Genomic DNA, 143,987 nt, shown 5'->3' on the forward strand with positions numbered 1-143,987 from the left:
GAACCTATTCCGTGTATATCTCGTCACCAACCTCACCCGTGAATGCCCACTAATTCAAAGACACCCTGAAAACCAAAGTTTAAAAATTATGCAGCAGGCTAGTCCATTTTGCTGAAATTTCATTGCAGCAACTCAAAATGGTCCTCAGTAGTTTGTATGGTCCCCACGTGCTTGTATACATGTCTGACAATGTCAGGGCATGCTCCTAATGAGACCACGGATGGTGTCCTGGGGTATTTCCTCCCAGATCTGGACCAGGGCATCACTGAGCTCCTGGACAGTCTGAGGTGCAACCTGGCGGTGTCGGGTGGACCAAAACATGATATCCCAGAAGTGTTCTATTGGATTTAGGACATGCAAGCCCGGGGGCCATTCAATGGTATCAATTCCTTCATCCTTCTGGAACTGCTTGCATACTCTCGCCACTGCACCAGCGTAGGGTCTGACAATGGGTCCAAGGATTTCATCCTGAAACCTAATAGTAGTCAGGGTGCCATTATCTAGCCTGTAGAGGTCTGTACGTCCCTCCATGGATATGCCTCCCTAGACCATCACTGACCCACCATCAAAATAGTCATGCTGAACGATGTTACAGGCAGCATACCATTCTCCATGGCTTCTCAGGACCCTTTCACGTCTGTCACATGTGCTCAGGGTGAACCTGCTCTCATCTGTGAAAAGCACAGGGCGCCAGTGGCGGACCTGCCAATTCTGGTGTTCAATGGCAATTGGCAATCGAGCTCTATGGTGCCGGGCAGTGAGCACAGGGCCCACTAGAGGATGTCGGGCCCTCAGGCCACCCTCATGAAGTCTGTTTATGATTGTTTGGTCAAAGACATTCACACCAGTGGCCTGCAGGAGGTCATTTTGTAGGGCTCTGGCAGTGCTTATCCTGTTCCTACTTGTACAGGAGTAGATACTGGTCCTGGTGATGGGTTAAGGACCTTCTACAGCCCTGCCCAGCTCTCCTAAAATAGCTTCCTGTCTCCTGGAATCTCCTCCTTGTTCTTGAGACTGTGCTGGGAGACACAGCAAACCTTTTGGCAATGGCACGTATTCATGTGCCATCCTGGAGGAGCTGGACTGCCTGTGCAACGTCTGTAAGATCCAGGTATCGCCTCATGCTACCAGTAGTGACACTGATCCTAGCCAAATGCAAAACTAGTGAAAAACAATCAGAAGAGATGAGTAGGGAAAAAAATGTCAGTGGCCTCCACCTGTAAAACCATTCCTGTTTTGGGGGTCATCTCATTGTTGCCCATCTAGTGCACCTGTTGTTAATTTCATTAACATCAAAGCAGCTGAAACTGATTAACATCCTCCTCTGCTACTTAACTGACCAGATCAATATCCCAGGAGTTTAGTTGACTTGATGCTATACTCTGATTAAAAAGTGTTCCTTTTATTTTTTATTTGTGTATAGTATTTGTATGTAACTTTATTTCTTTGAGATATCCCTTGTTCGTATTGGGAAATGATTTGTTATACATGGGGATAATTCACTGAGGGTCATAAACATGACTTGTGCAGCCACTAACAGTTCGACCCTAGGCCACAACCTAAAACTTTCCCTGGAAGTAACTGCTTGGGGCTGAAGAGCATACTTCCTGGTGTTATTAGGGCAGGAGGCTCACATGCTTACTCAGTCCTCCAGCCATGAGAGAAACAGCCTGTATGCCTAGGGTGCTGAGCTGGTATCAATAGGGATGACTACACCGTGTTCCAAATTATTATGCAAATTATATTTTTCTCATTTACCTAAATAATTGATGTAAATAACAATCAGCATAATTATCATGTTATCAACTATTAAGAGTAAAATTCACATTTTATTGAACAAACCTCCTAATGATAACAGGATTTTTTTTAAACATAAAAAACTTACAATGCACTGCTCCAAATTATTACGCACAGTTTCAAAACACTTTAGGTTGTAAAGAACTGAAAATTGTCATTTGTTGTGTTTGCAGCATATTTACTGAAATCAAAAGCTATTTCAATCAAACTTTTAACAACATTTTAACTTTTTAAACATTTTAACAGGTCACGTTACATTGTAACATAGGACCCCTTATTTGATAGCAGCTTCACAAGTCTTGCATCCATTGAACTTGTGAGTTTTTGGACAATTTCTGCTTGAATTTGTTTGCAAGATGTCAGAATAGCCTCCCAGAGCTGCTGTTTGGATGTAAACTGCCTCCCACCCTCATAGATCTTTTGCTTGAGGATGCCCCAAAGGTTCTCAATAGGATTGAGGTCAGGGGAGGATGGAGGCCACACCATGACTTTCTCTCATTTTATCCCCATAACAGCCATTGATGTAGAGGTATTCTTTGCAGCATGAGAAGGTGCATTGTCATGCATGAAGATGATTTTATTATGGAAAGCATAGTTCTTCTTTCTGTACCAGGGAAGAAAGTGGTCAGTCATAAACTCCACATACTTTGCAGAGGTCATCTTTACACCTTCGGGGACCCTAACATGACTCCACCACCGCCTTGCTGCTGTCGCAGCCTTGTTGGATCAGGGTGGCCGTCCATCAACCATCCACTACCCTATCCATCTGGACCATCCAGGGTTGCACGATACTCATAAGTGAACAGGACTGTTTGAAAATTAGTCTTCGTGTATTTTTCTGCCCAATGCACCCGTTTCTGCTTGCGAGCATTGGTTAGTGGTGGCCGAATAGAAGGTTTATGCACAGTTGCAAGACTCTGGATGACTCTACACCTTGATGTCCGTGGGACTCCAGAGGCACCAGCAGCTTCGAATATCTGTTTGCTGCTATGTAATGGTATTGTAGCAGCTGCTCTCTTGATCCGATGCATGGATCTGGCGGAAATCTTCCTCAATGTGCCTTTATCTGCAGGAACCCGTCTGTGCTCTGAATCAGCCACAAATCTCTTAATAGTGCGATGATCACGCTTAAGTTTTCATGAAATAGCTAATGTTTTCATACCTCGTTCAAGGCATTGAACTATTTCACTCATTTCGGCAGCAGAGAGATCCTTTTTCTTCCCCATATTGCTTGAAAATGGTGCTCTGCATAGTACATTGTATTACTCTGGGGAAGTGATCAGGATTTTTTTTACAAATTATGCTTGTTTATACCAGTGAATTTAACTGTTACAAGCAATTATTTTTACAGAATTAAATTGATTCATTCTGTGTTTACTATTGTGGTTAGCTGTGATTGGCCACAGCTAATCACATGGTACAGATGGGCTGTGATCGGCACTGTGATCAATCACAAAGATCAACACAATAATTCACAATGGATGGCATGAATGAAAGCCATCCATTGTGTATAATTGGCATGTGATCTGCTGTGATTGGTCACAACGTTCACCTGGTACCGGCAGTGGCTGGTACACTGATTGGTCATTCATTGTGTCCACTAGACATAGCAGGTGACAGATCGTGGTGCAGCGTGGCCTGTGGGGCATGCGCAAGGTGTGTTCTGGGAAAACGTTATATGACATCCGTATGGAGTGCTAAATGTCCCACGTGGCAGGAACTAGTTAAAGTGTTAATAAACCCAAAAGCAAACATTTATTTTATTGTAATTTGCCAATTCATAGATGTGATGACTGCATTAGTTTACTGGCCATATCACCAGATAAAAATAGAGGGAAAAAGCCTAAAAAAAGAAAACTAATGCAGCCACCACATCCAATGATTGGTAAACTGCTATAAATGACAGTTTTGGGTTTAACATTGGTTTATTAGGGACCTGAGCCCAAAAAGTGAAGATCTGCTATGTTATAGGGAATCTAGAAGTGTTTATTGTGTTTAAGCATTACCCTGCAAAATGTCCCTTGTTTCTGGAATACCTGGCACTCCTGTTATGTAGCTTCAGCAGGGTATACACACACTGACAGATCCCTGCTTCCACACAAGAGATATTTATCCCTCCTAATGAGCTATTGTTTTCTCACAGTGAGGACTCCCCCCACCCCATCCCGCCAGAATACACTGATCTGCACTTTACAGCTATTGGTTGCACTCATTGATCGAATATTGGTTTTCCAGCAAGACCGTTCAACAGAAGCGGGTCCTGCAGAACCAGACAATTTTTGGTATGTATGTACCTGGCCTTAGTCTTAGGAGATTTGGAGTGAGATCTGGTGATGTCACTGCTGTACTGCACACTGTTCTGTTTTCTGGAGGCCAAGGTTGCCAATCTTCCGTAGATTCACAGATGGCTTGTAAAAAGAAGGCACTGTTCTCCTTCATGATGATTTCAGGAGGCAGCTGATTAGAGAACTGCCAGGCTCAGACTCAAATTGGGTAGCAGGCAGGTCCAGGTATTCACCTTCACAGTGACATGCATTGTATTCACACGCCTCCCCACATGAATAGAGGCCAAGGTTCGCAGCTCACCATTCAGAGCCAGCGACAAAGATTTTTTTAAAGCCTTTTACTGCCAACTGCTCATGACCCACCACTGGTGAAGGTATGTGTAAGGAGGCACATGGGAGGCACAGATGTAAGGGGGAATCTGGAAGCACTGATGCAAGAGGGTACTCTGGGAACACTGATGTAAGGGGCACTCTGGGAACATTGATATAGGGGCACTCTGGGGACACTGATGTAAGGCAGCACTCTGGGGGCACTGATATAAGGAGGCACTCTGGGACCACTGATGTAAGGGGGCAATTTGGGAACACTGATGTAAGTTGGCATTCTGGGAGCATTGATGTAAGTTGGGGCTCTGATGTAAGCTGAGACTTTGAGGGCTCTGATGTAAGGTGGCACTTTGGGGACATTAATGTGAGTTAGGTCTTTGGAGACATGGACATAAGGAGGCACTCTGGGGGCACTGAAGCAAGGTGGAGTTCTGGGACCACTGATGTAAGGGGGCAATTTGGGAACACTGAAGTAAGTTGGCATTCTGGGAGCATTGATATAAGTTGGGGCTCTGATGTAAGCTGAGACTTTGAGGGCTCTGATGTAAGGTGGCACTTTGGGGACATTAATGTGAGTTGGGTCTTTGGAGACACGGACATAAGGAGGCACTCTGGGGGCACTGAAGCAAGGTGGAGTTCTGGGACCACTGATGTAAGGGGGCAATTTGGGAACACTGAAGTAAGTTGGCATTCTGGGAGCATTGATATAAGTTGGGGCTCTGATGTAAGCTGAGACTTTGAGGGCTCTGATGTAAGGTGGCACTTTGGGGACATTAATGTGAGTTGGGTCTTTGGAGACACGGACATAAGGAGGCACTCTGGGGGCACTGAAGCAAGGTGGAGTTCTGGGGACATTGATGTAAGGAGGCACTCTTGAGGATCACTGATGTAAGGGGGCACTCTGGGGGACACTGATGTAAGGGGCACTCTGGAGGCACTGATGTAAGAGGGCACTCTGGAGGCACTGATGCAAGGGAGCACTCTGTGGGCACTGATATAAGGACGCACTCTGGGGCCACTGATGTAAGGGGCCAATTTGGGGACATTGAAGTAAGTTGGCATTCTGGAAGCATTGATGTAAGTTGGGGCTCTGATGTAAGCTGAGACTTTTGGGGCATTGATGTAAGGAGTCACTCTGAGGATCACCGATGTAAGGGGGCACTCTGGGGGACACTGATGTAAGAGGGCACTCTGGAGGCACTGATGTAAGGGGCACTGGTGTAACGTGGCACTCTGTGGGCACTAATGTAGGGGTCACTCTAGGGACACTGATGTGGGGGGCACTTATGTAAAGGGACACTCTGACCCTTTGTCCTGAGATTTACTTGTGTCTATGAGCCTGTCAGTTGTGACACAGTAATTAGTATATTGTGGGTACAAGGACCGTGGTATATGTGTGCAGTGTATACAGCAGGTGCAGATTCTGTACAATGCCTCTTTAAGACCCTCCTACTGGCCATGTCTATTGTTCGCTACACATTCTACAGAACTTATTTTTTTGTTCTTTCCCAGGGTACCCCATGTCTTTCATAATGTTAGTCTTGCTCACATTTTGTCATGTTGTTTTATCTTTTAATTGTAAAGCCAGTCAGATTACTTATGTGTATTGTTAATATAGTTAATGTTTACATATTGTTTGTACTGCTTAACCACTTGCCTACCGAGCACTTTTACCCCCTTCCTGCCCAGGCCAATTTTCACCTTTCAGTGGTGTCACACTTTGAATGACAATTGCGCAGTCATGCAACACTGTACCTATGTGAAATTTTGATAATTTTTTTCACACAAATAGAGCTTTCTTTTGGTGGTATTTAACTGCCACTGAGTGTTTTAGTCTTTGCACTATAAACAAAAAAAGAGCAAACAAAAAGTTATTCTTTGTTTCTATTATAACATTTAGCAAACAGGTAATTTTTCACCTTCACTGATGTGTGTTGATGAGGCTGCACTGATAGGCAGCACTGATGGGCACTGATGAGTTGGCACAGAAAGGCAGCACTGATGAGCACTGATGAGGCGGCATTGGTGAGCATTGATGAGCAGGCACTGATGATGCTGCACTGATATGCAGCAATGATGGGCACTGATAGGCGGCACTGATGGGGGACACTGATGGGCGGCGCTCACTGGCGTCACTGACTGATGGCACTGCTGGGCACTGATGGGTGGCACATATGTGGGGCACTGATGGGTGGGACACTGATGGGGGACACTAATGGGTGTCACTGCTGGGCACTGGTGGGTGTCACTGCTGGGCTCTGAACATCAATGCCCTGATGATCAGTGCCGATCTGCTCTGTGACGTTTGCTGGTTATTGCCAGTACTTTCCTCACGCTGTGAGGAAAGTTCTGTCAATATCCGGCAACTGTATTTACTTTGTGATCAGCTGTGTCATTGGACACAGCTGATCACGTGGTAAAAGGCTGCTGTGATTAGCCTTTTACCTTATCATGTGATCAGCTGTGTCCATAGTACACAGCGATCACAGAGAGCGCCAAGTGCGCACTACTGGGGACGCGCAGGAGCTGGACAACTGCGCTGTAGCCATCGTTCGGCTATAGCGCAGTTGAGAAGGTTTTTTATTTTTTTGCTAAACAAACTAAAAAAGACTGAAATTTTTGAAAAAAAGTTTTTCCTTAGTTTCTGCTATAAAATGTTGTAAGTAATTTTTCTCCTTCACTGATGTGCACTAATGAGGCTGCAGTGATGGGCACTGATAGGCTGCACTGATGAGGAGGCACTGATAGGCATTGACAGACACTACTTGTGGGCATTGACAGGCATCACTGATGGGCACTGAAAGGCAGCACTCATATATGGCACCGATAGGTGGCGCGGATGGGCACTGATAGGCGGTACTGATAGGCAGCACTGACTGGCACTGATAGGCGGCACTGACTGGCACTGAAAGTTGGCACTGAAAAGCAGCTCTGTTATGTGGCATTGATGTGCACTGGTGGGCACTGATATGTGGCATAGATGGGCACTTAACAGGTGGCATTGATGGCCATGACAGGTGGCACTAATGAGGCTACACTGATCATCAGGGCACTGATGATCAGTGCCCTGATGATCAGTGTAGATGTGCCCTCTGAGGAATGCCACTTACCGGCTCTCCTCTCCTCACGCACTGACAGCTGACGCACTTGTTTACATGTGATCAGCTGTGAATGGACACAGCTGATCACATGACAGAGCCAACATCATCGGCTCTTTACTCTGATCAGTGATCCGCTGTGTCCCAGAGACACAGCTCACCACCGATCGCCACGCTGTGCGTCACACAGTGGGAGGACGTCACAGAGCGAGAGAACCACTAACCATCCATCATTTTCTTATATGGCAGGCGGGAGGTAGTTTAATATCTATTGTTTTAGTTTATAATAGGAGTTTCTGTCATGTTTCAGGTTGTCAGTAAAATAGGTATTCCATCAGTAAATTTTCCATGTTTTGTCAATAGAAAAATTAATTGGGGGCTGGCAGCCTTGCTGCCATTGCTGACTACAATGCTTGTATGTGTAACTCCAAATAGCTGGTGTGCCATGATCATCAAAATCTGCATTGGATAACATGAGTAGCATGAGATTCTGTAACTAGACCCAAACACTGCTAAAAGTCAGTCACTTAGTGGTGGATCTACCCATCACTTGGATTTTTGAGACCATTAGTTAACAACAAAAATACCAAGGAGAAGAATTCTGTAGCTGCTACTAAGTCACTGGTGTGACGTAGGCTTGTGACCGACTGGGCTAGGGACAGGACATTTGGCCTGAGGGAGCAAGAAGCCTAAATCACACTTCTGCATTTCAAAGGGTCTTCAAAAAGATAGAACCCATTAAAAACTCCAGCATGGGAGCCAGGTTGTAAATGCTTACACAAATATTTTCATACATTTTTTGAGATGCATTGTAGTGAGGTTGACATCTGATAGTGAGTAAAGAGGTCCAACACTTACCCTTTTCCCCAAAGCAAATGGGGGGCTGGTTCACCAATTCATTTTAAAAAGGTGTCACATTTTTTAAAAAGTGAGGTATTCTTAATTAAAACCATACTCCAGGCAGAAAAAAAAAATACCCTGAGGTCTGATTCACACTAGTGTGATGCATTTTTCAGGTGATTTGCTGTGCAAATAAATATGGCTAAATGGTTAGTACTTCTGCTTGGCAATACTAGGGTCATTGGTTCAAATCCCAACCACGGCACCTCCTGCCTGGAGTTTGCATGTTCTCCCTGTGCGAGTTTCCTCTGGGTACTCTGATTTCCTTCCACACTCCAAAGACATGCTGATTAATTGGATCCTGTTTAAATTGACCCTATTATGTGTATATATTAATGTAAGTTAGGGACCTTACATTGTACACTTCTTGAGGGTTAGGGACTGATGTGAATGTACAATTTATATGTAAAGCACTGCATAAATTGACAGCAATATATACATACCTAAAATAAATAAATATGTGACCTTTGATGTGATTTTAAATCTGTGCAATGTTGATTTTTTTCATCTCTAGAAGTCAAAATGCTGTTGCTGCTTTGCCTGGAAGGAGAGTTGAGGGTTTAAAAATATGACATCGCTATCCAAATTGCTTTAGAATTGCATGCTCCTGCAATTTTTGTGGGATTCCATTGAACTCTTTGTGGACAAAATCATGCTGGAATTGCCCAAAAGTAGTTCAGGAACTTTTTCCAAAATCTGGAAATCTGAGCTGCATTGATGTGTGAATGGGCACAATGTGATTTCCATTGTAATGCGATTCTGTACAACTCAAGTCGCATCAGAAATTGCACTAGTGTGATCCAGACCTTACAGTGTCCCCCCACAACGCAAGAGTTAAGTAACTTTTAAGTTTAGAACCAAAGTAAAAAGCTGTGATAGAAGCCTTTGTTATAGCACATCCCGCTGTTTAATTCTGTTATTTTATTAAAGTTTCACAAAATAACTCTTTATTCAGCTATATACACCACAGCATGTTGCAACAGGCTGCCATGTGGTGACAAGCGGTGCAGTGGGCTGTACCTTTACACAGCACACATCACTGAACATGGTACAAGTAAGGCACCTAGAAAACAATTGCAATGAGCCTGCATTGACCTGGCATCACCCCTTATGGTGGCCATACACACTTGATTAAATTATAGATTTCATTTCTGATTGATCTCACACTTTGATCTGATAATAAAATTGAAGTGTATATGGCCACCAGTGGGGATCAGGACAGCCTATGCACTAAAATGCATGCAGGCTTGTGTACGTTGTGTAGGGGTGGTATGATATGATGTTACAACACAAAACACTGTTTACTTCTGTTTTTATTTTCTGTTGCAATCTTTTTATTGAGTTTGAAATAACAAAACAGTGCCAAAGGATCAAAACATTGAATAACATGAGGCATTTACAGAAGTGAGGCTGGCCATACATTATACAATGTTCTTGAGAAATATGCTATAGATTTACCAAAAATCATATAATAGGAGGTCAAACATAAACAACACTTTCAATTGTATCCAATCAGGCAGGCCCTTGCACTACATAGTTGAAGGTAAATCTAAAGGAAATTGGGCAGAAATTGGACAGAAAATTGTATAGTGTATGGTCAGCCTAAGTCTCATACATAGGTGACCAGAGTGATATTACCTCAAAATGAGGAACTCGAGGAACAACGGGGTGGGGGGGGGGGGAGAGAAGGTAATTACACTACTATCAAGTCAGATATAATATTCGCTCTTCCTCCTTTGGGGTGGAACATCCATATAATCTACTGTAGACTATATTCCTAAACCCTGAGTAGAGGACCAAAAAATATTCACATAAAAAACTCGAGAAGGGAGAAAAGAAGAAAAAAGGTAAAGGAGAGTAGTTAAGGAGGTACACACCCATCTGAAAAGTCCGCCTTGCCATCGACGCAATGACGATTTTAAGTGTCTGATACCTGCAGGAAGGATAGCCAGGGATTCTATACTTTTTCAAACAGAGGTTGTTTATCCTGTAGAACACTGACTAGTTTCTCATGTAACATGATCCAAGTTAGTTTCTGTTTCATCAAGTCCAAATCAATCATGGGGCTTTTCCAAGCAGTAGCAATAGCTACTGTATCTTGGCAGTTAGAAACATAAAATATATCAGGGTCTGTGTGGGTCTTGGAACATTGTCCACAGGTTCATTGAGAAATGCAGTCCGTGAGTGTTTGGGAGTATTAACCTCCCTAGCGGTCTGATTATGTCCATATTTCTGTGCTCAAAGCGGTACTTTTTGTGCATGGAAATATGTAGTTTTTTTATTGTAGGCCTGTAATTTTTAGGAATAACTCACTGAAATCTGTCCGAACACGAGTCTAGTAAACATCTCGGGTATGTTAAAATTTGAAACACAAAATCATAAATTATAATTTAATAAATAATCCTAAAAAATAATAATATAATAATAATAAATTTAATTCAATAATATAATCAAACCAAAAACACTGAAATTTGAAATATAGCGCCAAGTTCACACATCACTGAGCAAAGCCACAAAATCGTTTTCAGTGTCTGATGATGAATTTCCCCACGAATCATTATCTCATTATCACTCAATTCTGCAAGCAGTTCTAATTTGCTATCGCTGTTCTCTAGCTGGTCTAAAACCGATTTTGACCTAAAGGGACGCTTTTTGGATGCCATGGACGTTTCTCAGTTTCCAGGCAGAAAGAACAGTAAAAATGTAGGCAGGGCACAGGACAAAGCACTAGGGACAAAATGTATGTGAAATGGATTGATACAGTAATGTTTTACTATGTGATTTTAGTGAATGTCACTTTTTGTCATTTTCATATTTCCCGCCATTCCGTCCCCATACGTCCCAACGTCGCAGGGGATGGAACCCAGAAGACACATGCCGGCATCCGCCGCAGGACATTACAGGGGACACTGCAGTAGGGACATCGCGGGAGCGCATGACAAGGTAAGAGAAGAACAGATCCCGGAGCAGCGGCACATGGTAAGCCCGAGTGTAGCTCGGGGTTACCGCTTGTGGTACTGAAACTTTACCCCGAGCTACACTCGGGAATACCGCCAGGGAGGCTACCCATAGTAACCGAGTAAACTAATGAACGAACCCACCATATCCCCTAAAGCATGAGGGAGACAAACCCGGATACATTTTAGAAAGACACTCGGGTACCAAGCGCCATCTGGAGAGCATCTTGTATCCTGCTTCAATTAGGGCCACATTCATTATGCCCTTATGTACCTGCATAGACCATGTTCACCATTCCGTCACGTCAGGAGATATGTCTAAATCCCGCTCCTATGCAATTTGGTAGGGAAGTTTTGATGACAGAGAGACAAAGGATTTATGTAGAATGGAGATCTATCCCCTCGTGAGAGTCCCTTGTAAACATCTGCTTTCGAACTGTGTATGAACTGAAAGATCAAGACTCTTCTGTTGTATATTTGTCTTAGGCGAAAATTCTCCGAGGGGCCATCTGCATTTTCTGTAAGTAGTGTGAGGAAGAATGTATCCCCTTATGATCTATAAATTGTCCTATTTGATAGAGGCCCTTATTTGTCCACCAGCGGAACTGAGCTGGGGTCATAACTGGCAGAAATAATGGGTTGTTGAAGAGATTAGCCACAGGTGTGTGGTGGGAACTGAGAGACCAACGTCGGCATGTCGAGTTCCATAGAGCTATGGAATGGGAAAGCATAGGACACATAATGGCTCTTCAGAGTTTCGAAGGGAGCCCAAGGACCATGTCTTTTTGGCACAAGGGAACAGGCCAGGGCTTCTAACGGTACTCAGTCTGGTTTATAGCGTGTATGAAGTTGGCTAAGCTGAGTGAGCTGAGCTGCAATATAGAATTTACAAAAGTCAGGTACCCCTAGTCCTCCCATATCTCTAGGAGCGTACATAATGTTTCGAGCTAAGTTGCCAACCTTCGTTCCCCAAATAAAATGGAAACATTTTGATTGAAACTCACTTAAGGCATCTACTGAAATAAGTAGGGTCCTCAAATAATACAGTATCCTTGCAAAACCATCATTTTCACAGAAGCGATTCTGCCCATCCAAGACAAGGTTGCTTCCGACCAGATCCTCACATCCTCCAACAATTTATGAAAGAGTGCTGGGTAGTCCGCCTTATACAGAGACGAAATGTGAGGAGTTAACTCCAAGATAGGAAAGAGAAGCAGTTTGCCACATAAATGGGAACTGAGCGCAAAGGCTTCTATACACTGTTTCTGATAAATTGACATTCATGGCTTCAGATTTGTTCTGATTTACCAAGAGATGCAAAATCTGACCAAAGCAGTCCAATAGCGAGAGTAAGTTAAGGAGAGTAGTATGAGGGGAGGTGACAAATATGAGCAAATCGTCTGAGAAAAGCGCACATTTATGATGTCCCCACTCGTGATCCCTAGTATGTTTGGGTCCTGACGGATCACAACAGGGTCTCTATCGTTATGACGAACAATAAGGGTGACAGCGTGCATCCCTGTTTAGTGCCCGAGGAGATAGCCAATGGTGCCGATTTATGGCCTCACAAAGACATCTGCGCCGTAGGATTCCTATATAGTGAATGGGGACCGAAATTTCATATTTCCAGTAGCCAAAAGAGAAAGGGCCACGAGAAGGAATCGAATGGCTTGCATATATCCAAGGATAATGTCACATACCTGGTTGGGGAGCCTGACATGGAGAGGAGGCGTCCTCTTACTACTCCTGCTTGGAGCCCCTGATAGCGGGAACAGAGGGCACAGAGCCAGGAGTGGCACGAGTGCCGTGTCTGGAGCTGGTGGAAGGCAGGTGAAGACCCAGGAGATCTGGATGCAGGCCAGGTGCGGATGCAGGAACGTGGGTGCAGCAGCAGGTAGGTATGGAGGCAATCAGGATGCAGACCGGGAACGGACACAGGAGTGTGGATGCGGCAGCAGGCAGGTATGGTGGTAACCAGGATGCAGGCCAGGTGCAGGACCATGGGTGCAGCAGCAGGTAAGTATTGTGGTGACCATGATGCAGGCCAGGTGCAGGACCGTGGGTGCAGCAGTAGGTAAGTATGGCAGCAATCAGGATACAGGCCAGGTGCAGATACAGGTAAGTAGGTGCAGCAAAGTCAGATAAGTTGGGTGAGGATCAAACGAGCAAATCAAGTACAAGGGAGCAGGCAAGCGGATAGTCAAGGATAAGCCAAGGTAGGTGCAGACAGAGTTTTTTCTTAGTCAGGGTCAGATCAGGCACAGGCAGCAGAATCAGGTTATGGAGTGCAGAACGTTATAGACCAGAAGGCATTGTCTAAACTGTATTGGAGGTTTAAATAGTCTGCCTTGCGGTGACATGTACGCTACCGAGCATGCGCGCACTTGCGCGCTCCTGCACATGCGTGCCCACACGCTCCCACGCATGCGCACTCGCACCGCCGCAGCCAGAGGGGATCCCTGACAGTGCCCACTCTCTAAGGGCAGCCTCCAGATGCCCAACTGAGCCATCTTTTCTGGATGCCTACGCTTGAATGCCATGATTAAATCTTTAGCGTGGAAGTTAGATTCCGGTTCCCATGAATTGTCTTCAGGTCCATAACCTTTCCATTTAATTAAATATTGGAGTTGGTCCCTCCTTTTCCTACAGTCAACAATTGTTTCTACCTCATATTCCTCTTCGCCGTCGATGATCACTGGTTCAGATGGCCCCAATTCTCGACCTCGAAAGGGGTTAGAGACTGCAGTCTTGAGCAACGATACGTGGAATACGGGATGGACATTTAGTGATTCTGGTAGTGTGAGCTCGTATGCTACATCGTTAATCCTCCTTTTTACTGGAAAAGGTCCCACAAATTTGGGGCCTAACTTCTTTGAGGGACAGGTTAACCTTAGATTGGCTGTTGACAACCATACCTCTTCGCCAGGTTCCAGGACCAGGTCCCCCTATTTTCTTCTGTCAAAGAACTTCTTATTGTCTAACTGAGCCTTTGAGATTGTCTCCTGTAGCATCTTGTTGTTCTGTTGAAGGAATTCAAAGGCATCTTGGACTGCTGGGATTGCTAATTCAGGCACTAGATTGGATAGAAATGCAGGATGAAATCCATAGTTAGAGAAGAAGGGAGACTGTTTTGTGGCCGAGTGTTTCGAATTATTGTATGCGAATTCAGCCAAGGGTAATAGTGATACCCAGTCATCTTGGGAAAAAGACATGAAACAGCGAATGTATTGCTCCAAGGTCTGGTTGGTTCTTTCTGTTTGGCCGTTGGTCTGAGGGTGATAGGAGAAAGAGAGTGAGAGTCCCACTTTCAACTTCTCGCAAAGAGCTTTCCAGAACTTTGAGGTGAATTGCACCTCTTGGTCAGAGACGATATTCCCTGGGACACCATGGAACCTCACCACTTCTCTTATAAAGATTTGGGCCCTTTCTGCTGCAGACAGTACTCCCTTCATGGCAATAAAGTGGGCCATCTTAGAAAACCGATCCACTATAACAAAAATAGTCAAACATCCTTCTTATGGTGGCAGTTCTACAACGAAGTCCATCAATATCATTCTCCATGGACAGTCAGGGACTAGTAGAGGCCTTAATAATCCCCAGGTCTTGTTTCTGTTACCCTTGTTCATGTGAGGCAGGAATTTACATAAGCCTTGCAGTCCTTTTCCCACTCAGGCCACCAAAACAGGCACTGCACTAGGTCTAAGGTCTTGTGGACCCCAAAATGTCCTGCCAGCGGATGGCCATGACAAAGCCCTAAAATTGCCAGTCGGGTAGTTTCTGGTGCAAAGATTCTGTTCCCTGACCATAGTAACCCTTCTCTAGAGGACAGAGTTATTCCTGGAGGGGGTGGCGCCCCAAAAGATGCCTGCTGAATCTGCAAAAAAAGGTCTGGTTATAAAAGACAGAAGTTGCCTGTTGAGAGCACTGTATCAGGGGTAGGAGGATCCTTAGGGTCATCGAACATCCTAGACAGAGCATCGGGTTTGGTATTCTTAGAGCCTGGTCTATAGGTAATGTGGAAGATGAAACTGGAAAAGAAGAGTGCCCACCTGGCTTGTCAGGGTTTTAGACGTTTCGCAGTCTTCAGGTACTCCAGATTTTTGTGATCGGTGTAGATCAGAATGGGGTGTGCTACTCCCTCCAAAAAGTACCTCCATTCCTCCAAGGCTGATTTGATGGCCAGTAATTCTCGGTCCCCTACATAGTAGTTTCTCACCACCGGGGATAGCTTTCGGGAAAAGAAAGCAACAGGATGAAGCAGGAGTTTCAGACCTTGCCACTGCGATAGGACATCCCCAACAGCTCTCTCCGAGGCATCTACTTCTACCACAAGGGGTAGTGCTGGATCCGGATGGCTTAATATGGGTGCTGAGGTAAAAAGTCCCTTTAATGCGTCAAAAGCAGTTTGGGCTTCTGGTGTCCAACGGAATCGGATTCCTTGTTTGGTTAGTTGATTGATAGTAGTGATGATGGCTGAGAATCCTTTGATGAACCTCCTGTGAAAGTTGGCGAAGCCTATGAAGCGTTGTACTCCCTTTTTATCAGATGGTGCAGGCCATTCTAGGATGGCGGAGACTTTCTGGGGATCCATTTTGAAGCCTTCAGTGGATATAATCAATCCTAAGAATTGAATGCTCAGGCGTTCAAACTCACACTTAGTAAAGCCCATATAGTCAGAGGCGACCAAGGACCTTCTGCACATGACCCCGGTACAGTTCGATGGATGTAGAAAAGATCAAGATGTTGTCAAGGTATACGATCACAAAGATGTCTAAAAAGTCTCTGAAAATGTCATTCAGTATGTGCTGGAAGGTTGCAGGGGCATTGCACAGTCCAAAGGGCATAACTAAGTACTAAAATTGCCCAAACCTGGTACGGAAGGCTGTTTTCCATTCTTCTCCTTCTCTGATACTCACGAGATTGTATGCCCCTCTTAAATCTAGTTTTGTAAATATGGTCACAGATCTGAGCCTCTCGAATAGTTCTGGGACTAGTGGCAGAGGATATCTGTTCTTCACCGTGATGTTATTTAACTCGCGGTAGTCCACACATGGACGGAGGGAGTGATCCTTTTTTTCTATGAAGAAGATCCCTGCACCTGCTGATGAGGGGCAGATGAACCCCTTTTTGAGATTATCTTCGATGTAGTCTTTTAATGCCTCCAACTCATGCTCTGACAGTGGAAAGATCCGACCAAAGGGAATCTCAGCTCCAGGTAGAAGTTCGATCGGGCAGTCGTAGGGCCTGTAAGATGGAAGGCTGTCTGCACCACGTTTACTGAAAGTTATGGTATGCTGCCGGAACCATTTGGCTTACTTCAGTATCATTATCCATGTATAACAGGGGCCCGGATTGAGCAGGACCTTGGGGCAAGCAGTGCTTATGGCAGTAGGCCAATTGAATATCCACTTCACCAGATACCCAGGTTACATTGGGGTTGTGGGCCTGTAACCATGGGATCCCCAAGATGATTGGAAACAGTGGTGATACAATAACATCCAGCTATAGTAGTTCCTTGTGGCCAGATAGAGATACTACCACAGGTAGTGGGATAGTTTCCTGTGTGACTGCCCCAGACTTAATGTTAGATCCGTCGGCCAGATATACGGTCAGTCTCTGAGTCTTGGCCTTTAAGGGTATCTGGTGTTGCAGAGCGACGTTTGCGTCGATAGAGCAACTGCAGGCCCCAGAATCAATGATAGCGGGTACTGGCAGGGTTCTTTCAGACAAGCCGAGTCAGGATCAAATGAGCAAATCAAGTACAAGGGAGCAGGCAAGCGGATAGTCAGGGATAAGCTGGGGTTGGTGCAGGCGGAGTTCTTTCTTAGTCAGGGTCAGATCAGATACAGGGTCAGATCAGATGCACACGCACTCGCACCACTGTGGCCGGAGGGGATCCGGCGACGTCGCACGGCTGCACGGAGGGATCCCTGACAGATAATAACGTCCCGTGTCTATCACCCTCCCCATCCCAAGTAGAGTGTTAAAGAGAGATAAGATCATCAGCTCAGCGCATTTCGTCCACTGCCTGTCTGTGGGTAGGAAACTAACCTGATCAGAGTATATATATTGGTCTAAAAAGGTCAACAATTGATTGGCGTATATTTTGGTGGACAGTTTTAAATCATTGTTGATTAAAGAAATAGGCCTATAATTAGCTACATCGCTGGGGTCTTTATGGGGTTTCGGGATGAGAGTAATGAATGCTCTGTTGGAATCAAAATCCACAGGCTCCCCCGCCTGAATGGTGTTGAAGTAATTAATCAAAGGAATGGCCAATAGTGAGGAGATTTTTTTATAGCATAATGCACTGAAGCCATCGGGGCAAGGAACTTTACCTACCTAGGCCTGTTTGATGGCCGACAAGACCTCGGTAACTGTAATTGGCTGTTCCAAAAGCTCTCTGTGGGGAGAACGGCCATGAAGCCATCGAAGTCCGGAGGGCCAGAGATATTAACGTTTGTGTATAGATACTGAAAAAAGGCTATGAATTCTCGCAGCACTAATTTAAGATTTTGTGTGAAAGAGCCGTCCGCTTTCCTGATCTTGGGATATGGAAGGCAGGGCGTCTGGGGGACAATTTGGTCGCCATTAATTTGCCAGGTTTGTCAGCTTGAGGATAGAATCTGACTTTGGACCATCACAGATCCTTTATGGCTTTGGTTGTAAGACAAACATTTAGTTCAAGCCTGGCAGGGTCTATCTGACTACGCAAGTCAATCCTGTTTATGATCCTTAAGTAAGTCATGTAGGACCTTTTCTTTTTGTTTAAGAGTTGATTCGTAGGACTTCTTATATCTGGCGATTATTTGAATCAGAGTGCCATGCAACCACTGCATTATGAACCGCCCATATGCACATGGTTGACGTATAGACGGGATCATTTAAAGAAAAGTATTCCTTCAACTGCAATTCTATATCCATGAAAGTGGCTGGGTTGCTGAGGAGCAATTTGTTAAGCCACCAGGTATACATAGTTGTTGAGCTATAGAAAGAGGAGAAAGAGACCAAGACAGGAGAAGGGACCAACCAGGCTGTTTCCAGGATTTTTGAGGATGTGCATAATAGTAAGTGGAGGACGTGAGGACGTGATCAATCCTTGAATAAGTGGAGTGGACATGCGAGAAGAATGTGTAGTCCCTCCCAGAAATGTTAAATTCCCTCCAGACATCTACCAAATCGTGTGTGTGCAATAATTTAGCAAACTTGGTACCTTTCTTGGAGGGGTTCATGACCTGTGAACCTAGAAGGCGTGTCTTATCTAAAGATTAGTCTAATACTATATTAGAGTCCCCACACAAAAGGAGCACACCCTGGAAGTGAGGGAAAAGTGTGCACAAGAGCATTTGGAAGAAGCCCAATTGATTCGAGATAGGAGAGTAATATTTCAACAATGTGACTAGGGAACCCTCCAAATCACCCTGAACCAACAGAAACCTGCCCTCAGGGTCAGAAATAACCTGTGATGGTGAAAAAGACAGGCACTTAGAAGTAAATACAAATGCTCCTGCGCTTGGGGATGGACTCGATGCAGGCTACAACCACATTAAGAATGTCCTGGAACATGCACACCTTGCTGCCCTCAAATGGACCGGGGGAATCCAAATATACTGAATGGGGAAAGAACAAAGAGAGGGCGCACAGGCCTAGTGCATTACCATAAAAAATGTTTAATAAAAAATAAAGTAGGTGTTGTACTCACAAATGACAATATAGTCAAGGCACATCATAAAAGAACAGCTGGGTCAACACCGCGCTGAGTAACAGTCCGCAATAGGGAGTTTAGACATCCAAAAGGCTGACGCGTTTCGAGGACTTGCCTCTTCCTCAGAGTCCCTCTCAGTGTTTATGTACAAAGGCCGATACGGGGAAGGAAAATGGGTTTCTTGTATAAGCACTGTTTCTGCTCCAATTGAGTGAAAGTAGTCAAAGGCCTTACGTCTCTTGACTGGAGAAGTAAGACCTTGGACATTGTGTGTTAAGATTGAGACAGGCATGATAGGTGAACTAGCCATGATCATGAAAAGAGCAGAGATCACTTATCCCTGCATTCCATGTTCTGCTGGCAAAAAGATCAGTTGCAAACAGACAGCAAGAAGATCCCGTGTGGGTGGTTGAAGGAAAGAAAAAGAAAAGGCAAAGAATGGAAATACAGAGAAGTTGTGGCCCGAAAAGGGCTAGTTCCTGCAATAAAGAGAAAAACCATATAATTACACAACAAACTAGATATGAAGTTAATTAAGTAAGTACATAGAGGCGGGTAAACTGTCTTAAGGAAAAACATGGACCCAGAACAGGGTCTAAGTCATCTGATTCCATATCCACCATGGTTAAATAAAAAAGCGGAGGTGGAGCTAGCATAGGGCGCAGGACTCAACAAAACAGCCCGAGCTGTGCTATTATGAGGCAATATATAACTTTTAAAAAATATATATTTTTAACAGTGAAGCAGTGTTACTATAAATTCCCTGAGGTATTAACTTCTAATAATAGAGCGATATTGCCAATGTTGCTATACTGGTATGATATACTATAGTTCCCCATTAAAAACGGTTGGAGGAACGCTACCCTCTCACACACAAGAGAGGGAAAATCAACCCAGGGTATCTGGTTAAGCCAGAAAAAAATCAAAATAATTAAACCGCTGTTATATAGCCAATATAGGTAAACTGTTCAAGGGACCCAGTAAAATAGGAAAGAAGAGGGTGACTTCTGTCACAATAGTGAGGGCCTGGAAAGTCCAGTGGGAGAGTTCATGGTAGTCTGGATTGTTGGTGGGACCAGCTTCTCGTGTTTTTTTCTGGTTGCCAGAGTGGAAACACAGGATGATTCGACTCTGGTTGGCCCCTGTTGGAGGATACTGAAGATTGACAGTGGTGGGAGGCCAAAGGAGATGTTGAGATAAGTCCCAGGTGTTTGAGCAGAGCCTTGCCATCATTGAAGTTGGATATGGAGTAAGATTTCCCCTGGTATTAGAACATTAGGTGAAATGGAAATGACCAGTGGTATTTGATCACCTTATTTTGAAGTGGGAGCAGCAGAGGAAAGGAGCGGCGTTTTGCACCATTGCCGAGGAAATGTCTGCAAAAAGTTGAATGTCGTGGCCTAGTAATTGAATGGAAGGGAGCTCTCGGGCCTTCTGCATAGCTTGTTCTTTCACACAGTAATAATGAGGTTTCACAATAATGTCCCTAGGTAGGCCATCAGGGTGCCGGGTGGTGAGAGCTTTGTGAGGTCTGTCCAGTTCAAGCTTATGAGTGTGCAAGTCTGGTAAGAGGGAGGTCAAAAGGTCAGTAGTGACACTCTGGACATCCGTCACCGACTCGGGGAGCCCCCTTATACGGAAATTGTAGTGACCTGATCTATTCTCTAGATCAGGGCTTGAAAAAGCCGCTCACCCGCTCGCCAAATGCGAGGAGAAATTCTTGTGTGGCGAGCACAGATGATGGAGCGGCTGCACCTGCGCTCCAAGCCTCATTGTGAAGCCGAGTTCCGGTTTCCAGCTTCTTCGGCACCGCCATTACACTGGCAGCGCCGCTGAGGGGACAGGTGCAGGAGAGGTCCGCTGAGAAGAGACATCCTCTCCACCACCGTGGGGGACTCGAGGAGAAGTCCGCTCTCCCCCGCCGCGGAGAACACGAGGAGAGGAAAGGGTATTACACAAGTCTTGGTCCTGCTGTACAACGAAACCCATTGCAAATATTGATGTGAAACTGGCTCTAGATCATCTATTTTTGACAGAGCTCCTTCAAGTTGTATTTGAAGGTCATAATTGCGATCTGTATTCTGATTCGTTCTGTCGACAGTCAAATCCAATTTTGACTCAATAGTATTAATACAATCTCCCAGATCTCTAAATTCTTGCTTTAAGTCCGCTGTAATCTTATTGCTGGCTTGTTCTTGTCCTTGTTCCAGTAAGGCAGAGAAGTGGGCCAGGATGATGGGGTCACCGGAGTATTTGGCAGGGAGGGGCACTAAGTGTAATGTGGAAGGCCCAGGTGAGGCCTGCAGGCTGCCCTGGCTGGTTTGGATCCCCCCCCCCATTGCCCTGTTCATCGCTGAGCCCTCAGAGAATGGAGAGTCAGCTCCCTGGGATTTCCTTGGGAAAGGTGTCTGTGGGGTGTCAGGAGTGGGGCTGCACTCACCCAGTTCATAAGACCGCCCAATAAGGCCGACACAGCCGGGGAGGAAGGAGCGTGCAGGGCCGCAGCCACCATGTTGTTGAGTGGGAGCAGCCTAAGTTCGGCTCCTGGCAGCCGCCTTTGGGCATGAAGAGGTAGGTGGCTCATGCGGAAGATGGATGGAGGGGTCGTGGATCGTCTGGGTCCCCTGGCTCTGCTGAATGCTTCTGGATTTGGCCGGGTCGTGGCAGATCCGAGCTGTCACACGTCCACCATGTTTGGCTGCGCGCATGCGCCCCCCCCTACTTCTTTTTTATTTTACTGAAGAATCACAAACTGACACTTAATTTGACTCTATGCACTGCGTGTTGCGACGTGCTGTAGTGTGGTGACATGCAGTGCAGTGGATTGCAGTGTGGTGACATGTGGCGCAGTGGGTTGCAGTATGGTGACATGCGGTGCAGTGGGTTGCAGTGTAGTGCCATGCGGTGCAGTGGGTTACAGTGTGGTGCCATGCGATGCAGAGGGCTGCAGTGTGGTGACATGCCGTGCAGTGGGTTGTTGTGTGGTGACATGCAGTGCAGTGGGTTGCAGTGTGGTGCTTTGCGGTGCAGTGGGTTGCAGTTGGTGCCATACGGTGCAGTGGGCTGCAGTATGGTGACGTGCAGTGAGTTGCAGTATGGTGACATGCGGTGCGGTGGGTTGCAGTGTCGTAACATGAGGGGCAGTGAGTTGCACCATGTTTGGCTGCGCGCATGCGCCCCCCTACTTCTGTTTAATTTTACTGAAGCATCACAAACTGACACTTAATTTGACTCTATGGACTGCGTATTGCGACGTGCTGTAGTGTGGTGACATGCAGTGCAGTGGGTTGCAGTGTGATAACATGTGGTGCAGTGGGTTGCATTGTAGTTAAATATCTAAACAACCGGTAACCTTATAATTAACCTCCCTGGAGGTATTCCCGAGTGTAGCTCGAGGTAAAGTTTCAGCACCACAAGCGGTAACCCCGAGCTACACTCGGGAATACCTTGCAGCGTTGCTCCGTGATCTCTTCTGCACTTACCTTGTCCTGCGCTCCCATGATGTCCCCTCTGCAGTGTCCCTGGCAATGTCCTCTGGCCGATACTGGCATCTGTCTTCCGGGTTCCATTCCCTGCGACGTAAAGACATACGGGGACAGAACTGGTGAGAAATTTTAAAATTTTAAAAGTGACATTCACTAAATTCACTAAAATCACATAGTAAAACATTACTGTATCAAACCATTTCACATACATTTTGTCCCTAGTGCTTTGTCCTGTGCCCTGCCTGCATTTTTACTGTTCTTTCTGCCTGGAAACTGAGAAACGTCCATGGTGTCCAAAAAGCGTCTCTTTAGGTCAAAAGCGGTTTTAGACCAGCTAAAGAACAGCGATAGTAAATTAGAACTGCTTGCAGAATTGAGTGATAATGATTTATGGGGAAATTTGTCATCAGACACTGAAAACAATTTTGCGACTTTGCTCAGTGATGTGCGAACTTGGCGCTATATTTCAAATTTCAGTGTTTTTGGTTTGATTATATTATTGAACTACATTTATTATTATTATATTATTATTTTTTATGATTATTTATTAAATTATAATTTATGATTTCGTTATTCGAATTTTAACATACCTGGGATCGGGGCGGACTGACAACTCATGGGGCCCCCCGGGTAATATGGGATCATGGGGTCCCTGTGTCCTTGCCCAAACTCAAAAAAGCCTATGAAAAAGGTACCAGGGGGTACCGAGTTTCCAAATGGTCAGTACGCCCCTGCCCAGGATGTTTACTAGACACTTGGTCAGACAGATTTCAGTGAGTTATTCCTAAAAATTAAAGTCCTACAATAAAAAAAACTACATATTTCCATGCAAAAAAATGTACCGCTTTGAGCACAGAAATACTGACATAATCAGACCACTAGGGAGGTTAACACACTATATGTAGGTCCCTAGACGCAAAGATATCATTTCCCCCCAGAAAGTCCAAAACAAAGCAAAAGACTCTCTCAGCATCCGTACAGTGAAATGTCCCTACTATCATGTGAAAAATAATTTTCCTTCTTCTTATTCAGTATTCAAACCTACGTGATTCTTATTCCATCTTCTCCTTGGTATCCTCAAAAGAAATTAAATAAACACACATAGTGCATTATTCTCAGTATGAACACAACTATACTAAAAGAATCGCACTCACAAAAATGTGTAGCAAATCCGTGCTTAGTCACTCCACCATGTGATCACTTCTAAACGCCTGTAATTCCTACCCTTACCCTCTGTATGTACATATATATAAACGCCTTCTCGCAGATCCCAACAGTAGAGCTCTTCCAATGCTCCCTTCCATGGAAGATATACTCTCCGAAAAATGTTTTATATATAGTGTAATACCATCAATAACTTAAAGGTGTCCTCGCGTGCTCTACTCTAAATCAATGGTGACCAGGGGCGGACTGACAACTCATGGGGCCCCGGGCAATAGGGGATCATGGGGCCCCTGTGTCCTTGCCCAAACTCAAAAATGCCTATGAAAAAGGTACCAGGGGCATCTCATGGGGCCCCCTACTGACCCTCGGGCAGTGCCCGAGTTTCCAAATGGTCAGCCCGCCCCTGATGGTGACCACCAGTGACATGGGATAAATCACTGCACACCTCACAGACCATGCACCTTACTGGGCTATGTCAGCCAGAAAGCATATAGAAAAAACGCACATCCCGATCCACAGTATTCCCAGTCTTCCAATAGACTTGTATGCATCAAAATGGATAGGCATACATAGTGTATTACTTTTTTTAAAACAGCAATTTATTCCATTAAAAGCACTTACAAACAATGCAGAGTAAAATAACATGTAACCATCATCAATATGGAGCGTTTTGGCTTCAAAACCTTATCCCAGATGGCTGGTATGCAACTTCTGGTGTATGTCTGACGTCACACCGACGCGATTCGTCATTTCTGACTTATTTTACTCTGCATTGTGATGACATGCATTGTGGTGACATGTGGTGCAGTGGGTTGCAATGTGGTGGCATGCGGTGCGGTGGGTTGCAGTGCAATGACATGCGGTGCTGTTGGTTGCAGTGCGTTGACGTGCAGCGACATGCGGTGTGCTGGGTTGCAGTGCGGCAATATGCGGTGCAGTTGGTTGCAGTGCGGTGACATGTGGCGTGGTGGGTTGCAATGCGGTGCGGTGGGTTGCAGTACAGCGATGTGTGGTGAGTTGCAGTGCGGTGACATGCGGCACAGTGGGTTGCAGTGTGGCAACATGCGTCACGGTGGGTTGCAGTGTGGTGACATGTGGTGCGGTGGTTTGCAGAGCTGTGACATGCGGCGTGGTGGGTTGCAGCGCGGCGACATGCGGCGTGGTGGGTTGCAGCGTGGGTAAGTTGCAGTGTGGCGACATGCAGCACAGTGTGTTGCAGCATGGTGGGTTGCAGTGTGGCGACATGCGGCACAGTGGGTTGCAGAGTGGTGGGTTGCAGTGTGGCGACGTGCGGCACAGTGGGTAGCAGCACGGCGGGTTGCAGTGTGGAAACATATGGCACAGTGGGTCGCAGCGCGGTGGGTTTCAGTGTGGAAACATGCTGTACAGTGGGTCGCAGCGCGGTGGGTTTCAGTGTGGTAACATGCTGTACAGTGGGTCGCAGCGCGGTGCGTTTCAGTGTGGAAACATGCTGTACAGTGGGTCGCAGCGCGGTGCGTTTCAGTGTGGAAACATGCTGTACAGTGGGTCGCAGCCCGGTGGGTTGCAGTGTGGAAACGTACGGTGAGGAATGAGGATTGGTGAGCTCAGCACGGTAGCGGAGTGTCGAGTTGCAGTTGTCAGCACGTCCAGTAGGGGCGGTGTGCGGCGCTGTGGGCTTGGTTCCTCCTAGTCGGGAGTACATCCAGATGTGAGCCGTGTGTAGTCCGCACATCTCCGAGCGGCGCTCCAGCCTCCACACTGACAGCACGCAGCTGTGGGAAGGGAAGCGGACTGACTTGTAGCTGAAGTAGCTGCCGCCGAGCAGAGGAAAGGCCGGAGGCAGCGTGCCGGGGTCATGAGTGTGGGTCCCCGCAGCACTCTATGGACTGTCTATGGATCGCAGTGCACATGATCTACATGCACACACGGTGCGATCGCTGTAACAGTGATTGGAAGACTCGTTGTATCGGAACATTCAGTAAGTGGCCGTGTCTGTGCAGATCTCCTCCCTGGACTTGTATAGAGGAATGATGGACAGAAGCAGCCTGGTCACCCAGACACTGACCATCATCAGGACTGACCCCTTCATTGACTACTACAGAGTGGTGGGCAAGGAGCTGGGAAGGTAAGGGGGACCACCGGGGCCATCACCCCCACACACTTTATATATATCCATGTTGTCACTTTCTTCTCTATTGTCATGGAAAGGTTTGAGATAGAATATTGTTATTCAATGGACCGTTCTGGAGAAAAGTACAACCAGGAAGGTCCAGGATGCATATTGATCCATCTGTCCATCAGGACCAGTCAGAATGGTCTTAATGAAGTTGATCGGTTTGGCAGTGTTGATTGATGACTCCGTATGTGTCTTTTCGATCACTCAGAGATTTGAGCTCATTGTTTGATTCTGTGAAGAATCGTTTGATCAGATTGTTACATGTATGGCCACCATAACAGGGCATGTTTTATAGATCTGCTCTAAAGAGGACAGATAACCCAGGCACAGCCTTTTCTCAACCAGAGTTCTTCCAGATATTGCTCCATCTACCTTGAACACTGGCATCCACACCCACCACAGATGTTAGGGGCAACATTTTCCACTCGCTTCCAATGTAAGGGCTCACTTTTGCACTGACCACCAGAACAAGGGGGCACTATAATAACTACCAAATTAGAGGGACACTACAATGACCACCAATCTAGGTGGGGCACTATAATAACCTCCAGTGCAAGAGTGCACTGTCATGACTAACAAAGCAAGCAGATACTACGATGACCACCAATGCAAGGAGTTACTAGAATGACCACCAATGCAAGGAGTTACTAGAATGGCCACCAGTGCAAGGAGTTATTAGAATGGTCACCAGTGCAAGGAGTTACTAGAATGGTCACCAGTGCAAGGAGTTACTATAATGGCCACCTATGCAAGGGGTTACTAGAATGATCACCAGTGCAAGGAGTTACTATAATGGCCACCAGTGCAAGGATTTACTATAATGGCCACCAGTGCAAGGGGTTACTAGAATGGCCACCAGTGCAAAAATTTACTATAATGGCCACCAATGCAAGGGGTTAGTAGAATGGCCGCCAATGCAAGGGGTTAGTAGGATGGCCACCAATGCAAGGGGTTAGTAGGATGGCCACCAATGCAAGGGGTTACTATAATGGGCACCAATGCAAGGGGTTATTATAATGGCCACCAATGCAAGGGGCTACTATAATGGCACCAATGCAAGGGGTTACTATAATGGCCACCAGTGCAAGGAGTTACTAGGATGGCCACCAATGCAAGGAGTTACTAGGGTGGCCACCAATGCAAGGAGTTACTAGAATGGCCACCAATGCAAGGGGTTACTAGAATGGCCACTAATGCAAGGGGTTACTAGAATGACCACAAATGGAAAGGGTTAATAAATTGACAATAAAAGCAAAGGGTTACTATAATGACCACCAATGCAAAGGATTACTAAACTGACCACCAAAGCAAGGGGTTACTACAATGATCCCCAAGGTAAGGGGGTACTATAATAACCACAATGCAAGGGAAATTACTATATTGTCCATGAAAGCAAGGGGGACTATAATGACCACCAGAGTAGAGGGGGGCACCATTAGGACTACCAATGCAGGAGGACACTTTTCCACTGATCTCCAATATAATAAGCCCTTTTCCTATTGATGGCCGATTTGAGGGGCTATTCTCTTACTGACCTCCAGCATAGAAGCACATTTTTCCACTGCCCACCAATGTAAGGAGACAGGCCTTCATCCAATATTAGTGTAAAGGGGGCATTCTTCATCGGACCTCCATGTGAAGGGGCATTTCTCTACACGTAAGGAGCATTACACTTTTATTTTACCTGAGGTTTTTTACTGCCCATTATTCTTTTTATGAACATTACTGAAAATAATTTTGTCATATAGAGCAAAGGGGTGTAAAAAGCTAATCCACTCTAGGAGTCAAATACTCTATGTATGCCACATGCTTTATTGTCTTCTATAAAAGTTTCTGTAACTTACTGATCACCCTAATGTACACTGTTCTGCACATGTCATTATTTTCAGAAGGGGTTCCCTGAGACCTAAAAATGATTTCAAGGGTCCCACCAGGTTAAAAGGCTTAAAGACACTCTAATCATTTGGTTCAATCGGAGATTCTTTTCCTTGTATTACTTTGTCGGAGAAATCCAAAAACATGCAAAGTAAGGCTAGCGGTCACACCTTTGTTGCCAATTTTTTCTAACACTTTTTCAGAAAATCATAGTTTTCTTCATAAATGATATTATTAAGGGCTTGTTCACACCAGCGGGCATGCATTATGTTCCAAATAACGTATGCAGGTAAAATGAACCCTGTCTGACTTGTGTGAACTGAAACAATAGGACATAAGGAAACATGCTATGTCTGTGTATTGGGAGTGCATTGGGCAATGCTGCCAAAAACAGCCCAACAGGGCTGGTATGGACAAGACCTACATTAAAAATGTCAAAATCTGAGAATGCGTAGATAACCAAAAACTGACTTTGACATGCAGAAGAGTTGTATGAGTATCCTTTTTAGATTTTCAGGCTTGGGAGCAAACACTGGGATAATGTTGTTAATATCTGGGACTGCATGTGTGGACAGAGCCCTGATCAGCAAAGTAATGTTCGGCAACTATTTGTCCTGCCAAACAAGTTCTCGAGAAGTGATGAGCTTCTAGACCTACTAGGTCTAGGCTTACTAGACCTGTGAAGATATTTGGTGGTGAGGGTGTAGTTCCCAGTTGTCCTTGATCTCCACTCAGCTATGTGAGTGATGTTAGAAGGGATTAGTACACAGAGAACACCACCCTACTTTTATGGTGGCTTTTCATTTGGGTAATGCACAGTGCTTACTGCTGCTTGATAGACAATGGCCATTTCTAAAGAATGTTATTAAATTAAGAACTCTTCTGGAAAAAAATTCTCTTGTAGAAACCTTACCACATGCTACAGAATACTAAAATGCATTGGCAACCTTGTGAGAAGTGCTGACAAACCAGTTTTATGATTATCCCAGAATTTCCATGTTGGTGTGTCTAGTGCACAGGGAATCAGACAATTGAAGACTGTCCAATTCATGAATTGTATTCTTCTCTGCAGACTAGGAAATTGATTCCTTTAGGGGACAAAATATGCAGTTCACCCACATTTCGGACCCCTTTACTCATCACAGCCATGGTATGTTTAGCCTTTCCATGCCTTGCCCTGGATCATTGTTGTCTTGCCAATAGATCCTGCTAACGTTTTGCGGTCAGATGAAACGGGCCATACACCAGTAGAATTTTGTTTGCGTATGGAAATGCAGAAAAATAGTTTGATAGTACCATTAGAGACTTAACAAATTTCATACGAAAACCATTAAAAATTCTGTTTGTTTGCTCATGGAATGGCGTGAAACTGCAGTACCTAAAAATCTCCATGGGTGATGCTTTAAAAAGTTCTACAGGTTAGCAGTGTAAATTTACAGAAGACGTCTAGTGCGAGAATTATTGCTCTTGCTCCGACGTTCATGGAGTGTGTGTGGTTTGAACACCATTTACATATGTGGGCATGGCCTACGTATGCGTTCACCACTACTTGCAAGCGCGGGGGGACGGGGGCACTTTAAACTTTTTTTTAAATTTAGTTTTTAGGGTTTTTTTGCACTGTCCCTTTAAAAAAAAATGTAACCACTTTTTTTCCTATTAAAAGAAATGCATGCATCCTTTGTGATAGAAATAATTAGTGACAGGTCCTCTTTATTGAGAGATATGGGGTCAATAAGAATACAGAGCCATTAGGTAGTGCATATGAATGGAAAATGTCTGGAGAATAGGGATATCCTTTAGTGTCACTTAAGAATGACTGATTTTTACAAAAATTCACAGCAAAATAAACACCCCTCCCAATACAAATCAAACTAGTCTGTCTGGCAGCTTTCCACTCATTTCCCTCTACACCTCTACAGCATGGTAATGGAGACTTGTGTAATTTATTGTCACATACCTGCTGTGTGCATTTCTCAACCAATCATTAGTAACCATGATAACATGTTTACATAAGCACTCTACCCAATTACAGCCTTTGTTCAGATAGGTTAAGATAATAGTGACACTCTTCCCAGGCATTCTTTTATTACTACCCTTGAAGCAGATGTATAGTCTGTAGAGATTCCTTGGAGTAACATTACTCTAACAGAAAACTTCCTCTATAATTGGGACTTGTACACAAAGGTGTCTCATCATTGACATGTTATTCCTAAGTTTATTTTGCTACTCAGGATGCTTTGTGTGTTTTCCATTTCTTCTGTGCAAAACATATCTATCCAGGCCAAACCTGGACATATGGGGGTTTATTTACTAAAGCTGGAGAGTCAAAAATCAGACTCCCTTCTGCATAGAAACCAATCAGCTTCCAGGTTTCATTGCCAAAGCTTAATTGAACAAGCTGAGGTTAGAAGCTGATTGGTTTCTATGCAGAAGGGAGTCTGATTTTGGACTCTCCAGCTTTAGTAAATAAACCCCATGCTGTCTGGGACATTTTCGGGATGTTCATCCAATTTTCTAATGGCTACTGGGCTTATATTGATGACCTTTTCCCACCATGGTGAAGAGAAAATGTAATGGAGCAGGATGGAAGATCTCCAATAAATTCCAACTGTGAATACAGTTTTTGTCCAGGAAAATTTGCACATATTGTAATGCGCATTTGCTTTAGAAAATATAAGGGCCTTCGAACAAAAGTATTTGGCTCAATGATGGCAAGATCAAATGTTCTGACAAAAGATTTTTTGGAATTTTCATATGAACATTGGAACAGAAAAAATGCTACTGGTGTATGGCCAGCTTAGCCTTTTCGCTGTCAGAGCCGTTTTTGCGTTTTATGCACATATGTTTAAAAAAATAATTTTAGGGCTGAAGATTGCACAAAACCCCAATACATTATATATGTTCTGATAGTGGTGCACCGAAATGAAAATTCTGGTGCCAAAACCGATAACGAAAATTCAGAATGCATGTGGCCGAAAACCGTAATGTCTGCGTATGTGGGGGTGGGGAGGCTCCAATTTTTTTTGTATTTTTTTCTACTTTCATGTATATATATATTTTTTTTTAACTTATGATTTTATTGCTATCACATAGGGGACCAATATTCCCCTATGTCATAGTATATGAGTGACAGATCCTCTTTGTAGGGGAGAAAGTGTGTGCAAGGAGGGGGCAGGAGAGGAGCAGTGTATACAGTGAGGGAGCAGTGTATACAGAGAGGCTCCCTCACTGGCTGTGACTATATGCCAGTGCCGGTTTTTAAATGCATTTTCTTTTTTTTTTCTTCACTATAGCTCACAGAATTATGTCACTTTGTTTCTTTTATCTCATGAAATAAACTAAAAGGAAACTTTGTTTCTTTTAGCTGGGGTGGGGGGAAAGTGACAGCTAATTCTGTGAGCTGTAGTGAAGAAAAAAAAAGCCAGTAATTACATTTAAAAACCGGTACTGACATATCGTGACAGCCAGTCACTGTATACATTGCTCCTCTCCTGCCTTTCTCAGCCGCCCCCTCACATCTGCAGTACACACAGTCTCCTGTATCGGCTAAATGTTTCCTATCGGCAAAGAGCCGAAAGGGCTATTTTTGGCCAGTGTGTTTTAGTGGCCGAAATTTTGGTGCATCCCTATTTTCTGAAAGAAAACGCCCTAAAGAACAAAATGGTGGTAGTTGCAAGTTTTTATTTAACACGATATTAATAAAATTTCAGTAAAAAATACACTAAAGTTAGTTTTGGGGCACATAAACACAATAAATGACCCCATTTTTTGTAAAATATAAAAGAGGTTGCACAGAATAAAAAGATACATAACATATCAAACCTTAAATTTGTGTGAAATGGCAACAAACTTCAATATCCTCGATGTTCCATAGGTGATGCTTTAAAATCCCCCAATAGGTCATCAGTTTAGCATTATGGAGGAGGTCTGGTGCTAGAAATATTGCTTTCAATCCGGCGTGTGCGGTGATATCTAATGTATATAGGCGCCCCTTATGTGCGTAGCCTCAAAATTTTTGGGAGGGGGGGGATTTGTGTTGGGGTGTAACTTTAAATTTTTTATTTTTTTTTCCTTTTTGTATCACATGGGGACAAAAAGCCCCCTAAGTGATGATTTTTTGATGACAGGTTCTTTTTAAAGAGACACCAGGATGTCTCCCCTGTGCTCCACTGAATGTAATTGCCTGCATTAGATTCTTATCCAGCAGTGATGGCTGGAGATACTGAGTTGGGGACCTGGAAGTGACATTTTACACTTTGCACCCCAACAGGAAGGGGATGGGCTGGATAGACATCCAGGATACATGGGGGGGGGGGCAGTTACTGGGGGGGGGAAGGGTTTGAAAGTGATCTAACGCCTGCAAAGGCACCGGACTGTTTACATCTGACAGCCAGATTTTGGCTTGTCAGATTTACACATACTCCCTGTGGCTGTGCACCTTTTTTTGTGAAAAGGTGAACTTACACTTTAAACTCTTTTGGAAGCAGTATAAAGCTGGCCATGCATAGAGCAAATTTTGTCCAGTTCCTGATGAACCGGACGGAATTTGAGCCATGGGTGGCCCTTTCAGCATCTTTACACCCAGCATCCTTTGATCTAAAAATTAAATGAGCTTGGAGGAAAATTGTCAGCCATACAGCAGACTCATCCAATCAGATGCAGGCACTATTTGGAAGCAGCCAGTATAGTAAGTACTAGTATTCTAAGCTGCAAATGGCAGTTCAGTACTAGTGAGCATGAGTATGCTAAACTTGGCCAAACACGGCTAAAATGTTATCCTACTAAAAGTCTGAAATTGGAGCTGTGTTGGCCCCATCTGCACCACCTGGCTGCAGACTTCAGCTGTAAAATTGAAGGAACTGGTGTAATATTTTCAGAAGTTCAACGACTCCATCCTGTCAGATTCAGTCACTGAGTATTCAGGCAGCCGCAGTCATTGTGACTGTTTAAATAAAAATGCTGGCAAGGGAGAGTCCTTCATCCACATCACATGGGTGGGGTAATCAAGGGATTTCTGACATTTAACCCCTGAACATGTAGGGATAGTCCAACTGATAAGTCACGCTCATGAATGTTTATCTACCTAAATCAGTTCTTCTCCTCTTGAAGCAGTAGTTAACTCTGCTGTATCATTTTCTTTTTAGCCGCCCCCCCCCCCATGGGTTGGGCCATAATCTGCTAGTATGTCAAATGCCCTCCAGTACTGAGATGGGATTGATGCGGCAGGCCGCTCAGTCATCTTCGTCCAGTTTCCTTCCTGGTTCCGTATCTTCGGCCATTTGATAGGCTGGGCAGTGCTGATGTGGGAGCGGAAGTTACACTTTGCAGAGCTCAGTGACAGCTGATTGGAGGGAAGGGACATACCCCTTTCATGCAGCACACAAGAACAGAGCTGAGGTTGTCAATCACAGGCTGCAATATTAAAAGCTGCAATTTATTTATTTTTTTTGTACTTTTTCAGTTTTTTTTTCTGGCCTAGGTGAGAATGACGTGTCACTGCTCCTGCAGTCTTTTGGGACAGCCTCATAACGTATCCCAGGAAGCTGCAAGAGGAGAGAAAGTGGCTAAAGCTGCATCCATCATCGTGGTCCAGCTGCCTGCACTCATAAGAGACAGCCAGCTCCCGATGATGTCAGAGAAGAAGATGGCAGCGCTGGACCTGTGCTGTGGCAGTTGAGCATTGCAGCAGCACAATGATGGGTGAGTATATTTTCGGATAATAACCCAAGTAAGAGGGCTTAGGGGGGGAAAAGTGAGTTGGGAAAGTTCCTCTGATGCAATCTGGAGTTATTATTTGGTAGCCATTATCCCTTTTGTATATTCTGGTGTGAGGATAATTGGAATAGAACTTGTGTATAAACCCTTGGGGACCAGGAAGAATTGTTTTCCCCCAATGGAGAAAATTGGATCTTGCTTTTTTTTTTGCCTTCCTCTGGATCAACTGTGGGTATAGGATTGTGTATATGGGGGTTCTCAATTTGTTTTTTCCATTGGTCGAACCCATCTATCTATTTAATGCATACGTATGTAATGCATGCTGGGATCAGAAGATTGGTCTGGTGGGTTAAGTGGGTCAGTGGTGGTGTTTTTTTTTTTTTGTTTTTGATATTTCCCAAATTGGACAATGCTTATCCATTACAACCAGTATAAATCTGTTAGGGCTAACAGATACAGAGCTCTGGCATATCCAAACATGGACTTTGCAACAATAAACCCATTGCTAGCAGCATTTGCGTGAGTGAGATATTCTGTTATCATATGATACAGTCTATGTTGTCCCACATTAAAGGGAAAACTTCAGTACTCTCCTGATGCAGATCTGGCTGCTGAGTGAGCATTAGTCCATTGTCTTAGGATTCCAGCAATCAAAAGTACATGGCCAGGCCAGAGGGCCCTGGAAGTGATAAGAATTGAGGGGTTAATTCCACATTCTGTCTTTCAGTCACACAGCTATGCTACTTCTCCTACACAGTAACTTAATGAGTAACACCAGCCTTACAAATTCATCCCTAGGTTTAAATTATAGAACTAAGATTTGTTAATGAGTGTTTGTCCAGCCAGGAGACCGCACAAAACAGTTCACGAGGGTGGTTTCAGAATGGGATACAGTTGTGAAAGATATATTAAGTTCTTATAGTATAACATTTTTTCAGATTTGTTATACTTTGGAATAATTATACCAATGTACATTTAAAAGAAATCAGCCTTTGTCATATACTTTGCCATCTTTAAGTCCTCATGCACACTGGACGTTTTTACAGCGGCTGTTTTTGGCTTTTAGCTTTTTTCTATAGCCAGTAAACTCCCCAGCATGTTATCCTATGTGTCCATGCACACATAGACTGTAATCAGCGTTTTTTGGCGGGGGCATTTTTTTTGGCTGGAAAAACCCTCCAGAATTAATGGTTTTATAGAAGAGTTTTTTAGCTGTAAAAACGCTGAAAAATGTGGTAAAATGTGGTAAATAGCGGTAAACCTGCGTTTTTGGACTTTTGTTGACCAAAAAAAATTTAATTTTTTTGGCTAAAAAAAACTGCTAAAAAACACAAACGTGGAAACATGTTGCTAAACACGAATGCAAAAATGCTAAAAAATGCTGAACGTGACCTTACACAGCTAATGTTACCAGCGTTATTAAAATGCCCAGTGTACATGGAGCCTAAAAGCTAACTTCACCTTTTGCAAAAAGAATGATTACAGTAAATGCACCCATATATGTAGCAAAAATCAACCTTTGTAGTAAAAATCAACCTTTGTTATATACTTTGCAGTCTTTAAAAGCTCACTTAACCTTTTGCAAAAAGAATGAATAAATGCACCCATATTTGTAGCAAAAATGTGCATTTATTATTTTTTTTAAAAGCCTTGCAACGATGATTGATGGATCATGGGTACAATGCCAGACTCCCACAGATTTTTCCTTTAACTCTATGTCCATCCAGAGGTACTGACTTTACACTACTGAGCTAGAAGACATGTCATTGGACAACCATGCTACATCCTAAATATAGGTGTAAAATGTAACGTGGTCTAACCCCCGGTTCACATATATATGGCCGTGCTGGCCGCGTTTTGTACGAGCACGAGAGCCCATTCATTTGAATGGATTCCCGTGCCCATGACACACAGGGAAGTAGTCCCTGCACTTCTTTGGAAAAGCAGCCCGCACGGGAACCTCGGTGTGCCATTAGACACTTACAACTTACAAGCCGACCTCAATGCACTGTTTAATTGGGCAACTATGTGGCAAATGAGGTTTAATGTTGATAAATGTAAGGTTATGCACTTGGGGGTTAAGAATATGCATGCATCATACATACTAGGGGGAGTACAACTGGGGAAACAATGGTGGAGAAGGATCTGGGGGTTATGGTAGATCATAAGCTTAATAATGGCATGCAATGCCAAGCTGCGGTTTCTAAAGCGAGCAAAATCCCCTCTTGTATTAAAAGAGGTATAGACTCCAGATAGAGAGATATCATATTACCCCTGTACAAATCATTAGTAAGACCTCATCTGGAATTTGCAGTTCAGTTTTGGTCACCAGTTCACAAAAAGAACATTGAGGAACTTGAGAAAGTACAGAGAAGGGCAACTAAACTGATAAGAGGCATGGAGGAGCTCAGCTATGAGGAAAGATTAGAGGAACTGAATTTATTCTCTCTTGAGAAGAGGAGATTAAGGGGGAATATGATCAACATTTTTAAATATATCAGTGGTTTGTATAGTGAACTCGGTGTAGAGCTATTCACCCTGAGGTCATCACAGAGGACAAGGGGGCACTCTTTACGTCTGGAGGAAAAGAAATTTAATCTCCAAACACGGAAAAGTTTCTTCACAGTGAGAGCTGTGAAAATGTGGAGACTCCCTCAAGAGTTGGTTCTGGCCAGCTCAGTGGATTGCTTCAAAAAAGGCCTGGATTCTTTCTTAGATACACAGAATATAACTGGATACTAACATTTATAGGTAAAGTTGATCCAGGGAACATCCGATTGCCTCTCGGGGGATCAGGAAGGAATTTTTTTCCCAGCAGGAGCATATTGGATCGTGCTTTGCTGGGTTGTTTTTACCTTCCTCTGGATCAACTGTGGGTATAGGATTATAACTTTTTTTTTCTGTGGTTGAATTGGATGGACTTTTGTCTTTTTTCAGCCAAACTAACTATGTAACTATGGATTTTTTCCTCATCTGGAACATTATTGCCATGTGAATGAGGCCTAACACCATAATTCAGTATTAAATCTGTGCAGCATCCATTGCGCACTGATGTCTCCTTGGAATCTGTCTGAGAACCATTACACAGCTAAGCTTCTTTCTTCTCTACCACCTCCTAGACCAGCCTTTCTCAACCAGGGTTGGGGTGCCTTGAGGTTTCTTTAGGGTTGCTTTGGCAAAATGTCTAAAAATTGCCCAAAACTTGTATACATGCCAATGGGTGGAACAAGCCTACCTTTCAGTTACACAAAGCCACAGCTTCTGATTGTGCTCCATTACAACCTTCTAGCCGCCGGCATTCTGACAACCAATGACATCATCAATTGAGGATGTCGGCTGTCTTTACAGCAGCTTAGTTTGACCCTCTCCTGCCCCTCTCCATCAGTGCTGGGGCCACATTAGCTCAGTGATGGAGAAAAACTGAGGGAGAAGAGAAACATTGGAATACTAGTCAGTACCAGTATGCAAACGTGTACTTACTTTGGAGGAATGAATGACCTCTAATGTTGGGTGTCCTATATGTGTGGATGTTACTGTGTTATATAAAGCTATTAGAAAAGTCTTTCACATTTTAGAATGGGGTGCCCTTTTACAATGATGGACAATCTCGAGGCTGCCCATTTTATAATGGGGTGCCTCAAAACTATTAATAATTTAAAAGGGTGCCTCAGGACTGTCCATAATTTTAAAAGGTGCCTTGACTGAATAAAGGTTGAGAAACCCTGTTCTAGAGTATGCCAGAGTACACCAGAATACGAGGCTCTTACAATTCATTTTGGTAGGAGAAGGAGTCGCAGAAAGCCTCTGCCTTTAAATGTGTTCATGAACAGTTTCTCTTTGAATAGGATATGTGACTGTAATTCTTGCACCATGTTTACCATTCCCATAAAAATAGAGCTGGACTTCCTCTTTCAAGGTCCCTGCGGTTTTGCTGGAGCCACAGAGAATATATGAGCGCACCACATAATGAGAAAACGTGACCTGCTGTCTGAGAATGCTAGCACGGGATATCTGAGAATGCTAGCACGGGATCCGAGGCTGGTCAGGTGCTGTAAATGTGCTCTTAGATTTTTAGCTATACATTTACAGCAGGAATGATATCCTGGCCTGTTTATTCCAGAGCTGTGAGCTGATGGATTGGAATTCCAAGCTGGCTGGCCAGGTCAGAAGACAATGATTACATGACCTATCCTTGTTTACTGTCAGGAAGCAGCACTCCTACTTTGTGGTAGGGGTACCTTGCTAGAAAAGCTCTCCGAACATCCTCAGTGCATACAGTGAGGAACAGAAGTATTTGAACACCCTGCAATTTTGCAAGTTCTCCCACTTAGAAATCATGGAGGGGTCTGAAATTCACATTGTAGGTGCATTCCCACTCTGAGAGACAGAATTAAAAAAAAAAATTCAGGAAAACACATTGTATGATTTTTAAAGAATTTATTTGTCTTGCACTGCTTAACATAAGTATTTGAACACCTGAGAAATTCAGTGTTAATATTTGGTACAGAAGCCTTTGTTTGCAATTACAGAGGTCAAACGTTTCCTGTAGTTCTTGACCAGGTTTGCACACACTGCAACAGGGATTTTGGCCCACTCCTCCACACAGATCTCCTCTAGATCTGTCAGGTTTCGGGGCTGTCGCTGAGCAACACAGAGTTTCAGCTCCCTCCAAAGATGTTCTATTGGATTTAGGTCTGGAGACTGTCTTGGCCACTCCAGAACCTTGATATGCTTCTTACGGAGCCACTCCTTGGTTATCCTGGCTGTGTGCTTCGGGTCGTTGTCATGTTGGAAGACCCAGCCACGACCCATCTTCAATGCTCTGACTGAGGGAAGGAGGTTGTTGCTCAAAATCTCACAATAAATGGCCCCATTCATCCTCTCCTTAATACGGTGTAGTTGTCCTGTCCCCTTCGCAGAAAAGCACCCCCAAAGCATGATGTTACCCCATGCTTCACAGTAGGGATGGTGTTCTTGGGATGCAACTCATCCTTCTTTTTCCTCCAAACACGACGAATGAAGTTTAGACCAAAAAGTTCTACTTTGGTCTCATCTGACCACATGACTTTCTCCCATGCCTCCTCTGGATCATCCAGATGGTCATTGGCAAACTTCAGACGGGCCTGGACATGTGATAATTTGAGCAGGGGAACCTTCCGTGCAATGCATGATTTGAAACCATGACGGCGTAGTGTTCTGCCGACAGTGACCTTTGAAACTGTGGTCCCAGCTCTCTTCATGTCATTGACCAGCTCCTCCCTTGTAGTTCTGGGCTGATTCCTCACCTTTCTTATCATCAGTGATACCCCACAAGGTGAGATCTTGCATGGAGTCCCAGTCTGAGGGAGACTGACAATCATCTTTAGCCTCTTCCATTTTCTAACAATTGCTCCAACAGTTGATCTATTTTCACCAAGCTGCTTGAGAATTGCCCCGTAGCCCTTTTCAGCCTTGTAGAGGTCCACAATTTTGTCTCTGGTGTCTTTTGACAACTCTTTGCTCTTGCCCATGGTAGTAGTTAGCATTTGACTGACTGTGGGGTGGACAGGTGTCTTTAAGGAGCTCAGGCAGGTGCTACTAAGTTAGATTAATGAGTGGAGTAGAGGTGGACTTTTTAAAGGCACAGTAAAAGGTCTTTGAGAGCCAGAATTCTTGCTGTTTCTTAGGTGTTCAAATGCTTATGTTCAGCAGTGCAAGATAAACTCTTTAAAAATCATACAACGTGATTTCCTGAATTTTTTATTTTAATTCTGTCTCTCAGAGTGGGAATGCACCTACAATGTGAATTTCAGACCCCTCCATGATTTCTAAGTGGGAGAACTTGCAAAATCACAGGGTGTTCAAATACTTCTGTTCCTCACTGTATATGAATGGAGACTGAATGAAAACAACTTGATGGCGTTGGACCTTTCATTTCTGTGGCCTGCACATACAGTTGAAGTAAAACATGCATACAGGAGTTTCCCTGGACTATGCAACATATCTGAGCACATCAGCACATTTGCTGCTGTACATTACTGGGAAAGTCTTGAGGTGAAGTATACTTTTTTTTAAAAACCATACTGGAATTGTCCATGGTTGTTTAACCACTTGAGCTCTGGAAGGTTTTACCCCCTTTATGATCAGGCCATTTTTTGCTATTCAGCACAGTGCTACTTTAACTGGTAATTGCACGATCAGGCAACACTGTATGCAAATGAAATTTGACATTTGTTCACACAGATATTGCTTTCTTTTGGTGGTATTTGATCACCACCTACTTTTTTATTTTGTATTATATAAATAAAAAAACCCCTGAAAATTTAAAAAAAAAGACTTTCTGTTATAAAACATATATCTAATAAAAAAATCTAATTTAGATTTTTAGACCAACATGTATCCTGATACATGTCTGTGTTAAAAACAATGCCAATCAGTGTATATTAACTGTTTATGCACCGCCCTATAGCATAAGTACTGCTACAGGGCGGCACGGGTGCGCAAAATCACATATATACATGATTTTGCAGTTCCAGGTAGGCCTCGGCTGTCAATCACCGGGTCCCAGCCGGTGATTACCTGCCAGCACCCGGCAATCTCCGAGTATTGCCGACGGGGGAGAGACCTGTATGTAAACAATACAGTTCTCTCCCCTATCAGCTCCTGTACACTGCTTTGTATGGCTTTGCATAGCAGAGCCATACAAAGCAGTGTGCTTACAGTGTAATACACACACAGCCTAGTGTAACATAGTAAAACACACACACAGCACACAGTTAACCCTTTGATCACCCCAGATGTTACCCCTTCCTGCTCTAGACCTCATCCAAGATGGCCACTCCGCACCATCCGGTCAATGTCTGACATCACTACCTGATGTGTTTCGTCACTTCCGACTTATCAAAGGATAAATGATGTCAAATAAAAGCTGCTCAGTCAGTGGCTGCAGCCAATGGTTGCAGCGCTGATCTGTGTATTCTGACAGTGGGGGGAGTCCTCCCGCTGTCAGAATACAATAGCACAGTGGGGAGGATTCCTCCATTAAACATAAATGTGTGGATGGGGGAATCAGTTTTGTTTTTTTTTTCAGCCTCTTGGCTAAACTGGTAGTAAACTCTCCCCCATAACTTTTGCACAGGCAAATCATCAGTGAATACAGTACAAATCGCTGTGTGTAGATGTCACCTTACCTCCTTCGTTTGCTTGTAATCTGTCCCGTTCTTTTTAATAATGTCAGCAGCGCATGTGCATCTCCTCCCCAATCCATGGCACACTTTTTGTGTCATAAGACCATTAGTAAGTATGCCGTGTCCATAATTTCCCCTCTCTGTGGCTCTCTGTCAAGGTAACGTGAGATTATTGTCCCATTCAGGAGTCTGCTATGATACATGGGCATAGTTGTCATAGTATTCCCAGAACTAGAACGAGGTCTGGCTAAGAAATCATTGCGCATGCGCGAGATGGCTCCCGCTGCTGTCTCAGCCTGTGAGGAGGGAGAGTCCCTAGAGAGCCGAGGCTCTGGTGCACATTGCTGGATCACGATGGGGCTCATGTAAATATGAAGGCTGAACACAGAAGGTTGAACCTTGAGCTTTTGCAATCACTTTAAGTTTTTCTGAATGTCAAAGTGTAACATCTAGACCAGGGGTGGGCAAACTTTTTGACTTGAGGGCCGCAATGGGTTCATATATTGGACCCGGGGGCCGGACCAAGAGTAGATGAATGATGTGTATGTGTGAATTAATATAAATTAAATTAAAATTTGTAACATTAAATGTTTAGATTAATTTAAGGTAGAAAAGCATAAAAAGAGTTATTTTACAAAACTTTTATGCAATGTATTTCTTTCATAAAATAGTGCCTTCAATTTTAGTGGGAACAGTGTTGTTGGTCTCCCTTTTTTGTTAAGGCATCAAAGTCAGGAGTTAGTTTTGTTGTTGCAATTCGCAGAATAGATCTGAGGTGCCATCCATAGTAAGTATAGTAATATTCCCCCATAGTAAGCATAGTAATTAATCCCCCATATAGTAATTCATCCCCCATAGTAATTCATCCCCCATAGTAATTCATCCCCCATATAGTAATTCATCCCCCCTATAGTAATTCATCACCTCTATAGTGATTCATTCCCCATATTAATTCATCCCCCATAGTAATTCATCCCCCATATAGTAATTCATCCCCCCTATAGTAATTCATCCCCCTATAGTAATTCATTCCCCATATTAATTCATCCCCCATATAGTAATTCATCCCCCCTATAGTAATTCATCCCCCCTATAGTAATTCATTCCCCATATTCATCCCCCATATTAATTCATCCCTCATATAGTATTTCATCCCCCATAGTACTATTCCCCCCCAAGTAGTAAGCCAAGTCCCCCCTGTGTCAATTCACTTACCTTTGCTCCGCGCGTTCCTCTCGCCGTGTTCCCGCGCCGTTCCGGTCTTCAGGGTGGACTTTGAGAGGAGCCTAGCTCCCCTCACGTTCGTCACGCTGCCCCGCCTACACACATCCTGACAGCCAATGTTTGCCTGCCCTGGCTGGTTTTTTTTTGGATCACGCTCCGCGGGCCGGATTAAAAGGTCCGTCGGGCCGTAGTTTGCCCATTGCTGATCTAGACCATAATTCTTTTAGTGTTAGTCTGGTCATAGATTGATAGGGTTTTTTTTCTATGGCCAGAAGGCTAGTAAAAAAAAAAAAAATGGACTCCCAAGTCCATACAAGTTAGGAGGAATCCTCCCCACTGTGCTGACAGTGAGGACTCTCCGCTTTCAGACTACATCGATTAGCAGCTACAGCCTATTGGTTTCGGTCACTGATCGAGAAAAACTTTCCAAGACTGTTCATGAGAAGTTGATCGTTCGATCGACTTCTGTCAAGCAGGAACATTAGTGCCTTTCGAGCAGGAGTACATCAGTGCCCTTATATGGACACTTTTCCATATTTAGTAATTGACACGTGTTTTTTTTTTACTTTGTTGAAATGCCGCAAAATTACATTTTATTCATCTCTTTTCACTGCAGTGCAGTGACTGGCATTTTAATACGACACACTGTACGCCACATAAGGCAGAATTGTGGTGTATACGGGGCACATAGAAAACAATTTCTTTCTATGTGCCCCAGCGTTGATCCCGTGTTGATCGATACAAATTAATGCAGATCAGCTGAAGAGGTATGAACGAGCCCTTACGTTGTTTTGTATATTAAGGCAGAGTTTGAACCCTTTCTTGTTTTTATTAGAGATAACAACCTTGAAAGGGTGAAAATACCTTACTTTCTATCCTACCATAACTGAAAGAGCTCGGCTCTGCATTAAATATCCTGGTTCTCCTCCTTGATGTGTAATCTCCATATATTCCTATGGAGAATGGTCAGTGACATATAGAGAATATACTCCAGAGCAGGGACGGACTGACCATTTGGAAACTTGGGCACCTGCTCCAGAGACCAGGACCCGTCTGCTGAGCTCTGGTTACCACAGCAGGATCAGCTAGTTTTCAGAGTACCTACTGAACATGTAAAAGGTGCAGAATCTATTTTCCATTATCCTTGGCCAGGCAGCCTGCTGGCACTGACCAGGAGATATGAAAGGTTAGGAGCCTGTTAAACATACCTGGCTAGATGACATAACTTCAGAGGTAGTTACGTTTTATTATTTTTCATGATTACTCTTTTAGAAGTATGGATTAAAGTGATTGTAAATTATTAAAATAAAATGATAAACAGATTTATACCTGTGTTTTCACCACCCCTTGCCATTACATTACTGGTGTGTTCTTTCAGAACTGCAGGGACACGCTGAGGAACCCCTAATATGCTTCGGAGCCGTAGACAAGAAGAATGATCTAACTAGTGCAGGTGGTTGGGAAGGGGGTGGGGTTCTAAATAGCAGCTTTTGCTGTTAACTCTGTGGCAGAATTTATTGTATTTATCTTTGGAACTGGTTTGCTATAGTGTACCAGACACAATCATTAAACCAGCCTTTCTCAACCTTTTTACCTCAAAGGAATCACAAAGCCGGCCAGAGATGGAGCGATTTTCTTTCCTGAACCCACGGATTGTAGGAAAGAAAGTTGCTCGATTCCCCCATTAACACAGTCATTGTGTTCTCCTGACAGGGGGCTGGGGGGAGCCGTCCCCTCTGGGAGAACACAGTGATTACTGTTAGCGGCTATAATAGTAGCTAGCAATAGTTTAATGTAAACTTGATTAGGCTGGTTTTACCAAGTTGATTGATCGATCAACTTGGGTACATTCAGCCTACCCATACATGGTTTAAATTTCCCTACTGAACCAGCTGAGATTGGAATCGCCTGTGGCCTGCTTAAGACAGGCATGCTCAACTCATGGCCCGTAGGCCAAATGTGGCTCGCAGAGCTGTCTGATTTGGCCTGTGACATCAAACTTTGGCAACCGGCACAGCCTCCTTCGGGTGCACTCTGCTCTACTGAATGATTGCTCTCCATAATCCCAGAGGCTGTCATTAACAAGCCCTTATTGTGGTCGGCTCCCTGCTCTTCACTTTCCCTCCTAACACACAGACACAGGAAGAAGAGCCTTTAGCCAAATGGATTACATCTAGTGGCATCCATACAGGGGTTCTGAAGGTGGATTCTCACAGTTGTGTGATGTGCTTGGTGTCATTCCAGGAGCATGTGACTGAATTATGTGTCATTTTATCTTTGCTTATTATATAAGTTTATTGCACTACTAGGGCATACTAGGGCATGTGCTTCCCTGGTATGTTGTTTTTCGTTTAGGTTGTCTACAGACCCTGTTTTGGCAATTCGAGTGATGGCTGCAGAGACCCTGATGAAGGCTGCAACACTGGTTCAGAGCTTTTTTGGCTGGTCACACTTGAGTGCAGGAGTGGGATTAATGGTAATCTGGTCAATAAAAAATTAGATTTTTTTTTTGTGATTAAACAGTGGGTAAACATCCATTGGTCCCACAGAAAATGATGGTCCTGTTTAAAATATTCATTATTCTATTCAAAATAAAATGTAAAAAAAAAAATGAAATTCTGAACAATTTATTATCCTAGTGGCCTGCGACCGGTTACCAAATCACTTAAATGGCCCTTTCTCTTTAAAAGGTTGAACACCTCTGCTCTAAGATAATTTCCAGGTCTCAGGGAACCTTACTATAAACAGAAAAACTCCCCCTAGTGGGACTCTGAAGGCAATTTACTCCAGCTGTGTTATAAAAAAATAATTTATAAAAAAAACAATAAAATGTTGGTAAGAACTCAGTTATGGCTGTTATGTTAATACATGCATCACGTTGAAGCACATGAGTACAAACGTGTCCCACACTTCTTTTTCCCACTAACAGAAAAAATCTGTAATTCAATCTCGCGACAATGTTAAACAAGATCACCCAATGTGTTTCCGAAAAAAGATTTCCTTCTTCAGGGAATAAAATGTAGGAAATGTCAAATGCAACTGGTGAAGCAAGGGTAATGTACATTCGTATATGCTAAATCCAAATGGAGGTTGCTTTTGCTCACTCGACCAACATAAGGTCACATCCAATGCCCAAATACAGCCCAATTGGAACACACTGGGGCCACCATGGGGTGGAAGGTCATACATGTCTGTACCGTCCAAATTGTAATGCAGGGGAATCACAAAGCGTCTCTATCAGTGGGCTTTATCAAATGTATGACCACCAAACCTTATCCTCCTCTATTACCAAAAGGGGATGGACTCCAGTCACATGTCAAGTGAGAGGGAACCTTACTAAAACCAGTTCATAAGGGGGCAATGGGAAAAAAACGCTTCATACATTGGTGGTCTGTAGGAAGAATGTAACCCTTATATTGGTGCACAGAATGCCATCCTTACGGACAGCTAAAAGGTTCACTGGTGCCATGCTGTTGGCTTTGGCAAATGGCATTGGTCATGGAACTGTGCAGGCACCATCCAGAGGAAAGTCAGTAAGCCACAGCACAAGGAACCTCCAGTAACCTCTGAAGGAACCGTAGGATTTTATGGAACCCTGGTTGAGAATGACTGCTCTCAACTATATGCAGTTTCCTATGCCATATTGATTCTAGATAATTCCAACATGCGATATTTGTTTTTCATCAAGAGTTACTCATGTCATTCAGACATCTAAAGATCGGCACTGTTTATTCGTAGAATGATTTATGGTTTAATACTAGCTTCAGATCAGGGCACAAACACATTCATAATTAACTGGTAAACATTCTAAAAAAAGAAAGAATTAGGGAAGCCCTGAAGATAAAAGTATCCATGGTGCTGTGAGAAGAACACACAGCTTATCATTATCAGGCTAGAAGGAGGTTGAGTATAGAGATATATGGGTTAAACCTTTCATGACCTAGAAAAATGTCCACCTTATCAAGAATTGGGGACATGTGTATACAAACAGTGTATCATGTAGCTAGCATCAAAGCCAAAAAGGCAGACATACTAAATATCAATGCACCACACTCCTTATGGTTTACTTACACAAGACAAAAAAAAGATGTCTCACACAGTAGTAAAGGCAATTTTACACAAAAGATCAGACCCTGGTATCATCGCTTTTCCTTTCAGAATGAACATCCATGGGCTACTGTATTGCTAGTTATACCAGTTAGTTAAACTGGTTCTGGCCAGCTCAGTAGATTGTTTTAATAATGGGCTGGATCCCTTCCTAAATATACAAACTATAGCTAGATATTAAGATTTATAGGTATAAAAACACCAGGGGAAATTGATTCAGGGAATATCTGATTCCCTCCTGGGGGGGGGGGGGGGTCAGGATGTAATCTTTTTCCCCCACTGGAGCAAGTTGGGTCTCTGTTCAGCTGTGAGTATAGGATTCTGTATATGGAGGTTGAACTCAATGGACTTTTTTTTTTCAACCTGACTGAATATTTTACTATTATATGATAGGTTACATAGTTACATAGTTAGTCTGTCTGAAAAAAGACAAAAGTCCATCCAGTTCAACCAAAAAATTAAAAAGTTATAATCCTATACCCACAGTTGATCCAGCGGAAGGCAAAAAAACCCAGCAAAGTATGATCCAATTTGCTCCTGCTGGGAAAAAAATGTCTTCCTGATCCCCCAAGAGGCAATCGGATATTCCCTGGACCAACTTTACCTATAAATGTTAGTATCCAGTTATATTCTGTGTATCTAAGAAAGAATCTAGGCCTTTTTGAAGCAATCAACTGAGCTGGCCAGAACCAACTCTTGAGGGAGTCTATTCCACATTTTTACAGCTCTTACTGTGAAGAAACCTTTCCGTGTTTGGAGATTAAAGACAAAAAGCATTGCTCACAGCAGGTAAATATAATATGTTTGTTTACTTTAATGAAAAAAACTGAAGTTAACTATGTAACTGTAACTAAGAATGAAACCTAATGCAGCAACCAAATCTAAGGACTGATAAGCTGCAGTATATTAATTTTTTGTCTATGAGTTTAGATACACTTAAATAAGAACTCTTGCTCATGTAAATGGAAAGCGCAGAAAAGGAGGGGGCTTTCAGATGCTGATGACATCACTTTCCATGACATAAAGGATCCTTGGCTCTATTAGAGAAACGGGAAACTGTTGTCATGCTCAGAGGAAAGCTGGGGATTTACAAACATATAAGGCAATAATCAGTTTCTGTTGACTGAGCAAAGGTAAAGGTATCCATAAATATTAGCAGATAACCTACTAAATTAGTAGTTTGACATATACTGGGATATCAATGACCACCATGTCCCTCTTTTGTTTTTTCCTGGCAAACAGTTATTGCTGCTCTGAAAGAGCACTAGCGGCGGGATGTCTATTCAGGGTATTTACATTACTTTTTTTTTTTTAATGTGTCTCCATTTATAGCAAAAAATATATATATATTTAAACTCTACCAATAAATGTCTCTTATTCATAGTAGTGGGGAGAGTGGACGATGTGAGTATAGGTGGGTCGGAGGGTAAACTTGTTAAAGGCTCTGCCACCTTGCCCCAGATAGTGTAGACATTACCTTGATTTACTCTCAAACCTCCCTCTCACCTACTAGAGCATAACTCAACGATTTTTTCTTTTACTTTGTTCTTGTAGCAAGGAACACATTTGTATACTAATTGTGACATCATCACCAGGCTTGTGAAAGTCTTGTAAAACAAGGGAAAAGGGGAACCAGCCTTGTGCATTAGTTATTTCCCAGCTAATGCACTAGGTTGTGCACCCCTTTTCCCTTGTTTTACAGTGTTTTTCTTGGGTTTCCCGGACCCTTAGAGGGCAGCAAAGCCTGCGCCATCATTGGATGTGTTAAGGACCTAATATCCATCCATCACTAGTACACCACTCTTGAGCGCTGGGGATTTTTGTCTTTTCTACTGTAAAAGTCTTGCAGGGGCAATTGCTGAAAGCTCAGTTCCTACTGTTGTAAGCACACTGGAGCTTTGTAGTCCAGTACACAGTACTTTTATAGCTGGCTGGCATTTAATTGCCACAAATGTCAGCCGAAACAGAAAGTTTGGAGCATACTGGATTTCTAAAAGATCAACGGGTACTTTTGTACATTTTCTTTTTTTTCTTGTTATTTTCCCCTAACCTATACTTTAAGGATGATGATATGATTTATTTAAGCAAGCTCTTCTTATATAATGACTTGGAGAATTCTTTAAATGCTGAAGTTTGAAGATTAGATTTGTAACTGGAACGTCCCTGCTCCATGACACCTCATAAATACAGTGGACTCATGAAATATATGGTATTTGCAGACATTTTGTACATTCCATCTGTAAAGTATGGATCAAAGCTTCATAAAGTAATCAAAATGTGTTAGATTGATGCAGTGGTTTGGTACAGGCTGTGCTTTTTACTGCTCTTTAGTCCAGACCAGGGTAGTAATGGAAGGATTGTGATGGTTTCCATTTGATCTTAAGCTGTTGCAGCGCTTGGCGAAAATGAACCAATATTATAGTCTACTACAAAATCTATTAACCAGTGGGTATCTGTGGGGACTGCCAAGACTGCAGATGGCAGCCAGCTGTGCTTCCATATTTCAACCAAATGATAATTTCTGGACAAGATCAGACATGCTCACAGCAGACAGAGTTCATGCTTGGCCAATTTTGGAAAGGGAAGAGCAAAGAGATCATATAAAAAACAGAAGTAAAATGCAGTAGTGAAAATGGGCCCTTATGCTTGCAATATGTGTGGGCAAAGCCGCAGATTTCACTGTCTAGAACCTTACATACCATCAGTGATCTGATACATGAGGCCTGCTTAGTGATGTTGGTGAATAAAATGAGTACCACAGTGTCAACCCAAAGAGTTGCAATGAGTAAACCATATGGCTGAATACACTGGGGTTCATTAACTACAACTGGAGAGTGCAATATCTGGTGCAGCTGTGCATGGTAACTAATCAGCTTCCAGTTTTTTTGAAGCTTAAAGTATTGCTAAACCCAGGACCCTGCATTCACTATATCTTGTGTCCCACAGTACACAGAACATGAAAATGCAATTATTTTAGTAAACATAAACTGCTAAATACCTTTTCTCATCAGTTGTTAGAGCAGTATTGTGACTTCTATCAGTGTCCAGCAGAACACTGGTTAAAGCTTGTAGGAGGAGTTTTCATTCTCCCCTGATTGTCCAATGAGGCTGCATAACTGCTGACCGCTCTGCCTGGACAGTGCTGATTGGCCCTGTGCTGATCACATGCACTCTCCCAAGGAAAAAAAAACTCTCTAGCAATACACACCAAACTGAGCATGTGCAGCTTTCACCCAAGGTTCTGTTCTATCAGCAGATGGATTGGGGAAAGTATAGGAAGGGGAGAATGAGAGAAGATAGAATCAAACATCCTTTTTACACAATGCGGAGGATTAATCCCTTAGGTTCCTCAGTGAGTATAACAAGCATGCTTTACTGCATATACAGGCTGATTTTACTGTTGTGGGTTTAGTAACACTAATTGAACAAGTTGAAATTAAAAGCATATTGGCTACCATGCAGAGCTGCACCAGATTTCACACTCTTCAGTTTTAGAAAATCAACCCCACTAGAAAATCAACCCCACTGTTTTGGCTGCATGCATTAGACTGTCTTATTGGTTTTTTGAATACAAGTCTGTTCCCCATTTTCATGATTGTACAGTATGTACAGGTTCTTGATTTGACTGCAATATATCTTCAGAGATATTTTGAAATAATATTACAAAAACGTCACAATTTAGTTCTCCTTCAAGCTGTTTTTTTATCTCGTTAATATCCACTTTAAATCTGTCAGTAGGCACAGATAAAGTTAATCAAAATCATCTGCATCCAATATATAAGTCTTGGCTTGCTTCTTGCATTTGTAAACTACAAGTCTAGCAAGTGTCAGCAGCTGAATTTATCTCACAGTCACATAAATCTGTCAAACTGGGTAGAACCTAAAGCTGTCTGCAACTGAATTATATCATGTGTATAACCGAAGTTCCAGGTACAAACAGAGAAGGGAATGTTTTTGTAGTCTAAGTTGTTTCAGAACAAAACCACAGCAGGTAAAAAGGTTGGAATGACGCAAACTTAGTAGGCAGCTTCTGTGTGCATAATCGGACTTTTTTTATGTGTTATAAATTTCACAGTTTTGTTCTTGGCATGGATTCAGATACAAGCTGCTTCCAAATTTGAGACAATATGCCCGGCTCTCCACCTCTGCTAGTATGGAATTTGAGGAATCTCACCCTATTTGTGGAATACGTCTTCACTGTCCCTCTGATTGACCACCTTCCAGCTTCTAACAATGAACGTCTTGTCTTAGCATTTTTCTTTGTCTGAAAAAAAAATCCTTCCCTCCACAACATTATTGAATTCCTATGTGAAGGAAGAGGACTATAAAACAGCATGTCCAGCCTGTCATCCGGTATGAATGTGCTGGGATTGATGAATAAAAAGTTGACTAGTGTAGTCAACCTGCCTGTAGCAGCCATTCGGGCACTACTCACCCTATTTGTGGTTGAATTTTTATTGTGCGATAACAAATGTTACAGACATAACAGATATATAAAAGATACTGACGACACGCTATCAGGAATAGTCATAATGCCATTGGTGATCAAACATATGTTGTGGAAATAAACTCTAAGGAAGGTTTATATTAGTCGATATTGTAAATGGCAATCGGTATATCCTTCTGATCTGTCATTAAACGTCTTCTTTAGAAAGAGATTAATAAGGCATGACTCGTGTAGGAAAAGCCTCTGTCACAAGGAAAAAAAAGAATGCTTTTAAACGATTATAAAAAATGGTTGAAGGTGGGGGGAGGGGAATTGGTTACATAAAAAAAACAAAGAAGATTAGAGTAAGGTCTTCCAATCAGCAGGGTATCTGTGAGCTGATCTCCTGCTGATCAAAGCAGAGCGGGTGGATGACACATCCGTTCCTGCTCGGTTTATGCAGGACATGGACAGAGCCAGCTCTGCTCAGTGGGCAGCCAGGAGTAAACAGACTCAGCTGTCCATTTACACCCAGCTACCTCTGATCCACTCCACCTGAAGGGGAAAGAATGAAATCATCTTCCATTTTTTTTTTTTTAGCAGGCCTGATCGGACCTGGAGGAAGGTGGGTGTAAACAGACAAAATTCTGTTTACATCCACCTGTCGATAGGGATGCATGGACCTTCCGATCAGGTCCTCCTGAAAAATTGACAGGCAGACCTGTCTGAAAGGCCTTAGGGTTCCACCCGGGGAAAGACCAAAAATATAAACATGGGAGGAAGAGATGTAGGAGAGTGTTAGTAAAAATGCATTTGTTAAAGTGTTACTAAACCTAGGACCCTGCATTCACTATATCTGGTCTCCCACAGTACACAGAACATGGAGATGCAATTATTTTAGTAAATATTAACTGCTAAATATCTTTTCTCATCAGCAGTATATAGCAGTCTTGTGACTTCTATCAGTGTCCAGCTGAGCACTGGTTAAAGTGTTACTAAACCCAGGGCTCTGCATTCACTATATCTGGTCTCCCACAGTACACAGAACATGGAAATGCAGTTATTTTAGTAAATATAAACTGCTAAATACCTTTTCTCATCAGCAGTTAGAGCAGTCTTGTGATTTCTTTCAGTGTCCAGCCGAGCACTGGTTAAAGCTTGTAGGAGGAGTTTTCATTTTGCTCTAGGAGGATGTAGGACCCCTGACCTCTGTCTGGACAGTGCTGATTGACCCTGTGCTGATCACATGCCCTCTCCCAAGAAAAAAAAAAACCTCTAGCAATACACACCAAACTGAGCTTGTGCAGAGTAACTTCACACAATATGTCTTATCAGGAGATAAGGGGGACACTGGAAGAAGGGGAGGATCAGAGAAGCCAGGATCAAACAGCCTTGTTACACAATGCAGAGGATTAACCCCTTAGGTTCCACAGTAAGTATACCAAGCATGCTTTACTGCATATACAGACAGATTTTACTGGTTTCGGTTTGGTAACAATTTAACAATTTAGAGAGATTTAGGGAAAAGCATCCAAGCTCATTGAGTATAAAATGTTTCTAATATGTCTGTGTCTATAGCTAATAATTCCTCCATGCGCATAATGTCATTGATTTGTACTGACCTATTGGGATGGGGTTGTCCTTATGGTTTTCCAATAAAGAGGGATGGTTTGGGGGGCCACTGTAGAAGTTGTGCATACAGAGATGGACGCAGTCATCCATCTTGTTAAGAATCTTCCATTTTTTATCATTTCTACTCCTAAATCAGCTTTCCTCATCCCCCCTCCCTCTCTTTTGAGTGATGCGGTCTGTTTGATGCAGATCACAGGCAGCAAACTCAGTGGGAGGGCATCAGAGTTATAAATCCTACAACTAGCTGGTGCCCCTCTGTCTGTGAGACTCTTGCTGGAGAAGGGGTTATAAAGCCATAAACCAAGCCCTCATTGAGCTCCAGGGAGTCGTAAAACAGACTTACATTTAAAAACTCACTTTTCCATATAATTTTATATCTTCAAATAGGACATAATTACATAAACAGGGAGCACATATTCGGACGGCTTACTTTAAGACAAGTCGCCTGGTATATTACACCCCTAGCTGGCATATACAGGAGAGCAGAAAATTATATCTCCTTAACCATTCAAGCAGATATGTCATATTTCATATCTAACCGTTCAGCAGATGCGTCTGCATATTAATCTACTAGTGGCAAGGCTGCTAAATGCACCGAGAATAAGTTATGAACCATGACATCAATAGGGAGAGTTTTTGGTTCTAGCTTGGGTCTCCGCCCCAGCACCCCTCCCCAAATGAGGCGATTGGTTCTCTGCTTCAGGGAGACACCCTGCTGAGTTCCTAGAAAAAGCTAAGCTAAGCTGAGTGGAAAAAAGTTGAAGAATCTCCCTTTTTAACATTGGAACTAACTTTGGGAGATAAGGCCTTTTGGCTCTGAAACCTGATCTGCTTAACCCAAGGCTAACGGCAAATACTTTAACCCTCTAAACTTCTTTCTGTTATCTCTTTGCTGTGCTATTGTTGTCTGTATATCTATATATATATATTGGCTACGTTTTTTCTGTAAATATTTTTATTGCACCCTTTTGACCTTTTAGTAATAAATCTTACTTTCTGAAAGTGTTGAACTGTTTCTAAAGCTCTTTAATGCAAACTAAGCACCCCTGCCTCTGAAGAGCGCTATTGTGTGTGTGTTTTAAACTTCGGTATATCGCTGCCTGCAGTGAAAGTGGTATACCGATGCTTATGCAAACATCATAGTGTTATTGCTGATATTGCCGAGTTTCCTCTTTCTCTGTACAAAAAGGAGGTGGTGGCAGTGTGAAGGGTTAATTGTGTAATTAACCTGACCCAGTAACAATCGCTCCCAGGCTGCCGGCACACAGGTTGTGGTCCATTAGCTGGAAAATCTTTGTGCAGGGTGCAGCTGGGCGTGGCATTGTTATGCATGTGACAGCGCGGTTTAAGATTGGCTAGTCCTTCGGTCACGAGTTTGGTGAGAAGGGCTGGGGTCTGATGCCGCGATCGTCACAGCCACCACCAGGAAAAACCTATGTAAAGATTGTTTGTGGTATTTTCTAGAATTCAGGAGAATGGACAGTAGAGCAATCTTTGGTGAAGGGGAAAGCGGTTCTCCAAAGATTTCATTGTGTATACTGAATATTTGAGACCAAAATTTGCTTATTGATGAACATTCCAACCAGATATATAAGTACATTCCTCTTTCCTCTTCATCTACAAAATGTTTCTGTTGTAGTAGAGAGACTGGGTTTTTTTTTACTAAAGCAGGAAAGTGCAAAGTCTGGTGCAGCTCTGCATAGAAACCAATCAGCCTCCAGGTTGTATTGCCAAATCTTAATTGAACAAGCTGAAGTTAGAAGCTGATTGGCTACCATGCACAGCTGCTCCAGATTCTGAGTGCTCCAGTTTTAGTAAATCCCCCCTACTGAGTCAATATACCATCTAGATATCATTTTATAGTTCTTTTCCTGTAAAAGGCAGGAGGTGGTGGACTTATGTGTGAAGAAGACGGTATCTCAATATTCCTTAGAGTGCTTCCGAGATATTTATGCTGATTGACTCTATTTAAGCAAACGTTTTTAATACGCATTTTTTTTAATGCTTTTTGGTGTCTTAGTAAGGTTTCTTTGTCAAAGAATACTTAAATCAAAGCATGAGAAAACATTTTTTAAATGTGTCTGTGGTAAAAGCACCTGAAACATTAGTTGAGGTTTCTATACTGAAAATAAAAAACTATTCAAAACAGTTTTTTAGTTTTGGAAAATTCTGGAAGGGTTAAAGCCTCCTTCGCTCTTGGGATTATGACCATACAGCAAATTCCAACAACAAGACTAGGGATTTTCGTGGCTGGAATCTTAGGTGTATGCAAGCAGCTGCAGTCATTTAACCTGTACAAATCAATGACAGGCTGAGAGGAGCCATTGGGTGGTTACCTGTGATTAGGGAAGGGTGAGCAACCCTGGATGCCGACAGATACAAGCAGGGTCAGACATCCATACCTACCTGCAGGTAACAGCTAGTTATGTGGTTACCTACAGTAGGCACAAAATCGCCCATGAGAAGGAAACTTAAAACAACTACTGGATGTTTTTTTGTTGCATGTGTACCATTGGAGAAATGTAATTTCATGTCCTAGAGATGTAACAGTAAAGCCAGCCATACACGGGTCAAATTCTGAAAGAATTTTCTTTCGAAAACCTTTTCTAAGAATTTTCGTTAGAATTTTGCACCATTAGTGGGTCACAGAAATGGACGATTTTCGTGTGACGGGCATGTTGGAAATTTTTTGAAAAACAAACGAATTTCGAATCAATGATGGGAGAATCATGCAAAAAATATAAACGAAATAGAAACAAGCATGAGTTGTGATCTGGAAAGAAAAAATAATTCTTGGCTACGAAAAATTTTTTGTGTAGCAACACGAGGTTAGATTGAAGCCTTGGTTGAATATTTAAATCAACGGTGGCACAATTGGATTACAAAACGCACAAAATTTTCGATTTTCTAAAGAAAATTAGTTCGGAATTCAACCCATGTATGGCCTGCATAAGTTAGAAATCTCCAAAAGTGAGGGGAATTCACGTTCTAGACAGTTGTTCTTGGAACAGGTGTTCCCATTGAATTTCCCTTTACCTCTTGTTTTGGGTACAACTATACCATTTTCTCTGTGACAATACTCACAATGGTTCTCTTTCTTAGTGATACTGGTCACCCTACAGTTGAGATACATTAGTTCCTTTATATAGGTAGCCATATGTTTTTTGAAAATGTCATTCAAAGCAGTTGGACATAATTGATAATTAGTAGTGCTGCACCGATATATGCCGCCAAAAATTATCGGCCGTAACTAGGGTTATCGGTGTTTTGCCGATAGAAAAAAAAAAGCCGCCAATAATTATCATTGACTTCAATGCAATATCGCATCCCATTGAATTCAATGCAAAATCACGTCCCATTGATTTCCATGCAAAACCGCATCACATTGACTTCAATGCAAAATCTTGTCCAATAGACTACAATGAAAAAACGCCCCTATTGACTTCAGTGCAAAATTGAGTCCCATTGACGCCAATGCAAGAGTGCCCCCTATTGGCTTCGGTGCACAAATGCCTCTATTTACATTTTTTAAATTTTATATATTTCATTTTTTTCTGTCCAATTTTTGTGTGTTACTTTCAATAAAAGTTATTTTACGTGATTGGATTGGATTTTTTTAAAATTCATGATATTAATTAAAAAGTGAAACATAATACAATTAGATATAAAAAATATATATTTTTTTAAAAAACGTTTTTTGGCAAAGCGCATTCTGAAATTCCTGTTTCGGCTTCGGTCCAGAATTTTCATTTTGGTGTGCCACTAATTAGTAACTGAATGGAGTGAAAATAACTGTTTTATATGTTATTGAAACTTTATTGATTCTATTGGGAGCATTCAAAACTTTTGGATGTTTGTGGCTGCTTGAACAACCAAGTCCTGACATGGTTGTGTCACATGGAGGTCCCAGTTGCACATGTGTAGGAATGCATGTCTTGAACATACGTTTTGCACTTGTTGAACATTGTTACAAATGTCTCTTTCGGCTCATGGCCACAAAGCCAGTTTCTGAAAAAGGCTTCTGTTCTACTTAGCAGACATCAGCGCTAATTTGTAAATATGGGGTGAAGGAAATGGAACTTCAGTTTCCTTTGATATGTCAATCAGGCCCATTTTTTGTACTGTCCGTGCTAGAAACAATAGATAGATATTTTACCTTTTCTGTAAATAGCCACATAACAGAGCTTCAGGCTGATGAAACAAATCCGCTTTGGGATAGTAGTCATTATAATGGTTTCAGTTTCAGCATGATATTCCTTTTAGCCCCAGCCCAGACTGTAATTCTGGTCACTTTTCTGATCAGTTATGATAAGTGTAGTCATTGACAGGTCTTAGTGCTTCTTAGTGCTTGTACATTAAAGCACTTTAAAATACATGATAATACTTGTGATGCATCAGTATTAAGGTGGAACTTTAATCAGAAAATGAGGTCCTGCTAGATCACTTCATTCTGGACCCTTTTGCAGGTAAAACATGAAAAATAAGTGCATATACTGTTTAAAATCCAGTAATACTCTGTCTCACTCTGCTCTGCACATGCTCAGCAGCTCTTAGGCATTTTTAGGCACTGCTGAATATGTAGAGGCTGATCTGCTGACCGCCTTAACCACTTGCCCTCCTGAGTATTTACCCCCCTTCCTGACCAGGCCATTTTTTGTGATGCAGCTCTGCGTTACTTTAACTGACAATTACGCGGTCATGCAACGCTGCACCCAAATTAAATTTACATCCTTTTTTTCTCACAAATAGAGCTTTCTTTCAGTGGTATTTGATTGCCTCTGCGTTTTTTGTTTTTGCGCTATAAAAAAAAAAAGACCAACAATTTTGAGAAAAAAACAATATTTTTAACTTTTTGCTATTAAACATGTGCAGTAAGAAAATGTAAAAAATCTAATTTCTTCATAAATTTAGGCCAAAATGTATTCTGCTACATGTCTTTGCTGAAAAAAATCCCAATACATGTAATATAATTAGTTTACGTGAAAGTTATAACGTTTACAAATGGCAGTATAGATACTGGAATTTTTTTTTTAACTAGTAATGGTGGCGATCAGCGACTTATTACAGGACTGCAGCGGGCATTCTGACACTGGAGAGAACTAACTTGATGTCACTGACATCCCCAGTGACACCAATACAGTGCTCGGTGCTAATAAAAAGCACTGCCACTGTACTAATGGCACTGGGCAGGAAGGGGTTAACATGAGGGGCAATCAAAGGGTTAACTGTGTGCTGTTTTACTATGGGGCTCCTCTGTGCTTCCAACTGTAAGCACACTGCTTTGTATGGCTGTGCTATGCAGAGCCATACAAAGCAGTGTGCAGGAGCTGGCAGGGGAGAGAACTGTATTGTTTACATACAGTTCTCTCCCTTCATTGGTAATGCTCATCGATCAATGGGTGCCGGTGAGTAATCACCGTCCGGGACCCGGTGATTGACAGTCAAGGCTGCGAATAGCGATGGGGGTAGAGTGCGCGCATGGCTTGCACACGCCCCCTACCCAGAAATTATGTATATATACATGATTTTGCACACCACTGCCGCCCTGTAAGCAGAATGAAACCCTCGTATCCTTAAGGCCTTGTTGGAGGCCATACCTGGAGAAAAAATTATGGAAACTGACATGCATATTTCACTTGCAGAGACATCAGTTTTTATCATTTTTCATGCACACTCCAATTGGTTTTATACACGTTACAGATTCCTGCACAGAATAAATCTGCATGTAATACTAGTGTGGAGGTGTGAACAGGGCACATAAAGAACAATTGATTTTGTTCTGTCCTTGCAGAACGTGTGCAGGGAAACTGATGTCTCTGCACCATGGTGTGAACGAGGCCCTACAGCCAAGGAAACTGCCATGGTGCTGCACTTGTGATCAGTTATGACACCAGCCATTTGATGGTTTGACAGTTTGGTTGAGAACACAAGCAAATGTGACAGTTAGCAATCCCGGTATTCCAGGGATGTAACTGTTTTGAAACCATTGTATTGATGGTTTAGTTCTGCTGTATGATTTACTGCTGCTCAGGGGCTTTGGGCTTCAGCAAAATGGCAGCCTGCAGCAAGAAGAAACAGGAGCAATGCTGGAGGCACTTTACAGCACGCACTGATTTTAGTAACATATTTATTATTGTGGAATGTTGCTTGCTAAAGAACATTATTTTTACCAAGTTGCTAAGGGTAAAAGTTACACTTTAAGGAGACATCAAGCCAAAAAATAGACTTGTCTATCTCTTTTCTGTCCTGCTAAAATCTGCAATAGCAACAAATAAAAACCTAACACAGGGGTTCCAACCTTACTGTACTCTCCAACAGCAAACATTCACACCAGATGCAGTCCCGTGCATGTTATCAAAAGTGCATGGCCCTAGTTCACACCAGTGCAGTACATGCAACTGCAGTCAAAAAATGTAGAACATGTTGCATTTTGTTTCTGTATGGAACATGGCAAAACGCATCACAAATGCACTGGAACACACATTTCCTAAGTTGGTAGAAAGAAAAATGAGGAGGTACGCATCAGAAATGCCCTGGGATGCATGAAAAACATGCAGAAACACATTCAGAACTCAGAAATGTGTGAACTGGCTCTAAAACCCTGACAGGGGTTCTAACCCTTCCCCACTGGATCCAAAACTAGGCAAAAAAGTTTTGTCTGAACATACATATGATCCTTGACAAGCATTATCAAAGTATTGATATGTATAAAGGTGCAGCGCTTGTATATTATACAATCAAATATGTGAAAAACAAAATTGCTATGTGGACTTATTATGAAATCAAACATACAGTCAGGTCCGTAAATATTGGGACATCAACACAATTCTAACATTTTGGCTCTATACACCACCACAATGGATTTGAAATGAAACGAACAAGATGTGCTTTAACTGCAGACTGTCAGCTTTAATTTGAGGGTATTTACATCCAATTGTCCCATTACTTTTGGTCCCTTAACAAGTGGGAGGCACATATGCCAACTGTTGTAATTCCTACAGCGTTCACCTGATTTGGATGTAAATACCCTCAAATTAAATCTCACAGTCTGCAGTTAAATCACATCTTGTTTGTTTCATTTCAAATCCATTGTGGTGTTGTATAGAACCAAAAATGTTAGAATTGTGTCGATGTCCCAATATTTATGGACCTGACTGTACCTGTGCTCAAATCCTACTAGCTTGTGAATGTATATAATCCATCAGGTGGGGTGTGCCTACATGTTAACACTAGAGATTCTGGATGAATTCTCTGCACACTGTTATATACCCTTTATAGCAAACCTAAGGCCTAGTTTACACTTGCAGTTGAGGGGGGGGGGGGGGTGTTAAAAAAAATGTTTGAGTTGCATTTTTACCACCCTCCAAGGGCTCCCCCTTAAAGTGGGCTAAAGCCTGAAGGTGTTTTACCTTCATGCATTCTATGCAGGTAGAAAACACCCTTCAGTTTGTAGCATCCCCCCCCTCAACCCCCCTTTTATTTACCTGAGCCCAGTCCTTCCTGCTTCAACTGAATGGGGGTGCCCCACAACCGTGTGCAATTTACATGGTTGCAGAGTGCTGGTGCAGGGTTTAAGGGGTAAAAGAAGCAGCGAGGAGGCAATGTAACACCTCCTTACTGCCTGTCACTTGGATCAAATCACTCTTCAGAGGGTAACAAAAGTGTAAACAGTACCTAACTATGTAACTATTGTGTGCAGAATTTTTTTAAACATGTTGAAAAATCTTTATGACCAATAGTGGAATATTAACTTTTCTTCTGCATCTGACTACTGTAAAGAACTGGCCTGAGATTTCAGCAATTTGAGAGAGGACGGAGAAGACATTTCATCAAAAAAAGTTTGAGTTCCCTTTCTGCAAACACAAAACAAACACTGCGTTAAATATTGGACAAAATGGATACCTTGTTAAAACAAAACTGCACTGCGGTGGTCTGTTTTTGTAAATCAGTTGTGGCAGGTTACTTTGTAGCCAGTATGTAAAGAGCAAGGTCTGTGTTTGACCTCTTCCACTGACATTAATAAGAAATACTGGTTTCTAATCTGTTTAGGAAACTTAAGAGTGCACTCGTTTTAGATGAATAGAAAATGGCACATTAGAATGTTCCTTATCTCCTTGGGCATTAGAGAGAGCAAACCTGGCCCTCTGCTATTCACTAATATCTTTAGGATTACAACTTCCAACCCCTTGGCCAATACTTGGGAATACAGAGTGTTCTCTCTGTAAGTGCTAAGGAAGAAATTCTGGTTTGCTAGCTAGATGAAATTATGCTGTCAAATAATTATCTAGGGATCATAGGAACATGACATAACATTAACAGATCTACATGGACTACATGTATTATTACCCAGGATAGAGTGCCTTGAAAAAGTATTCATACCCCTTGACATTTTGCACATTTTGTCATGTTACAACCAAAAACGTAAATGTATTTTATTGGGATTGTATGTGATAGACTAACACAAAGTGGCACATAATTGTGAAGTGGTAGGAAAATTATAAATTATGAAACATTTTTTACAAATAAATATCTGAAAGGTGTGGCATGCATTTGTATTCAGCCCCCCTTACTCTGATACCCCTAACTAAAATCCAGTGGAACCAAATGCCTTCAGAAGTCACCTAATTAGTAAATAGAGTCCACCTGTGTGTAATTTAATCTCAGTATAAATACAGCTGTTCTGTGAAGTCCTCAGAGGTTTGTTAGAGAACATTAGTGAACAAACAGCATCATGAAGGCCAGAGAACACACCAGACAGGTCAGGGATAAAGTTGTGGAGAAGTTTAAAGCAGGGTTAGCTTATAAACAAATATCCCAAGCTTAGAACATCTCACGGAGCACTGTTCAATCCATCATCCGAAAATGGAAAGAGTATGGTACAACTGCAAACCTACCAAGACATGGCTGTCTGCCTAAACTAACAGGCCGGGCAAGGAGAGCATTAATCAGAGAAGCAACCCAGAGGCCCATGGTAACTCTGGAGGAGCTGCAGAAATCCACAGCTCAGGTGGGAGAATCTGTCCACAGGACAACTATTAGTCATGCACTCCACAAATCTGGCCTTTATAGAAGAATGGCAAGAAGAAAGCCATTGTTGAAAAAAAGCCATAAGTCCCGTTTGTAGTTTGCAAGAAGCCATGTGGGGGACATAGCAAAGGTGCTCTGGTCAGAAGAAACCAAAATTAAACTATTTGGCATAAAAGCTGACAGGCTGAGCTAGGTGCCTCTCCAGGCTCTGGGGTGGATCCCGACTTTGAAACCAGGATCTTTCCCCAACCTGGACCGGCTGAGTGATGTCAGCTGAAAACAGGACATGGGAATGCTGAACGAACTGCACTCCTGTGATGCACAGGAGAAGTACAGCTGAAAAAGCTTTGGCTGTACTTCTCCTTTAAATAGTATTAAACTCAAAAGCAAACATGCATTATGTTGCAGCTTAAAAATTCTTAGATGTGATGGTTGCATTCTTTTTCTTGTTTAGGCTTTCTTTCCTTTATTTTCACCTGGTGAACGAGCTGGGAAGTCTGTTGTTTTTCAAAAAACAAGCTCTTCTTCAGTTGAAGCAGTTAGAGGGATGATCTGTTTTGTTTTTTTTTCTTTTATATAAAACCATTATGGGGCAGCACAGTGGCTAAATGGTTCGCACTTCCACTTGGCAGTACTAGAGTTGTTAGTTCGAATCTCAGCCACGGCACCACCAGTCTAGAGTTTGCATGTTCTCCCTTTGCCTGTGTGAGTTTCCTCCAGGTACTCTGGTTTCCTCCAACACTCCAAAGACATGCTGGTAGGTTAATTGTATCCTGTCTAAATTGGACCTAGTATGTGTATGTATGAATGTAAGTTAGGGACCTTAGATTGTACACAGCTTGAGAGTTAGGGACTAATATGAATGTACAATATATATGTAAAGTGCTGTGTAAATTTACAGCGCTATATAAGTACCTGTAATAAATAAGTATATAAAATCCCAAAAGGAAAAAAAAACTGCTGTAGCTGCTTATAAAGTATTAGGTGGAGTTTGGCTTCAATCTGTTAGTGTGTTTAAATCTGCTTGTACATCTAACACTCCCCTTCCCCCAGACTTACAATGCTGCTGTCCCAAGGTACCCCCTGTGATCCTTCATCCAAATTGGGGCACTCCAATACATGAGGTGTGTTACTGGCCAGATCACCAGGTGAAAACAGAGGTAAAAATGATACTTATGTGTGACATCCATGCCTATTGCAAGGGAAAAGAGGAATCCATGGAATCCCTATAGGTTGGCATATTTAAAGCAGTATTAAACCCAAATGCAAACATTAATTGTATTGCAGGTTACCAGTTCTTAAATGTGATGACTGAATTTTTTTTTCTTTCCTGCTTCTACAGGTGAAACTCAAAAAATTAGAATATCGTGCAAAAGTTCATTTATTTAATTAATGAAACTTAAAAAGTGAAACTAATATAGGAGATAGACTCATTGCATGCAAAGCAAGATAGTTCAAGCCGTGATTTGTCAGAATTGTGATGATTATGGCTTACAGCTCAAGAAAACCCCAAATCCACAATCTCAGAAAATTAGAATATTACACGCAATCAATAAAACAAGGATTGTACATAGAACAATATCGGACCTCTGAAAAGTATAAGCATGCATATGTATTTAGTACTTGGTTTGGGCCCCTTTTGCAGCAATTACTGCCTCAATGTGGCGTGGCATGGAAGCTATCAGCCTGTGGCACTGCTGAGGTGTTATGGAAGACCAAGATGCTTCAATAGCGGCCTTCAGCTCTTCTGCATTGTCTCTCATCTCATGTCTCATGTCTCTCATCTTTCTCTTGGCAATGCTCCATAGATTCTCTATGGGGTTCAGGTCAGGCGAGTTTGCTGGCCAAACAAGCACAGTAATCCCACGGTCATTGAACCAGGTTTTGGTGCTTTTGGCAGTGTGGGCAGGTGCCAAGTCCTGCTGGAAAATGAAGTCAGCATCCCCATAATGCTCGTCTGTGGAAGGAAGCATGAAGTGCTCCAAAATCTCCTGGTAGATGGCTGCGTTGACTCTGAATTTAATGAAGCACAGTGGACCAACACCAGCAGATGACATGGCTCCCCAAATCAACACAGACTGTGGAAACTTTACATTGGACTTCAAGCATCTTGCAGTGTGTGCCTCTCCATTCTTCCTCCATACTCTGGGTCCTTAGTTTCCAAATGAGATGCAAAAGTTGCTCTCATCAGAAAAGAGGACTTTGGACCACTGAGCAACAGACCAGGTCTGTTTTTCTTTAGCCCAGGTAAGACGCTTCTGATGTTGTTTATTGCTCAGGAGCGGCTTGACAAGAGGAATACGACATGTCCAGGATCCGTCCGTGTGTGGTGGCTCTTGATGCACTGACTCCAGCCTCAGTCCGCTCCTTGTGAAAGTCCAGCACTTTTGAATGGCCTTTTCCTGACAATCCTCTCCAGGCTGCGGTCATCCCTGCTGCTTGTGCACCTTTTTCTTCCACACTTTTTCCTTCCACATAACTTTCTATTAATGTACTTTGATACAGTACTTTGGGAACATCCAACTTCTTTTGCAATTACCTTTTGAGGCTTTTCCTCCTTATGGATGGTGTCAATGATGGTTTTCTGCACAACTGTCAGGTCAGCAGTCTTTCCCATGATTGTGATACTATTGAACCAGACTTAGTCCTATTGAACCAGACTAAGAGACCATTTAAAGGCTCAGGAACCCTTTGAAGGTATTATGGCTTAATTAGCTGATTAGAGTGGGACACTTTGAGCCTAGAATATTGCACCTTTTCACAATATTCTAGTTTTATGAGCTTGTGGATCTGGGGTTTTCATGAGCTGTAAGCCATAATCATCACAATTATGACAAATCATGGCTTGACCTATCTTGCTTTGCATGTAATGAGTCTATCTCATATTTTAGTTTCACCTTTTAAGTTGCATTACTGAAATAAATGAACTTTTGCACGATATTCTAATTTTTCGAGTTTCACCTGTATATCTACTGATATAGCCATCTGTGTTTCAATATTTTTTGTTTCAGTAGACATGGGCTGCATTTCCAAACAGCATAAAAACTAATTGTATGAGTATATCCTTTTTTTTTACCATTTCTGGATGTCTTTCAGACTGGTTCGATAATGAATTAAATACTAAAGACATTTTTGGACTTCTTCCCAAATGTGGTTTCCTGCTATTTTCAACATTTTAGATTCCCAGCATACCATAGACATCTCTATATCTGCAAGAGTGCCTAGTGATATACAGACTGAATGATTTTATATACTTAAAGTAGTTTTTTATTTTTAGAAAGGAATGTTCGGAGTCTCTGCCAGGACTTCTCTTCCTGTACATATGCAATTATGGAGATTTCTTCTCACTTTCCACCCTGAAGGCACATCAGAAAGTAAGCTAAAATCTCTCCAAAATGAGGGGAATTCCCCTCTTAGACAACTGTCAACAGAACATGTTTCCACATTGGAAGATTTCATATCCTTTTCTGGTGAAAAATCTGAAATTCTGAATGTCTCTTTCATAGTGATAATGGTTACTAGGACAGGTCGAGACAGTGAATCTTCCCTGCAAGGACATACCTTAGTACTATTGGTTGGGGGCCTGATGGCTGTAGATGACTTTCCCTTTGCATATAGAATGGAAATGGAACAAATAATATCAAATGTTCATTGTGTGTCAGGACCGGGATCTGAACCCTTGACCCATATTGCATCTGGCAGTGGCTCGTCTTGCTGTGCCACCTGGGATGCTGGACAGTGCTGTGCCTGACTCTTTAGACAACCTTGCCTTGTGTCTTGTTTCTTCTGAACCTCCCATGAACTTCCTATTTAAGCCATGCCTTTGCATTTATTGTTTGGCAGATTATTGTGCTCTTTCCAGCCGATATCTTGTTCCTTTGTGTACCTGCAGCTGTCCTTATCTCCACTTCTACTAATTACCGACCTTGATTTGTTCCTCGACTGTGCTTCCGCTCGATCCCAGCCTGCAGCCATTTTTTATAAAACTTTGGCTTGTGCCTCGACTATGCTTCCTCCTGACCCCAACCTGCAACCATTTGTTACTGACCTTTGGATTGTTCCTCAACTATGCTTCCCAACCTGCAACCACTTGTTACTGACTTTTGGCTTGTTTACTGACTGGGTTTCTGCTTGATCCCAACCTGTTATATCTGCTACTGGACCCCAGCTTGCTCACCTGCTGGTGGGACGATCCTGAAGACCTTAAAACTGTACTAACACGCAGCAAAACCCATCTCCACCATCAGGAGCACTGCTAAATACCGGTTAATGCTTAGAGCTCCATTCATAAAAGCTGTACTAAAGCTTCTACCATTAAAAAGCAATCTATGACTGCAGAATGGACGGATGAATGAAAGGTCTGCATTCTCCATTCATAGAGTGCCTTTCATTCAGCCAGGGCTGCTGTTTGAAATCGCTGGGCCCCTTTCAGCCTACCTGTTATTTTTTTTAAACAGCCCTGTTGGGGGTGAAGCTTTGGTGAAATATCAGGGATCTAAGCAGACCCCTGATGTCTCACTTTTGAGACAGAGAAAGGGACAGAGGACATAGATTCATCATCCCCTATCTCTGCAGCCTCAGCTGTACTGCAGATGAATTACCGGAAGCACGCTGTTTAGAGGCTCCCTGTTCATTCACAAACTAAAGCAAAGGAAAGTAAAAGGAGTAAGGAGAGGAGGAGAAGCCAGCTGCACTATAGGGGGATTGGTTTCAGCTTTTAGGCAGTACAGCTAGCTCTCCTGCTCATTAGGTGCCAGGGCCATCCTGTTGAACTGATGGGGCCTGGGCACCGTAAGGCTGTACTGCCTTATCAGCAGCCCTGCATTCAGCTATAGTACAGCTTCTATGAATGGAGGAGGGACTGTGGGTATAGGAAGGGATCATAGGATGTTGGTTTTCAACTGAAACCACAGCCAACAGCTCAAGAGACATCCTACATTGATTGTAAGTACTGTCCTTGTACTGATTTTTTTTTTCTTTTTTACGCTATACCTTCTGACTATATACTACTTTTTATACATGTTTTGTTTTAAAAAAAAAATTTTTAATAAAATTATAGAGCCCAATTCCAGAAGCAGTCCTCCCTGGTAGTGGGGCTGCGCCCATACTGTAAGGCAGTATTTCTCAACCTTTTTTCAGTCAAGGCACCCTTTAAAATAATGGACACTTTCAAGGTACCCTCAAAAATAATGGACAGTCCCGAGGCACCCTTTAACATTTTGGACAGTCTTGATGCACTCCATTCTATATGTAAAAAATGATTCTAATAGTTTTATATAACGCAGTAACATCCACATATGTAGGACATGTTAGAGGTGATTTTTTCCAAAGTAAATCAATTTTTGCACAATGGTACTAACTAGTATTCAAGTGTTTCTCTTCTCCCTCAATTTTTCTCCATCACTGAACTACTGTGACTCCAGCACTGATGGAGAGGGGCAGGGGAGGGTCGATCTAAGGTGCTGTGCAGGCAACCGACATCCTCCTTATCAACTGATGATGTCATTGGTTGTCAGAATGCTGGTGGCTTGAAGGTCGTACTGGTGTACATTGACAACCTGTGGCTTTGTGTAACTAAAAGGCAGGCTTGTTTCACCTGCTGGCTTGTATACAAGATTTGGGCAATTTTTCAACATTTTGCCAAGGCTTGGGCACCTTGGTTTAAAAAGGCTGCTGTAAGGGTTACCTGCTCTTTTTACTTACCCAATCACAGTTACATACACGGGAGTAGATATTAGGCTTTAATATATGCTTCAATAATAGCCTAGTTTTTGCATTAGGTATTGTATTGGACTGCCAGGGCTGCATTAGGAAGCCCAGTCAATACACATATGGCCATCCTATGGCTAACAATAGACTTGTATAAATAATGTTTTCTTAAGACTTGTATAAATGCATGTTTTCTTAAGTTAAAATGAACTTGTGTTCCATCAGCGAGCAGGGACCTTTGTGTACTGAAAAAGAATAGACCTATTATTCTAATAGAATTAACGTGTTTGGTGTCTGCAGATAAAGTCTAGCCCGATCTCAGGCGCGACATGGCTCAGTTACAGCTTAGTACCAGCACATAGTCACCTCTGGAGGGATATGCTGGGAGTTTGGGATTTCATTCGACATTCCTGTCTATCTGACCTTGAAGATGAAGTTCTCTGACTTGGCACTTACAGGGCACAGGTGGAAAACATTAGCACTTGCTAGACATCCCTACAGTCCTTGAAGGTGTTTTCCTTGCATTTGTTAGACTACAGATGGCTTCGGTTAACTTAGAAGATTAATTTGTTTAGTTAGCGACCCCTTTCAGGCAAACAGTTTTCTTTGTCTGTTGTATATAATAAAATGAAGGAAAGGCATGCAGGTTTGTCTTCCAGCTGAATTAGAGCTTTCAGTTGTCAGACACCTGGATGAAACTTGATTGCTCACGGGTAACTGGTATGTGGGGGGAACATTATTATGGGGGGAATATTATAGTGTAACAGGACTGAGGGATATGCGAACATTGCATTTTTGCATAAATAATTCAAGTCTAAGACACCCCTTAGAATTCCGATGTGCCTCCACTTGATAAATGTCGATTTAGGGAACATGAATCTGGGGCACGCATCACAGGTAGAGACGCACGAAGACCAGAATGCCTATATGGACAGTGCAGCGGCAGGGGGATTTGTATTTGGGGAGAGGAACCTAATGGGGATTCACAGACTCTAGTTTCCAATCAGGTCAGCTCCCTTTGTGATTGACAGCAGACAGTGGGCAGATATAGATATAGAACCCTTGCACTGCCTGCTGTCAGTTAGGGCCAAGTCACACTGACTTGAGCTAAAATGTAGGAAAATGGATGTACATTTCCATCCATTTTAGTCGTGCGCTGATATCCATTGACATACAATTTGACATCCATTTTAATTAGGATTGCCACCTCATCTCTTTAAATCCAAACAAATATTAATTATAAAGGTTCTGACGCTAATTTAATGCAGATAATGCAAGTGAATTTATTTACCACCATAGTCAGCCACATAACCTGTGTAATTAATATGTGTTCGGGTTTAAAGGAATGAGGTGGCAATCCTAGTTGACTTACATTTTGATGTCAGTTGGCATGCATTTTAGCACTTGTTAAAGCATACTGCATTTTCACAGGATATATTGTGCATTGCATTGACATCTTCTTACATCCGTTGTGCTGCGCTAAAATGCATACATGTTGTATTTTAGCGCAATGCAGGTCAATGCGTTATGGTGTGAATAGCATACATTGGAAATGATTGTTTTTCAGATGTCCTTCCAATGATCTGAATTTTAGAGCTGCGCTAAAACACAGATCAGTGTACTGGTGTGAATTGGCCACTTTATGGGGAACTAGTGTCTCAGCTTTCCAATCCGCTCTGCGCACTGCAGCATCACTGGTTGCAAGGAGGCTATCGGCGCTGAAACTGACAGCCTCCCTAAAGTGGTTGTAAACCTCATGCATGAAATATGAACAAAGCATATCCCTCTATAGTATGCACTTGTCATAATTAGGAGTGCTAAGTGTCATATCTGTCTGCTTATTTGTTCTTGTGCTATCAGCATGAGCCGCTTCTGACAAGTTTTCCTGACACCAAGAAAAAAATGGCGATGGGGAGGGAGCTCCAGCAGATTGACATCCTCAACTCTGTTCCTGTGAGCTGAGTAGAGGGGGATGTGTCCTTCCCCTCCAATCAGCTCTCAGAGCTTTCTTCACTTAGCTCTCCAGTGTGTAATTTTAGCTCTCCACTCCCTTTTTTTGTGAACTCTCAACAGGTATAACTTATGTAGGAGGATTTGTTTCATATCTGTGTATCACCTGAGGCCAGTCACTTCACTGGGTATATGTAAGGGTTTACAACCACTTTAACAACCAGTAATAGGGAGAGGGTACCAGCAGCAAATACACCACTCTGGTACTCTGCATACAGGAACAGGCACTCTGCCTGTCTCTGTACACCAACTAAAAGTAGGTCTTAGATACGTCCAGTTTCGTTATCTATGAACTGGAAGTAATTGTTTTTGAATTTGGCACATTAATATAGGCACTTTGGAACAGTTTCACTATTAAGAACTACCTGAATCTATCATGTGTGTCAGTAAAGTTACTGAGAGGGGTGGACGGGATTTTATAAAATCTGTCACATCCCATTTTATAGGGCCATATCACCATAAAAGTGGTGCTTTATTGAATTCCCCGATTATACTAATTTTACGTAAGTACTGTTGTAAATGCAGTATATTTTGAAAGCAATTACTACTGAATCAAAAAACACAAGGACTCCTTGGTCCAGCCAGCCATGTACCTGGGATTCTTTCTACGGTATGGACACTTTGGGGTTTATTTACTAAAGCTGGAGAGTCCAAAATCAGACTCCCTTCTGCATAGAAACCAGTCAGCTTTCAGGTTTCATTGCCAAAGCTTCATTGAACAAGCTGAGGTTAGAAGCTGATTGGTTTCTATGCAGAAGGGAGTCTGATTTTGGACTCTCCAGCTTTAGTAAATAAACCCCTTTGTGTTGGTTGTTTATAACACATATTGAACTGTGATTATATATGCACAATTGCCTTTGTATGGTTCAGTATATCTAGATTGTTTTTTGGTTTTTTTTATTGATCATCTAGCACAGCTATAAATGTACAACTAATATTTTGATGAACTGTGGTGTAGGATAGCTGCAGCTTGAATTAATTAATATTTATTACTTTTATTATTATTTTGTGTCAAATATATTTTTTTTATCTGTGGCGCGGGTTTGTAGGATTTTTAGTTATCTGAGATTCTCACCTTGGACAGCTGACTGCTTGGGCCCAAAGATTATTAGAAGATGAGTGGCCCATGGTAGAATGAAAGTGTGTTTCTTGAACCATTTTATACAAACTATTTCTATGTCCATTAATCATTTTAGTTCTACATTGGTAAAATATGTAAAAAATTTGGCGACCCTCCTAACCTCTCACTGCTGGTCCTCCTTTGCCAAAACAAGTGTTGCCCTGGGGGTGTTTATCCCCTTGTTAGCCTTCTGCTGCTTGTGATCCTAACAAATAATATAGAAAAACCCAGGTGCATTGGTTGCGATTTAACTTTAGCACACATCAGTGCATTATGTGGCTTTTTGAGAAAGCAGTACATATTGCATGATACAAATTTGTACCAGAAATAAATAAGTAAAGTTTACTCGTCTGTATGGCTTGCCTTAGTTACTTTTCTGCTTAGATGCTTGGAAGGACCTCAGATTCAGCAGTGCTTTGGGCAAGAGCTCTATATTTTTTGAGCATATGTAGTAGAGGTGATGTGGCTCTTGCATAGTGTGCTATGTAGGGTAAATATGGCGAAACAAATAAGAGCCAAATTCTCTGATGGTGTGTAAGATTGTCCACAAGCTGCAACTACTCCGTGTTAAATATAGGCATGGTGCATTTTTTTATTGCATCTTCTGCTGCAGGTTGACAGCTAATGACCTACCTAAATGCAGGATTTTTAAACCTTGTCACAGCCTCACAGAAATGGGGCAGCCATACGTAATGCAAGTATTTAGGCCATCCTCACAATACACTGTGTGCACAATTATTAGCAAGTTGTAATTTTGAGGATTAATTTCATTATTTAAAAACTACAGTGCTCTCATTAACCGCTAGCCTACAGGGCACTTATACCCCATTCCTGCCCAGGCCAATTTCCAGCTTTCAGCGCTGTCGCACTTTGAATAAAAATTGCGTGGTCATGCAACATTGTGCCCATATGAAATTTTTATCTTTTTTTTGTGACAGATAGAGCTTTATTTTGGTGGTATTTAATCACCTCTGGGGTTATATATTTTTCTTAAACAAACCAAAAACCACTGAAAATTTTGAAAAAAAAATGTTTTTTCTTAGTTTTTGTTATAAAATTTTGTAAGTAATTTTTCTCCTTCACTGATGTGCTCTAATGAGGCTGCACTGATGGGCACTGATAGGCTGCACTGATGGACACTGATAGGTGGCAGTGATGGGCACTGATGAGGAGGCACTGGTAGGTGGCACTGATGGGCATTGACAGGCATCACTGATGGGCACTGAAAGGCAGCACCGATACATGGCACTGATAGGCAGCACTGATAGGCGGCACTGACTGGCACTAATAGGCGGCACTGACTGGCACTGATAGGCGGCATGGGCTGGCACTGTTAGGCGGCACTGACAGGCTCGGTTAGGCGGCACTGATGTGCACTGATAGGCAGCACTGACTGGCACTGATAGGCGGCACTGACTGGCACTGATAGGTGGCACTGATTGGCAGCACTGATAGGTGGCACTGATTGGCATTGATAGGTGGCACCGACTGGCACTGATGGGTGACACTGATGCAGCTCAGATGGGCACTGATATGTCGCATTGATGTGCACTGGTAGGCACTGATATGTGGCACTGATGGGCACTGGCACGAGGCACTGATGAGCACTGACATAAGACACCGATGAGCACTGACAAGACACTGACAGGTGGCACTGCTGGGGCTACACTGATCATCAGGGCACACTAATCATCAGTGCTCTGATGATCAGTGTACATGTCCCCTCCGCGGAAAGCCGATTACCGGCTCTCCTCTCCTCTCGAGCTGTCAGTGTGACAGCTCGTGGGGAGAGAAATGCCGATAACCGGCATTTCCCTGTTTACATGTGATCAGCTGTGACTGGACACAGCTGATCACATGACCAAGCTGACATCTTCGGTGATCCGCTGTGTCCGAGGGACACAGAGCACTGCCGTTCGCTGCACTGCGCGCTCCCTGAGCCGCGCATGCACAGTGAGAATGGGAGGACATCATATGACGTCCTCCCAGAACGAGAGAACCACCTTGCGCCCGTCATATTACTATATGGCGGGCGGGAGGTGGTTAAATCCAAAATGTTAATAAACCTCAAAACTGAATATTTAAGAACGTAAAATGAGGTTTTGGCTTTCTTAGGAGAATATCTATGTAAGCACAATTATTGGGCAACTATTAGCCGCTTCCCGACTGCTCTATAGCAGATATACTGCTACAGGGCGGCACGGGTGTGCAAAATCACGTATATATATGCGCGCGCCCTACCTACGCCGCCATTCACTGTCAATCACCAGGTCCCAGCTGGTGATTACTTGCCAGCACCCGGTGATTGCCGAACATCTCCGACGGGGAGGAGAACTGTTTGTAAACAAAACAGTTTTCCTCCCTGTCAGCTCGTGCACAGTGCTTTGGATGGCTGTGCTGTGCAGTGTTATTACAGTGAAGCACTAACACATGGCCCCATAGTAAAATACACCCAGCACACAGTTAACCCTTTGCTCACCCCAGATGTTAACCCCTTCCTGCCCAGTGCCATTAGTATAGTGTCAGTGCTTTTTTTAGCACTGATCACTGTATTGGTGTCACTGGGGATGTCAGTGACACCAAGTCAGTTCCCCCCAGTGTCAGAATGCCCACCGCAGTCCCACTATAAGTCGCTGATCACTGCCATTATTAGTAAAAAAAAAAATTCCAGTATCTATACTGACATTTGTAAACGCTATAACTTTCAAGTACAGTGCAAATAATAAAAACCGCATAGGCGATCAAATACCACCAAAGAAAGCTCAATTTGTGGGGGGAAAGAGCATGTAAATTTCATTTGGGTGCAGCTTTCCATGACCACGCAATTGTCAGTTAAAATAAAGCAGTGCTGTAATGCAAAAAATGGCCTGGTCAGGAAGGGGGGTAAATCCTCTGGAGGGCAAGTGGTTAATGTGTAGAATATTAAAACCAAAAATTTTCCATTTCACTTGTTTATTTTCATCTGTTAAAGTGAGAATAATGGACAAAAAACTCATTTATTTCTAACATATATATCAAATATTTCTAACATTTCAAAAAAACGTTCCATCCCTCTCTGCAAATCCCTCCACTAGCTTCCCATTGCCCAACGAATAAAATTCAGAACATTAACCGCTTGCCGCCCTGCCACTGTGTATATACGTGTGCAGGGCGGCAGTGGAGCGCAAAACCACGTTTAAAAACGGGTTCCGCGCTCCCGACACTTTCGCCGGCAGGGGGCGCGCGCGCTCCCGCCGACCCGCGGGTGACACTATTTGATCCAGGAGGGATCAATCATTAGATTTCAGCCAGTGATTTCTGGCTGAAATCACATGATCGGTCCCTGTCCTATCCTGTCCTGTGTTGACATACACAGGGCAGGATATGATGTCATTCTTCTCTGCCTGGACACATTCCGTTCCAGACAGAGAAGAAGACATCCAAAAAGTGAGTACACAAGCACTACACTACAGTTAGAACACTCTAGGACACATTTAACCCCCTGATCGCCCCCCCCCCCTCCAGTTAACCCTTCACTGCCCTGTCACCAGTGTTACTGATCAGTGAAGCGATTTTTACTGATCAGTGTCGCTGGCGACTTTCGATAGAGTTAGCGCCCCTCCCAGATAGCGCCAGATTGCCCGCCAGTACACCAGTAATCCCGTTTAACCCCTTGATCGCCCCCCCCAGTTAACCCCTGCACTGCCCTGTCACCAGTGTCACTGATCAGTGAACCAATTTTTACTGATCACTGTATCAGTGTCGCTGGCGACTTCCGATAGTGTTAGCGCCCCTCCCAGATAGGGCCAGTTTGCCCGCCAGTACACCAGTAATCCCGTTTAACCCCTTGATCACCCCCCCCCCCAGTTAACCCCTTCACTGCCCTGTCACCAGTGTCACTGATCAGTGAACCAATTTTTACTGATCACTGTATCAGTGTCGCTGGCGACTTCCGATAGTGTTAGCGCCCCTCCCAGATAGCGCCAGATTGCCCGCTAGTACACCAGTAATCCCATTTAACCCCTTAATCTCCCCCCCCCAGTTAACCCATTCACTGCCCTGTCACAAGTGTCACTGATCAGTGAACCGATTTTTACTGATCACTGTATCAGTGTCGCTGGCGACTTCCGATAGTGTTAGCGCCCCTCCCAGATAGCGCCAGTTTGCCCGCTAGTGCACCAGAAATCCCATTTAACCCCTTGATCGCCCCCCCCCCAGTTAACCCCTTCACTGCCCTGTCACCAGTGTCATTGATTACAGTGAACAGATTTTTACTGATCACTGTATTAGTGTCACTGGTGACTTCCGATAGTGTTAGCGCCCCTCCTAGATAGCGCCAGTTTGCCCGCTAATGCACGGGATTTTTTTTACCAAAAACATGGAGCAGAATACATTTTGGCTTAAATTTATGACTAACTTTGAGTTTACGATATATTTTTTATAGCTGAAAGTAGAAAATATTGTTTTTTTTCAAAATTTTTGTGGTTTTTTTGTTTATAGCGCAAAAAATAAAAAGCGCACAGGTGATCAAATACCACCAAAAGAAAGCTCTATTTGTGTGAAAAAAAGGACGTAATTTTCGTTTGGGTGCAGCATTGCATGACCGCGCAATTATCATTTGAGTTAGTGCAGCGCTGTATAGCAAAAAAAGGCATAAATTACAGTATCTATACCATAGTTTGTAGACGCTATAACTTTCACACAAAGCAATCAATATACACTTATTGGGATTTTTTTTACCAAAAACATGTAGCAGAATACATTTTGGCTTAAATTTATGACTAACTTTGAGTTTACGATATATTTTTTATAGCTGAAAGTAGAAAATATTGTTTTTTTTCAAAATTTTTGTGGTTTTTTTGTTTATAGCGCAAAAAATAAAAAGCGCACAGGTGATCAAATACCACCAAAAGAAAGCTCTATTTGTGGGAAAAAAAGGACGTAAATTTCGTTTGGGTACAGCATTGCATGATCGTGCAATTATCATTTGAATTAGTGCAGCGCTGTATAGCAAAAAAAGGCATAAATTACAGCATCTATACGATAGTTTGTAGACGCTATAACTTTCACACAAAGCAATCAATATACACTTATTGGGATTTTGTTTACCAAAAACATGTAGCAGAATACATTTTGGCTTAAATTTATGACTAACTTTGAGTTTACGATATATTTTTTATAGCTGAAAGTAGAAAATATTGGTTTTTTTCAAAATTTTCGTGGTTTTTTTGTTTATAGCGCAAAAAATAAAAAGCGCACAGGTGATCAAATACCACCAAAAGAAAGCTCTATTTGTGTGAAAAAAAGGACGTAAATTTTGTTTGGGTATAGCATTGCATGACCGCGCAATTATCATTTGAATTAGTGCAGCGCCAAACAGCAAAAAAAGGCCTGGTCATTAAGGGGGGTAAATCCTCTGGGGCTCAAGTGGTTAACAATAACATATAAAGCCATTTATAACACTGCCCCAAATTACATCACCAATCTTGTCTCCAAATATCACCCAAACCATACTCTCCGCTCCTCCCATGACCTCCTGGTCTCTAGCTCCCTTGTCTCCTCCTCCTATGCTTATCTCCAGGACTTCTCGAGAGCCTCCCCCATCATCTGGAGCTCTCTACCCCAATCTATTCGATTATAACCTACTCTGCCCACTTTTAGGCGATTTATGAAAACCTATCTCTTCAGGGAAGTCTATCCTGGCTTCAGCTAATAATGGAATCTTCTATTCCTCCTATCAGTTCATCCACCACAATTATTACCTTTTGTACCACCAGCCCTTCCCTCTTAGATTGTAAGCTCCAAGGAGCAGGGCCCTCCTAACCCTCTTGTATTGAACTGTGTTGTTGCTGTATTGTCTCCATTTATATTGTAAAGCACTGAGCAAACTATTGGCGCTATATAAATCCTGTATTATAATAATAATAATGTCATCCCATTCTGCACAAATCTGGTGTAAAATATATTTGACATAAATTGATATTTGATGCATCTCTCAGCAGATGTATTTCATTGCAAGTTCTCTTTGGCCTTCGTAGCCTCCCTGGCGGTATTCCCGAGTGTAGCTCGGGGTAAAGTTTCAGTACCACAAGCGGTAACCCCGAGCTACACTCGAGCTTACCATCCGGCACTACTCCGGGATCTGTTCTTCTCTTACCTTGTCCTGCGCTCCCGCGATGTCCCTCCTGCAGTGTCCCCTGTATTGTCCTCCGGCGGAGGGTTCCGTCCCCTGCGACATCGGGACGTACGGGGACGGAACAGTGGGAAATTTGAAAATGACAAAAAGTGACATTCACTAAATTCACTAAAATCACATAGTAAAACATTACTGTATCAAACCATTTCACATACATTTTGTCCCGAGTGCTTTGTCCTGTGCCCTGCCTACATTTTTACTGTTCTTTCTGCCTGGAAACTGAGAAACGTCCATGGCATTCAAAAAGCGTCCCTTTAGGTCAAAATCAGTTTTAGACCAGCTAGAGAACAGCGATAGTAAATTAGAACTACTTGCAGAATTGAGTGATTGATAATGATTCGTGGGGAAATTCGTCATCAGACACTGAAAATGATTTTGCGACTTTGCTCAGTGATGTGTGAACTTAAATCCTTTCAGAACTTTTTCCACCTTTAATGTGACCTATAAACTGTACAACTCAGTTGAACAACAAGCTGAAATCTTTTAGGTGGAGGGAAGTAAAAATAAAAAACTAAAATAATATGGTTGCATAAGTGTGCACACCCTTCAACTAATACTTTGTTGAAGCCCCTTTTGCTTTTATTACAGCACTCAGTCTTTTTGGGTATGAGTCTATCAGCATGGCACATCTTGACTTGGCAATATTTGCCTACTCTTCCTTGCAAAAACACTCCAAATCTGTCAGATTGCGAGGGCATCTCCTGTGCACTGCCCTCTTCAGATCATTCCACAGATTTTTGATCAGATTCAGGTCTAGGCTCTGGCTGGGCCATTCCAACCTTCAATCTTCTGGGGAAGCCATTCCTTTGTTGATTTGGATGTATGCTTTGGGTCGTTTTCATACTGAAAGATGAAGTTCCTCTTCATGTTCAGCTTTCTAGCAGAAGCCTGAAGGTTTTGTGCCAATATTGACTGGTATTTGGAACTGTTCATAATTCCCTCTACCTTGACTAATTCCCCAGTTCCAGCTGAATAAAAAAAAGCCCCAAAGCATGATGCTACCACTACCATGATTCACTGTTGGTATGGTGTTCTTTTGGTGATGTGCAGTGTTGTTTTTGCGGTAAACATTATGGAATTATGGCCAAAAGGTTCAGCCTTGGAAACCAGACCATAACACATTTTCCCACATGCTTTTGGGAGACTTCAGATGTGTTTTTGCTAAATTTATCCGGGCTTGGATGTTTTTCTTCCTAGGAAAAGGCTTCTGTCTTACCACTCTACCCCATAGCCCAGACATATGAAGAATACAGGAGATTGTTGTCACATGTACCACACAGCCAGTACTTGCCAGATATTCCTGCAGCTCCTTTAATGTTGCTGTAGGCCTCTTGGCAACCTCCCAGACCAGTTGTCTTCTCATCAATTTTGGAGGGACGTCCAGTTCTTGGTAATGTCACTGTTGCGCCTTATTTTCTTCACTTGATGATGACTGTCTTCACTGTGTTTCATGGTTTATCTAATGCCTTGAAAATTCTTTTGTGCCCTTCTCCTGACTGATACCTTTTAACAATGAGATCCCTCTGATGCTTTGGTAGCTCTCTGCGGACAATGGCTTTTGCTGTAAGATGCGACTAAGAAAATGTCATGAAAGATCAATTAGAACAAATTAACTTTATCAGAGGCGCTTTAAATGATGGCAGGTGTGTACAAACTCCTATTTAACATGGTTTTGATTCTGATAGCTTAATTCTGAACACAGCTACATCCCCACCAGGATGTGCACACTTATGCAACCACATTATTTTAATTTTATGTTTACTTCCCCCTCTAAAAGATTTCAGGTTGTTTTTAAATTGAGTTGTACAGTGTATAGGTCACATTAAAGGTGGAAAAAGTTCTGAAATGATTTATCTTTGTCTCATTTTTTTACATTACAGAAACCTGACAGGGGTGTGTAGACTTTTTATATCCACTGTATACTGATATGGACTGGGTAATGTGTTAGGAACGTAAAGATGCCCCATGGTTTAATGGAAATGAAAATGATCAACTATCAGAGGACTGAATTCAAAGACACCACGAAAATCAAAGTGAAAAAATTATGCAGCAGGCTAGTCCATTTTGCTGAAATTTCATTGCAGCAATTCAAAATGGTACTCAGTAGTATGTATGGCCCCCATGTGCTTGTATGTATACCTGACAACATTGGGACATGCTCCTATTGAGACGACGGATGGTGTCCTGGGGTATTTACTCCCAGATCTGGACCAGGGCATCACTGAGCTCCTGGACAGTCTGAGGTGCAACCTGGTTGCATCGGATCGACTGAAACATGATATCCCAGAGGTGTTCTATTGGATTTAGGTCAGGCAAACATGGAGGCCATTCAATGCTATCAATTTATTCATCCTCTAGGAACTGCCTGCATACTCACATGAGGCCAGGCATTGTCGTGCACCAGGAGGAACCCAGGACCCATTGCACCAGTGTAGGGTCTGACAATGGGTCCAAGTATTTCATCCCGATACCTAATGGCAGTCAGGGTGCCATTGTCTAGCCTGTAGAGGTCTGTGCGTCCCTCCATGGATATGCCTCCCCAGACCATCACTGACCCACCACCAAAACAGTCATGCTGAATGATGTTACAGGCAGCAGAACGTTCTCCACAGATTCTCCAGACCTTTTCATGTCTGTCACATGTGCTCAGGGTGAACCTACTCTGATCCGTGAAAAGCACAGTACACCAGTGGTGGACCTGCCAATTCTGGTGTTCAATGGCAAATGCCAATCGAACTCTATGGTGCCGGGCAGTGAGCACAGGGCCAAGTAGAGGACATTGAGCCCTCAGGCCACCCTCATGAAGTCTGTTTCTGATTGGTCAGAGACATTCACACCAGTGACCTGCTGGACGTCCTTTTGTAGGGCTCCGGCAGTACTCATCCTGTTCCTGCCTGCACAAAGGAGCAGATACCGGTCCTGCTGATGGGTCAGCTCTGGCTCCCCTAGAGTAACTGCTTGTCTCCTAGAATCTCTTCCATGCTCTTGAGACTGTGCTGGGAGACACAGCAAACCTTCTGTCAATGGCACATTTTGGTGTGCCATCCTGCAGGAGTTGGACTGCCTGTGCAACCTCTGTAGGTTCCAGGTACCGCCTCATGCGACACTGACCCTAGCCAAATGCAAAACTAGTGAAGAACAGTTAGAAAAGATGAGTAGAGAAAAAAATGTCAGTGGCCTCCACATGTAAAACCATTCTTGTTTTGGGGGTTGTTTCATTGTTGCCCATCTAGTGCACCTGTTGCTAATTTCATTAACACCAAAGCAGCTGAAACTGAATAACAACCCCCTCTGCTACTTAACTGACCAGATCAATATCCCAGGAGTTTAATTGACTTGTTCCTTTAATTTTTTTGAGCAGTGTAGTAAGAGAATAGGCATGCCCTAAGCTCCTAAGCTGAGTACACACCATTATTTATTTTTTCTCATTCAACTTGGATCCACGCAAAGGATGTGGATGTAGGAATCCTCCCCCCTTTGCAATTGTATTCTGATGGGGGGCTCTTCTGCTGTTGAAATACACTGATCAGTGCTGCAGCCAATTGGCTTAAAGCCACTGCTTGAAGGAGATTTTCCAGCAGGTTTGATCATCAGAAGCAGATCTACCAACCAGCTTCTGTTGAAATGGGAGGGCTACACACAGATTGGAGTTTGACCTTTCCCTGCTGAACCACCCAATTTTCAATTCAAGTATACCCAGCTTTAGTCTCTGGGTAGAGTGATCAAACCCTAAAGCCGGGTACACACAGGTAGTTTTTTTTTTGTCCAACCCAGCTTGCTAACAATGCACTGTCCCCTCTGACCTATTGTGTTCTGACAGGGGGACCACTTCCCCCCTTCCGGCAAAACACACCGGTCAGCTCTCACAACCTTTCCGGCATTCCTGTTCAACAGAAGCCGAACGTTAGGCTGGCTTCTGTTGGACCAACCAATAATGGCCCATATTTGGCCCATGTGTACCAGCCTTAAGCACTGTATTGTGGAATGCAGTGCAGGGGCGTGCCGAGGATCCCACTGTCAGGAACCCAAATCTTGTCCATAAAATGTTCTACTGGCATTCCAGGATAGTTACAACTATGTACTTTCAGTTTAAAAGTGCATCAAAACAAAAAGTGTTCAAAGCCTTCATTTGTACGGCTGTAAAAAAATGTGCTTACAGGCTTCATTGACACCAAGTCAGTTCCCCCTAGTCCCGCAGTCCCACTGTAAGTTGCTGATTGCTGCCATTACTTGTAAAAATTTAAAAAAATTAAGAAATCCCAGTATATATACCGCCATTTGTAATAACGCTATAACTTTCATGTAAACCAAATAATTTACACATATTGGGATTTTTTTTTAGCAAAGACAGGTAGCAGAATACATTTTGGCCTAAATTTATGCCAAAATTTGATTTACATTTTTTTACCGGACATGTTTAATAGCAAAAAGTCAAAAACATTGTTTTCTTCTCAAAATTGTCGGCCTCTTTTTTTTGTTATAGCTCAAACATGAAAAAACCGCACAGGCGATCAAATACAACCAGAAGAAATCTCAATTTGTGGGAAAAAAAGGACTCAAATTTCATTTGGGTGCAGCGTTGCATGACCACGCAATTGTCAGTTAAAGTAACGCAGTGCTCTAACACAAAAAATGACCTGGTCAGGAAGGGGGATAACTCCTCTGAAGGGCAAGGGGTTAAAAAAAGACTTTAGTATCACCTTAAAGTTTGTCTTTTTTTCTAAAGCAGCCAAAGCATTAGAAAAACCTCTCCCCTGTCAGCATGCTGCTGAGGGTGACCATTGCTCTCTGTGGGAAAACAGTGGTCTCTCTGCCAAGTTCCAGCAGGCTCTCCAGTCAGCGGGAGCTTGAGTTTTGCTGATTGCAGTAATAGGTGTGACTGAGCAGGGGTGTGTTGGATCCTCACTGATTTCTCACAGAGCAATTGAGAATTTGTGGTCCTTCTTTGTTAACACATTTGGTCCAGGGGGTACTTTTCTTCTTGTTAGCCATCTCCTGTTTGTGATCTGTTGACAAATGATTGGCAGGGCTATAGCTCACCCTTTTTTATGCACCTGGAATGTATTTTCCTGATTTAAACTGAAAGCCAGGCTTTAAAATGTTCTTATGGTTTGCACTGACCTGTTGTCTGCACTTATGTGACAGTTTTTTCCCCAACAAAGTGAAATCTAATCACATCCGCTGTTACAATGGTGGCCACTAGAGGGAACATCTACAAGTCTGTGCACAAAACATAGCAATCAATACATGGAACAGCAAGATTATCGGTTAAATGTTCTGTAATGAGAAATGTGCATCTACTGTAAAAGATCAATATCATTCTCCCTTCAGTGATCTTTATCTTACTAAAAGGATTATGGCCATAAAGATAAGGTCTGTTGTGGAGTCAGCCTGTAGCCAGCCTTCACAAGGTTATCTATTAGCACAGCACCTGATTTTCAGCCAATGGCCAGGTAACCCAGGTAATCACTTTGAAGTGGAGGATTACCGGTAGAGTGCTGAGCCTGATAAAACCAGTTTTGTCCGATCTAATCCAACATCATCTTTTTATACTCATTGTAATGCCTGAAAATACATTCCCATATCTTACATGTTTACCCTGATTCTTATCAAATGTTTGAACTGTAAAAATACGGCAAACACTAAAATGTATTCAGAAATAATATAAAATAAACAGTGATTATTGTTGAGTCTTATGCAGGACAAAGACGGGTCGTTTATCGGCCGAATTTTCGTCCGCATGAAAAATCAGCCAATAATCACGCAATTAGTGGGGCCAGCCCGTCGGCCGTTTTTCAGGGATCTCCTCCTTTATTTTTATTGGTCATGCTGGAAAATCCGCAAAAAACTGCCGTTTTTCGTAGACATGGGTGGCAGCTTCGGCAACGGGGCCGACCGATTTTTCATTTATCAGCTGAAAATTCGGACGATAAACAGCCCGTCTATGGCCTACCTTTTCATTTAGTCCAGGGGTCTTCAGACTTTATAAACATAGGGCCAGTTTATTGTGCTTCAAACTTTAGGGGGGCCGGACTGTGACCAGTGGGAGAAGAAAATGTCCTGGCATCAATGGGAATAAACAATGCTCATCATTGGTATTAGGAGAGTAATAGTGCCCCATCATTGGTATCAGTGGAAGGAATAGTGCCCCATCGTTGGTATCCGTGGAACGAATAGTGGCACATCATTGGTGTCAGTAGGAGGAATAGTGCCCCATCATTGGTGTCAGTAGGAGGAATAGTACCCCATCATTGGTATCAGTGGAAGGAGGCATGACCCATCATTGGTGTCAGTAGGAGGAATAGTGCCCCATCATTGGTGTCAGTAGGAGGAATAGTGTCCCATCATTGGTATCAGTAGGAGAAATAGTGACCCATCATTGGTGTCAGTAGGAGAAATAGTGACCCATCATTGGTGTTAGTAGAAGTAGTGACCCATCGTTGGTGTCAGTAGGAGAAATAGTGTTTCATCATTGGTGTCAGTGGGAGGAATAGTGACCCATCATTGGTGTCAGTAGGATAAATAGTGACCCATCGTTGGTGTTAGTAGAAATAGTGACCCATTGTTGGTGCCAGTAAGAAGAATAGAGCCCCATCCTTGGTGTCAGTAGAAGGAATAGTTTCCCATTGATGATATCAGAGGGAGGAATGGTGCCCTATCATTGGTATCAATGAAAGGAATAGTGCCCCATCATTGGTGTCAGTAGAAGGAATAATGCCCCATCATTGGTGTCAGTAGGAGGAATAGTGTTCCATCGTTGGTGTCACTAAAAGGAATAATGCCCCATCATTGGTGTCAGTAGGAGGAATAGTGTCCCATCGTTCGTGTTAGTAGGAGAAATAGTGTCCCATCGTTGGTGTCAGTAGGAGAAATAGTGACCCATCGGTGTCAGTGGGAGAAATAACGACCCATTATTGGTGTCAGTAGGAGAAATAGTGCCCCATCGTTGGTGTCAGTAGGAAAAACAGTGACCCATGGTTGGTGTCAGTGGGAGAAATAGTGACCCAATAGACACCCATGTGTAAGCTATGACCAGAGCTATTTATGACTAGAGCTCTCAGAGCTTTATCTTTGTGCACTGTGTAAGCAATCCTTCTCTCATTGACCTTTGACACTAATGGGCAAATTAAGATGGAATTTTAGACAGAGCAGTCTTTCATCATTGGTGTGTTGTCAGATGATCGTTGTCAGATGATCACCGTCAAATTATTTATTTATTTATTACAGGTACTTATATAGCGCTGTCAATTTACGCAGTGCTTTACATATATATTGTACATTCACATCAGTCCCTAACCCTCAAGGGGCGTACAATCTAAGGTTACAGTAAATATCAAATAGGGGTCATTGGGTTCATCTTCCAGAATCTTCACAGTGACCTTGGCTCTTTGTGGTCAAGAATACAGCATACATGAATGTGCAACTTTAGCCCCTTTCCTAGAGGTATGCCTGTACACACAGAAACAGCTCTTTAAAATAACTAAGTTATATGGTGTTCTTTATAGATAATGTCTTTCCATCAAACACTGATATATCAGAGTTTGGTAGATGCTGAAGAGTCAAAACGCAAATTTTTCTTACTAAGCCCTGCGGGCTGCTGAGTATCTGAGTAGTACTTGCATCTGATTGGATGCAAGCCCTGTTCGGCAAATAATGTTTATATTGACGAAAGTGCGGGGTTATTGGATGTAATTGGGGAAGTGTATGGCCAGATTTACATCATGAAGGTGTCATGCACACTGGGCTTTAGCCCTGATGCATGAGACTCTGGCATTTAGTTGCAGCTGTAGGCCAGAGGTGCACTGTCCAGTCCTAAGGACAGCAGCCTGACAACTGTTGCGGCTGGGCAGTGCAACTATATATATATATATATATATATACATATGTGTGTATGTATATATATATATATATATATATATATATATATATATATATATATGTTTAGGGCAGTATGTGGCCAGGGAAAAATACCTGGAATGCAGGCAGTCTGTGTTTCAGGCGTTCATCGTTGGGCAAATACTACCCTAAGCAGAAGTACGGCTGAATGTACCACTCGACCCCTTCCAGCCACAGCAGTTCTCAGGCTGTCGTATACTATCATAGAGTTTGACAGGCTACTGGCAGCAGGGCCACAGCTAAACACCAAAGCCTCACACTCCGGGGCTAACCACCCAGTGTGCATGAGACTTTAGGGACTCCATTGGTGAACAGCATTTGCACCATTGTGTTCTGCTGTCTAAAATAAAGCTTTATATTAGGTGGCCGTTATAACACCATGCAGAGCAATAATTAGATGTAATAACTTCCACACGATGCCTGTCCATACCATGCCAGTTGGCAGTAACACTTTGGAATGAGGCTATTCTTTGGCTTTCTCATAAAGCATTCGTGTTTACTTGCAGGAACCTCTGTGGAAGCAGACTGTTCCCATTCATGAAAAGTCACTCAAATGACTTCTCATGAATGGGCTTGTTGTAAAGTTCTTTTTTGATTTGTTTCATTTGTGCTTGGTGGCCACTCATGTATGTGTGCATTTTCCCATGTCCAAATCAGAAGATGCATGTTATCATATTTATTGGTCACATGCTGGTAACGCTGTGTGCTAATTGACACACCTACCTTATAGCTAATACATACTTCTAAATTGCAACCAACCTAACATAAATTACCAATTGTATTTGTAATTATAACTTTGTCATTTTTGCAGCCGCCCTGCTTGTCTCATGCTGGCCATGCACTAAGCAAATTTCAGATGGTTCCTGATGAACTTGCCACAATTTGAACAGTGGGTGACCTTGTGGGCATCCTCCCACCCAACGTGCTTCAGTGTGAAAAATCTAAGGAGCCAGGTAGTGGCCTTGAGGGTCAGCACTCGGAATACAATAGCGGGCAGGGGAGAGTCCTCCATTCATGCTGTTTAGCAAGATTTGGGGAATCTACAGTCTTCTCTTATTTAGCCCTAAGGACAATATTTCCAGAGAAATATTGTCCATGAAGGCACTGAACTGCTTGTCAAAAGCTTCTGAGCCAACAGAGAGCAGAGTATGCTCTTTGTTCAATCTTATGAAAACCTTATACTCTATGCTCTAGTTGGGCTGTGGGTTGGAGACAGTACAATATAAGGACTGCATGGTGGAAGGAGCCACATCACACTGCATGGAAGCAGATATTCAGGAAATCAAGTGTTAGACAACCAAAAGGGCAAGACTTCTGCAACACATAGGGACTCTTTATGACTGGTATAGTACCACTGGATTGGCGTAAGGCCAATGTGGTACCGATATTTAAAAAGGGGTCAAAATCTTTACCAAGTAATTATAGACCTGTTAGTTTAACTTCTATAGTTGGGAAGATACTGGAGAGTTTTATAAAAGACCACATAGATGAGTTCTTGCTGGAAAAAAATATTATAAGCAACAGACAGCATGGATTCATGAAAGACAGAAGTTGTCAAACAAATCTGATTTCTTTTTATGAGTAGGTGAGCAAAACCTTGGACAGAGGGGTGATGGTGGACGTGGTATACTTGGATTTTGAAAAGCATTTGACACAGTTCCCCACACACGGCTAATGTGTAAGGTAAAGTCCACAGGCTTGGAAAATCTGTATGTAAATAGATAGAAAACTGGCTAAAAGATCGGATTCAAAGAGAAGTGTTTAATGATTCACACTCTGAATGGTCTAGGGTTGTCAGTGGTGTACCCCAAGGTTCAGTGTTGGGACCCTTACTTTTTAACATATTTATAAACAATATAGGGTCTGGGATTAAAAATACAATTTCAGTCTTTGCAGATGACACCAAGATGTGCAGTGGAATAATGTCCTTACAGGTTGTCTCCAATTTACAAGCTGACCTCAATGCGCTGTGTAATTGGGAAGCTATGTGGCAAATGAGGATTAATGTTGATAAATGTAAGGTTCTGCACTTGGGGGCTAAGAATATTCATACATCATACATACTGGGGGGGGGGGGTACAATTGGGGGAATCAATGGTGGAGAAGGATCTGGGAGTTCTGGTAGATCACAAGCTTAATAATGGCATGCAATGCCAAGCTGCAGTTTCTAAATCCTCTCTTGTACTGTATTAAAAGAGGTATAGATTCCAGAGAGAGCGGTATCATTTTACCCCTGTACAAATCATTAGTAAGACCTCATCTGGCACCAGTTTACAAAAAGAACATTGGGGAACTGGCGAAAGTACAGAGAAGGGCAACCAAACTGATAAGAGGCATGGAGGGGCTCAGCTATGAGGACAAATTACAGGAACTGAATTTATTTTCTTTTGAGAAGAGGAGATTAAGGGGAGATATGATCAACGTATATAAAAAATACATCAGTGGTTCATATAGTGAACTCGGTGTAGAGTTATTCACCCTGAGGTCATCACAGAGGACAAGGGGGCACTCTTTACGTCTGGAGGAAAAGAAATTAAATCTCCAAACACGGAAAGGTTTCTTCACAGTGAGAGCTGTGAAAATGTGGAATAGACTCCCTCAAGAGTTGGTTCTGGCCAGCTCAGTAGATTGCTTTAAAAAAGGCCTGGATTCTTTCTTAGATACACAGAATATAACTGGATACTAACATTTATAGGAAAAAGTTGATCCAGGGAATATCCAATTGCCTCTCGGGGGATCAGGAAGGAATTTTTTTCCCTGAAGGAGCAAATTGGGTCATGCTTTGTTGGGTTTTTTTTACCTTCCTCTGGATCAACTGTGGGTATAGGATTCTAACTTTTTTTTTTTTTTTTTTTTTTAGTGGTTGAACTGGATGGACTTTTGTCTTTTTTCAACCAGACTAACTTTGTAACTGTAACTGTGGTCCAGGAGTCGGATGCAGCCCTTTGCATGCCTTTATCCGGCCCCTGGAGCACTATTCCTCCTACTGATGTGAGACACTGATACCAACAATAGGCCACTATTCCTCCCAATGATTTCAACAATGCGGCACTTTTCCTCCCCCTAATACCAGATGTGAAGATGTTTACTCCCATTTATGCCAGGAAAATGTCCACCCCCACTGGCCCATGGAGCACTATTCCTCCCACTGATATGAGACACTATACTGCCAACTTACATCTACAATGGGGCACCATTTCTCCCACTGCGACCAACAATGGACCAATATTCTTCCAATGATATCAACGTTGGGGCACTATTCCTCCCCCTAATACCAAATGTGGCAATGTTTACGCCTGTTGATGCCAGGAAAATTCCCACTCCCGCTGGCCACATTTCGGCCCCCCTAAAGTCTGAAGGACAATAAACTGACCCTTTGTTTGGAAAGTTGGAGACTCCTGGCATAGAGCATGAATGATTATATGATTATATTGAAAGATAGTCGTTGAAGTTTTTGCAGATAGAACTAATACAGCTTTAAAGTTGGCCATACACTAACAGATTTTTGTTCAGAATTTTTCATTTTAAGAACATCCAACTTTCTAATTGTTAGTTGGGTCAACTCGATTCTCGTTTTTAAACAGTTTAGAACATTTTTCTTCAATTAGCATATTTCTAACAATGAACGTGGTTTTTGGCCAGAAAAGTCCATTAATTTCAATATCTAATGTTAGAAGCAAACAAACCTAACCACTTGCCCCTCAGAGGATTTACCCCCTTCCTGACCAGGAAATTTTTTACTGCGTTACTTTAACTGACAATTGCGCGGTCATGCAATGCTGCACCAAGATTAAATTTACGTCCTTTTTTTCCCCACAAATAAAGCTTTCTTTTGGTGTTAGTTGATAGCCTCTTCATTTTTTATTTTTTCCACTTTAAACAAAAAAAGACTGACAACTTTGAAAAAAAAATTATATTTTTGACATTTTGCTATTAAACATGTCCAGTGAAAAAATTTAAAAATCAAATCTCATCATAAATTTAGGCCAAAATGTATTCTGCTACGTCTTTGCTAAAATAAATCCCAATACATGTAAATTAATTGGTTTACGTGAAAGTTATAGTGTTTAGAAAATGTGGTATATATATATATATATATATATATACTGGAATTTTTTTTTTTTACTAGTAATGGCGGTGATCAGCAACTTATAGCGGGACTGTGGGACTGCAACAGGCATTCTAAAACTGGGGGGACTGACTAACTGTCACTGACATCCCCAGTAACACCAATACAGTGATCAGTGCTAATAAAAAGCACTGACACTGTACTAATGACACTGGGCAGGAAGGGGTTAACATCTGGGGTGATCAAAGGGTTAACTGTGTGTGTTTTACACTGTAAGCACACTGCTTTGTATGACTCTGCTATGCAGTCATACAAAGCAGTGCAGGAGCTGACAGGGGAGAGATCTGTATTGTTTACATACAGGTCTCTCCCCGTCGCTGATACTCGGAGATCGCCGGGTGACGGCAGTGAATAACCGGCCGGGACCCGGTGATTGACAGCTGAAGCTGCAAATGGCGGTGTGCACCTTCTACATGTAAATGCAAAATCAGGTATACATACGTGATTTTGTGCAGCCATGCCGACCTGTAACAGTATTTCTGCTATAGGGTGGCGCGGAAGCGGTAAAGTACTCTTGAACATATTTTGTCATGTCATCTAATGTATTATTATTATACAGGTTTTATATAGTACCAACTGTTTACGCAGTGCTTTACAACATGAGGATGAACAGTACAATTACAATACAGTTTAATACAGTACTAAGGGCCCTGATCGTTAGAGCTTACAATCTAAGAGGAAGGGTCAAGAAATACAAAAGGTAATAAAATAAAAGTACAGTTGTTAGGTGAAGGCAGGATAGGGTTTTCAGGAATAGTCTAAAAGTAAACAGAGTAGGAGATAGTCAGACAGATTGGGGTAGGGAGTTCCAGAGGATGGGAGAGGCTTGGGATAAGTCCTGGAGATGACCATGGGAGGAAGTGAAAAGATAGCTAGAGAGCAGATCTTGGGAGGAACGAAGAGAATGATTTGGCTGGTATTTTGAGACTAGGCTAGTGATGTATCAGGGGGCAGAGTTGGAGATGGCTTTGTATGGTTTTGTTAGTATTTTGAATATAATTTGTTGGGTGAGTGGAAGCCAGTGGAAGGAAGGCAGAGAGGGGTAGCAGACACTGAGCAGTTGGTAAGGTGGATGTGCTGAAATTTTTCATAGGAATGTTCATACAAATGTTTGTTTGAAAATGTGATATTGTATGGCTAGTTTACAAGCAGTGAATACTGTCTAATGTGCAGAGACATTTTATCAAAGTAACATCCAACAGTGTGGTCATTATTGATTTCCCCAAGTTTAATGAGCTTTATCCTCTGACCATGTCTGATCTAATGGCACTCTCACTTAACCGTATGCTACTACCACAAATATAACAGCCATATAATAATACATCATAATATGATGATAATTGTTAATGGAGGCTTCAGTCCTCCTGCTAGTTCAGAGTATGGCTGTATACTCTTGGGATCCATGTTGAGGGATAATCACTAGATTTACATCTTGGGGCATTTGGTTTTAATGGAGCAGAGTTCCTGCTGAGTTCCTTGAAATGCGCTGTACAGATGGATGGTTTCTAGTGTTTATTTAATTTGATGTGGCTGACAATTGTAGCTTTGTATACAGCAGCAAATGCAGAAGCAGAAGAAAAGAACTCCTAAAAGATGTGTTTACAGATGCTTGTGGCAAGCGTGGGATGGGTATGCTTCACTGAAGACAACTCTGCTTCCTCCCTGAATATGTGAAGACTTCCTGTGAGCTTTCATCTTATTGCTTCTACTGCTGAACTATCATTAATCTCAGCTCCACAGAAGGAGGGAAAGCTGGGTATAGATAAAACATTATTTTGTCAGAATTACAAAAGATCCAACATACTATCTCTTCTACAAATCTTAGACTTTTGCTTCATGACACTTGTATGTTTGTAATCACAAGCTTATTGATTTGAATCCCAGACACAGCATTATCGGCATGGAGTTTGCATGTTCTCCTATGCTTTTGTGGGTATTCTCCAAGTACTCCGGTTTCCTCCCTTCAAAGGCATGCTGGTAATGTAATTGGCTGCTGTCTAAAGCTGGCCATACACTAGTAGAATGCCAGCCAAAGAACATTTGTTCAATCTTCCAAATGTTAATGGACTATTCGATGTTCGTTTTTTTAACCGCGGTAATGATACAATTTAAAGGAGCAGGATGAATAATTGTTCTTGAAGGAACAACTGTGCAGGAAATTGTGCAGGAATGTCTATTCACTCCAATATTTCTTGTTAATAGCATACTACATTTTGAAATACTTTTTAACATGTGAGTTCTGGAAAGGTTTTCTCCCTTCTTGACCAGGGCATTTTTTGCTATTCATCACTGCACTATTGTAACTGGCACTTGCTAGGTCATACAACAATACAGTATACCCAAATTGTATTTATACCATTTTTTCACACAAATAGAGTTTTCTTTTGGTGGTATTTGATCACCACTGCTATTTTAATTTTGAATAGAGTAAAGCTGGGTTTAATACACCAATTTGTTTTTAAATCCACCAGCAGGTGGAAGAAAGAAAAACTCACCGATTCCTACATCCACACAAGTGATATTGTATTCTGACAATGGGGACTTTTTTCCATCAGAATACAATGATCAGCATTGCAGCCATTGGCTGCAGCAGCTGATTGAATGCTGGTTTTCCAGCAGGACTAATGATCAGCTTCTGATAAACAGAGAGGGTTGCACACAGGTCGAAATTTATCAACTTCTTGCTGAACCAACCATAACCAGCTTTAGAGATGATTACAGCAATTACAAATATTCATATGAACATGACTTCATGAATGTCGTTTAATTACGTGCCGCCTGCCCACAGTAGTTATTAGAGAGGCACCAAAATTTTGGCAGCCGAAATAAAGCTGCCGAAAAAGCTCTATCAGCATGTTGCCAATAGCAAAAAAGTGAGCTGATACAGGTGCTGATGAGATACCCAGACTCCATGAGGAGCAGGCTTTTGGTCAGGGAGTTTGGTGCAGATTGGGGGGGGGGGGGGGTGGCAGAGAAAGGCAGGAGAGGAGGTAAGCAGTGTATACAGTGAGGGCGCAGTATATACAGAAAGGCTCCCTCACTTGCTGCCGCTAAATGTCATTGCTGTTTTGTTTTTGCAATTGCCGGCTCTTTTTTTTCTTCACTTTATAGCTCAGAGAAGGAGCTGTCATTCACTCTGTTGCTAAAGTAAACAAAGGGGCAGGGTCACTGGGTCCCTGTAACACTTATATGCTATCACATAGGGGACTATTGGTCTCTTATGTGATAGCAATAAAATCATAAGTTAAAAAAATAAATAAAAACACACATTAATGTAAAAAAAAATACAAAAAAAAAAAATTTGAGCCTCCCCATCCCCACATGTGCAGACACAGCATGGTCAGTGCACCACTAGTAGTTATACCTGACCATGCTGTGGTTGGAGTCAGAGCGATTTTGTCAACAGGTCCACGGCAATGATTCATGGCTGAGACCTGCTGGTCAGCTGTCTAATCACTGATCAGCAATCTGGATGTTTCTTTTCTCTGCAAAGCAGTTAGAAAAAAACATCAAGATAGAACATAAAAGCAGCACATATTACACATATAACACATTGTTAGGCATATAGTTAACCCTTTTGATTGATGTTAACTCAAAAAAAATACATTTGTCTCAAAATTTTTCTGCATTAGCTATGGCATCCTAGAGAAAGTGAAACTACAGGCAGATGTAAAAAACCCCCATTATATCAGATATATGTTTGTAAAAAATGCTAAATCTAGTTGCTGACAGAGCCAGTATAAGTACCTACATTCTTTCCTTATATTAGCATTTTGTAATACTCTGCATGGGGAGAGATTGGCAGCTCTGCGGTATTGCACAGTGCTGTCAGTCTAACATTGGATGCTTACTGAATGGAGGTATGAGCAAAATGATGACTTAATTTGTGTTACAATGCTCCTTTATTGCCCGTTCCTTACACTTGAGTCATGTTGCTTAAAGCAGCCCTTTCTTGAAAAGAAATGCCTGTAAAAGAAGACAGTAAATACTCACCTTTTCTCATGCTTGTGCTACCAAACATCACTCGGTTCGCTATTCTCCCTACTTCAAAATCTGTTGCAAAACTGACACTTCTGTTAGTGTCAATCTCTTTTCTCTCACTGGCTCCTCCCCCTGACCTTCATGACACTGTAGGACACAACATTGATGTGGACATCAGCAGGAGGAACTCCTAGGGGACCCAGAGGATCAACATTCCCAGAAGTGTTATTTCCCAATGGAATTCTGTTGATGGCAACCTGTGAACAGAGCAGTGTGTGAAGTATTTATTACCGTCTCCTATTAGAGCATGACACCCTTTACAGTACACTAAGTATTCTAGGTGCCTTTTGGTGGGTGGAGACATTGTTTGCATGTTGGATGTTTACTGATTTTAGTCTGATATCTGTAGCCAGCTCTTGGACTTTCATCAAATAAACCACCTAATCTGTATATACAGAACGTTGTCTTCTCTGAATTTACAGTTAACTTTCGTTCATAGTAAACCTAAAATAAATTATTTTCTTTCATTTTCTTCTAGGGGAAAATTTGCAGTGGTCAAAAAATGTGTAGAATTGGTGACCGGAAAAGAATATGCAGCAAAGTTCCTGAGAAAGCGCAGGAAAGGGGAAGATTGCCGCAATGACATCATCAATGAGATTTCTGTATTGGAAATGGCCCGCTTCTCACCCTATGTGGTGGATCTTCATGAGGTCTACGAGACAAACAGCGAAATCATCCTGGTCATGGAATAGTAAGTGGGAACATAATAAGAAGATGTTCTGCGCAGGGAAAGCATAGTAAGCTGCATCAACCAAAACATTTAACCAGTTTGGAATGTTCAGGAAAATGAATGGTTGCTATGGGTTACTGTGTATAGTGTTTTCTGCTTTAGTAAAGGTGAATGGCAGACTTCCTTAAAGCCCAACTCCGGGCAAATGAAAAATGATCCTTTGCAGTTGGGATGTCCACACTGTAAGAGTTAATTGCTTATTTAGGTCCAGGGGAACAATAAAAGGGGATTTACTTACCCATTCCTACCCACAGCTAGACCAGTCACCACAATGTCTGCACCCCTACCCCAATTCCACCAGTCCAGAGTCCTGATGTCATCCAGACCAGAACAGTGACCATAACTCTGCGCTGGATGTGAGGATGCCAAGGGACAGTCCAGCAATAGGAGAATGGGGGAGTACCCCCTGCAAGGGGAGCCGAGAATCAGGTAAGTGAAACCTTTTCTCCTTCCCACCTAGACAAAAGCAGCAATTAATATTTGCAGTGCCTCACTTCAAGAAGTCATTTTTTCTTTTCCCAGACATAGGCATTAAAGTAAACTTGCCACTTTGCCCATGATGCATTGCTCAGTCCTGGAGTCACAGATCACTAGGCCGGAGCACTGTCTCAATGAGGAGGAGGCTCATTAGCCCTTTGTAAGCTCTGAAAAATCCACTCTGTCAAGGTGTAGGCACTAGCTTTGCAACAAGAGGGCAGATGTCTGACTGGTTTCACATAGCTTATATGCCTTACAGAGGAGACCAGTCACTAGCAGGCAGTAAGGTCTGGACTCTTATAGCGCCTAAAGCTAATCAATTGATCACTGATCAATTTTTTTTTTGTTCATTCAGCCTAATGGTGCAGATGGACGAATGTTCCCTGCTGGGCTGTTGAATACTGCCACCTGTGCCTGCTATCAGAATTCACAAACAGCAGCTACTTCTGACTGAAGTTAGATGGCGGCTGTCCTAACTGTTTCTTCCTTTCTACCCGCTTATCAACATACTAATGACATTTTTAAATAAAACTGTTTTGTTTTAATTACATAGCATATTTTAGACCCAGTGAAATCATCACTGGGTCTCTGTTCATCTCTATGTAATTCAGACAGATCATGGCTGGTGGGGGAGTCAGCAGAGTGCTGTATATAGCTTCTTGAAGACATCACAGCACCTTGTCTTAGTACGCTTCTCAAGAGCCCACAGCCCTGCTGCTTGAGGAATTATGCAAATATCAAAATGCCTTAATGAGTGGATGCCAGTCTGGAGAAGGTAGAAAATACCCGGATCTGCATTTACCAGCATACCACTGCAGCCTGTCATTGACTTGTACAGACTGTTGTACACAACACCTGATACTCCCGGGCTCAGACGTCTGTCTGCTTCTTACAGTGTAAGCACCTCTGTGTCCAGGCAAATGAGCCCTAAAAATGCACACAGCATCCACAATGGTGTTTGCCTTATATCTTTTTTTTATGTGACTACCTGGGCAGTGTGCTGGCTATTTCTTGTAATTGAGTTATAACATGGTGTCACCATAAGGTGATCATCCCAGCACTGGGTGTATGGGTAAAATGCTGGATGGATTGGATAGTTAGGCCAGCCATAGATGGATTGAATCTTGGCCGGTTCAGCAGGGACTGGCTGATATTTGATCCATCTATGGGCAGGCTGGTTGTACTGAAGTTGATCCATCAAATTAATTCAGTACACACGGCCTGCTGAATTCATCATACATACACATACTATGGCTGTTTTAGACAGGAACCAATTAACCTACCAGCATGTCTTTGGTGTGTGGGAGGAAACCCACACAGGCACAGGGAGAACATGCAGAGTCTAGGCAGGTAGTGCCGTGGTTGGGATTCAGATCAATGACCCTAGTGCTGCCAGGCGGAAGTGCTAACCACTTAGCCACTGTGCCGCCCAGTGATCAGTGTATTCTGCCAGCAGAGAAGACTTTCCGCCGGCAGAATACAATAGTGTTGTGGGAGGGATTCCCCCATCCACACTGACTGTGTGGATGGGGGAATTGAGTGATTTTCTTTTCCCTGCTACCTGTGGTTGTGTTATCTATGGCCTGCCTTAGCTTGTTATAACTCTCTGTGTCTTGGTTAGGGCCAGTTCACACTAGATGCAGTCCAGTGCGGGTTGTTTTTTTCTGCATCAAAAATGCATGGACAGTAGGTTATATGGGTTCCAATGGCCTAGTTCACACCAGTGCAGTCAATTCCAGTGTGTTCCAGTGCAGAAACAAAAAGTAGAACAAGCTGCATTCTTTCTGTACAGAACTGTACTGGAACACATCAAAATGAGGCTTTTGGAGGGCCGGATCATGGCCATTTTGAGTAGAAAATATCCTGGCATCAGTGAGAGTAAACAATGAACCATCTTTAGAATCAGGTGAGAGTATTTGGGGTTAATGGGAGGAATAGTGCCTCATTCTTGATGTCAGTGGAAGGAATAGTGCCGCATTGTTGGTGTTGGTGGCAAAAATGATGCCCCACCCCATTGTAGGTGTCAGTGGGAGGGATATTGTCCCAAGGGCCGGATACAGGCAAGCAAAGGGCTGCATCCGGCCCCATGGCCACAGTTTGGAGATCTGTGCTTTATGTCACTGTCCGGCAAGCTTCAAAACAGGGAGTAAAGGGGAATTATCTCATTGACATCACAGACAGCAATACAATCTGGGAAGAATCTGTGAATCCCAGTGGCTGGAATAACAGGTGTGAAGAGCTGCAGTCTGTCAGTGCAATGACGTGCTGGTGGTGGCTGTCAGCTATGTGTGACTGTTTGCACATCCAGCAATTACCTGCGGTTAGGAAAAGGTGACCCTGACTGGATGCACACAGAGTGTCCAGCCATGATCACCGCAGGTAATCACCGGGTGTGCAAACAGTCATGGGCACTATGGCTTGTTGTTGCATTGTATAGGCCACAGTTCTTCACACACCTATCATTCCATGAGGCACCAAGTTCTTGCCGCTGAAATTTGCTGGGTGTGCTAATCACCCATGTGAATGTAACCTAAAGCATACAAGACTTTGCATTTCTTAACTGTGTTCAAATTCCTAGTAGATCACCTTGTAAACCCGCAGTATCTTTCTGAGAATCTTGCATGTCAGTCTATGTAGACCGCACACAGGTGACCACATCCTAGCCACCTGACAGACACTGTCTGTAAATATGTTCCAGATCTAAGTATCACCTTATAAGGGGATTGTGAAAGTATGTCAGCAAACCATGCAAATAAACCTTTAAATGTGTGGTTTGCTCTTACAGAAATTCTTCCCACTGCTGACAACTTCTCTGAGCTGTTTGTGTACCACATCAACCATAAAGAATCAATTTACACATCGGCCTTAGACAGAAATATATAGTTGCTGCTGCAGATGAAGCTGGGAAGGCATATTCAGGTTCAGTGATGTCATGATGGTTCAGGGATATTTTATGATTCTAATGAAGTCAGGACCCATGTATGTTAAATTATTCTTGCCATGTGTTAATGCACACGTGTTGTGGTACATGTTAAAGTGTTACTAAACCCACAGCAGTAAAATCAGTTTGTATATGCAGAAAGGCATGCTTGTTATACTCCCTATGGAACCTAAGGGGTTGATCCTCTACATTGTGTTAAAAGTCTGTTTGATCCTGTCCTCTCTGATTCTCCCCTTCTTCTCCCCTGATAGAACAGAGCCCTAGGAGACACTCTAGACATGTTCGGTTTAGTGTGTAGTGATAGAGAGTTGTTTTTGTTTTTTTTTGGGGGGGGGGTTTGGGGGGGGTGCATGTGATCAGCACAGGGTCAATCAGGACTGTTCAGACAGAGGGTCAGGGGCTATGCAGCCTCATAGGATAGTCCGAGCAGAATGAAAACTCCTCCTACAAGATTTAACCAGTGCTCGGCTCTACACTAATATAATTCACAAGACTGCTATATACTGCTGATGAGAAAAGGTATATTGCAGTTTATATTTACTAGAATAATTGCATTTCCATGTTCTGTGTACTGTGGGGGACCAGATATAGTGAATGCAGGGTCCTGGGTTTAGTAACACTTTAATGTATGTTGTGTTAAAGTGGTAGTAAACTGCATCAAAAGAAAAAAAAGAGAAAAAAAAAACCCTGCAAGGTAAAGCCATAATGTGCTAGTATGCATTGCATACTAGTACATTATGAAGGACTTACCTTGAAACGAAGCCCTCCAGCAGAGCACTATCATGGCTTCCCAGGGCTTCCATCTTCCTTCTGCCCACGTGGAGTCCCAGGCCATGACCCAGTGCTCCAAAGGAGCGGCACAGGTATGCCATTCCTTCAGAGCACATGCACTGGCTATAAAAAAAGGGCTCACTTTTAAGAGATATTAATTTTACCTACTGGTAAGCTTTATTATACGCCTACCTGTAGGTACAATTATTAAAGAAGAGTTTACTGCCACTTTAAGGCAGCCCATTTATAATAAATTACATTTTGTAAACAATGCAGCACACCACAAAGCACAGTACATACACTGTGGTGCACTGTCGTGCATTGAGTTATTCGGTAGAATGTATAGGGTTACCATTCACATACAGCAGGTATGGTGCCACACTTTTTAGCATGCACTGCCATAACACACAAATGTGGATGGACATTCAAGGTTATGTTCATCCAGAATAGATTTGCATTAATGAGCAGATACTGTAGAATTATTCACCACCATCATAAATCTCTTGGGGACCTGTTAAATGTTTAAAGGCTACCTACTCTCCATGGGCGTGTTTGTTGGGCCTTGTTGAAGGGTTGGCCCCTACAGTAGTGGAACAGACTATGCTTAGTCCCCTTCTATTTTACGCTAGGTAGGCCATCACCCATACCTGGAGAAAGCCTGTCCCGCACACTGAAGCATTTTGGAAACAGCTGGTTAACATCAATCTCCCTTTGCATAAGGACACTTATTGTAACAGGAAATTTGATAAGGTATGGTCAAATGGCTTAATAATGACATCACTGCTCCGATGTCTGATGCCCCTTGAAATTGTGATTTCTTCTCCCTTAATGTTTAGCATTTTTGGAGCATGTGGAGGAGGTTGAGGCTCTTGGGACCTCCAATGGGGTGGAACTCATTACTCCTTTGGAATTATTTTGTGGTTATGGCATGAGCCACACACACACAGCAGCTTTTCTTTGTTTTTGTTTTGTTTATACTGTATTTTAGTCTGTTTGTCACTGTATGGCTACAGCTTCCGCCAAATGGTCCAGCTGGTGCCAGCCCCTGCATGGGCATTCTTGTTGTACTTTTCAAAACCTCAATGCAGTTAGTCCCCTACATACGAACATTCAACTTGCATTTGCATGTCACACACAAACCCGGTGGGCTGAACAAAAAAAAAAATAAAGGATCACCGTACCACCACAGGCTATGTTGGTGCAACAATCTCTCCCGTTGTGCCTTTGTGTTCTGACAGGGGGATTCCCCCTGCCAGAACACACTGATCAGCTCTCGCAGCCAATGTCTGCAAGCACTGACTTTTGTTGGACTTACGAGGATGTTGGACTTATGCACGAGCTCCCAGAACAGATTTAAAGGCTGAGGGACAGTTTGCCTATGATGAGACTAGTTTTTAACATTGCATTTTTTAATATTATTATTATTATACAGGATTTATATCAACAGTTTGCTCCGTGCTTTACAATATAATGGGAGACAATACAGCAACAGTACAGTTCAATACAAGAGGGATAGGAGGGCCCTGCTCCTTGGAGCTTACAATCTAGGAGATATATTTTATCTCATGTGCAATCAAGTAAATCCTGAGTACTTTACATATGCCTGCATCATCTAACACTCTATAATCCTCATTAATTGGCCATCCCGACACTCTTTGTATGGAACTGTCTCTGACTGTGTATGAGGCAGTTTCACTGCATAGCAGAGTCTCTGGCAATCTTATTTGTATGGGGAAGTTCATGGCATCTCTCCATCTTGGCAGTATGGGGCAGGCTGTGCAGATTTTTGGACGTTTCTGGATGCTTATCTTGGTGGTTGTAAAGGCTAAAAGGCATGAACGGAAAAAAACCTTCAGTGTGCAGTTCCCACCTCAGCCCCCCCTTATACTTACCTAGGCTCAGTCTCGATCCAGCGATGTACACAAGAGCAGTGGTTCTCTCTCCTCATTGGCTGAGACACAGCAGTGGGAGCCATTGGCTCCCGCTACTGTCAATCATAGCCAGTGAGGAGGGAGTGGAGGGTAGGACTGAGCCACGCTCTATGTGCCCCATGAATATACAGAGCCGACTTGGGAGATGCTTGCTCTGGGGGCACTTGGCATTGGGAAGGGGCCAAAAGCGCCAAGGGGGACTCGAGAAGAGTAGGGTTGGGTCTGCTCTGTGCAAAACCTTTGGACAGAGCTTCTAAGTATGTGTTTAGTATGGTAAAGAAAAAAAAAGAGCTATTGGAACCACTTTAACCCACCAGTCTTGTGTAAGGGGTTGTGGGTAGCTTTACGTGCTTAGAAACCACTGATGGCAATTTTCAGTGCAGTGTCTCCAGTGAAGCCAACATTGCCATTTCCTAGGGAGCAGTAATAAATGCTTACCTTTTCTGCACTGGAATCAGTCTGGTGGCTCACGGATATGTTGCAGTTCAGGGAGCACCACAACAGCACTTTCAGGTCTCTGCAGAAAGTGTAGTGGAAATGATTCATCAAAAACACAGCAGACGAGGCCACACGCTGATGATGTCCCACCATCTTTGAGACTCTCAATATTGAAGCATATATAGCAAAGGATAAATTAAGGGCAAGAATGCCTGGAGGCAGCCTTGTCCAACTTAATGCTGAAGGGACACGGTGGAAGCCCAGCAAAGCACAGTGGCACTCCAATGTATAGCTAGCTTTAAAAGTAAGGTACACAACATTTTGGCAGCACAGTTAGCAGCTAGCCAGCGAAAAAAAAAATAACACTGTCTAACAACTTATGTTAAAAATAGAGGTTTTTTTTAAAATACATTTTTGTTGAGTTTTTCCACAAAAAATACAAATAGAAAAACAATACTACAAGTGGAAGCAATATGCATTACTTATATTATATATATATAAGTCAAAAGAGGTAATAACATGGTTGTGATGTTTCAGTACTGTTAAACCATAGGTTTTAAAATGTCTAGTGTGTCCCTGCGTCTGTAGGGAGGAATGGACTTCTTCCAGGCATACACTTCCTTAATTTGTTCACTGCTATATACAGTATACTCCAATATGGAGACTTTCATAGACTTGTCGTAAGACTGCATTATACAAAGGTTCCTAGACGAGCCAATGTGGCTTCTGCATATATTTGCAAATGTTGTGTAACTAAAATCCCTGTTTTTAACACAAATTGTTAGTAAAAATTTAAATGGTTACCATTTTTGTGCAGCATGTAGGGAAGTAGGTTTGTATGTATTTCAATTGCTGTGGGATAACCTGAATAATAGAACTAGGGAACACACTAAAGTAATTTTGGATAGATACAAATGTAGAAGGAAAATAACAGTAATAGCCATTTAGTTTGGACAGAATAACAGAAACAAAATAAAATGGTTTTGGATAGATACCAACGCGTAGAGAGAATGATAGAAAACAAAATAGTTTTGGATAGATAAGGATGTGTAGAGAGGTAGATCACTGAAAGATGAATCATCTGAAATAGAAAAATAATATTCAGGGAATTCCCTATCCCCAAAAGCAGTGGTGTCAAATTGAAATAAGTCAGGCATATTCTAAAAGTCTTTAGATAAAAGTTATAATTTTTTCTGGATGAGTAGACAATTATTAAAAATATTATATAAATTATCCTAAATTAACCCTAAATATTCATTTTGGGTGGTCTTGGTTTTAATAGACCAGGGAGTGAATTTGTGGTGTCATTGGTTAGGAAGGGGCATATTTTGGAGATGTTGTGTAGGTTTAGGCAGTAAGCTTTGAAAAGTGATTGGATGTGGGCCATAACGAGAGATGTTAGAGTCCAGGATTACACCTAGAACCATGACATGTGGGGACGGATTGATAGTTGTGCCAGCAATATTATGAGCTTGGTTTTGGATAGATTGAGTTTCGGAAAGTGGTGTGACATCCAGGTCTGTTAATAAATTAGTGATGCAATGTGGAGCAGGGGTGTATTTACCACAAGGCAAACAAGGCACTTGCCTAGGGTGGCATTTTTCAGAGGGGCAGCACCTCCCCCCAGAAGAAGGGATGGAAGAAGGGACACGCGCACCATGGGAACCAGGTGGGATCTAAGAGAGGCTGCAGGCTGCTTGATGGTGTATGTAGAGCCTGACTCTCATTTCCGGGGATGTCCGGAGCTGTAAAGATGGGTGTATTTCACTCTATTGTTGGTCGGTGTCCGTGGGGGGCAGACGATTTTTGCATTGCCTGGGGCAGCACAAAACCTAAATACACCACTGGTGTGGAGACTGATGTTGTGAGCTGAGAGATAGATTTGGGTGTCATCAGTGTAGAAATGGTATTGGAAGCCATGGGAGGCTATGATGGGAGGCTATCAACTGACCCAGGTAGGAGGTGTAGATCGAGAATAGGAGAGGACCAAGAACAGAACCTTGGGGAACCCCAATGCAGAAAGGAAGAGGAGAGGAGGAGGTAGAATTGTAAGTGACGTTAAAAGTGCAGTGGGATACGTAGGATGAGAACCAACAAAGGGTACAGTCACAAAGACCAAAGGAGTGGAGGTTTTTGAAACGGAGTGGTTGGTCCGCTGTGTCAAAGACAGCAGAGAGGTCCAGGAGTAGAAGTACATAATAGTGTCCATTGGATTTAGTCCTTAGCAGATTGTGAATTTTAGGAGAGCAATTCCTGTGGAATGTTGAGGGCGAAATCCAGACTGAACGGGATTAAAAAGGATGTGAAAATATATTGTATAACAGACATTTCATAGAGTTAAAATCGATAGCCATTAAGTAACCTCTGTTCATTGAAATGAGTGCAGTGCAAAACAAATGGATTGATGACAGTTATTTTAGCAGAGCTACTAAAAACCATCTGCAGATCCTAGTTTTAGCTAACAGGGCAGACAGGTGGATAAGATTAAGTCTGGGATGAAAACAGAGATGTCTGGAAGACAATCAGTGTGACCAAATGTGTCATGTTTGTCTGGAATGTTCCTTCAATAAAAATGAATAAAATATGTATACACTAATATGTGCGGAAAAGACACTCCTGTGGAAAAATCCTGGAAACAAAAAGCTAAACTCCTAAATAGGATTATAACATTCCTTCTCCGAAGCATATAATGGATTTTTAATGTAACGTGCACAGGTGACTTGATGTTGTAAATGGAAAGCCAGGTGCTGTTTAAGTTCTACTGCAGATTACCCACAAAGACTATTTTTGGCCTATTATTTGATTATTTTTTTTCCATGACGTACATAAAGCAGCTGGAGTCAGAGAAGAGAGCTGCTGTTTTCAGTCCTTTGTCTGTTGGCCTTGTGCTTCATTGCTCATTAGCCGCTCCTGTAGACAGCAAATGAGTCTTGCAGGCCCCTGAATGTGGAATGCGCTGAGACAATAAATTCTCATAAAGGCATCTTATCAGAGCCAGGGAGCCAATTAACCCCTTCAGTTCAAGTCTGATGGCCGTTATGTAAATAAAGGCAAAAGTGGCCAGCAATGGGTGAACACTGGGAATTCATTCTGAATGGGAACGTTTCGCTCTGACATCATTTGTGAGGTCAGATATTATAAAAATTAAATAGCAAATGTCTGCTGTGCTTCAGAAGGAATTTAATGACGAATGGCACACTTTTTTTTGGCGAGGGGTTAGGGAATATCAATAAAAACAAGATGATAGATATGGACAACATGTGAGTTTTTTTGTACAAGAAGTTGTATAAAAAGGGTTGGTTTAGGCTAGATTTTGTCTCACTAAACAATTAGCTAGTTTAATAAATTTGAAAACTAGGACACGTAAGTTGAACTCCAGCAAAACAGTTTTTTTTCAATTTAGGCCCTCTCTACATGGGGTGGGCTTCACCAGGAGTTTGTTTGCTCAGTGGGGGATCTGTCTGCTGATCCCCGCTGACACAGCGGATGGCTGGTTTGTGCCCACTCTCCACTGTTGGTGGTCGTATGTAAACGGACCGCCAGTCCATTTACACCCAACTGCCATCTAATCTCATCGGCTAGACGGGGGGGAGCGGATCCTGTTTTTAGCAGATCAGATCAGATTGGATGTTGGCGGGTATAAAGGAACATGGGCAATGGATGGTCCAATCGTGTCCGCCTAAAATACTGACAGATGGACCCCAGTGTGGAGAAGGGTTTTTATGCCATTTATGTCTTTTTTGTGGAGATTATTCCTCTCTTGTCCTGTTGACATTACAAGGAGTAAAAGAAATCTCAGCAGGGACAAAAAGACAAAACTGACAGATATCTGAACCTTTCTTACTCTATCCAAAGTCCAAAAAAAATGTGGCTGGCTTTACTTTAAACTTTGGCCCATGCCACAAGATTCTTACACTGGTACCAGAGAGCACTCATCTGGACCTACAGCTTTTTCTTGTAACAACTCTTTTTAAGCCCCTTTACAAGTTACCATAAACACTCATACTAAGCCTTATTTGGATGAGCACTAATCATGGGCTATTTGATGTTTTACATATTGAGGCAGTTATATTTCAATACAGATTGAATAGAGGGAAAGGCGAATATTGCAGCTAAATCCGGTTTTGTTATTTTAACTTTTAATGAGCTAATTGTTTAATCTAGACAATAGTTTTTAAAGAAGTTGGGGACCAGCCATCACCTGTTCAGGCAAGAATTACCTTGATAATTAGTATGCAATTTACACTGTAGGGTACCGAATACTGTAGTCTAGACTACAAAATATACAACATAGTGTATCAGTCTGCCCAGCACGGGTGGTATTTAACAAAGCAAGTCAGTCTAGCACTGAGTGACTTAAGCTGGCCATAAATTTATTGAATTTGGCTGATCCAAGTCAAGTTGGTCACCAAACCGTATTGCTTAACTGCAGAGAAAGGAGATCACAAGCCTATTTATAATTTTTGATATTGCACTTTTTGGGCCCACAAGCTAATGGGATTTAGAGGTTACATATATTATTTATTAACTTAATAGAATCTTATCTTAAACGCCACATGCACATGGATACAAAAACCACTGTGTTTAAGCCTAAATTGAGATTTGATAAGTGAGTGAAGTTTAAGATGAAGAAGCACAAGCCAAAGGTCTTTAGGAAGGGAACAATTGAATATTATATGAATATGTAGAAGTTTAAACACCTTGGTTCAAAATGTACCTAGCATTGTATAGGTCCACCAGATATGAAGCACATCACCAGCAACATTACAGTGCCTAAAACACAAATTGGAGTGAGCAGAATGGAAGTGTGCTAGTCTGATCAGTGCCATATACCATTGAGTATGAACCTTAAAAGCCATTTTAGTAACAAGGCTTACCTCAACTTTCATTTATACAGTCATGGCCAAAAATATTGGCACCCCTGGATTTCTGTCAGATATTGTACCACTTCACCCACAAAACTGTTGCAGTTACAAATGTTTAGGCATTCTCATGTTTATTTCTTTTGTATGTAGTGGTATGACACAAAAAAGTAGAAAAACAAAAAGCCAAATCTGACACATTCCACGCAAAACCCCCATAATGGACTGGACAAAATTATTGGCATCCTCAATTTAATATTTGGTAGCACTCCCCTTGGAAAAAATAACTCATCATTGGTTTCCTGTAACCTCTCTACTGGAATTTTGGACCACTGTTCTTTCGCCAACTGCTCCAAGTCTCTCACATTGGAAGGGATCATTTTAGCAACTGCGGTTTCGAGATCTCTCCACATGTGCTCTATGGGATTGAGATCTGGGCTCATTGCTGGCCAGTTCAGTACTCTCCAGTGCGTCTGAAACCATTTCTGGGAGCTTTTTGACGTGTGCTGTGGGTCATTGTTCTGCAGTAAGACCCATGACCTCTGACAGAGACCCAACTTTCTGACACTGGGCCCTACATTGCACCTCTTAACTTTTTGGTAGTCTTCAGATTTCATAATGGCATTCACACAATCAAGACATCCAGTGCCTGAAGCAGCAAAGCAACCCCAAAAGATCAGTGAACCTCCACTATGTTTGACTATGGGGACTGTATTCTTTTTTTTAAAGGCCTCATTTCTATTTCTGAAAACAGCAGAATGATGGGCTTTACCAAAAAACTGTAATTTTGTTTTGTCTGTCCACAGCACATTCTCCCAAAAGGATTTTGGCTTCCTCAGGTAAGTTTTTGCAAACTCCAATCTGGCTTTTTTATGTTTCTGTGTCAGCAGTGGGGTCCTCCTGGGTCTCCTACCATAGCGTCCCTTTTCATTTAGATTACAACGTATAGTGCGAGCTGGCACAGTTGTACCCTGTGCCTGAAGGTCAGCTTGAACGTGTCTGGAAGTTCATCGAGGTTCCTTATCCACCATTTGAACAATCCTTCATTGTAATCTTTGATCAAATTTTTTTTTGTCCATGTCCAGGGAGATTAGCTACAGTGCTATGGGCTGTAAACTTCTTGACAATGTTGCTTACAGTGGACACATTACAGTGGAACATTAAAATCTGTGGAGATGAACTTGTCCATACTTTTACACAATTTTTGTTCTCAAATCCTCAGACAATTCTTTGCTGCTCTTTTTCTTCTCCATGCTCTATGCGGCACACAGAGACACACAACAGAACGGTTAAGTCAGTTTTTCACCATTTTAACTGGTTGCCGGTGTGATTTCTATGTTGTCAGCACCTGTCAAATGATACAGGTGACTTTAATTCCAAATTACAGAAGCATCACAAACTTGGAATGCAATTATTTCTTACAATTTTGAGAAGGTGCCAATAATTTTGTCCAGTCCAGTTTTGGAGTTTTGCGTGGAATGTGTCAGATTTGGTTTTTGTTTCTCCACTTTTTTGTGTCATACCAATACAAAGCAAAAGAAAGAAACATGAGCATGCCTAAACATTTGTAATTGCAAAAATGTTCTGGGTGAAGTGGTGCATTATTTGACAGGAATGCAGGGGTGCAAATATTTTTGGCCGTGACTGCATATCCCCTGGAACATGTTAAGTTCCAGAAATAGAAAGTCGTTTAGTCTGAATCATTTTTACTCTTCAGCCATTTCTCCTTTGTGATATTACGATTTGAGATCCTTCTAAGTTACAAAGTGCTCCGTGTGAAAGTACAGAAGCTTTGAAGAGTTTTGTACGGTAAAAGTGGTAGCAGCTTATGTCAAGCTGTAAATGAAATTTACCATAGTGACACAAGCATGTTATCTACTTTCCTCCAGGTATAATGCTGTTAGTTTGTAGCTGTCATGTGACAGCAGGAGGAGACCTTTGTGACCACAAACATGGAAATGTCTGGTTGATCTTTAACCTTATATACAGCAAACACATTATCAGGGCAGCAATATCCCAAAGAGCCCCAGGGATATGCTGATTATGCACCATGTTCAACACCAATTACATCTTACAAATCTGTCAACTGTCTCTGCCTACTTGACCATCTGCATTCACTGATGAAGAATGTAAGTCCCGTTACCATTTTTGTCAAACAACCTTTGGACAGTAATAGTTTAAATCAAATGCCAAACCTACCTAAACAATATGGTCCCTTTCACATGAGTGGTCCAATCGGGACCGCCTGTCCATTTTTCAGGCGGACTCTCCATTCTTCTCCATGGAGCAGTGGATGTAAACTGACTTGTGTTCTACCTCCAGTCCGATCTGGCAAAAACAGATTGAGGGCAGTCAGTCCATTTATATCTAACTTTCCATAGAGAAGAGTGAACTGTATCCGTGTCCACTCTACATATGCGGTGGGGACACAGACGTGTCATCTGGCTGCTCCGCTCTAATCGGCAGGGGATCAGTGGACAGTTCCTCTGCTAAGAAAAACCAGATCCAGCCCATGTGAAGGGGGCCTATATGTTACTGCAGTGCAGACTCCTCTTAAAGCCCAGCTGTACTTTTAGTTTAGATAAGCTTCACAAATGCCAATAGTAATAAAACAAAAGATGTGCAAAGTTATACAGTGTGGTTTCTTTATAAGAGAGCCACGTCCCGAGTAGAAAGGTTTATCTTTTGCCAGCATGCTGCAAAGTGAGACCCTTGCTCTCTGTAGGGAAGCAGTGATTTCTTTGCAGGGGTCTGACCCACATAAGTCAGAGCCAAAGCTCTCCAATCAGCAGGGAGCATAAGAATTGCTGATTGCAGATTTGTAGGTCTGACTCAGTGGGGGTGTGTTAGACCTCTGTAGAGAGACCACTGCTTCTACGCAGAGAGAAATGATAGCATGCTGACAGCCAACATGCTTTTCTTCTCAGGCTGTGGCAACTTAAAAAAAAAAGAATTGTAAGGTTAAACAGATTTTTGGTGCACCTGGAATGCATTTAGCTGATTTAAAAGATATGTTCACCTTTGCACAAAAAACATTAAATGCACACTTTTTGGAAGGTAAAAAAATGTGCATTTATTATTTTTTGTGTTAGGAGCCTCTGAAGCATTGAACCAGTGATCAGCAGATCGCTGATATCATGCAGGTGTGCTGCAGACTGTCAGTGTGTCTGCTTGCTTGTACGTACATCCCTTTTGAGCAAGCCGATACTTCTGATAGGAAGAATCAATGAACCACCACAGCACTCACTGCGCCATGATAGTTCATTGAGGACTACAAGCCGACAGCAGCTAAGGCTGTCGGGACCTGTAGTCAATTCATTCACAGAGGACTGTGAATGAATGATGCGGCCGTGTGGGCGGAACCCCGCACAGCCATTCTGTTTTTCGAACAGTGACAGCTAGTACGGGGAACTGGGCAGTGGGTGGCGGCTGCAGGATCGGGAACATGTTACATGCTCCATCCTAAAAACGTGTGGAACATGTAACATGTTCCCAAAGGTGAACTTATACTTTAAACTGAAGATTCAGTTGGATTAAAGTAAATGCTGTACATGTTAACATGTTCAAATGTTCATTATATCTTTTTGTAGATTTTTTTGGAAGCAGTCTTATGACCATTTTCTCTTCCTACTCCTTTTCTTGGACTGTGGGTAGACAGCGGCAGCCCTCTGATGTCACTCCCCGCATTGAGCTCTGCTGCAGCTGGGGCTATGGTCATTCACACCAGAGGTGGGGCAGAATTGTCAGACTTTAGTTAATGCAGCTCCCTGAATGTAGTCCATGTGGTCCTATATTCACCTTCATCCTCGGTCCAACATTCTACACTGTGCAGCCCTGTTGGAGGCACAGCCTTGTTACACAACCTGTTCTTGCCATGTCCTCCTCAGTCTGCGCATGTGCTCCATGATCCCATTGTTTCCAATAGGGAACCATACTCAGGATGGTCTTAAATGGTCCTGCACACTCTATGCATAGGAATGAATGGGGGCACACATGCTCAGGCTGAAGAGGGCAAGGACATTTGTGAACTAAAACTATGTGGTTTTCTACAAGGCCAAATAATAAAGAACACTTTATTGAACATGGAAGCAAGACCAGGTAGGCTGCTTTTAGTGAAGTGGGGATGCGTTTGTTAATGCCTTGGGGTTGATTTACTAAAACTGGAGAGTGCAAAATCTGGTGCAGCCATGCATGGTATCCAGTCAGCTTCCAGCTTTAGCTTGTTCAATTGGGTTTTGACAATAAAACCTGGAAGCTGATTGGTTTATCTGCAGAACTGCACCAGATTTTGCACTCTCCAGTCTTAGTAAATAACCCCCTGGTATCAATGGTACAGTTGTCATTCTGATGATTTAGCTTGAACACTTTTCTGCTGACCCATAAAAAGCATAGAGATTAGAAATTCTGGCACTTTTCTAAAACCTGTTTACAGCATGCTTGTATCTGTGAATCAGAGACGGTCAGCTAATTGGCATTATCAGGAGACAGCAATGGCAGCTGTATACTCTTCTCATGACAGGTGCACTTTAATATATTTGGTTTAATAATAAAAAACTGACCATAGAAATATCAGACATACATAAACAAACAAATTATAGTAGTATGAGAACTCTGTGGCCTTGTACACTGAAACATATGCTACAAACCTGTCATGGTAAAAATGTAAAATCACTGGGTCTTGCTTCATTGCAGCTTGGGTTATCACCTCAAATACCCTTTGTATAATCCACCATGGATGGGAAGGATTATTACATTTGTTAGGCTTGTAATAGAACACAGGAGCGCTCACCTTCATAGCCAATAGCAAAATGTAGCAACAAGATTGTACTTGTCCATTTGGGATGGTTGGGAGTGACATGGAAACAAGTCATTCTGTACTCACCCTGAATGGGTAGAACTTGCTCACACTGTCATTTAATGTGAGTAAACTGTATTAATAGCCAGAAGCTACACTCTTTCAGGAAGGAGATTGTCGGGTGTATATTAGAAATAAGAACTGACACAAAGCACCATACTTAGGATACCATTAATAGAACATTGTGTTTGGTCTGCCGGTCATGACTCCTTCTCTTATGAATAGCAGTCTTATGTTAGGTCAAGCTTTGTCATTTTACTTGTTGAGTCCTAAAAATTTAGCTTAGGATTCCTTTGCTGATCTCCTTATAAGTTTTAGTTTACACTTGGATTGGTGGGGTGCAAATGAGGTAATGCCCCCACCCCCTGTACCCCTTAAAATTTTACTAAACCCACAACAGTAAAATCAGTCTGTATATGCAGTAAAGCATGCTTGGTATACTCACTGTGAAATCTAAGCGGTTAATCCTCCGCATTGCGTAAAAAGGCTGGTTGATCCTGATTGCTCTGTTCCTCCCCTTTAAGCGACCACCTCTTATCTCCTGATAAGACAGACTGAACTGTAGGCATTTTGCACATGATCAGTTTGGTGTGTATTGCTAGAGAGGTTTTTTTTCTTAGGAGAGTGCACGTGATCAGCACAGGGCCAATCAGCACTGTCCAGACAGAGTTTAGGGGTTCTGCATCCTCCTAGAGCAGAAAGAAAACTCCTCCTACAAGCTTTAGCTAGTGCTTGGCTGAACACTGAAGTCACAAGACCACTATATACTGCTAATAAGAAAAGGTATTTAGCAGTTTATATTTACTAAAATAATTGAATTTCCATGTAGTATATACTGTGGGAGACCAGATATAGTGAACACAGGGTCCGGGGTTTAGTAACACTTTAAGCTACAATGGCAGGTGGATAGTGGTGTACACATATGCCTTTTTCTTTGCTTTGTGGCATGGCAAAAACTATCCCCCCTGTCGCATTTAGCAGGCAGTACCACCACCAAACACAACATATTCATGTGAATAGAGTCACGCGGTAACCGTGAGCCAACTCCAAATCTGGTATTTCTATTCAAACAGCCCTTTTGGTTGTCCAAAAAACAGGCATTCAGGAGGCAGCAATATTGCCTCCTGAGTGCCTGTCAGCCACGCCTGCACTACTCTGGAAAGCGTTCCACCACCTGATTGCACTTCACAGAGCTATGCATGTGTCACTAAGCCCTAAGACTGTTTGGGGTGCTGCCTGTGACAATAGGGCAACCTCCAAAAACCAGACAGGTAGCTGGTATCCTGCAAAGAATCAGGTGGATGACAGGAGGCATTTCATTGCTCTTTTTATTTTTGGGATTGAAAGGTAAATATAGTTTTACATGTAGACTACACCTACACTCTCTACTCAAAGCAATAGCAGAAGTCTTCTTAATGCAAATTTAAACAAAGAAACAAAAATGATATGTGCTGCAGCTTACTGTTCCTTAGATGTGATGGCTGCAGTTATTTTCACTTTACAGGTTAAGAACATTTTCAATATGTACAGCAAGTACACATGCATTGCCCATGACACTTGTAAACTACTAATCCCATTAATCCCCCAAGTAATGGAGATGAACAGTGGCAGGCATGTTTAATTCCATGGCTGCCTCCATAGATACAGTGAAGAAATTAGTGTAGACAGAAAGGGACTAGATGTGTGTTATTTGCAGGTGAAAATAAAGGCAAAAAGCATTAAAAATGAATCAGCCACCTCATCCAAAGACTGATGAGTTGCAGTATATAATTGTTGTTTAGGTCTAACTGTTCTATTTCACTTTTAGTGCTTGAGAGGTGTTTTTCCACACTGGAATAACTCCAGGCAAAACAATTGTTTTCTATATGTCCTGTTCACACTGTACCACACCATTCTGCATTTTATCCCAGCGCACAAGAATGCACCGCATGTCACTGTACAGCAATGCAATGCACTGCGCTGCTGTACTATGACATGAATGAACTGTCATAGTAACCCTACCAGCAGCTTACTGCACCCGGAATGGAGAGCTGGTGTACACTAAACCACTGCAGAAATGGCCCTTAGATGGCTTTCCTGTTGCAGAATGGGGGATGGACAGAAAATCTGCCAGGGTGCAGAAGGCAATAAAACCCTAACAGAGGCTCTACCCCTACCCAGGTCTTAAAAAATATTTTGAATGGAGTTGTTCTTTAAACAGCAGCACATACAATCTTGCCCTATAAAACAAAAAATCATACTGTGATTTTTACTTGCATGTTTTTGAATTTGCAGTGCGGCAGGTGGTGAAATCTTCAATCAGTGTGTAGCAGATCAAGATGAAGCTTTCACGGAAAAGGATGTCATCCGGCTCATCCGCCAGATCCTCCATGGAGTGTTTTATCTTCACAGAAATAACGTTGTCCACTTAGACTTAAAGGTAAAGTTTGTGCTCAGAGTGATTAATAATTATACACCACCAAATTAGATTTGACAGATCTATGTTTCCCAACAACGGGCACTAAACTGTGTTCATCTTGGCATAGAGATGATATAGTTGGGTGCCCCATGGGACTTTTTGTAGATTGTCCCTGTTGTCACTGCCATTAACCCTTTGACTGTCAGCAATATAACTTGTATGGGCAGCACAGTGGCTAAATGGTTAGCACTTCCGCCTGGCAGTACTTGGGCCGTTGGTTTGAATCTCAACTACGGCACCACCTGCCTGGAGTTTGCATGTTCTCCCTGTACCTGTGTGGGTTTCCTCCCACACTCCAAAGACATGCTGGTAGGTTAATTGGCTCCTGTCTAAATTGACCCGTGTATGTATGAATGTAAGTTAGGGACCTTAGATTGTACACCCCTTGGGGGTTAGGGACTGGAGGGTTATGTGAATGTACAACATATATGTAAAGCGCTGCGTAAACTGACGGCGCTATATAAGTACCTGAAATAAGTAAATCAAAGTTATAGCTGAGCTTGCATTACAATTTATTAGCCAGCATTTCTTATTAATCTAGAGGTAGTTCTACCACAAAGCTTCAGTGTTTTATTTCTCTGTAACCAATCTACATCTGAACACAGAGGAGGAATGTGTCTTGACATGTCAGCCCCTATGTGACCGTAAAATGTTAATCAAAATCAACAGCATTATGGCTCATTTACACTTACGTTGCCCTCTGAAAAGCGATCCACCGCTGATTTGACAGGCAGAGATGGTGTTATGTTGTCTCCTCACTGCTTGTTTTAACCTTTAAAATCCCACACATTGCATGTGTTTTCAGGAAGGATACAGCGTGGGCCCATTCAGTTGATGTGACGGGGAGATCATTTTTGGATTGCAGTAATGCAAAGCATCGTGGCCATGGCATGTCTGCACCCCATCTGCTTCCTTCATGGGGGGTCACTAACTATTACAACTTTTATTTAACCTACTAATTTGTGACATGCAAAAGCAGAACATAGTGTATATAAACTCAAGTAACCTTGCGTTTTCCAAAAAAGTTTAAAAGACAAACTCAAAAATAAAATAGTATAATTCAAATCTAGTAGCAATAATGACAGTGATTATATCTACACCAATAAATCTAACTTGTTGCTGCAAGCGCCTGACATGTGTTGCCACATCTAAACATACACATTACCAAAATAACTAGAACCCAAAAAAATAAGTGTACAAAAATAGAAGCAATAGTAGTGAAATAAAATTATATGACTCCCAGTGATACGGAATACTACCTAATATCCAATAAAAAAATACAATATCAAATATTAAATATATTAAATATTAAAAATAAAATAGCGTTCATATAGTCCTCATAAACAGGTAAACAGAAACGTCCCATGCTCCAAATATGTGTCAGTAGTGTAATGTCCACATTCATAATTTCAAACATGCATCTGATCTCCTCATGCAGCACACCGCTATGTGCCCCCATCAGTCAATGCTACCAACTTATCTTCACACATGACCCACTGTAAGTTAGGTTAAAAAAAGCCTTCTCAATAACATGGGTAAAATTCCTTCTATCTTCACAATGCAAAGCCAGTAACTCAATAGTCTGATATGTTAAGGGAAAGAATAAAGATCTCTCAAAGTGCAGTACCCCAGTAAAAAGCAAATTTATTCATAAAAGTGCTCAGTCATACTCACAAAAATAGTGTACTGATCCAGTGCACAAGAAACATTGCCTATTTCATTAAGATATAAATTGCCTCCTTAAAGAAAAACATCCATCCAGCACACAGTAAGTAAAATAGCCGACCTTGTAGAGGCGTGGGTATGTGATGTAATTTTACTTACTGTATGCTGGATGGATGTTTTTATGAATACATTTACTTTTTACTGGGGTACTGCATGAGAGATCTTTATTTTTTCTCTTAATATATGCCTGTATGACCTATTAAGTTATTGCCTTTGGATTATGAAGGTAAAAGGAATTCTACCCATGTTATTGGGAAGGCTGTTTGTGACCTAACTTACAGTGGGCCAATAAGTGGAGGTAAGTGGTAGCATTGGCTGATGGAGGCACATAGTGGTGTGCTGCATGAGGAGATCAGATGCATGTTTCATCTTATTGAATGTGGACATTGCACTACTGACACATAAGAAGATTCTGTTTACCTTTTTATGAGGACTATATGTTCACTATTTTATTTTTAAATATTTGAGATTGTGGTTTTTTTGGGAGATTAAGTGGTATTCCATATAAGTAGGTGTCATTTACACTCACCGGCCACTTTGTTAGGTACACCTGTTCAATTGCTTGGTAACACAAATTGCTATTTAGCCAATCCCATGGAAGCAATTCAGTGCATTTGGGCATGTAGACATGGTGAAGATGATTTGCAGAAGTTCAAACCAAGCATCAGAATGGGGAAGAAAGGGGATTTAAGAGACTTTGAATGTGGCATGGTTGTTGGGGCCAGATGGGCTGGTCTGAGCATTTAAAAAACTGCTGATCTACTGGGATTTTCACACACAACCATCTCTAGGGTTTACAGAGAATGGTCCAAAAAAGAGAAACTATCCAGTGAGTGGCAGTTGTGTAGATGAAAATGCCTTGTTGATGTCGGAGGAGAATGGGCAGATTGGTTTGAGATGATAGAAAGGCAACAGTAATTCAAATAACCACTCGTTGCAACCAAGGTATGCAGAATACCATCTCTGAATGCATAACACGTCGAACATTGAAGCAGATGGGCTACAGCAACAGAAGACCACACTGGGTACCACTCCTGTCAGTTAAGAACAGGAGACAGAGGCTACAATTCTCACAGCCTTACCAAAACTGAAAAACAGAAGATTGGAAAACATTGCCTGGTCTGATGAGTCTCGATTTTATCTGCGACATTCAGATGGTAGTGTCAGAATTTGGCAAAAACAACATGAAAGCATGATCCATCCTGCCTTGTATCAATGGTTCAGGCTGGTGGTGGTGAAATGGTGTGGGGGATATTTTCTTGTCACACTTTGGGCCCCTTAGTATCAATTGAGCATAGTTTAAACACCACGGCCTACCTGAGTATTGTTGTAGTGTCCCCATCTTCTGATGGCTACTTCCATCAGGGTAATGCACCATGTCACAAAGCTCAAATCATCTCAAACTGGTTTCTTGAACAAGACAATCTGTTCACTGTACTCCAATGACCTCCACAGTCACCGGATCTCAATTCAATTGGGATATGATGGAATGGGAGATTCACATCATGGATGTGCAGCTGACAAATCTACAGCAACTGCATGATACTATCATGTCAATATGTACCAAAATCTCTGAGGAATGTTTCCAACACCTTGTTGAATCTATGCCATGAAGAATTAAGACAGTTCTGAAGGCAAAAGGGGGTCCAACCCGGTACTAACAAGGTGGACCTAATAAAGTGGCCAGTGAGTGCAATTTTAGTTCTCTACTATTACTACTATTTTTGATTAATATTTGAGTAATCATAGATTGTATCATGTGATGTAGTTTCATTAGGAGTACTCTTTATTATTTTGGGTTCTAGTTGCGCAGCACTATTTTGGTAATGTAGAACACATAAAGAGTATCATCTGAAATCTGTTACAATGCATGGGCCACCAAGTTTACCTCCCTTTACTTATTTGTTATTGTTTACCATCTCCTAAGTTTCTTTTCTTGGGTTTTGTCTGTTGCAGCCACAGAATGTCTTACTTACCTGCAGCAATCCACTGGGCGACATCCGTATTGTAGACTTTGGCCTCTCCAGGCACGTGGATACCATTAAGGAGATTCGAGAGATTTTGGGGACACCAGAGTATGTAGGTAAGTGTAATATTTTCTCAGATCTCTTACCAGTTCACATGGCCAGTAAGGAATTATAATTTAAAGCTTCTGAGAATATACTATAGCTCTTACAGAACATAATAATATTCATTTTGTAAAGCGCTGCGCAAACTGTTGGCACTATATAAATCCTGTATAATAATAATAATAAGCATCAAACTGCTCATTCAGCAACTAGCAGATGAATGTATTTTCCACAATACATGATTTTATATCTGTTCATTATTCCATACTAGAGGATGCTAGTGTGATGTAGATCTCAGTGTTATTTATTATATGCTTTGTTACTGTTTTAGCTCCGGAAGTGCTCAGCTATGAACCGATCAGCACAGCAACTGATATGTGGTAAGTATCCTACCAATATAATAGAAAAATTAAAGGTACAGAAACAAAAGTACATTTTAATAAAGTAATTCTGTAGTTCTAGATAATTAGGTGTAAAAATACTATATACTTAGCCTGCCCCCCTTTGACCCCTACATTTTCAAGTTGCTTGCTTTGCCCAAAGGTCAAAAAAGGTTTGAAATATCATTTTAGTTATTTTTATGAGTGCACTGTAAATGGGAACACATAACAACCATATAGTGGGGTTTTCTGAAATCTGAGTTCAGAAGTGGAAATATCCTTTAAGTATATAATGCATCAAGGCTGTGTTGGAGCTGATGCTGTTTAACCCTTATCTTTTCATATGCAGGAGTATTGGAGTACTGACATATGTCATGCTTACTGGAGTGTCACCATTCTTGGGAGACAACAAACAGGAGACATTCCTGAATATCTCACAAGTGGCCACCGAGTACCCCCAGGAGGATTTTGAGGGAATCTCTGAACAAGCGATTGAGTTTATTAAGTCTCTTCTTATCAAGAACCCAAGGTGAGCAGTTGTGAGACTGATGCTGTTTGACATATCAACATGTTAAAAATATTTGACTTAGAAGGAATATTTAGTGTTTTGCACTTCTTCCCCTGTCAAACATTTCTCTGTCTCGCTCTAAATATTCCTACTTGCAAACCTTCGGTTAGAGACAGAATCTGCAATCACACAGCTTTGCTGTGCTGCCTCTTCTGAAAACACATTGCTTTGTTGCACCAGTATAATGGATGCACCCTGCAAAGTAGCATTGTACTCATCAGCAAATAAATGAGTCAGCCTTAGGCTTCTCATATTTATTGGGTACTCCAACAGGGAGCTCTCTGTTCCATTATTTCCAACTCCATTCCTGTTTACCTTAATGTTTTGGGTTTTCCCTTCCAACTTTGCATGTTCCTACACATCCTGGTGCATTCTGCATATCTTAAGATAAAAGATAATCTAGTGTGGAGTGGAACCTGCTTAGAATGACCACAGCTGGTGTGCAAACCCAAAACTTGACTGGAGAGCAGGGGTGTCAAACTCAATTTCATTATTGGCCGTATCAATAGTATGGTTGCCGTCAAAGGGCCAGTTTTATGTGGGTGCACTACGCACAGTGTGCAGGGTTCAGGAGTGCATTATGTACAGAGTGCAGAGCTCAGGATTATGCTACGTACAGAGTGCAGATTTCAGGAGTATGCTGTAAACAGAGTGCATGGTTCAAGTGTGCATTATGTATAGACTGCAAAGTTTAGGAGTGCACTATGCACAGTATGCAACCTCAAACTCCCCCGAAAGCTTCTTTTCATCTCTCTCTCCTACCTTGTCTGGCTCTAGTAACTCCCTGTGTAGGTAGCTTTACTTCACCTTGCAGGGAGATTGTTCTCTCTCTCAGATTCTTGAGATCTGTCCCTGCTGTGAGTGCATTGCAGGGATCTGTTAGTTCTGGGAGCTGCTGAGAGCAAACCTGTCCCTTGTAAACACAGAAGGCTTCTGTGTTTACAAATGACAGCGGGGAGCTGAGGGTGAGAGCCGGAGGTGGCAGAATGGTGTTCCTCCATGTTCTATCTGCAAAAATGGGTGCGAGGACCACGTGACAAGGGCTCAAATACTGGATTTAGCCTGCAGACCATGTATTTGACATATGTGCTGTAGAGAGTTCCCTAGAGCTATAAAAGGTTTTCGGGTGGTATAGCGCTCCAGCATCTGCCAAATACTAAAGTTTCAGTTTTGGGTGGACTGACCCGTTTGATAAAGTGCTTTCTGAGTTAAAAGATATTAGTTCTGTTGTGAAGGCACACTCAGGCTCTAGAGATTTTCTTTATGTTCTGCACTTAGCTTGGATCATCTGCTGACGAGGATCAGGCAGTGTTGCATTTGTTGATAACCTGTCGCCATACCAGAAAAAAAACGTGTTATAAATTATGGACACCAAAGTCTTTCATATGACTTCAGCTAAGTATATCTGTTTAGTGATCCAATGAAAAGATTTCCTTGCTGAAGTTTAATTTACATCATGGCTATTGTTGACTTGTACAGCTCTAATCTTAATTAGAATCCACATACTTCATTCTCTTCTACTTTTAGGGAGAACTCAGAGGTGAGGACCTTTCTGTCTTATTGGACTTAAGGGGTGAAGGTTAGTTTGATTGCAGAGGAAATATCTTGCTGCTGTTGTACAGGAGAGATATAGGCAGTGGGTAGTGTACCATGTTGGTGTCCACCACCAAATCCAAAGAACTAAAATTTGTGGTCTAAGAAGTACAACACGTGACATCTTCAAGTTAAGGCATCAGGCAGAAATGCAACCATATGTTAAGTAGATGGATAAATTGTAGTTTTATTTCCATACCTGTTGAAATACCATGTCCAGAGTTGGTGCAGAATTACCTTTTGAATTACCTTCTGTAATCCCCTCTCTCCACAGAAAGAGAGCGCGTGCTGACCAGTGTCTTAAACATGCTTGGCTGATGTCATGTCAAGAACCAGAGTCACAAAAAGACAAAACTTTTGAGCCAAACGAAAGTCAAGTGGAGACCCCTGAGTCAACAGAAAAAATTATGTTGCTGGCTTCATATGCTGTGCACTGTCCATGCAGGGAAACCATAGAGACTGACCTGAAAAGTGTGAGGAACCAGTTTACAGCTCTGAAGGAAATTCATCCAGAGGTTGTGTGTTAATAGAGGTCACACACCGATAGTGGAATTAGTCTCCAAATTTGCAATGCCACACGCACCACTTTTCTGCCTTCCCATGAATGAAACGGGTACTTTTGAAACAATAATCTGATCAGATTTTTAAAACTTGGACTTGACTCTTCGGTTTCTGTGGTCTTGTTACTGTGGAAATACTTGAGCACAGAGCTGTCTATATATAAGTTGGTGTCTGTGCAATGGCAATGCAGATTCATCACTGTTTTTTTTCAGGAGTTAAAGACTTCTTATATATTTGAAGGCCAAATCAGCCTTCTTTGGGAAAAAGAAAACATTGCTCATGAAAGACTGCTTTTCAGAATGGCTTGGGCATGGAACAGAAACATAGTATTTTTACTGACCCACCTATACTAAGCTCATTTAAGGTCCATGATCCAGGATTGAACACAAAGGCTTTCACATGCCAATATTTTACGACACCCAGTTATTTACAGATAATGCTTTTATTGCACTTGGGATTATTTTTGTAACTGTGGGACAGGGAAAGCCTGTTTGTACTGTAAAAGGGTAACTTTCTTTTAAAAAGAATACAATTTAGAGTATGTGTTGAATCTATCACTATAACTTTCAGGTGCTAATCTAGCATCAATGCTTTTGGTTTTCTGTATGGTTATAATGAAATGTTTAAGGACATGTCTGTTTTCAGTGTATACAGTACCTACCCTGTATAATTGCTACTTGGCCTATGTGCCAGGAAGTGGGAGATTATCCATTGTATATCTAAAGGCACACATGTGCTTTGTTATTTATTTGCATAATGCAGCTAAGATTGAAATGCATTTTATGTGTTGGACAACCATATAGGAGACCATGTCAGTGTCTAATTAGAATTTGCTGGGAATATCAACTAGCTGATTTACCATGTTACTTATGGTGCCTGAAAACATTTGTAAAGAGCATGTTTATTGGTTCCTTGACTTGATCCAGATAATGAGTATTTTGTAAGATTACATTTTTAAGTGGTAAATAGCTTTAGAATATCGGTTAATGGACCAGTAAACCTAAAACACAAAGTGACCTTATGTGGAGAAGCTTCAGTTGCAGGTATGCAGTATATATGTAAAAGTATTCATAGTTGCACTGAAAATGTAAGTTTGACACTGTATGTAACTAAAGCTGGCTATAGATGGATCAAAATGTGACCAGTTCATTGGGGACCGGTCAAATTTCGATTCATGTATGGACATCCCCATTGGACTGAAGTTGATCGGGAATGTTGGAAAAGTTTTCTCGATTAGCAGCTGCAACCAATCAGCTGCAACCAATCAGCTGCAGCCACTGATCAGTGTGTTCTATCAGCAGAGGAGCACACTGTCAGAACATGATGGGGTTGATTTACTAAAGGCAAATAGACTGTGCACTCTGCAAGAGCAGTTGCTTCAGAGCTTATTAAATGAGCAGAAGCTCTGTTGACTTCCATCATCCAATCATGTGCAAGAAAAAATGCTGTTTTTTTTAATTTTCTTCGCACATGATTGGATATTCTTTGCAAAGTGAATCTTTACCTTTTTTACTAAGCTCTGGAGCAACTGCACTTGCACATCCGCACTTTGCAAGGTGCAAAGTGTACTTGCCTTTAGTAAATCAACCCCAATGTTCCAGTTGGGAGGATTCCTCTATCCAGCTTGTTTGTGTGGATGGAGGGATCTGTTCATTTTTTGATGAACCTGTTGGCTGATCGAAAAAGAAATGAGTCATCTATGGCCCACTTAAAACTCTTACTTTAAAACAGTAGTTGTCAATTTATGTGCTAAAGAGGACTTTAAATACAGCCCCTGACATCATCAAAGGGCCATACATAACATTCAATATATGTAATGTTTAAGCAGACTGTCAAAAACTGCAGCCCTAATAGAGGAAATGGGGGTCAGAGATTGTGGACATACTACATTTGTGGCTGGAGATATGCTGCAGAAGAAAATACGAATCCAAGAACATGTTACATGAGGCTAGTAGAAATCAATACCATTACCCTACTCATTGCTTCTACTACAGGCTGCTGAGGTCCGCGGGCTGCACATCCTACACCAAAGGGTCCCATGCTGCCCTTGGGCTACATGTTCGGAACCAGGGCTTTAAAAAAACCTTTATTCAGTGGCTCTGCCCACCATGTCTGTCAATAAACCAGTCAAATAGATAATGTGTGGGTCTGTAATCCAGCAGTTCTACATTTGAATGCATTTGCTCTTTCAGTACAGTCATTTGCACATACAGTATATTGCTGGTTGGATCAGCAGTTGTGCAACTCATGCATGCCTTTCAATGACCACTTTGAGATTACATGTTTGCAAATTTTGAAAATGAAATTATCCATTAATGCCTCCTGATGGGACGCTGATAGACTGAGTCTAACATTTGATCATGCCATGTATGTATGCACTATAAATTACCAGTTATTTACACAATTTCAAGATTTTAGTGATAACTGAATTTATTGTAAAAGATAAAAACCATTAAAACCATTTATTTCATGATAATAAGTTGCGGTCCATTCTAGTAAGTGGTAACTATTTATTAACAGACATGGTGGATAGAGCCACTGACTAAGGTGTTACCGAGTGTGCTCCCCTAATATGTGCATGTTGAGTACCTGATAATGCTTTGTGGACTCTACGTAACTATGCAATTCTCTTTTAGTGGGCATCTAAGGCTAAACATGGCTTTAAAGTGTCAGATGACAGATTATTTTTCTCTGGTTTTATGTACTGATACAGGACTATAGCAGCTTAGATCAAATAGGAGAATCAGAACCAGCAGTGACACTGTTATATGAGTTGGAGCCATTACTTGAATTAGAAAAGGACTTTTCTTATGTGAGCCTATCTCTGGCTATGATATCAGAACATCTTCAGTTCCACATTTTCTTCAGCAATGGCAGGCAAAATGACACGGTGCCACATTTTTCATAAAAAAAAATTAAAAATGCAACCTTTTCTTAGTATATTTCATTTTTTTTTTCTAAACTATTTAGCCAATATACTCTTTAGGGTAAACTAGTATTTCATCTTTACTGTCCCTTTAAATGTCTGCCACTCAATTGTGTGGTGGTACTTGTAAATGCCTGTTAATTTTTTTTCTATGTATATTTATTAAGGGTCAATTATGTTGGTCCTGAGTATACTAAATTAAATATGGTCCATTAAGAATCATCAATAGTATCCCATTTGGTTTCATGGAAGAATTGCAGAGCTTTGTCATTTTGTGCAACCTGCCTCTCACACTGCAGAGACAGGGCGGTGTTGGAACAAGGGAACACAATGGCTGTTTTTTTTTACTAGATCAGATTCAGGAACATTTCTGAAGATGAAGATATGGTCAGCAATGTGGATTTTTGCAAGGTAACTATATGAATGAGATGATGAGATGCAGACCATCCAGGTTCCCATAATATCTAGAAAGCTGGTAAAAAGTTAGTTTAGGTTGTTTTTTAAAGTCCAAGAAAAAGTGTGATGACAGTCATCGACAGTATCACTTAAATATTTGGACAGTGCAGTTAACACGTACAATCTACTTTTATTTCATTGAGAGAGCCACAAAACTAATTCTTTTTGGCAGTTTCCCATTAAAACATTTTTTTGTCAACACTGACAACACATCATTGCACTTTGGTGCGATATTTATGAAAATACCTAACTCTACCAAAACATATTGAAGAGATTTATATTATTCCACAGTCATGGACCATATGCACTGTATATTATACTTGCGTGAGATAACTGACATTGCCAGAATAATCAGTTTGCATTTTTATTTTTAGTGCCCTTAAAGGGAGTGTGTGCCTGCCAATAGATCTGTCTTATTCATTGCCAGTAGTCTTGGCATATAAAGTATTCCAACTACACATGTAAGCATAAATATTAATTAGTCTTAGGGCAGTGGAGGAAAATAGTTACACTATCAGAGGATACATGGAGAGTATGTATTGGCCACAATCAGTTTTTCTGTTGGATACTGATTGAGATTGGGCAGTTCACAAAGTACACACCAATCCTGACAAGCTGCAAAATAGCTAGTGTGGCCCCAGGCTACCTGCCGTATCATTGCTGTTGGTCTAAATGTCTCAACAAAGGTATCAAATGCAATGTACTATATGTACAAAACGTTGTGAACATCTCATCTTCAGTATGAGCTTGCTGAACATCCCTTTTTCAAAACCTTGGGCATTAATATGGAGTCAGCTCTTCTTTAGTGGCTACAAGAACCTCCACTCTTCTGGGAAGGCTTTCCATATGATTCCTGGGACAAGATCTTTTAACATCCAAAGCAAAAAGGCCAACGTTCACCTCTGATATGTGCTGTGAACTATGTCAGCAGCACAGGTTATAGGTCCTGCCTCCGCTTCCCCCCTCCGCCCAAAGCGCCCAAGATGCCTGCTTTGCTTACCTCTTGCTCCAGCTCTGGTTGGATGAGAACAGGTCCCACAATTGGCAATCATCCCAAAGCATTCAGTAAAGTTGAGGTTAATTTGTGCACTCCACCAAACTCATCCAATGATGTCTTTATAGTAGGTTCTTTACAAGTTCTGATGTTTCCAGTAAGGGTACTGTTGACATTACAGCATACCAAGACATTTTAGATAACTATGCACTTCCAACCTTTTGGCAACAATTTGGGGAAAGCCCTTTTCTGTTCCCGCATTACTGTGATATATTTGGGCTTTCCCCAAATTGTTGCCAAAAGGTTGGAAGTGCATAGTTATCTAAAATGTCTTGGTATGCTGTAATGTCAACAGTACCCTTACTGGAAACATCAGAACTTAGTAGATTTGAGGTTTTTCCACATACAATACATTTTGCCACATAGTGGCAGGTCAGGTGCCCATAAACTTTTGGCCATATATTTTAAAGGGATATCATTGTGTATTTTCAGTAAGCACCTATATTGACTTATTATTACAGCTCTGTATTTCACTGAAGTCATGCCTCCATGATTAATAACTGTTGTGATAGCAGACACATTGGGAGTGCATAGCTTTCACTGGGTTTGATCAGAATCATTAGAGTACCAACAGACCTAAAGTGTTACTAAACCCCAGACCCTACATTCACTATATCTGGTCTCCCACAGTACACAGAACATGGAAATGCAATTATTTTAGTAAATATAAACTGCTAAATACCTTTTCTCATCAGCAATTGGAGCAATCTTGTGACATATCAGTGTCCAGCAGGGCACATGTTAAAGCTTGCAGGAGGAGTTTTCATTCTGCTGTAGGAGGATCCAGGACCCCTGACCTCTGTCTGGACAGTGCTGATTGGCCCTGTGCTGATCACATGCACTCTCCCACAGAAAAAAAAAAAAACCTCTCTAGCAATACACACCAAACTGAGCATGTGCAGAGTGCCTCCACATGATATGTCTTATCAGGAGATAAGAGGGGGGCACTGCAAGAAGGGGAGGATCAGAGAAGTCAGGATCAAACAGTGTTACACTGTAGAACCCTTAGGTTCTACAGTGAGTATAGCAAGCATGCTTTACTGCATATACAGACTGATTTTACTGTTGTGGGTTTAGTAACACTTTAAAACAGTGCTTACTCAATATGTGGAAGATCATTTGTGCAAACTCAAGTTTGTTTGAAAGACCTTTCCATTTACAGTAACAAGTTTACGTACCAGAAACATTGTTCTGCAACAAAATACACATGCAATATCTAAGTGACTTTTACAGGTAATGCATATGTGGACAGGTCAGCCAGTTATCCTAGGATGTAAAAAAAAATGTGCGAAAAGATAATTTGTACAATATTATCAGATTTTAAGTGGTGACTCTCCTCCATGAAAGATCTGTAGAACTATTGTTAGCCCACCATGTATCTACATTGCTCCAATGCTACTCTGTTTGTACCAGATTTCATTGCATTCTACCACTGGAAGCTGACCCAAGAAGAAGTATATTCTTAGATAAGTCCTGTGTACAGTGAGGATGTGCACCAATAGTGTATGATCCAGATAAAACCCAAACACACCCCACCCTATTCTAGGCATTCCCCTATGCAGAAACATACCCATAGTGCTGCTTGTCCACCCCCCAACTTGTATTCACACTGAAACTGAACATTGCCACTGCGCCTCCTCCCACCCACACCAAATCACAGTGCTACATTGTAGTGAGGCAAGGGCTTGCTCACCCAAACCTGGAAGTACCAGGATTTTAAATGAGCAGAGGATGGGTCGGAACATCATGGAACAACACTACGGGTAAATTTAGACAGCGCAGAGCGCCTAGCACAGGGTGATGGAATGGATATGGATTGTAATGATTAATACAGCTTTGATTTAAAGGAAAGTTTGGCTTGGACAGAAGTAGCATAACATTGTTCTGGAAGACTAGCTATTACTTGTTGGTTGAACATCCCCACTAAATGGCATAACATAATATGTTCTGTTCTAATTTTGTAGGCTTGTAACCCACACAGTATTACTTTGATGTATTGTAAGATATTCACAGTACCTTATATTATCTCTGCACTTGTAGTAATGCTAGTTCCTGGTGTCCTCACCAGATTTACTGCCATAAATGATGAGAAGTGGTACCAGTGGGCTCCAGCAGACCTGACATTTTGTGTTTTACTGTATCATAGAATTTTACTGTGTAATGGTGTCACTGTTAATATGCATTTGTTTTGTAAATAAAGTCTTTCATATTTATGCACTGTCAGGCTTGATGATCACTGAAGTTACATGAAAAACATATTGAATACTGAATACTACCAACATTAATAATAAACTCTGCTATTCTCGTGAATAAAAGTAAAATCACTTTGCACCTGACTGTTGACTCTCACTTAACCACTTGCCTACCGGGCACTTTTACCCCCTTCCTGCCCATGACAATTTTCAGCTTTCAGTGCTCTCACACTTTCAATGACGATTGCGCGGTCATGCAACATTGTATCCATATTAACATTTTATCATTTTTTTCACACACTTAGAGCTTTCTTTTCATGGTATTTAATCACTGGGTTTTTTATTTTTTTGCACTATAAACAAAAAAAGAGCAAAAAATTCGGAAAAAAGTTTTTCTTTGTTTCTATTATAAAATTTTGCAAACAGATAATTTTTCTTCTTCACTGATGTGCGTTGATGAGGCTGCACTGATAGGCAGCACTGATGGGCACTGCTGAGATGGCACGGATAGGCAGCACTGATGGGCACTAATAGGCTGCACTGATCAGGAGGCGGCACTGGTGGGCATTGATGAGAAGGCACTGATGATGCTGCACTGATATGCAGCAATGGTAGTCACTGATAGGTGGCACTGATGGGCACTGATAGGTGGCACTGATGGTCTGTGCTGACTGATGGCACTGATGGGTGGCACTGGTGGGAGGCACTGATGGGCGGCACTGCAGGGCACTGATCAGCAGCTGCCAGTTACCATGCTGTGACAGCTTCCAGTTAATAACTGGCAACTGTATTTACTTCGTGATCTGCTGTGTCATTGGTCATAAAAGGCTGCTGTGATTGCCCTTTTACCTCATCACATAATCAGCTTTGTTCATAGGACACAGTGATCACGTAGATCACTGGGAGCGCGCGGGAGGGGGCAGTCTGGGAGGACGTCATATGACGCCCTCCCAGAACTGGATGACCACACTGTAGCTGTCATTTGACTATAGCGCGGTTACCAAGTGGTTAAAGGATAGGTTTGCCTTTGCGAACATGTTACCTGTCCCAACCTTTTCTCCATGTGACAGCAGGCTGGGGATCTTCTCCCTGCACCCACTTTCACTATTTAAAAACAGCGGGGCTGTGAGGGGCTCTGCCCACTCGGCCGCATCATTCATTCTCAGAGTTCTGTCAATGAATGAACTGCAAGTACTGCCAGCCTTTGCGGCTGTCAGCTTGTAGTTCTCAATAAACTACCAGGGCACTGATGAGTGCTCTAGGTAGTTCATTGATTCTTCCTGTCATTCAGTAACTGCCTGCATGTACGAGGTTCAAGCAGACAGCTCACACTGACAGTCTGCAAGAGCCCTGCATGGCACCAGCGATCTGCTGATTGCAGGTGCAATGCTTTATAGGCCTCTAAAAAAATTGCAGTTACCTGCAAAAAATGTGCATTTATTATTATTTTTATTAGAAAGGTGAACTTATCCTTAATGAGCTTCCATCTTTTGTAAATCTGCTTGCCTTAAAGTGGAGCTTAAGACTCCCCCCAAAAAAATAAAAGTCAGCAGCTACAAATACTGTAACTGCTGACTTTTAATATAATGACACTTACCTGTCCAGGGATCCAGCAATGTCCTCACCCGAGCTGATTCTTCAGTTGGCTTTGGGTGCACGTGCCAGCATCTTCAGTAAGGGTAGATCCTTCTGCGCTTTTGCCCTTCCTGAGTGGTCTTGCAGTCTTCTGGAACCTGTGACGTGTCCCATTCACTTTGGAGATTTCACAATGGAGATCAAGTGGAAGACTGCGGGGGAAGGAAGGAGAGCCGAAGCTCCGGCTCAGATCGCCATGCCACATCTGCCTGGAAGTGGGAGTGGGTACTTGTCAAAACCAAGTACCCGCTTCCCCCCAAAAAAGTGCCAAATATAGCAGTGAGGGCGGGAGACAAACAAGCGGGACCTCCCTTTTTGGTGAAGTTCCGCTTTAAGTCTTCCACTTGATCTCCAATGTGAAATCTCCAAAGTGAAAGAGATATAAATTGTTATACCCAGGATCCCACCACAAGACAGGTAAACCAAATATAAAACAGACCAAAACAGCTAATGAGAGGAAAGTAGAACACCTAAGTCTACTTAACTGCAACCACAAAGAGATGGTAGTAATAATCCACATTCAAATACAAAAAACTTGTTAAGATCCTAAAAAAATATTTAATTTGGTTAAAATAAGCATATTGCACTACAAAAGTGCTATAAACACATGCTTCTCACATAATTTCCATAAGGAGCATCTTATTAATCCATTTGTGCTTTATTCAAAGACCAACCAAATATCCTGGCTAACGCCTTTTGAGGCAGCACCACTTCATCAAAGCCAACTCCACATAGTCAAATTTTATTTATTTATTTTTTTACTGGACATGTTTTATAGCAAAAAGTCCAAAATATTGTTGGTCTTTTTTCTTTTTTATAGCGAAAAAATTAAAACCGCACAGGTGATCAATTACCACCGAATAAAAGCCCAATTTCTGGGGAAAAAAGGACGTAAATTTCATTTGGGTGCAGCATTGCATGACCGCACAATTGTCAGTTAAAGTAACGCAGCACCGCTTCTGTAACTGTCCTGTCGTTTTCACGCTCCTCCCAGATAGCATCAGATTGCCCATCAGTACACCAGTAATCACATTTAATTCCTTGATTTCCAGGAACACGCTCATAGACAATAAACCGTCATTGCTAGTATAGTGTAGTGTCTGAACGGATCAATATCTTTGATCAGATCAGCACTATTCCAGCGTTCACATAGTATAGTGTCCCTAAAAACACAGCGTTAGCTGGATCAACTGCCAGCACCTGCATTTAGCCCCTATGCCTACCGCCCCCCCCCCCTCTTCTCCCCCAGCAAGTGCAGTGTCAGTAGGTCACTGTCACTTGATACATTGCACACAAAACCGCAGTGTTCGCAGAATCAGCACCCGTACTTCCCCCATTCACTACCCAACCTGGAATTCAGGTGGAAACAGCAAATTTAACTACTCCCCTTGATTTTTTAGAGCTGTTTTTCACAGAATATCTGTATGCATTGCTTGTGGATCAAAGCAATTTATATGCACAACAATTTATCGCCGCCAACCCAAATTCAAACCTTGCAAGACCATTCGCATGGAAACCCATTGCGGTTTCCAAATTTACATTTTTTTGGGCCTAACCCTCAACATGGGCATTACTAAAAAAAATTAATTGTGGTCCACAGACCCGATTCATCATATGCCGTGTTCTCTGCTGCCATAGCCATGCATAGATATGAGAGTATAATGTGTTTTATGCATTTCAATGACAATACACTCTGTCGTCCTCAGGGTGACCCTAAATTTGACCGGCTACACAAAATTCCCCTCGTAAATCACCTTAACCAAAAATTTGCAGATGTCTATACTCCCCAGAAAAAAATCTGCGTTGATGAGTCCCTCATTAATTTTTCTGGCTGCCTTGCATTCAAATAATTTCTCCCCAGCAAGTGTGCCAGATATGGAGTCAAGATGTAGAAGACCTGTGAGAGGGCAACAGGCTATACATATCAGTTTCGGATTTACGAGGGAAAAGATAGTCACGTGGAGCCCCCCAGATGTCCAAACTACATGGGAGCAGTGGCAAGATAGTTTGGGACTTGGTGTCATCCTCTTTCCACATGGGGTACCACTTATACATGGACAATTTTTCTTTTACAATATTTTATTATAGAAAAGACAACATCAGAGAAACAGTCATAAACAAGATCATTGACCAACAAAAATGAGACATACAAGTTTTCTAATGAATAGTACCATGAATGCACTGAATTAGAATCAAGGATACAAGCTGAGTACACAAGCGCAGTATATGAGGGGGTAAAATAAAATATGTTATTTTGCAAAAATGGCAGGCCAATGAATTAGTAAACATACAGCTAAGATTATCACAAAGTCCACAAACAGAGGGCAGGAGAAAAAAAACATGAAGCCTCACTGAGTGTACATTGGTACCCAAGGAAGTCCAACGGTTATACACAATATTGCTGGTATAGTTCTTAGAGAAAGAAGTCACAATCAGCGCAAATATCATGAAAACTGGCAGAACAGAGAAGAGAAAAGCAGGAATGAAGAAAGAAAAGACAAAAGACAAAGAAAGGGCTCCAGGGGATCAGGACAGAAAAAAAAATCTTATATCGACAAAAGGGACTGGTCAAATCCAGACAGTTGGGCTATATCAAGCCAGATCTGCAAAAACTTCATGTGAGTGTCTATCAGAATAGCCATCAGTTTCTCATTAACCATTAAAAAATTCATCCGATTTTTGACTGCGTTGAAGCTGAGGAGGAGGGGGGGTCTTCCAAGCCCTCGCGATTGTTAATTTGGTAGCCATGAACAGATGTGATGCGAGCTGCCACTCTGCCAATCAGACCCACTAATGGTTTAAATAACAGTGCCTCGTATGATTTGCAATTAATGTTTGTGTGAAACATAGTGCGGAGAAGGGCATACACCCTAATCCATAATCTGCAAACCTTAGGGCAAGTTCACCAAATATGGGCCATGGTGCCTATTTGTTGGCAACCCCGAAAGCAAGTCGGGGGGTATGCAGGAATAAAACGTGCCAGACGAACAGGCGTGTAATACCATCTATAAAGGACCTTATAGGCATTTTCTAAAATAACAACATTCCTTGAACATTTAGACAATGCATGGGTCATGAACCGCCAGTCTTGCTGATCCAGACTTCCCCCGAGTGCCGACTGCCAATGCTGGTGGTAAGAACAAACTGGGGGCATTCTATATGAAATAATAGTGGAGTAAACAAGAGAGATTAAGCCCGGAGCATGGGGTATATGTCTACAGAGAATTTCAAAGGGGGTCAGCCTATAAAGTCCCGGATGTTCCTGTATCAGTGTATTGATAAAGTGTCGGAGTTGAAGGTAGCCAAAGTGCTCCTGCAGCGGGATATCGTAAGAGGAATGCACAGTCTCAAAGATGAGTATTCGGGTGGGAGAGAGCAAAGAATGTACATCATAGAAGCCATGAGCTAGCCACCATGCAAACTGTCCGGGATTGTCATGCCACAGGGGAAATAATGGATTATGGAGCAAACACAGCAATGGCAGGTGGGCGGAAATGAGACCAGCGGAGTATTTAATAGAATCCCAAAGTCTAAGCGTGTGCGTCAACATCGGACCAAGAGGAGAAGGGCGATGAATAGGTGGAAGTCACGGCAAAGAAGAGAGTTGTATCGGGTGGGAATCCATCAGGTTAATGGTAGCCCACAAGGGGATATTGTGAGATACGTGAAGATGGGCTAAGGGAGCAGTATTAGCTGCTAGATAGTAAGCCTGAAGATTCGGAACAGACAGCCCTCCCTCGGTCTTGCGGGCAAATAAAATCTGTTTGTTAATTCTGGGTTAAGTGGAGACTCAGATAAAAGACAGAACTGTCCGCTGATAGATGCGCAATATATGTGAAGGGACTGGGACCGGTAAAACTCAAAACACATACAGTAATTTGGGGAGATAAGTGATACGAGTCGCATTGATTCTGCTGAACCATGAAAGCGGGAAGAGTCCAGGAGGACAACATCTCTGTCGAATTCTTAAAGACAGCGGGGAAGTTAGCCTGATATGGTCCTTTGTGAAGCGGGGTAAGCTTAATCCCCAAATACGGGAAAGCTAAGAGCCATTAAAAAGGGAAAAAATGTTTCAGAGTCGCCAACGACGGTGAAAGGGTAACCGACATGGCCTTAGACTTAGCAGGGTTGACACAAAGGCCTGAAAGAGCAGCAAAAGAATCCAGGACCACGAATAGGTTTGGCAGGGTAACCCTCGGACTCGTAACTGACAATAATATACCGTCTGCAAACAGGGATAACTTATGCTGAGAACCAGCAATATCCAGTCCCTTTATATCGGGATGCATACGGATAGCTTCTGCCAGGGGCTCCAAAGCCAAAATAAATAATATGGGGGAGAGTAGGCAACCCTGTCTAGTACCCCTACCAATTGGGAACGTTGCAGACTCAAAACCGTAATATTTGAGTTTTGCTTGGGGGCCACGTTTATAGCGACGAAATCCAACGCAAAAATGAAGGGCCGAAACCAAAATAGTGAAGGACCGACATAAGGTAAGGCCAGGATATAGTGTCAAAAGCCTCCTTGATGTCCAAGGATAGAAGCATCATGTCAATTTTGCGAGTATGAGCCAGATGTTGTAACTGCAGAATTCATCTGATGGCGTCCCCATCTTGTCTATGGGGAACAAAACCCACCTGGTCTTTCTTGATCAGATGAGAAAGAAGAGAATTTGAGTGGCTAAGACTTTAGTTAGGATTTTCATGTCGATGTTAATAAGAGAAATTGGCCTGTAATTTGCCCAAGAAGAATGGTTTCGAGATCATAACCACACTTGCTGTCAGTGAGTCAGGGGAAAAAGCCATACATTGAGGAGCAAGCACATCAGCTAATTTCTTGTAATACAAAGCCGTGCATCCATCTGGGCCTGGGCGTTTGCTCGTCTTCAAATCCGCAATGCAATGCAAAACTTCCGATGTTTGAATATCACAGTCCAGCAAGTATTTATGGGCCTGAGTCAAAGTAGGCAAGAATAAGAAATCAGAAATAGCCTGGGGATCAGCCTACGTGGGGTCCGTATCAAGTTTAGCAAGGCAATACCAGAATTCCTCCAGCACTGCTACAGGATTACTAGTTAGAACATTATGTCGAGTGCGTAGAGAAATTGGCTTAGGGTGATGTGTAAAAAAGCGCAATCTATGTGCCAACATGGAATCCGGTTTGTTTGCCACTGTACCACTTCTCACACGTCCAACGCAAAGAACGCTCGGCATAATTTTTCAAACAAAGATCTAATTCCAGGCGAGCCTGATCCAACAACCTACGGTTAGAAGGGGTCGGTGCTTGCTTAAATTGGGCCGATGTAGAAGCTAGCTTTGATTCAAGCTGACGCTGTTTATATTGCATCTCTCTCTTGCGTCTTGAAGCTACTTGAATAATATGGCCCCAAAGGACAGCCTTGTAAGCTTCCCACAGCGTCACCGAAGAAGAGACAGAACCCGAGTTAAGCTGAAAATATTCCTGGGATTTGCGTAAGAGTTCTGCCTGAACCTCCTTCAGTGAAAGCAGGGAGTCATTCACAATCCATGAGGAATAGGAAGGCTTACAGAGGAGAGATCCACAAACCACCAAAATGAGGTCGTGATCAGACCACGGTACCGTAAGAATAGAAATGGAACGCACAAGAGGGAGATGTTTACGTAGCACAAAAGCATGGTCAATGTGAGTGAGAATAATGAGTGTAGTCTTTCCCCCTAGGGTGGAGCTCACGCCATAAGTCTACCAAGTCATGGGTTTGAAAAGTATGGGTGAAAGATTTAGCTGCAGCGGAAGGATTAGAGTCCTCTGGGGGGTACTTATTAAGGGTAGGATTTAAGACTAAATTGAAATCCCCCGCCACCAAGAGAGTACCCCATTGATATATTGCCAGAAAGGAGCAGATATGTGATAAAAAGGGTCCAGGATTGACATTGGGAACATAATAGGTCAAAATTGTGACATCAACATCCTGAATCGTGACCTGTAGCAAAATATATCTACCACTTGGGTCAGCAATACACTTCAAGCAGACAAATGGAGTTTTCTTGTGAAAGGCAATAAGAACTCCTCTTTGTTTAGTAGAGCCAGTAGCCTGAAAAACCTGAGGATAGCGTGCATCAAAATATTTTGGGCTAGAGGTGGTTGAGAAGTGAGTTTCCTGCAGAAAAGCAATATCCGCATGGCGAGCCGAGAGAAACTTGAATATCTTCACCCGTTTCTAAGGGGAATTCATTCCCTGAACATTCAGGGATAGCCAATTCAGCGACATGGCAACCGCAAAGGAAGAAGATAGTCTCTGTCACGATCCCTGGGAACCCTGAAAAAAAGTTGGTGAAAACACAAAATACACTTGACAAGAAACCAAGAAAAGGAAAAAAAAGGCAAGAAAGGAGAAAGAAGACAAGAAACTATCTGGTATACAAACAATATACATTTGACACAGTAAGATTAGTGCGAATATCATAGCAACCAACCGTGGGGGATAAACCCACAAAAAGGCTGAGTAGTGGGCAGGACAACGATCCAGTCCACACATCAGTTCGGGAGGGTTGATGCAGTAGTCCACCGGAATCACTCGGCTTAGCTAAAACAAAAAAAAATTGTTAGCAAACAAGTTAGACTAATAAACTCCACAATCAGGTGATCAACAAATAGCTAATAAGGCTATAGGAGCTACGGTCGTCTAGTAACTCAGAGGTGGAGAAACTCCTGGGTAACTATAGATGTGAATCCACTCACGGGCCAGCTTAGTAAACAGAGTCACACCCACAGCAGGAGATCCACATCCAATTCCTCTCACAATCAGTAGCATGCATAAGAGAATCTAAACAGAACTGACACAGCTACTGAGGTGTGGAACTCAGCAAAGGAGGTGATACATTACATAACTATGCAGGAGCATTCATGGGCAGTGTAGCCCACACCTCACAAAATGGAAAAATGTGAAGACCCAACTGGATACAGAATGTCAGCTCGCAGACACTTCCTGGAAACACTGAGCCTGAAGAGAACGAAGAGCTTGAGAGCTGCTTTGACTTGGAGGAGGTGACTTGCTTGAAGACTGGGAGCCCTGCAAACATGCAGGGACCGTAGCCTCCTCAGTCTGGGAATGTGGCAATTCTAATTTCATTTCTTGAAAACAGTGACGAAGATTCACAGAGGATGAAGCCTTGATAGGAGAAAAAGAGCTTGAACGGGAAGCCCCATCTGTATTTGATATCAGCGGACTGTAGAATTTGAAGGTAGGGCCTTAGGGTACGACGTTTTGCAATCGTGACTTGGGACAAGTCAGCAAAGAACTGAAGGGAGTTACCCTGAAATTCCAAAGCCGGACGATTCCGAGCCACCTGTAGTAGGCGCTCTTTAGTGCGGTAAAAGTGGAGCTTAATAATAATGTCCCTGGGAGGGCCCTCTGTGGGTTTAGGGGCTAAAGCTCTGTGGATACGGTCAAATTCCAGTCTTTCTAGGGGGATCTCAGGAGCCAGTTCTTGAAAAAGGGTGGTAGCAGTGCCCTGTAAGTCAGTAATCACTTCCGGAACCCACGTGGATGCGGAGATTGTCTCTACGGGCCCTGTTCTAAACATCTTCCAATTTATCCTTTAAAGTGTCCAGCTCAGCATGCAAATCCTCCACCTCTTGTTCATGGCCCTCTAAAACCATAGTCACCAGATCCATACGTTGTTCTAGTTGGTGAGCACAATGTCGCAATTCCTTAAGACCTTTTACCAGATCAGAGGATAGCTTGCAAGAGGCGGTTGTAATTTCCTCCCACACATTGGAACGGAATTTAAGTAATAGGGCTTCTGGATTGTGATCAAAGAACTATTTAGAACAGAGGGAAACTGGTGCTGACTGTCCTCACCAGAGTCCAGATCCCCTGTGAGCCCCGTAGTATCAATGGGCTCAGGATGGCTGGGCACCATCTTATCGGGCTGCCGGAGTGGGGAACCTTTTTGCTGAGCCCAATGTTTAGGCTTGGAACGTGGGGTGCGATGCATCTTCGGGCGTGGGCGTGATGTTCCTCAAGCACCTTCAACCTTTGGTATCAATATGTGGGGGTATAAGAGCCCGATATGCCGAGGTAGTTATTCCTGTGGCGTGAAGCAGAGAGATTAAGTGACAGTCGACCCTGGCTATGCACATGCGTCCCCCCACGTGGGGGTTTTGTTTACATAGGAGCAATCTTCACGGGACAATAGGCTTCAAAATGTAGAAAAAATTATCATAGTAGAAGGGGGGAGGGGTAGACACAGACTGCCCCACTGAACCTCTGGGCTAGATCAATTCCAAACACAGCAGGGATTTAGGCCCCAGCACAGGGATAGGGGCAACACAGGGCTCTACACTCCCCCAGACAGCAGCTCACCTGCCCAGGATCCAAACCACGTCCGTGTGCTGTACAGGCTGGGTCCGGGCATCGTGTAGGCCAAGGCAGGCCAGTAGTCCTTAATCCACCGGATCCGCGGATGGGGGGAAACTGGAGCTGGATCCCCCCTCCGTCCAGCAGCAGAGGTCTGCTGGGATCCCTGACACCAGCAGAATCTAAGCAGCCGGCCGCCAGGTCCGGATACAGCGCAGGTCGGGTCCGGGGCCTCGCATAGGCAACGATCCGCCGGGACGTCGGGTGGGGACCAATCCGGTTCAAATCTCCTTGCTGGGCAGCTGCAGGGGTCCCCGATGGGAGCGGGACCCCTATACTCCCAGGATGGAGGCAGATTCTAGAGAGAGGCAGTGGAGCTCTCCCCTATATATCTGCTCCAGTTGCCATCTTGGACCTACGTGGACAATTTTATTTCAACCATGCCACTATTTAGACATTTGTACAGTCTTGGAATTGGCGCATGTGGCACCGTGCGACCTAATGTGTGCCCACCATTAGAAGTGGGTGGATGCAGGGCGGTATATCCTAATGGTGGGCATACCACACACTGCTGCTGGCAGAGATTTCTTCTCTTTTTTTCATTTGGCCCACAGGCTGTATACAAAAAAAAAAGAACATAGCATATATACCCAACAAGGACCAGCGACATACTGGTACATCACTGGACTTTGGTTATACCAGGATGATGCCTCATCGTCCTTCTATTGTTTTTTTCAGCCGGCGATCGGCTTTCATGTAAAAGCAATCCTAGTGGCTAATTAGCTGCAGGATTGCTTTTACAAGAAGTGGGAAACAATGCCCCCCCACTTCCTTCCACGACCTTCTCAGGCAGTCCCGTGCCATCGGAGAACCTGAGAATGCAGCCGGTGTTTCCGCCAGATTACCATAGAGCTGATTGGAGACCGGAATGGTGCCAATCATCTCTATAGTATAAGAAATCAGAAGCTACGAGCATTTCATTACTTCAATTTTGCAGGTATAAACAGCGCCATTTGTAAATTGGGAATGCATCTGATCACACCGATCTTGGTGAGATTAGATAATGTAAGGGCAGAGGAGATATCTAGAGTCTGATAGAACCCAGATTTCTCAAAAAAGAATATATGACAATGCCCATTGAAGTTATAGGGGATATTTGCATTCCCTGTGATATCATTAAAAGTGATTAAAAAAAAAATGAAAGAGACAATGTAGCAATAATAAAAAAAATTTAAAAAACTTTAAAAAAATAGCACCCTCACCCCCCCACGGGCACGCGCGCACCTGCTTGCACGAGCGTTGACACTGTGCCGGTATGTAAACAGAGGTTGCACCATGCATGTGAGGTATTGCCGCGAACATTAGATCAAAGGCAGTAATTCTACCACTAGGCCTCCTCTATAAATCTAAAATGGTAGCTTGTAAAGGCTTTTAAAGCATTGCCTATGGATATTAAAAATGTATGCAGATTGTCGCATTGCATGGGGCATGCGCAGTTTTAAAGCATGTCATGTTTGGTATCTATTTACTCGGCATACCATCATCTTTTATATTATACCAAACAATTGGCCAATACATTGTGTTTTTGTGCATTAAAGGTAAAAAAGTGTAATTTTTTTTTTTTAAATTTGCGTTCGAAAAATCGCTGCTCGAGTACTATGTCACATAAAAAATTGCAGCACCCACCATTTTATTTACTAGGGAGTCTGCTTTAAAAAATATATAATATTTGGGAGTTCAAAGTAATTTCCTATCAAAAAATACAGATTTTTTTCATGGGAACAAAAAGGGGTTTATTTACTAAACCTGGTTGACTCAGAATCTTGTCCACTTCTGCATAAAAACCAATCAGCTTCCAGGTTTTATTGCTGAAGCTTAACTGAACATGCTAAGGTTAGAAGCTGATTGGCTACCATGCACAGGTGCCCAAGATTCTGAGTCAACCAGTTTTAGTAAATCTCCTATAAAGTGTCAGAAAAGGCTTGGTATTCAGATGGTTAGAAGAGTGAATGATGTGTGGCATAAACGTCTAATGCTGGGCATAAAATGCCCCCACCCAAAAAAACATCCCTTTTTGGAAAGTAGGCACCCCAAACTATTTGCTGAGAGGCATGTTGAGTCAATAGAAGAATTTATTTTTTTACCACATGTTTTTGGAAAATGACAAAAAACATTTTTTTTTTACACAAAATTGTTTCTTAAATGATTTATTGCTCACACACGTCATGGGTATATGTGGAACTACTCCCCAAAATACATTCTGCTACTTCTCCCAAATATGGGGGTACCACATGTGAGAGACTTTTTGGCAGTCTAACCAAGTACAGGACCCCAAAATCCAATAAGCACCTTCAGGCTTTTAAAGGGCTTTATTTCCTCATTACACTTCCTCACTACCTATCACAGTTTCGGAGGCCCTGAAATGCCAGGATAGCACCAAACCCCCCCCAAATGACCCCTTTTTAGAAAGTAGACACCCCAAGGAATTTGATACATGGTGAGTATTTTCCAGATCTTGTTTGTTGCCACAAGTTTTTGGAAAATGAAGAAAGAAAACAAAAACATATTTTTTCTTTTCTTTTTTTATATTTCAAAACCTTGTGAGAAAAAATGAGATCTGCAAAATACTCACCATGCCTCTTTTTAAATTCCTTGGGGTGTCTACTTTCCAAAAAGGGGTCATTTGGGGGGTTTGGTGCTATCCTGGCATGTCAGGGCCTCCGAAACTGTGATAGGTAGTGAGGAAGTGTAATGAGGAGGTTACGCACCTTCAGGATTTCAAAGTGGTCATTGGATTTCAGGCTCCTGTATGTGGCTAGGCTCCCACATGTATGTGGCTGAGGCTACTCGGTAGAAGTAGCAGAATGTATTTTGGGGTGTAATTACACGTATACACATGGTTTGTGTGAGAAATATATCATTTAAATGACAACTCAGTATGCCTCTCAACAGACATCTTAGGGTGTCTACTTTCCAAAAAGGGGTAATTTGTACTTTCCTGGCATTTTAGCACCTCAAGAAATGTGATGAGCAGTCAGAAAGTAACAGCTGTGTAAATTTAATTATCTATGCCATAGTTTGTAGATGCTATAACTTTCACACAAAGCAATCAATATTCACTTATTGGGATATTTTTTTACCAAAAACATGTAGCAGAATACATTTTTACCTAAATTTATGACAAAATTTGAGTTTGTTTATATTTTTATGACAGAAATGAGAAAATATAGTATTTTTTGGGGGGGTTTTTTTCAAACTTTTTGTTTAAAGCGCCAAAAATAAAAAGCGCACAGGTGATCAAATAACACTGAAAGAAAGCTCTATTTGTGTGAAAAAAATGGCATACATTTCATTTATGTACCATATTGCATGACCGCGCAATTGTCAGTTAAACTAGTGCACTGCTGTATAGCAACAAAATGGCGTAAATTGTAGTATCTATACCATAGATTGTAGTTGCTATAACTTTCACACAAAGCAATCAATATACACTTATTGGGATTGTTTTTACCAAAAATATGTAACAGAATACATTTTGGCCTAAATTAATCCCTTCACGCCGGATCGTCCCGGCGTGAAGTGGAGTTTCTGCGCCGGGAGGTGGGCGGGATGGGGCTTAGTGTCATGTGACCGCCGTGACGTCACAGCGGTCACATGATTGGGAAAGGTCCCGATCGCAAGAGGAGACCGGGACCTTTTGGTGAGTACCGTACATGTGTGCTGGGAGCGCGCTCTCAGCACATATGTATTTTGTATATTGAACGCAAATGTGCGGACACTCGGCGTCTAGGCCCAGACTCCGGGAGGCCGCACATTTGTGTGCTGCCGGCGTGAAGAGGTTAATGACTTTGAGTTTACTATATATTTTTTATAGACGAAAGTAAAAAATATCATGTTTCTTCAAAATTATTTTGTTTATAGCGTGAAAAATAAAAAGCGCACAGGTGATCAAATGCCACCGAAAGAAAGCTCTATTTGTCTCAAAAAAGGACGTAAATTTCGTTTGGATAAATCATTGCATGACCGCGCAATTATCAGTTGAGATAGTGCAGTGCCGAATAGCAAAAAGAGGCCTGGTCATTAAGGGGGGTAAATCCTCAGGATGGCAAGTGGTTAAACATGTCACTTTGACATCACTGAGAGGAATTGTGCCCTATAGTTGGTGTCATTGGGAGGAATTTCACCCCATTTTTGGTGTCAGTGGAAGGAATTGAGTGGGGGATTTTCCCCATTGTTGGTATCAGTGGAGGCCAGACAAAAGCAAGTACAGGGCCGCCGTTTGGAGACCACTGCTTTATATCATTAACAGCTTTCCCACCACCCTATAGCAGATATACTGCTACAAGGCGGTAGGGGTGCGCATAATCATATATACAGTCATGGCCGAAATTGTTGGCACCCTTGATATTTCTCCAGGAAATCATGTATTTCTCACGAAACGTATTGCATTAACACATGTTTTGCTATACACATGTTTATTCCCTTTGTGTGTATTGGGACAAAACAAAAAAAGGGAGGAAAGAAAGCAAATTCGACATAATGTCACACAAACCTCCAAAAATGGGCTGGACAAAAGTATTGGCACCCTTTCACAACTGCGGATAAATAAGAATGTTACAAGCATGTGATGCTCCTGTAAACTCACCTGGGGCAAGTAACAGGTGTGGGCAATATAGAAATCACACCTGAAAGCAGATAAAAAGGAGAGACGTTCACTTAACCTTTGCATTGTGTGTCTGTCTGTGCCACACTAAGCATGGACAACAGAAAGAGGAGACGAGAACTGTCTGAGGACCTGAGAACCAAAATTGTGGCAAAATATCAACAATCTCAAGGTTACAAGTCCATCTCCAGAGAACTAGATTTGCCTTTGTCCACAGTGCGCAACATTATCAAGAAGTTTGCAACCCATGGCACTGTAGCTAATCTCCCTGGTCGTGGACGGATGAGGAAAATTGATGAAAGATTGCAACGCAGAATAGTCCGGATGGTGGATAAGCAGCCCCAAACATGTTCCAAAGACATTCAAGCTGTCCTGCAGGCTCAGGGAGCATCAGTGTCAGCGCGAACTATCCGTCGACATTTAAATGAAATGAAACGCTATGGCAGGAGACCCAGGAGGACCCCACTGCTGACACAGAGACATAAAAAAGCAAGACTACAGTTTGCCAAAATGTACTTGAGTAAGCCAAAAGCCTTCTGGGAAAACGTCTTGTGGACAGATGAGACCAAGATAGAGCTTTTCGGTAAAGCACATCATTCTACTGTTTACCGAAAACGGAATGAGGCCTACAAAGAACAAAACACAGTACCTACGGTAAAATATGGTGGAGGTTCAATGATGTTTTGGGGTTGTTTTGCTGCCTCTGGCACTGGGTGCCTTGACTGTGTGCAAGGCATCATGAAATCTGAGGATTACCAAAGGATTTTGGGTCGCACTGTAGGGCCCAGTGTCAGAAAGCTGGGTTTGCGTCCAAGATCCTGGGTCTTCCAGCAGGACAATGACCCCAAACATACGTCAAAAAGCACTCAGAAATGGATGGCAAAGAAGCGCTGGAGAGTTCTGAAGTGGCCAGCAATGAGCCCAGATCTAAATCCCATTGAACACCTGTGGAGAGATCTTAAAATTGCTGTTGGGAAAAGGTGTCCTTCCAATAAGAGAGACCTGGAGCTGTTTGCAAAGGAAGAGTGGTCCAAAATTCCGGGTGAGAGGTGTCAGAAGCTTATTGATGGTTATAGGAAGCGACTGATTTCAGTTATGTTTTCCAAAGGGTGTGCAACCAAATATTAAGTTAAGGGTGCCAATACTTTTGTCCAGCCCATTTTTGGGGTTTTGTGTGACATTATGTCATATTTGCTTTTCTGCCTCTGTTTTATATTTGTTCCAATACATACAAAGGGAATAAACATGTGTATAGCAAAACATGTGTTAATGCAATACCTTTTTTGTGTGAAATACTTGATTTTCAGGAAAAATATCAAGGGTGCCAACAATTTCGGCCATGACTGTACATGATTTTGCACTTCCAGGTAGGTGGTGCGCACGAACCCTACCCATGCCACAATACGCGTCAATCATCATAGCACAGCCATACAAAGCAGTGTGCTTACAGTGCAAAGCACACACACAGCATACAGTAAAACAGCACACAGCACATAGTTAACCCTTTGATCTCTCCTCATGTTAACCCTTTCCTGCCCAGTGCAATTAGTATAGTGTCAGTGCTTTTTATTAGCACTGATCACTGTATTGGTGTTACTAGGGATGTCAGTGACACCAAGTCAATTCCCCCCAGTGTCAGAATGCCCACCACAGTCCCGCAGTCCCACTATAAGTTGCTGATCGACGCCATTACTAGAAAAAAAAAAAAAAAAATCCCAGTATTTGTAAACACTATAACTTTCACGTAAACCAATCAATTTACATGTATTGGGATTTTTTTTTAGCAAAGATGTAGCAGAATACATTTTGGCCTAAAATTTATGATGAAATTTGATTCTTAAAATTTTTTTACTGCACATGTTTTATAGCAAAAATATTGTTTTTTTTTTTTCAAAATTGGCAGTCTTTTTTTTATAGCACAAATAATAAAAAACACACAGGTGATCAAATACCATCGAAAGAAAACTCAGTTTGTGGGGAAAAAAGGAGGTAAATTTAAATTGGATGCAGCATTGCATGACCGCGCAATTGTCAGGTAAAGTAACGCAGCACCATATCGCAAAAAATGGCCTGGTCAGGAAGGGGGGTAAATCATCTGGAGGGCAAGGGGTTAGTACAGGTCCCCTGCTCTCCTTGCTACTCAGTCTGAACACAGCAATCTCTTCTGATCATTTGCTCTGTATCTCTATCTGTTACCTGGCTCGTAGTGACCTTTTTCTCTCTTTGCCACTTCTCTTCCTTGAGTTGCCGCCAGGTCCTACAAGAAGGGCCAAAGTCCAGCTGGCGATCCAGCCAACCCCCATCCTCCTTTCTTCTTTTCTTTGTTTCCCCCTGCCGCACTGTCCAATTCAGTGGTATAAGATGGAAAAAAAAACTGTAGTGTGATCAAAAATACCCAGGTTGTGTGGCTCTGAATTAAAGGAGCTGCCAACCGGGGTTACACAATGCAGTGTTTTCAATAAGTTGTTCAATGCAGAGAATTATGTTGTGAATAGGAACAGCAACGCACAATCATAGCATAATCCTGCAAAGCAGTAAATAGAGCAATATGGCTGCCACCATGTATACCAAGCTTAAAAAGACACTGGTACCTTTGTTGTGCAGTGCAAAGGAATAGTTTCCCAGCAATGGGTCCCCGACTCCCATATACTCACCTTGCCTGCATTGCCTTTCAGTTCTTTGCTCCTTCACAGCTGGCACTGAAATTGGCTGTGTTGATGACCTAGGAGAGCCATGATAACATTGCCCTGGTCATCTGCATGGGTAAGGTGACAGATTCTCTTCAAGTATGTAGTCACTTGATTACACCTAATGTCTGCTACTTTGTTCCTGTACTGAGGATGGAACATCATACATAGTTACATACAGGGCTACCTGCAAGTTAGAGAGGCAGACCACCTACAGTGTGCGGGGAGGTACTAGAGCTGGCTGGGTGATTCAGCTTAAAACAGTCTCAAAAGTAACACGGGGAAGATGGTGGAGCTTTTAAGGGGGGGATGGGGCAGTGGAGGGGGGTTATACAAAAATAAGGATATAAAACTCATGCACTGCCACAAATAAATGATAAGCTGCTGCAAGTACCTGAATGTGTTCCCACATCAATAAAACTCCCCAAGAATAGTGCTGCACTGCCCCCTAGTGACCCCCCCCCACAAAAAAAATAAACGCCCTCCTGAGCATCAAACCCAATGCGTAATTGAATAAATCTGTGAAACAAATAAAGTTAATAGTAAATAAAAAAACTGGCTGAGCCACTAAATCCAAATGATATGTGAAACATATAAAAAATAAAACAAAATCAAGTCGCAATAAACACCTGGCTAACCTATAATAAAGACCAAACTGAGCTGAAGAATAAAGTGTAAAAAACAACAAGAACGTATATCAGAAATAAAGCATGATCACAATAGCAGTAAACACCTGGCTGAGCTGTAATAAACGCCTGGCTGAGCTGAAGCATAAAGTGTGAAAATCAATAAAAACAGTATTAAATGATTGTAAAACAAATGCCCGGCTGAGCAACCAGCCCCCCCCCCCCCCAATGGAATAAATATGTGATGAATCAAGTAAATGTTCAACTGGGCTAGATAATCACAAAATGTGCATAACAAAAAGTAAATAAATAAATAAGCAGCTCTACTGAATATAATAAACAGATAAATGGTGAATTATAATTAACACTTAATAAAGTGCAAAATGCAGTCCAAAAGTGATAAAAACAGTTTCTTTCTTCCAGCTATTAAAGTAATGCACCAGTGACTTCAACAGGAAACAGCAAATCTATGGTGCTGCTCCACCTGCAGGCATGCATGCTCACCTTAAGGGTCAGTTCACACTACAAAAATGCATTCCGGAAGCATTCCGGATATGTTTTTGCTTACAGTTCACACCACACGCAGTTCTGGTGCAGTTTTGATGCAGTTTGCCATGTTCCAGTATGGTTCTGTGCAGAAAAAATGCAGCATGTTCTACTTTTTTTTTTCTGCACTGGAAACTGACTGGAACTGACTGCACTAGTGTGAACCAGGGATATTGGAATACATGGAAAACACTCTGCATGCATTTTTGATGCAGAAAAAAAGCACACTGAACTACATCTAGTGTGAACTAGCCTTAACAGCTGACCAATAGAAAATCTAGGTCAACATGCACTCAATACGAATCCCACTGGATCCTCTGCTTCCACAGGTCTCTCCAGGCACTCCCAGGAACAATGCATTACGTCCCCACTCCTA

The 143,987-nt window shown here is 42.3% G+C and overlaps 1 protein-coding gene across 1 annotated transcript; it reads left to right on the plus strand.

Annotated features, from left to right (window-relative positions):
* Positions 1-25,415: 25,415 nt before the first annotated feature.
* LOC149457286 (serine/threonine-protein kinase 17A-like) lies at positions 25,416-121,644 on the plus strand. The gene is made up of 7 exons (XM_089683943.1): positions 25,416-25,825; positions 92,607-92,819; positions 111,408-111,552; positions 115,273-115,399; positions 115,717-115,765; positions 116,115-116,294; positions 118,201-121,644. The coding sequence occupies exons 1-7, from the start codon at positions 25,728-25,730 to the stop codon at positions 118,451-118,453; spliced, it is 1,065 nt and encodes a 354-aa protein (XP_089540069.1). The 5' UTR covers positions 25,416-25,727; the 3' UTR covers positions 118,454-121,644.
* Positions 121,645-143,987: the final 22,343 nt, after the last annotated feature.

This window comes from Staurois parvus, unplaced genomic scaffold (assembly GCF_062004578.1).
Source record: "Staurois parvus isolate SC_StPar_1 unplaced genomic scaffold, SC_StPar_1.0 ptg000328l, whole genome shotgun sequence".
Classification (NCBI taxonomy): Eukaryota; Metazoa; Chordata; class Amphibia; order Anura; family Ranidae; genus Staurois; species Staurois parvus.

What these genes read in the sequence shown, in the direction of transcription:
- LOC149457286 (XM_089683943.1), top strand. Translation starts at nt 25,728, where the DNA reads ATGATGGACAGAAGCAGCCTGGTCACCCAGACACTGACCATCATCAGG. An exon ending in GTGGGCAAGGAGCTGGGAAG is followed by an intron (nt 25,826 to 92,606) that starts GTAAGGGGGACC and finishes ATTTTCTTCTAG; the next exon opens with GGGAAAATTTGCAGTGGTCA. An exon ending in AGCACAGCAACTGATATGTG is followed by an intron (nt 115,766 to 116,114) that starts GTAAGTATCCTA and finishes TTTCATATGCAG; the next exon opens with GAGTATTGGAGTACTGACAT.